General features: G+C 37.7%; 8 protein-coding genes, 1 long non-coding RNA gene and 1 other non-coding gene across 15 annotated transcripts; 5 read left to right on the top strand and 5 right to left on the bottom strand.

The window, feature by feature from the left end:
• The first annotated feature begins 6,794 nt into the window (after positions 1-6,794).
• Positions 6,795-22,350, top strand: LOC133709470 (myosin-6-like). 2 transcript variants are annotated; one of them, XM_062135231.1, is made up of 38 exons: positions 6,795-6,929; positions 7,473-7,616; positions 7,887-8,032; positions 8,126-8,282; positions 8,442-8,500; positions 8,721-8,880; positions 9,251-9,400; positions 9,470-9,606; positions 9,697-9,843; positions 9,960-10,061; positions 10,458-10,515; positions 10,607-10,708; positions 11,294-11,331; positions 11,481-11,607; positions 11,724-11,894; positions 11,993-12,124; positions 12,227-12,336; positions 13,105-13,165; positions 13,458-13,635; positions 13,729-13,934; positions 15,029-15,148; positions 15,825-15,923; positions 16,810-16,995; positions 17,131-17,304; positions 17,432-17,571; positions 17,724-17,838; positions 17,924-17,938; positions 18,028-18,102; positions 18,211-18,381; positions 18,720-18,851; positions 18,962-19,144; positions 19,679-19,810; positions 19,887-19,957; positions 20,058-20,157; positions 20,296-20,352; positions 21,271-21,327; positions 21,524-21,604; positions 21,684-22,350. In XM_062135231.1, the coding sequence occupies exons 1-38, from the start codon at positions 6,795-6,797 to the stop codon at positions 21,879-21,881; spliced, it is 4,626 nt and encodes a 1,541-aa protein (XP_061991215.1). In that variant the 3' UTR covers positions 21,882-22,350. The 2 variants fall into 2 exon arrangements, with proteins under 2 accessions (XP_061991215.1, XP_061991216.1); XM_062135232.1 differs by lacking the exon at positions 17,924-17,938.
• A 13,933-nt stretch (positions 22,351-36,283) lies between these two features.
• Positions 36,284-38,899, top strand: LOC133712458 (probable indole-3-pyruvate monooxygenase YUCCA3). The gene is made up of 3 exons (XM_062138564.1): positions 36,284-37,026; positions 37,580-37,951; positions 38,419-38,899. The coding sequence occupies exons 1-3, from the start codon at positions 36,337-36,339 to the stop codon at positions 38,644-38,646; spliced, it is 1,290 nt and encodes a 429-aa protein (XP_061994548.1). The 5' UTR covers positions 36,284-36,336; the 3' UTR covers positions 38,647-38,899.
• A 14,418-nt stretch (positions 38,900-53,317) lies between these two features.
• Positions 53,318-53,391, bottom strand: TRNAE-CUC (transfer RNA glutamic acid (anticodon CUC)). The gene has a single exon. It is a non-coding gene; the product is annotated as a tRNA-Glu (tRNA).
• A 7,260-nt stretch (positions 53,392-60,651) lies between these two features.
• LOC133711768 (uncharacterized) lies at positions 60,652-62,383 on the top strand. Its single transcript, XM_062137863.1, has 3 exons — positions 60,652-60,873; positions 61,650-61,809; positions 62,193-62,383. Exons 1-3 carry the CDS (start codon positions 60,652-60,654, stop codon positions 62,381-62,383), a joined length of 573 nt encoding a protein of 190 aa, XP_061993847.1.
• A 1,887-nt stretch (positions 62,384-64,270) lies between these two features.
• LOC133711767 (uncharacterized) lies at positions 64,271-64,806 on the bottom strand. The gene is made up of 2 exons (XM_062137862.1): positions 64,470-64,806; positions 64,271-64,380 (listed from the first exon to the last, which is right to left on the bottom strand). Exons 1-2 carry the CDS (start codon positions 64,804-64,806, stop codon positions 64,271-64,273), a joined length of 447 nt encoding a protein of 148 aa, XP_061993846.1.
• Positions 64,807-68,138: 3,332 nt separating this feature from the next.
• On the bottom strand, positions 68,139-69,718 carry LOC133713099 (uncharacterized). 2 transcript variants are annotated; one of them, XR_009847782.1, is made up of 5 exons: positions 69,597-69,718; positions 68,913-68,973; positions 68,658-68,694; positions 68,443-68,488; positions 68,139-68,330 (listed from the first exon to the last, which is right to left on the bottom strand). XR_009847782.1 is itself a non-coding variant. In XM_062139221.1 (5 exons), exons 1-5 carry the CDS (start codon positions 69,239-69,241, stop codon positions 68,327-68,329), a joined length of 303 nt encoding a protein of 100 aa, XP_061995205.1. In that variant the 5' UTR covers positions 69,242-69,256; the 3' UTR covers positions 68,139-68,326. The 2 variants fall into 2 exon arrangements, 1 of the variants encoding a protein (XP_061995205.1); XM_062139221.1 differs by lacking the exon at positions 69,597-69,718 and adding an exon at positions 69,087-69,256.
• A 5,065-nt stretch (positions 69,719-74,783) lies between these two features.
• LOC133711060 (cathecol O-methyltransferase 1-like) lies at positions 74,784-77,680 on the bottom strand. The gene is made up of 4 exons (XM_062137235.1): positions 77,065-77,680; positions 76,637-76,947; positions 76,439-76,503; positions 74,784-75,211 (listed from the first exon to the last, which is right to left on the bottom strand). The coding sequence occupies exons 1-4, from the start codon at positions 77,490-77,492 to the stop codon at positions 74,915-74,917; spliced, it is 1,101 nt and encodes a 366-aa protein (XP_061993219.1). The 5' UTR covers positions 77,493-77,680; the 3' UTR covers positions 74,784-74,914.
• Positions 77,681-90,802: 13,122 nt separating this feature from the next.
• On the bottom strand, positions 90,803-96,841 carry LOC133710709 (7-hydroxymethyl chlorophyll a reductase, chloroplastic). The gene is made up of 18 exons (XM_062136845.1): positions 96,616-96,841; positions 96,442-96,526; positions 96,145-96,256; positions 95,433-95,517; positions 95,299-95,340; positions 95,095-95,173; positions 94,559-94,610; positions 94,401-94,463; positions 93,794-93,891; positions 93,244-93,279; positions 93,105-93,166; positions 92,827-92,854; positions 92,471-92,550; positions 92,228-92,297; positions 92,050-92,107; positions 91,768-91,829; positions 91,591-91,685; positions 90,803-91,512 (listed from the first exon to the last, which is right to left on the bottom strand). Exons 1-18 carry the CDS (start codon positions 96,789-96,791, stop codon positions 91,422-91,424), a joined length of 1,374 nt encoding a protein of 457 aa, XP_061992829.1. The 5' UTR covers positions 96,792-96,841; the 3' UTR covers positions 90,803-91,421.
• A 3,126-nt stretch (positions 96,842-99,967) lies between these two features.
• On the top strand, positions 99,968-100,744 carry LOC133709531 (uncharacterized). The gene is made up of 3 exons (XR_009846316.1): positions 99,968-100,082; positions 100,148-100,225; positions 100,547-100,744. It is a non-coding gene; the product is annotated as an uncharacterized LOC133709531 (long non-coding RNA).
• Positions 100,745-115,385: 14,641 nt separating this feature from the next.
• Positions 115,386-139,446, top strand: LOC133713032 (probable disease resistance protein At4g27220). Of its 4 annotated transcripts, none has more exons than XM_062139157.1 (8): positions 115,386-115,638; positions 115,779-115,872; positions 130,562-132,969; positions 133,411-133,785; positions 133,928-134,395; positions 136,149-136,224; positions 137,174-137,261; positions 137,549-137,686. In XM_062139157.1, the coding sequence occupies exons 3-7, from the start codon at positions 130,564-130,566 to the stop codon at positions 137,221-137,223; spliced, it is 3,375 nt and encodes a 1,124-aa protein (XP_061995141.1). In that variant the 5' UTR covers positions 115,386-115,638; positions 115,779-115,872; positions 130,562-130,563; the 3' UTR covers positions 137,224-137,261; positions 137,549-137,686. The 4 variants fall into 4 exon arrangements, with proteins under 4 accessions (XP_061995141.1, XP_061995140.1, XP_061995142.1 ...); XM_062139155.1 differs by lacking the exons at positions 136,149-136,224; positions 137,174-137,261 and adding exons at positions 138,814-138,884; positions 138,988-139,446 and having other exon boundaries at positions 115,402-115,638; positions 137,549-138,296; XM_062139156.1 differs by lacking the exon at positions 137,174-137,261 and having other exon boundaries at positions 137,549-137,760.
• Positions 139,447-143,752: the final 4,306 nt, after the last annotated feature.

The following is a 143,752-nucleotide window of genomic DNA, read 5'->3' as shown; positions in this document are numbered from 1 at the left end:
TAGAATAATGGTTATATTGACAATCATATACTAGGGATTTTTTTTTTTGGTCTGAATCATATACTAGGGATAAATGATTTTATTTGATCAATCTATGACATAGTACATGTTGTTTCGTCTTGCTTCGTGTACAGGATTCAGTCGAGTTTTGATAAACTTGATTGACTAAAGAAATCTTACCATGGCTTTTGCTCTGCTATACCCTCTGTGTGCTGCATCCTTCTCGTGTTTCTTCCATGTTCCCCCCATATAGCTCCAACTTTCAGAAACAGATCTTTTGGCTCATTTCACACCGCACAAAACAATGTTAACGCATCCTGGTTTGATGTATCTAGAAAGAAAGACATAAGGTGTAGGAACTGTCAAATACCACTCCCAACTTCTACAAGATTGCTTTCTCCATTGCACAAATCTGATTGCCCGTATATGTATATATAGTCTGATTCTGATAAGCACACAAACTCATTGAGCTGCATATTGGAACCCATTTCAGATAAGTATGGTGTTTAGTATCAATTTCAATGATTTTTAAATTACAACAAGTGAAGAACACTACCCGTCGTGGAGCCCAAACTTCGTCATACTTGGATTGAGTTCATTGAGCATAAGCTTGCCATCTGATCCTTTTCTTCACTAGAATCTCACCATTGACTGACCAGAAATCAGTTCTTTAGGTATTTTGTTAAACCTGAGTATGAAGCCATCATTGGACTTGCGGTTCACTCCCAAAGGTCCGGACTCCGGAAAATGCAACTGTATTACCATATGGCCTTAACAGGAAATATCTCTAACGACACCGCAACCAGCAGCTGCTGCTGCTGCTGCTAGGGTGAACATGCCTACAATCTAGCTGCTACTGCACCATGAAAACCAGCTGGAGGGACTCCCATTCACAAATCAAAATGGGTGATGGGGCATAGGCTATAGGTATGGAGGGTATTAGAGTTGGTTGTTATAGTTGGGGTATCTTTTATCTGAGCATTACGTTTGCCATGGTTTATTGCTGTAGAAACACAGACTAGGTAACAGTTTATTAATGGTACTTGTTTGTCATAGATACCTTGGTCTTACTTGAGTTGAGATAGCAAATTAAATATGAAAATTGCTTAATAGTCCAATAAGTATTTTCAGTTAAAAACAACTTCATCTACAATGAAAACATAGCTCATATTTTCGTAGACAATTATAATTGAACAATTCTTAGGTTCACCCCTAGGGTGAATGAGCATATTCACCCCCATTGTCGATTAACGCATAATAACTTTATAATTTTCTAATCCAACCATTCATTTTGTATAACGTAATACAAAGATTAGCTTTGTAAAAAATCAATCAAATTGAAGACTTTTCAGTTATTCATTTCTATGAAATACATGAACGGTTCATCATAATAGTAGTAAGTGTTGTTAGAACCATCCATTTGTTTGATTCAATTAGATAATTAAACGATTTCTGATTCGATTGATTTTTTACAGAGATGATCTTTAAAGGCTAATTTAAGATATGGACCGTTGGATTATAAATTTATTAAATAAAAATATGTTAATCGACAATAGGGGTGAATATGCTCATTCACCCTAGGGGTGAACCTAAGAATTGTTCATTATAATTGACTGCACACCTACAGTACCATATAGAATTCAACTTAATATTGGCTTCTTTCAAAAAAATGAAAGTCTTTCTTCTTTTTCCTGACGACAACAACGACGATGGTGGTGAGGGCTCATCGAGCCAACTAGGCACTGGGCTGAATGGATACGCCAAGGGGCCGTCGGCTCTTTCGGTGTACTTGGGCTGTCTAGATTGTGCTTCTATTGGGGTTTGGTTAGTATGGGGTGCCTTGACACCCTCATACAAGTGATACAACCAAGTAATGTTTGACAATTAGGGTTGGAAGTGTATGTCCCTCATAATACTAACAAAATTTTTCTACGAGTCTTCTTAGTATTAATTATTTGCGTACAATAATTGCGTACTCATGCTTGAATAGTTAATAGTTTAGATTTCCTTTGAAGACGAGTGTTTATGTTTAGTTTTATAGTTGGAATGCGTTTTATATCCTGTAATGAGTAATCATATACTATAGGTTTTGCCTGCTACAAAATTACACTGTATGTATTATTATGGCCGTTAATTGATTTTATCTGCTCTACACACACATATCATTCGTCTTTTTTTCTTCTATGACTAACTCAACGGCTAATATTCAATTCTCTTGTGATATTTTTTTAATTTAGCAATATTAGTTTGCATTTCATAAGCGAGAATGATCTCTCACGATTAGGGCTGTCAATGGGTTGTGTCGGGTTGGGTTCGTGTCGGGTCAATGTATTTTTCATGTCACAAGAGACAAACCCAAACCCAACCCATTTAATAATCGTGTCGAAAATTTAAACTCAAACCCAACCTATTTACTAAACGGGTCACCCGTTTCCAACCCGCTTAACCCATTTAATAAATAGGTCGTGTCATGTTACATCAAATGACTCATTTAAGGATACATTGCGACCCATAAACTAAAAAAAAAATGCATAAATTCATTAAATTCACTCAAAATCCACAAGACGAAAAATATAAATAATTATATATAATTCATAAATAATTAAATAAAATAATGATGAAGTAAAATATTTCAAATTGTCCAATCGTAGGATCAAATACTCCCAACGTCCAAAATTTCAAGAAGAAATATAGCATAATCTGGTTATATGAGTTCACTTCGTGTTGGCGGGTTGACCCGTGGCCAACCCGTTTATTAAATGGGTCATGGCGGGTTGACCCGCGGCCGACCCGCTTTTTAATCGTGCGGGTTCAACCCGCTTTATTTCGTGCGGGTTTCGAGTCGTGTTATCGGGTCGTGTCGGAATTGACAGCCCTACTCACGATAGATGACTACGTGCATAGGTCGCTGAAGGCAATTTAGAGCGTGAACCAAGTAACCAACTTTCCAAAGTTCTCGACGATTTTTTTATTTTTATTATTGTAATTTTTTTTTTTTATAAATAACTATCGACAGAAATATTAAAGGCATAGCGGGTCTAGCGGAATCTACTTGCCTATGTTAAATTGTGGGCCCGTATTAGATAGAGTGGCATCAGTTTTGGTAGTGGGACCCGCACACTTCATAAGCAACCTGTTCCTAATATGGTGGGAAAGTGGGAAGGGGAATTATTGGTTCAGTTACGAAATTACCCCGGGAATTATAAAGAATAACGACCATGCCATGAGTTGATAAAACTAGTTATCAATGTTTAGTAGTTCGATTGTGCACCAGCACGGCAGCACCTATCAATTAGTTACCCGATTGATTAGGCTAACGATTACCGGCACCAAATTATCATACTTTATGTCCACAAGACCAAAGTAGATGTGTTTGATTTCTTGTTAGGCTCTCTTTTTAATGAAAGTTTTCGACAATTGATTATGTATGTATTTTATTCACAAAACATCAACATGCCAACTTATTCATATCAAATCAAATTTGTTTAGTTATGACACGAAAAGCACAGAAACAATCACAATTTAAATAAAAGTTATATATGCCTTTAGATTATTATAAAACAAAAGGTACAAATTTGAAACCGAAAAAGGATATAAAACGAACTCCATAACTAGAGCTTCTTGGGACACTTTCACCTTAAAAGAGATGATAAGCTGCACAAATACAGACAAGGAGAGATATAAGTGTATATCTTACAGCTTCAACTTTACAATCAGAATATACACAAAAAAGTCTAATTAAACAAATAAAACCTTAGTAGATGACCAACAAAAGGCGCACGCTCATCAAACTAAAAACATAGAGACTGACCTAGCCTAAATTATGTGGCCATTGCAAGAATCACTGAACTAGAAAGAAGCTTCATGTGGCGTAACCTTAGCAATAGCTACATAAATCCAAGCCTGGTAAAACTGTAAAAGTAGCAAGAAGAGCCCCTGCACGGAGAAGGAACCCCCTAAAGTCACAAAATCCCAATGAGGAGAAGAAAGAATAAGACTCAGATATATATATATATATACAGATCCTATTCAGAGCGGAGCTCCGCTTTGAAATTAACATGTGAAGTTCGAGTTTTGGGTCACTTTTCGGTCGCACATCTACATCTCGACCGTTCAGTTTTTAGGTACTATTGTATAGATCATCTTTGCAAATTTTCAGCCAAAATGATCATTAAGGCATTGATAACTCCCTTAAAGCTAGTACGGTTCAGGTTGACAAATTTAGTCCGTCCATTGGTTTAAGCGAGTTAGATACCTTAACGATCATCAATTTGGCTGAAATTTTGCAGAGATGATCTATACAATAGTACCTAAAAATTGAACGGTCGAGATGTGGATATGCGACCGAAAAGTGACCCAAAACTCTAACTTCACACGTTAATTTCAAAGCGGAGCTCCGCTCTGGATAAGATATGTATATATATATATATATATATGACCCCCAAAGGTAGAGACTAAAGCCCGAAGGACCTCGAACAAAGAGAGAGAAAACAAGAGAGACCGATCCTCCCACTTATCTTCTAAAATTATATATATAATAGTGAGTCATTCTAAATTCTTTAATCAATAGGCGACAGTGATTTACACAACTCTTCAAATTACACTCTAATTTCCGTCATTGGTTGTAAATAGCGCACATCTAAATTTTCTCTTCATGATGATGTTTATTTGGAAACTTTTCATAGAGTTAAATTTATTTTAATTAAAAAAAATGTAAATAAAATTTATTTCTCTCTCTCTCTCTCTCTAGAAAAAAAATAGAGTTAAATTTATTTGGTCATTTGGATAAAGAGCCGGTCAAAAAAGTAGAAGTGTAACCAACGCCAAGGGTGAAGGGGCAACAATGGATTTTCACATTCCATGTTGAGTTTAGCGTGTTCACGTTGGTAGGCTTCTGAGCCAAACAAAGGCAAAGGCCTGGAGCGAGAAATAGAGAGGACGAGAAGTGCAACGAAGAAAGTGCAAGAACGAGAAGGCAAGCAAGAGAGAGAGAGAGAGAGAGACAAAATAAGGGAAAAATAGTTGCAGAGAGGATCTTCTTCTTCTTCTTTCTCGTTCAAGAAGGATTAAAAGGTCCCGCCATTGTAGCCTCTGCAACAACATTTCCCGTGTAACCCTCCTACCTACCTATCTGCATTGTTTCCAAATCTCCCCCTCTCCTCCTGGCGTTTTCATTATACAGATAAAAAAAAACCAAGGTTTTGTTTGGTAGAGTTAGAGCCCCGATTTTGTTGGAGCAACATTGACATTGTCCTCTAGAGCTGAGACGTGGGCGTGTTGCTGCAACTCGGAGTTTTTGGAATAGAAGTAATAACATTTTGGTGTTGGATCATTAGCCTTACGGTTGTCTCTGTCAAGAGAGAATTCATGGTTTCTTTGTCATTGGGCTGTTTTTGAGGGAATCTGGGGAGCCCTGCCTCGGATCTGAATCCAATCATAAATTTTGTCCGCAATGGTACATTTTTCACATTTGCTTTTTCTCCAAGTTTTATAATACTACATTTGCTATCAATTGACAAATCTCCTGACAAATTTGTTGCTATTCTATATAATCTGAATTTATTTACATATGGTTTCAATGTGGCTTCATTCTGTGCTCAGTTAGCAGAATTCCAGATTAATTCATAAGTTTGATGAGCTAACATGGGGTTAGAAATGTTTGATTATCGTTTGTGGTGGTGAGAATTCCAGAAATTGTCTCTGTTTGTTTATTGTAGTCAGAGTCGGAAAGTTTAGAATATCAAAGTTCATTTCGTGATTAACTGAATTGAAATTAGCTGTTTTCGATGTAACTTGGTGGAAGCCATTGAGTTAGTCTACTGTTTAAATGGCTTTCTGCCTTCAAAGGCAATATTTTCTCAAACTAGGTGGCAGAAAAGAGAGCTGCATTCTTACCATTGCTGCATTTTGCATTGCAGGACCCTTTGCTTTATGGTCAGTTAGGATAATTTTGCTCAAGTTTCTGATCACCTTTGAATTATGCTATCAATTGTTTTGAACCAAAGAACATGCAGGGATGAGTTTACATAAAATCTGATACTAAAAATATTGTATTATACTTTGGTTTGCTTGATTTTGAACATGATTTGAAGGACTAGTTGATAACTGCTCACTAGTACTTTTTTTTGTTTTTGTTTGATTCTGTGAATCTGTGCAATTCCTTAAAGCAAGGCATGGTCAACTGAGAAACTGTTTGTGTTAGAGAAAATATAAATGTATTATAATGATAAATTGTACTATTTTTCTTTTAACTCGATAAACTTAGACTAATTTTAAGCAATATGCATGCCATCCTGTGTGCGTTGAATATATTTTCTTTGTTGTATTTTATCTCATTGTGGTTCTGTATTGGATGCTTCCAATCACTATATGATATATACTTGATAGATGTTAACCTTAAGAAGCTGAAGATAATAATAACCAAGAACATATGAATGCTCAATACTAAGATAAAATCTAGAAATTCCAGAAAATAAAACAAAAGCCTACTGTTGTTCTCTCTTGTTTGCTTCTTTAGTTCTCATATTTTGACACAGCAGCCAGTTGGTGTTTTATGGAACTGCTTTTTAATCTCAAAAACTGAAAATCAAGTTTTTTATGTAAATATTTTATAACTTTCATTTAAGTTGTAGAATATCTCATAGTTATGTAGATCAGTTCAATTATCCTGATTGCATCTTAGTCTTGTTGTCTTTTGCTTTCTGACACTAGGTTAACTTGTTCATTGCAGAAATTCATTGTTATGATTTTAAATTAAAGATGTTTTTATAGATCTGCTGTTGATCTTATTGGCCATGCAGGCGGCTAATGTCAATTTGGCAGTTGGATCTTTTGTTTGGGTAGAGGATCCTGAGGTAGCTTGGATAGATGGAGAAGTTGTTGGAGTTAATGGTGAAGAGGTGGAAATAAACTGTACATCAGGGAAGACAGTAAGTGTTACTCCTGAAATTTCTTATTAAATTAATTATAATTGGGGATATCATTGTTCATGATTAAGAATTGCATGTTTCTCAAACTTTTTCCTCTTGCAGTGGCCTGTTTCATTTTTCTGATTGTGTGGTTTGATACAACTCTCTGCAGCCCTATGTATTGTTCATCCAGTTGTTGTTATCAAGATATAGAGCATATGGATTTATCTTTACAAGACACATGTATTTTCTTTGCATTTTTCAATCTACCTTAAGGTTACAAAACTTATAGCACCAAATCCAGATTGCAGTAATCCTTTCAAAAACCTGTGTAGAAATGTTGATTATGAATTCATCATTGGTTACTAATCAAATACTTAGCTGTTATGTTGTTTCTTTTCATTGCTTACGTGGAATAAAAAGTGAACCTTTTTTTTTTTTATAAATTTTATTCCTTTGTCATTTTGTACATGTATATAAAATCTAGTGCCCAGTAAACCCCATATCAATGAGTACTACAATAATCTCACGGGCATTTAAATTCCTCTTTCACTTTTACTGTAGGTTGTGGCCAAAGCATCCAAGGTCTACCCAAAGGATCCTGAGTTTCCTGAAGGTGGTGTAGACGATATGACAAAGTTGGCTTATCTGCATGAACCAGGGGTTCTGCAGAATTTGAGCTGTCGGTACGCTATGAATGAGATATATGTGAGTCCTATGTAGAGTGATGCACATCCTCCTTCTCTTTTAACAAGTTAGAGAGAACTTGTGGTGTTTCTCATGTTCTTGTAAATGACATATTTGCCGTTTTATTTCCTGAAAAATTGCATTCCTTTTCACCTCTCTACTGTTCTTCTGAAACATGGATAACGTCATCATTTGCTATGCTCAGTTAATAATTTATTAGTGAGTATTCAAAGAAGCAGTGTAACTTAAATAGTTGGCAGACACAGCTAACCTCTCTAATGGTGTTTCCAGACTTACACAGGGAGTATATTGATAGCTGTGAACCCTTTCCAGAGACTACCTCATTTATATGATACTCTCATGATGAAAAAGTATAAAGGAATGGCTATCGGCGAGCTGAACCCACATCCGTTTGCTATTGCTGATGCTGCATACAGGTAATTTGCCAAACTTTGTCATTAGTTTCACTTGTTGAGTGTTATACTATTTTCAGTGTGAGTTAAAACTAATAAAAAAAATTTCTAATGCAGGCAGATGATTAATGAGGGAATAAGCCAGGCAATTTTGGTCAGTGGAGAAAGTGGAGCTGGAAAAACAGAAAGTACAAAGATGCTTATGCATTATCTTGCCTATATGGGTGGAAGAGCTGCATCTGAAGGACGGTCTGTGGAGCAGCAAGTCCTAGAGGTAACCAGTTTGTTTTTAGCTTTCCAAGTGTGTAGTATCATATTTGATTCGATTTTTGTATCTAGATGTCTGTTGTTCATGGGATTTTGTTTTGGAAGTGACTTGTATTAGTGATAAAATAATTTTTTTTCTTTCACTTATTGTTCTATTTGATGGCAGTCTAATCCTGTTCTCGAAGCATTTGGTAATGCAAAGACTGTCAGAAATAATAATTCAAGGTGGGAACCTCTTTTCGTTTTTCTTCTACTGACATAAATATTTTTTTAATTTCTTTTAATTTGGGGTATAAACCCTTTTGAGATACACAACCATACTACAGAATACAGATATAGCTAAAGTTAGGGCAGAAGTCAAAATTGAAAGCATTATGTATTTGTCCGCTTATATTTTCATTACATGCGTAAGTTTCTCCTCTCAATCAGTTCAATATAACTGCAGTCGTTTTGGTAAGTTCGTGGAGCTTCAGTTTGATAAAAGGGGAAGAATCTCAGGAGCTGCCATCAGAACTTATTTATTGGAAAGATCGCGTGTTTGTCAAGTGTCTGATCCTGAGAGAAATTACCATTGCTTTTATATGCTCTGTGCTGCACCACCAGAGGTAGATTGAACTTTGATATCCATACAAAAAATCATTCATTTGTAATTACAGTCTGGTATTGTGTTACAAGAAATTATTTATTCTTCTCCAGCTAAAACTTTGTATTTTAGATAGCCAGAAAGACCACTGGATAATTGTTCAACTGCTGATCATTCCTAAACTAATGAAAATTTTAGATTGTTATAACTGTACCATGTGTCCCTCTGTGCATGCTCACATGCAGACAACCATGGGCCTATGCATGGTAGTGGCACACCAGGATCACCCGAGTTTAACCTCAAGATCGTAAAGCCTAAGAATAGTTAATTATCTAAATGATATCGAGTACTCTTGATATGAATTTTGCGTGTTTTCTTGTGTTCACACTCAGGATGTTGAGAGGTACAAATTGGGAAATCCAAAAACATTTCGTTATCTAAATCAGTCAAACTGCTATAAGCTGGATGGGGTGGATGATTCTAAGGAGTACCTCACAACTAGGAAAGCTATGGATGTTGTTGGGATCAGCCCTGATGAGCAGGTATATCACTTGATAGCTTATAAATACTGAATATTCCAGAAAAGATCCTTTCTAATGTTGTGGTTTCAGGATGCCATATTTCGAGTTGTAGCTGCAATACTCCATTTAGGCAATATTGACTTTGCAAAGGGGACAGAAGCTGATTCTTCTGAACCCAAAGATGATAGATCTCGGTCCCATCTCAAAACAGCTGCTGAGCTCCTCAAGTTTGTGAACATTGTTTATTATTTTCAATATTAACATATGAAATTTGATGTCATCAGTAGTGCTAATGTCTAACCTACACCATCTGTTAGGTGCAATGAGAAATCACTTGAAGATTCTCTTTGCAAACGTGTGATGGCGACCCGTGATGAGACCATAACAAAATGCTTAGATCCAGACACTGCAGCCACCAGTAGAGATGCTTTGGCCAAAATTGTTTATTCAAGATTATTTGATTGGTAGGTTTTAGTAATTTTTTTATGATAAGTGTACGTTTCAATAGATACCAATTATTTCATCATTGAGAACAAAACATCCACACTGATTTTCTACGTTCGTAAACTGATTACTACAGGCTTGTGAAAAAGATAAATAACTCTATTGGTCAAGATCCTGATTCAAAATATTTGATTGGAGTTCTGGATATTTATGGATTTGAGAGTTTCAAGACAAACAGGTGCTTAACCGGTACGCTTTTGTTTTCATCATTTAGAGGTGAAATTCTTGCAGAGGACTGCCTTGTATCATTCTGTTTATGGGGATAATAATTAGAAAGTTAACTATCTTGTGCCTCTTTGATGTCATTTGACCCATGCAATTGCATTTGTAATTAAGAATATATTTGGTGATGGTATTTCTCCTGCTTCTTTGGCTGCTGTGTCCATGGAAACACTTTTAAATAAGTGTTTTTCAAGTGGTTTCACAGCCTTTTAGGTTAATTGAACATTACCTGCAAGCACCTTTTTGAGAGAGCTCTGTTCCTTTCTTAATTCTGAGGTCATCCTAGTTGCTTTATTATATTCTTGAGTTTGCTCCAGATGTGTGAAGTTTCAATACTGTTAAATGTGTGCAGCTTCGAGCAATTTTGTATCAATTTGACAAATGAAAAATTGCAGCAACATTTCAACCAGGTGTGGAAAATGAGTACATGATATGTATTCTTTAGAATTCTTGGGTCTTCCAGACATTTACTCAATTAAGTGTCAACATTCTGCTTAACAGCATGTCTTCAAGATGGAACAAGAAGAATATACTAAAGAAGAAATTGATTGGAGTTACATAGAGTTCGTAGATAATCAGGATATTCTTGATCTCATTGAAAAGGTATGCAAATTTCCTACCTCCTTTTTTTATTTTTTTCTTCAAGGTCTGTTTATTTTCTTGCAATTTAGTGTTGAAAATGATAAGCACATTCTTTGTGATTAATGAAGCCTATATATTTTATATAGTTTTTCTGTAGTTCTGCAAGTTCTTTTTAGTATTTTGTGGAAAATTGGTCCTGCATATACTAGTGTTTTCCTAAGTGTGCTTCTCTTGAATTACTCTGTTCTTTTTGTAATTTTTTGGGGAACATGAGAGGCTTTGTCTATTCTGGATGTAGGCTTTCTAGTGGGGATTCTTGTTGCTCTATTAGTTTGTTTTGTGCTTGATGGACTTCTTGTCCATCTTCTTTTATACTCTTCTAACTTTGCTCATTAAGTAGTTGTTTTTATAAAAAAATAAAAAAATAGTGGCTTCCTATGTGAATCTTTCTTTTGCACTACTCTTTTCTCTGTTGAGTTAATTTCTTGTCTTCATGCATCCTTGCTACTGCTATTACTATTCTCTTTGCAATAAAATGAAGTTTTAGTGATCAATAAGATTCATGATATAGAGTTTTATCTCTCTGATGTATGCTTTTGTCTTCAGAAACCTGGTGGCATAATTGCTCTACTAGATGAGGCTTGGTACGCATTCGAAAATAAAATATTAATGTGATATCCCCTCCCCCGCCTTCTCCCTCCCAATTTTGAACGCATCAACCAGTTGATTATTTTGATTATGAATTTCTTTTCTTACTTAATGTTTGTTACAAAGCTATTGGTACTTTTTGTAGCATGTTCCCCAGATCAACACATGAGACGTTTTCACAGAAGCTTTATCAAACTTTTAAAGACCATAAACGTTTTAGCAAGCCGAAATTGTCACCCACTGACTTCACCATATGTCATTATGCTGGTGATGTAAGTTTTTAAATTCAAACATTTATATAACTATGCTGGTAGTCATAAAATATTTCTAGCAAGGAGAAATTATGAACTTGCTAGATAATCATTTCATTGGTAAATTTTGTTTTCAGGTTACATATCAAACAGAGTTCTTCATAGATAAGAACAAAGATTATGTTGTTGCTGAGCATCAGGCACTCCTGAGTGCATCAGAGTGCTCTTTTGTTTCGGGCTTGTTCCCCCCTTTACCTGAAGAATCTGCCAAGTCATCAAAATTCTCATCAATAGGTTCTCAATTCAAGGTCCCTTTCTGTTCTAAGTTTCTCATTATGCATATTTGCAGTGAAAGTTTTTGTATTTATGCTGTTTTACTTTTTATTTATGTGGTCTTCGTCTACAGCAACAACTGCAATCTTTGCTCGAAACACTAAGTTCCATTGAGCCTCACTACATACGTTGTGTGAAGCCGAATAATCAACTTAAGCCAGCCATTTTTGAGAATAATAATGTTTTGCAGCAGCTTAGCTGTGGGGTAAGCTTATTGTTGCAGTCAATTCATTACTGTTGATCATACCAGTTAAGTTCATTATATATAATCAACAGAATTTGATAAGTTATACCTATTATATTCCAGGGAGTTATGGAGGCAATTAGGATTAGCTGTGCTGGATTTCCCAGTAGAAAGACATTTGATGAATTTGCTACTCGTTTTGGCATCCTCGCACCTGACATTCTAAAAGGAAGGTAATATGGAACATCATCTGGCATCAACCAAAACTCTCTCTCTCTCTCTGCCCCTCTCCCCCCCCCCCCCCCCCCCCCCCCCTCTGTGGAAGATCATGGATGTGGCACTACATATATTGCAACTGTGCAGTTAACAACTATCAATGAACTATATACCCACTGTTTACCTCTCCTTATCTATCATGTTCTGCAACGATTGATTACTGGCCACAAAAATAAATGTATTGTTGTTCTACAAGAGATGTTGATCATTATGCAGAATCAACTATAAAAGTTTTGTTCAGTTGTAGTTTACTAATGGTTTTTGGGTTAGGTGGCTCCTTGAAAAACAAGTGTGTCATTCAAAACTATATATGGGTTGGGGGAGGAGATACGGGATAAAATATTATTTTGTTTATCACCTTAGGATTCGGTATCTTTTGAGTCTCATGATTTATTTGCTAAAGTGATTAAAAGCAGCTGTTCTAACTAAGGCATAAGGTCCCCTATGTTGGAAGAATTTTATAATATCTAGTATAACTTTCATTTTTGTACTGTACTCTGTTTAAGGGGGACAACTTGTCCACAGAGATTGTATTGTTGCTTGATCAAAATAAAAATATTCTTATAATGAGAGAAAGAATAACTATACATGTATCAGGTCTTTAGCATTAGGTTTCTTCTTTTTCGTGTGTTGTTTTCTCTCTCTCTCCATTTTTTTTTTTTGGTGTTTGTGTGTGCGTGTGTGAAAAAGAAGTCCTATTAACCATCTTACTTCTTTATTTTCAGTTTGGATGAGGTTACTGCATGCAAGAAGATTTTACAGAAGGTCAACCTCCAGGGATATCAGGTACTTAGACTAGTTCTGGTTTTACAAATTTATAGAATTTATTTTCTTTTATTAAACGATTATGTATAATTGAAAATACTTATGTTCTCTGCATGTATTTAGTATTTACTGAAATGAAGGCAGTTTCTTTCTATCGAGATCTTAGCTTTTTATTGCATTGTAGTGTTACTGCTATTTGAAAAATGCACCAGTTTGCAGAAACCAAGCTGCTTTTTACTGCTGATCTTCATATGATCCAAACCTACACTCTTTTGTAAGATTTAAGGGGAAAATCTTTATGTTTCTCTTGTAGATTGGCAAAACAAAAGTGTTTCTCAGAGCTGGTCAGATGGCAGAGCTAGATGCTTATCGTGCTGAGGTCTTAGGAAGATCGGCACGTGTCATCCAAAATAAAATTCGCTCATATGTATGTCGAAAAATATATATCCGGTTGCAGTCATCTGCCATTGATATCCAAGCCGTGTGTAGAGGTACCAAGTATTTCACTTGAACTTCTTGGTGATAAGTTGCATTCTAGCCCAACAGCTAGTAACAAACATTTTTGTTTTTGGAGCTGATTGCAGGACAAATTGGACGGCATCGATATGAAAACTTGAGAAGGGAAGTTGCTTCTGTGAAAATCCAGAAGTACAGTCGCCGGTATATTTCAAAAAACGCTTATAAAAGTGCGTGGTCTTCAGCTGTTTCTATTCAAACTGCTATGCGTGGGATGGCTGCTCGTAATGAGCTTAAGTTCAGGAGGCGAACAACGGCTGCAATTGTTATCCAGGTGAAGCTTACATTTCTGTTTATTGTAGCAACACTGATATCTGATATTTTTGGGGTTTCAATTCTCTCCATTTCCCAACTCCCCTATAATTTATTCTCTTTGCATGCAAAATATAAGTACGCATGTTAAGAAGAAGATTTTCAAGATGGTCAAAGATTATTGAGTAGTGATACTACCCAACATGCGAGATACACAAGAGAAAGCCTGGTCGAGAGAGAGAATATTATTTTGTTTGAGAAGAAACTTGCATCAAAAACCCAAAACATAAAAGAACAAGCAGCAGTCCAGTCCAATAAGAATAAATAGAACAATAAAAACAGAAAAAATAACCGACAGGCATACACAGAACTACAAAACCAAGGGTTACAGCCTTCTAATCTAACAAAGTAGATGAAATACCAATGCCCTTAAAAGCAACTGAAACAGATACCCCTAAAGAAGAGCAGTACATAACTCTCCCACAATTCCTCAACCTCCATCTCTCTATGATCTTCAAAGATTGGTTTGTTCCTTTCCATGCTAATGATTCATAATTTCATATGATATCCAAATCCCTACATCTCCTAGAACAATGGCCCTTTTCCCTTCACAAAAACCCCTTAGCCTTGCACTCAACTGAGGACAACACCCTCTGGGCTTTCCAAATCATGTTGCATCTCTGAATAAATTTTTCCATATTGGAAGCTTCTGAATATGAATTAACACACGATTATACTCTTTCTGTCTCTTGACACATAATGCAGAGGTTTTAGCATTATAAATCTGGTTTCTTTTCTCGAAGCACATGACATGTATTGGATTTTTGCATGAACTATGATTCAAGCTTCAACTTTGACCTTTGGACAAACTTTTGCTTTCCAAGACATTTCCGCTGCATCTGAATGTTTTCATTAGGTTTTTCACTTTCATACTAATCCTTTTCAGAATCTTGAATAATGCTGAGAAAAAAGAATAAAGGAGAAAATAATTGTACAAACCCTGATTTGAACATTGAAGTGTAGCCATTCAATAGATACTGTAGAATTAATTGTTTTATTGTTACAATTTTTTTATGTTGTTTATGCCACTGATTCTATGTTTAATGTCTATTACAGAGTCAAGGCCGACAATACTTGGGCCGTGTTCGATATTTGAGGATGAAAAAAGTAGCAATCGCCACACAATGTGCTATAAGACAAGAAGCTGCTCGCAAGAAGTTGCTGAAGCTTAGAATGGTGTTAATCTCCTTTCTTTTTGTTTTCTGTCTAATTTCTCTTCTTAATCCAGATGTAAGCTTCCTACATCTGTTGTCCCTTGTTGGCATGCTTGTCAGTTCGTTTCCAGTCTGGCAACTATTCATTCACATAGATGCTCCATCGTATAGGAAATTTTCTGTAGTTGTGTATGTTTCTAATTTTCTATTGCTAGGATCTAAAGTGGTTGCTATTTGATTTGCAACCTAGAGAAACTCAAGCAGTCTCTCTAAATTCTAAATCCCTATTTGGAATTGTAAAGGAAACTGTTTCAGTAGATCAAGATTTAAGTCCACTATTTTGGTGTTTTTGGAAAAACAAAGTAGTATATAATTCAATTGAAAAGGACAAAAAAAAATTCTGATTTCTTTTTTTTTGTGACAGCCGAGTCTTCTGCTTCATCTCTCTCTCTCTCTCTCACAGTGTAAATTGCCGGATTGAATTCTGATTTCTTTTTTTTTGTGACAGCCGAGTCTTCTGCTTCATCTCTCTCTCTCTCTCTCACAGTGTAAATTGCCGGATTGAATTGACATTTTCATTAACTTTTGTTCCAAACTGTTTTTTTTTCCCCCACTCTAGGGTAACATGGTTCCAAGGAAGTGCATATGCAGACTGCTCATCATATTAGTTGTTTAAATTCAAGTTTTCCTTTTTACAGGATGCAAAGGAAACTGGTGCTCTCCAAGAAGCCAAAAATAAGTTGGAAAAGGAAGTTGAAGAGCTAACGTCACTTCTGCAGAAGGAAAAACAAATGAGAGTAATGATCTTCATCTTCTCCCTTTTCATTATAAAGGAATCTAATCTTGAGCTAAGGCTCATGGTTTACCACATTCCACATTCCACCCAAATCACTTGAGCTATGACTCATGGGTTAATGATCCTTATATTTTATCTAATTTATTAATGCTTAGATCATATGTTGCCCCCTCTGCAATCATGTGATCAGTATCTGCTGGTAATAGATAACTTAATATATAAGCATCAGCCACCTGCAGAAATAACTTATGACATTTTTATATTTTGGTGACTGCTTTAATATTTCCTTTTGAGAAAGAATCTCTGTTTTGCTTCCTTTGTATTTCTTTACCAAAGAATTAATATCAAGTTTAAGGAAAATGTAGTTAACTCTTAGAGCAGACCCAATTTCATTCAAGTTTCATTTCATGACCCCATAAATTATTCTATTAATTGGTGAGTATAAGCCATCTAGGATTCCTTGGGCTATTATTTGAAGCATACAAGTAAGCCATTGTAACGAATGAATAAAATCAGGTGTTCTTGAAGGGCTTGGTTTCTTGACATTTCATTACCTTCTCTTGTCCTCTCTGTTCGCTCTTTAATTTCTCACAAACTTACAGTACCTCTATATCTTTTTTTTTTTTCTATAAACCACTTCATTCATTAGGATTTCTTCTGTCAAAACCCACCATAATTTTTCTTTTTCATTTGTATTGAATCTTGTATTTTACAGAGTGTTTTAACATTTTGCTTTGGGCCGCATTATTCTTTCTATGTCGGTTTTGATCCTTATTGATTAAGCTTCAAATAGTTTGGCAAGAAACACAAGCAGTATCAGAATTTCTACTTTATTTTACACCTTTCATTTTAATGTCAGTAGTGTAATCGTGTATGTATTAATGCAGGCTGACATGGAGGAAGCCAAAACAAAGGAAAATGCAAAATTGCAGTCTGCTTTGGAAGAGATGAAACTCCAATTGCAGGGTGCATCCAAAGGTGGTGAACAAGTTCCCGTTGTGCAGGAGGTTTCGGTAGTTGATCATGAAATGATCAATAAGCTTACTGCTGAGAATGAGCAGCTCAAGGTAAAGGTGCTGAAACTCTTGCAAGCATATGTTTCTCCTGAATAATTACACAGAAAATTGACTGTTCAACATTGCAGTTGTATATGCTGTTAGTTTTACCTTTGTATTTTAGAATTTTGAGCTGGCTAAGATCTCTTGCAGGCTTTGTTAAATTCGAAAGAGGTGCAACACCAATCTCAAGAAACTAAACCACTAGTTATTAAGGAAGGTGAGGCTGCAACGACAAGAGCAGAACAAGCTCCAGTCCGACAGGAGGTTCCAGTTGTTGGTGATGAGATGGTCAACAAGCTTACTTCTGAGAACGAGAAGCTCAAGGTAAATGTCCATAATCTGTATGCACAATTTGCTCCTGATCGAATACTTTTAGATATAATATTAACATTTCATGGTTGCATTGTTAGTTTTCCTTCGTATTTATCAAGCTGGCTTTGATCCCTTGCAGGCTTTGGTAAATTCACTGGAGAAGAAGATTGATGAAACAGAGAAAAAATTTGAAGAAACAAGCAGGCTTAGTGAAGAGCGGTTGAAGCAGGCTGTGGTGGCAGAGTCGAAGATAGTTGAATTGAAGACTACCATGCAGAGGTTCTTTCTTCACTAGTTCACTTCTGTCATATGAGACTAGGAGGCATAATTGATATCTATTCAGTCAATTACTATGAATTTAGATAGCATGATCTTCATGCTTGATTTGGTTTAGTTGTCCTGTAATAAATACTGTCTTTGTTGATCTTCAGGCTCCAAGAGAAACTCTCTGACATTGAAACCGAGGGCCAAGTTTTACGGCAGCATTCATTGCGGATGTCACCTTCTCAGAAGATGTCAGAACATTTAGCAGCTGCAACAGCTCAGGTAGACATGGCATAGAATGTTTTTCTCATTGGTCTTTCTAAGAACATTCTTTTGATATTTTCTTTCTCTCTCCTTATAATTGCAGGCTGATGGTCATCATGTAAGTGAATATTACAAAGCAAGAGTAGTTTACCACATATTTTATTTACTGTTCTATATACGATCCTAAGTAGGTTTTACATTATATAGGAACCACTTAGAGCTACACCATCAAAAATTTTTGGCTCAGAGTCTTTCAGGAGATCCGAAATTGAAAGGCAACATGTATGTATTTCTTTACAAAAAAATCATGCTTTCCAGTTCATTATGTTCTTTTTTTTCTCACTTTTTTCATTGAACTTTAGTTGCCTACTATTTTCGTATATGCTACAGGAGAGTGTTGATGCTCTGATGAAATGCGTAACAAGTGATCTGGGGTTCAGTGAAGGAAAGCCAGTTGCAGCAATTACTATATACAGATGTCTTCTCCACTGGAAGTCATTTGAAGCGGAAAAAACTAATGTATTTGACCGGCTTATTCAGATAATTGGTTCAGCAATAGAGGTAAATTAGTTTCATTATTAATTTATAAGCTTACCAATGTTTTAGAACTGAACCAGTAGTTATGATTTTCATATATAATCTTAAGATTCGTACTAAAAACATGTATATATATGTTCTTGTATCTCATATGTTTTTTTCATATTTTGTATAAAAGTGATATGAGCATGTCAATAAAAGGTTCTATTTAGGTTAATTGGTCACTATCTTGTCCACCCCTGTATGTAATTTGTGTATAAATAAAAGGTTTGAAGTATTGCAAGGCCCAGCAGCAATTTAGATTAAATTTCCCTGCAATGCATTTTGGAACTTGAGTTTGATAGTGTATGTTTTTTTTGCAGGACCAGGATAACAGAAATCATATGGCTTATTGGTTATCCAATACATCCATACTGTTGTTCCTGCTACAACGGAGTTTAAGAACTACGCGAAAGCCTCCTACTCCAACAACTTTTTTTGGAAGGATGGCCTCAGTAATAACATATTTCATTTATTTGACCTTTTGATTTTGTCCTTTTGATAGTTCATCTGATCTCTATCTTCTTTCTTGTGCATGATGTGATATGATGTTCATGTTTCATAGGGCTTTCGGTCTTCTTCTGCCAATCTTTCTGTTGGTGATTCTGATCTTGTGCGTCTGGTTGAGGCTAAGTATCCAGCTTTGCTTTTCAAGCAGCAACTGACAGCATATGTAGAAAAGATATATGGAATCATCCGAGACAATTTGAAGAAGGAATTATCACTTCAGTTTTCTTCTTGTGTCAAGGTACAACCAATTTTGAATTTCCACTACTGGATCTTCGCAAGACTTACAGAGTTACTCTCTTTTAGGCATCTGATTATTTCTTTCTGAATCTTTGAGATAACTTTTGCTAAGCTTGGTTTAGATCTTCTATAAATAATAGGCCATTTTTAGATCCTAGAGTTAACATTATTACTTGTTCTTTTTTTTCTTTTTTTTTCTATCATCCTTTCTTGATGTGGATTTTGTCTTGCACATTATAATGCAGAGACACTCCTTCTATATAGGTTTGATTAAATTTATGATTTGATTCCTCACATAAGGTTTTGATGGTGCAAGTTACGCTTTCTTGGTTGATAACAAGTTTCCTGAGAATGATTTTATTTATTATTATTATTTTATTTATTTATTTATTTATTTGTTTATTTTTTAAAGTTGTGTGCTAGCGTGTGTTTTAAGTTATTTTGTATTTTGGATGCTGGTTTATGTGAACCAATTCAGTTAATTATACTCCAATGAGACATTTCATTAGCACTGATCACATGCTTTATTATTTAGGCACCCAAAACATCAAAAGACAGTGTTGTGAAACCACCAGAAGGGTCCGACAATAGTAGTTCTCCGGCTAATCCTTGGAATGCCATTGTTGCGTGTCTTGATGGGTTCCTCTCTACAATGAAAGAAAATTGTGTACGGGATTTTACTCTGTACAATTCTAAATTATCCTTTTTGATATGTTCTGATCTAATTGTCAATCCTGTTTCAGGTGCCTCAAATTCTTGTGCAGAAGATACTAGCTCAAAATTTCGCATATATCAATGTACAGATTTTTAATAGGTAAGTTGCTGTTCTGTCTTTATCAAAAAAATATTGTACAGAGTAATGTACAACAGGGTTAACTTGATCATGGCTGCATTGTCGTTCAATTGTGCTACAGCCTCCTCCTTCAGCGAGAGTTCTGCACATTCAGCAATGGGCATTATGTGAAGAATGGATTAGCTGAATTGGAACTATGGTGTAACCTAGCAAAGGAAGAGGTGCTCTTCTATTCTCATCACCAGAAAAGGGCTAGTTTTCAGTTTTTGACTTCCTAGCTGCCTGGATTTGAATATAGCACTTGTTGTTTCTTGTGATTTGTTTTGATCAATTTTATTTGATGTTTCATCTCACTGCAGTATGCTGGCTCATCATGGGATGAACTCAAATATGTTAGGCAGGCTGTAGGATTCCTGGTATGTATCTTCAGTTGCGTTAAAGAAAAACTAGAAGTACTTATTTGGATGGTTCTTGTTGCTAGATATTGTAGTTAAACAAGTCATTTTGAATGTTGCTGCTACTCATTTATTTTGTTATTCATTTTTGTAGTCATAGGCTAAAATATTTTTAATATGTATATATACTGGAAATATTAAAAACCCTTTATTATCTTATAATACTGAATAATATCATAAATTAGAAAATAGAAAACTTCTTGTATAAAAAATTAAAAAAAAATCTGAACACTAGAATGAAAAGGATTTTTGAATTTATCTTGTTCATCATATGGAATTATATATGCAGTAGATTGGGGAGTAAATACGACATTATATTGAATTTTACAAGTGACTGTTAACCGCATTCTACAGAGACACAATTGATGGAGCAATGTTGTTAGCTCTAGATAATTAGACATATAAATTGGAACCGGTACATTTCCCTTGCTTTGCCAGTTTAGACTTGTATCCCTTCAATGTGTTATTAACTTATTTGTAGAAATGCGGATCAGTTGATCTGCTCCATATCATTGAATGTTGTTGTCTCACTAGGGACAGTAAGTTAAGAGAAAATCCTGACAACTGATCAATCACTCAACTTTTTCTTATATTGCGTAAATGATCTTGACCTTGCATGTCTACCTGTATGCCAGTTTGAATGCTCAAATGTATTCAATTTGATTTTTTCTTAGTATGCATCAATATTCCTGAAACCTTTTTGCATACAACTCCTGGAGGCTCATCATGGAAGTACTCTCTGATTTCATTTTTCATCTGAAAAATGATAATTAACTTACTTTAGTTGGCATGATTTTGAATTCGGAAACTCGTCTATTATTCACTTTAATTTAATTGCTAGCTAGTACTTTTATCTGAATACTAGTTTCATCTCTGCAGGTTCTACATGAAAAGTCTAGAATCTCCTATGATGAACTTACAAATGACTTGTGCCCTGTAAGCCTTTCTGTCTGTGAAACTCACTGTTGAAATGAATTTTTAGCCTGGATAAAGTGTAAACGCAAGATTTTTTGAGATTGAGATTAGCATGTTCTTGCTCAATTTTTAATGAATTTTTTTTTTTGGCACATAATAAATAGACTTGATTTTTTTTATCTCGCACTCTGTCCTTTATTAATGCTTCTGTCTTCAGGTCTTGAATGTTCAGCAGCTTCATAGAATATGCACACTGTTTTGGGATGATGTTGACAATGAACCAAGTGTATCCCCTGATGTGAGTTGAGAAAGGTGAACTTGTTTTCAAGCTTCTTAATTCGTAACTGTGACATATTTAATGTAGTTTTCTTCTGCAGGTCATTTCCAGCATGAGTTTTCTAATGACAGATGATTCCAGCAACGACGATAGCAACAATTATTCGTTGGATGACACTTCCAGCATTCCTTATTCAGCTGATGATCTTTCTAGTGCCATGCAAGATCAGACATTTCCAGATATAAAACCTCCTGCAGAGCTTTTGGCGAAGCCAGCCTTCCAATTTTTACAAGAGTAAGGCTGTCGTTTCTCTACAGTTCTCTTTTTCTCACCGTGCATGGTGCACATTTTGACAATGAGTCAACCGAAACTTCAACTCTTTCAACTCCCTTGACATTTCTGTGCTGTACATCCGCTCCAAATTTCCCCCCTCTGCACGTGTCGTTCTTGTAACTTTCATTGTCACCAGTGCAACCTTGTTCTTTGCAATTAGAAATGTATAAAAACGCTAGGCTGGTTCAGATAGGTAGAGGGGCGCCAGGGATAGTTTCACAGTTCAAGGTTACATAATTTTGTTTTATCTCTTCTTGTAACCGGTCACTTGGGGCCAGAATTCTTTATAGGGATGGTAGGAGGGAAGAATATTGTGCAGTAATGTATGGGAGGAGCTGATCTTAAGACTACTGCTCCAGGCCCAGAACTTCATCTGTACAAAGTAGTTGAATATACTACAAGTCAAGGTATATAATATATAGTTCATTTGCTTATATGATTTCAGCAATTGCAGAGGCATCAGTTTCTTTTTTTGGTTATTTTGGATTTTTTGATGGCTCTACAACATTGCTCACTTTGCAAATCCTGCAATGAACCGCTTGACGCGTACAACGCTCTTCACTATTCTCTTAATACCACCACCCGTCCCCATCTGTGTATTTAGGCTAAGAAAGCTCTCTTGTTATGTTATTTTGTTTTCTGGTGAATACTATACTCTTCTGAACCTTTGAAGTCATATTCAAGTTGCTCAATAGATTATCAGGGACAAAAGGAGATGATGTGTATTTAATTACCATTACTTTTATTTTCCTTATATTGTTTAGATTAATGGGGATGGCTTTGGTAAGATGATTTGGAAACGTATAGTATGTAACTGTACGTGTATAGTATGTAAAATACTCGATCGGTGTTAAAATTAAGTTGGGTTACTCCCTGTGGTGGTAACTAGAGACCAATTCAATGAGTTTCTTGTATAACGCTTTAGTCAACAACTCTATCAGTTGGCATCCTACTTGTTGTCAAATGGTAATGTCTGTTATGTATATTCATCTCCAGTTAGGAGGATTTATAGTATGTTCAAGTCTACAAATATAGTTGGGAGGATAGGAGTTACAATAACTATTCTAACTATTACAACAACAAATAACAGAGAAGTCAATAAAGGTAAAAGTAGTAAAGGTGAGTGTAGTTGGGGTGATATGCAGTTGGGATAACTTCATGAATGCTGACACTCCCCCTCAAGTTGGTTGGTGCATAAATATCTCGAATACCCAACTTGTTAAGGCATGAATGAAAGTTTTTACTTGACACAGCCTTTGTCAAGATATCTGCCAATTGATCCTCACTTTTCACAAATGGGAAGTCAATAATTCCTCCCTCTAGTTTCTCCTTGATAAAATGTCTATCAACTTCAACATGTTTAGTCCGATCATGTTGAATAGGATTGTGAGAGATACAGATAGCTAGGTGAGTAGAAAATCCCCTCAAGGCGAATCTAGGAAAAAAATCTCCTCAAGGCGAATCTAGGTGAGGAGAAATACCCTCAAGGCGATTTTGGGTGAGAAGTACAGGTTTGTGGTATATGTATACATTAAAACACACACACACACACACACATATAATTTCTTTAATAGAAAATGTTGATCTACTATAGCAGTAACTCATTGTAGTTCATTTACAGTTGCTTGGTGGGTACAATGTGTGTATTCTGCACCAAACATGTAGAAAATTGCAATGCGTATTTTGGCACAAACGGCTTCTTCTTCTGCATGTGAGAGAAATTAGAGTACATTTGCTATTATTCATACCAAACAAAGGAACCGTTTGGCATATCAGAAGTTGGAAAAGCTTGTATACTGCTACTACAACATGAAGTTGCGGCTGCGAGATAAACAGGCAAAGAATAATGTCGTCAATGAAAACAACTATATAGATCTACTTCATGTTGCAAACGAGCCGCTTGATAATGGCATTGATCCACTTCATGATTGGATTATGTCTGCACACCACGATGATGAAGCTGGAAGACCTCTTCCATAAGTTGTAGAAACTGCAACTAATGCTGGTATCAACGTAGAGAGAGTCTTATCTGAAGAAGTTGTTAAAAACCCAGAAGATAATTCAGATAGTGATGATGCGTGGGGTGGTACAGCAACTCCAGATAGTTCTGATGATGGTGGAGAGGGTGGAAGCAGAACAGGTGGTGGAGGTGAAAGATATGAATATGGACAATCTTATGTGGATGGAGGATTCCAATTTACCTGTGAAGGTAATTTTGATCATACCACCCAAGATGAAGACCACGGAGTGAGAACAGTTGGTCATGGTGCTCAAGAGAAGACCTGATATGGGAGGAGGACTAGAGGTGCAACTGACGATCAAAGTACCCCATCTGATATTTCTTCAATTGCCTTAAGTTTTGACTCTATCAGTTTAGGCATAGAGTGCAGTGGGATCTCAAATGAATCTCATGAAGGTAACAATCAAATTGGTTATGATGCTTATGGATATAATCAATATGGAGAAGTATATGATCAGTCATCCAGTTGGGTTCATCCTTATTATCCCCTTATAGGGGAAACAGTCGGCAACTTTAAAGAGATCTATAACTATCAGATTTGCTCACCTAAGAGACAGCTTTAAGGGACTGTGAGGGACAAATGCATCTTAACTACATGTATTAAATATAAAAGCAGAAATTATAATAACTTAAAACTGTGCATTTATTTTCAGCCGTCAGATTCACTTGTCCCTCACAGTCCCTTAGGTGAGCAGGTCTTTTATAACTATTATGTTCATCCTACAATTCGCACTATATGGGTCATATGTCTTGGTCTGATTATTGCATTTTTGTAGACCAGCGAGCGGCTTTTCAACCGCCTAGAGTCTCTTTTTGGATGTAGATGAAGTTAACATTCATATGTATTTATATATATGTAATTCTAAATTTCTAATAAATTGACTTTTTTCAAAAACGATATTTTGTTATCCTGTATCCCCGATATTTCCGATATCTCCCTTTTTCAAAGTACCGATAGATATGAAGATACCGATATTTAAAACCTTGGGTAAAATTAGAAACTTTGAAGCAAAACGATGGAGACAGTGAGACACCATATTTTAATACATGAAATCTAAGTTCAATTAATACTCTAGTATGTGTTCATCTTGATTAATTTTGATGCAATTTTTATCTTATTTTAGAGTGATTAAGCCAAATAAATGTGATTTCTGGTTAAAAATAAATGAGATTATGCTGGTGAGCTGTGACAATAGTTTACTAATTATTTGTAAAATCAACACTGTTGAGATAGTTGAGATATTGAGTTCAAATATCACTCTAGCATACGGAGATAGATGAAGCCGGAACTCAAACAAAAAATAAAGAAATGAGTTCAGTCGACCTACCAATTGCATTCCAAAAGTTCCACCATTCGAGTGAACATCTCTTCAACCATTCCGATACGAATGGGTGAGTTGTGAGAACTGATAAGCAGACTCAGATCGACAGAAGGCCGCAGTCTCGGCTTCTAGGGTTTCCTAGGGCCCATATCTTATCTTTGTTTTTCCTCTTCAGATTTATGAAGAACTTCGGATCATACCACTATGTTTGTTCTTATAAATTATAATGCTAATTAGCACATAATTAATCTACCAGATCTTAGAATCATATCATATGTGGGGATGTAAAATTTTTTGAATGGGTTCCTAATTAAGAAATGAAAAATAATGAGTTCTTAATTGAGAAATCTGCCGCAAGAGAACAAACCCGACCTATTAAAAAAAAACACCTGACCTAATCAGTCAACTCAACCGAATCCGTAGCAAGCGAGAATCACTCCCACACGTTGTCTTGAGAGTATGTAATGGATCTACTAACGTATGACTTGCGGACACTACACACCACTATGCGCACTAGTCGAGATATCCGCTCAAAGTCACCTATAAATATTTGAATTATATATTGGTAAGGTGAATGCCCGAGATAGACAATCAATCCTAACTACACTCACTACTACTTAAACACTCACTAATTAACTTATATATCGAAGTATTTTTTACAGGTACCCCCTTCTTTTAATTTAACATGCCAACACCGATCCAAATTCAGAGCGTGTACCGTGAAGATAACTTCTTGAACCAGATGTCTTCATTCTCACTCGAGTCAGAAAAATAAGTGAAAAAATTTTCTACCCAATTTTTCCACCCCAACAACAGAAAAACCAAACCACCATGTGTTCAGAAAATATGTGTGCTTCATCATTACTCATTCTGAAAGCCGGTAGAACAAAAAATTTGTGTGGATATGCACGTATTATTTGTGGAGGGAATATATAATTGTCTTGGGTGGGTTCACCTGGTTAATTATTTAGCTTGGAACCACATGCTAGTCCTCTAGTTGGAGAATTTTCATTAAAACCTAATTGTTGACTGAGAGTTTCCCAACAGCTAGCGGCCTGGTTCAAGCTTTCAAGTTCATGTGATCACATGTATTCATATCAGATTCTCTCCCACTCAGGGGAACAATTTGACTCCAAAATTAAATATAACATCTATCTGATTCCATTTCAGTTATTACAGTTATGGAGTTAGTTGCAATTGTTTATAATGTTATTGAAGAATAATAATGAAAAATAAGCTAGCTAGGGGAATGGAGCATGCATTATGATCCGTTTCTGGCTTATACATGAATCAGACGGAATTAAAATTTATAACTACTCTGATTTGGATCAAATTGATGTAATTTTTGATTAGTTTAGTTGTTCATAGATCACGTTAGTAAACAAACATCGAGGCCTTGGATTTGGTTTGAGTGAGACGTAAGTATTGAAGTTAATTGTTATGTTTGAAGCTGGACTTCAATGTTTTGTTTCAAAATGAGCTCGGTTTGGCTAATTGTATGATGAATTCATGTAACGTGCAAGCTGGAGTTGCTATTTATAGCCACTTTTATAGGGATGGTTGTTCCTTTTTGTTGTCTTTGTTTTGAATAATCTCACTCTTTAATTAGCTTCCTAACTGTTTATCGTTCATTCTCCTTCAAACCATTTAGATCTAAATAAGGTGTTTAGTTTCTTATTAAAAGTGCAAAAGAAACAAGAAAGGCTACCAGCGGGCGCGCGCACACACACAGTCTGTCTTAGGAACGGACGTCCGTTCCTTAGCTAAGGAACTGATTTCCATAATTTTGATCACTTTTCGATCACATATTCACATCTTAATCATTCATTTTTTAGGTCCTAATATATGGATCACTTCTGCAAAATTTTAGCCAAATTGATGATCGTTAAGGCATCCAAAACTGCAATTTATTATTATAAACACGAACGGTTCAGGTTGGACAGATTCAGTTCGTTCATTGATTTAATCGAGTTCGATACCTTAACGATCATCAAATTGGCTGAAAATTTACAGAAGTGATCTATACATTAGGACCTAAAAAATGAACGGTTAAGATGAGAATATGTGATCGAAAAATGATCAAAATATGGAAATTCGTTCCTTAGCTAAGAAACGGACCTCAGTTCCTGAGCAAAATCCTATATATATATAGGAATTTGCTCAGGTGCGGACGTCCGTACTGTATTTTAGGTACGGATTTCCTATTTTTGACCACTTTCCGGCCACATTTTTACATCTTAACCGTTCAGTTTTTAGGTCCTAGTGTATAGATCACCTCTACAAAATTTCAGCCAATTTGGTGATCGTTAAGGCATCCAAAACTGCATTTTACACGAACGGACCGAATCTGTCGAACCGGAACCGTTCGTATTTATAATGGTAAATTACAGTTTTGGATGCCTTAACGATCACCAAATTGGCTGAAATTTTGCAGAGGTGATCTATACACTAGGACCTAAAAACTGAACGGTTAAGATGTAAAAATGTGGCCGGAAAGTGGTCGAAAACAGGAAATCTGTACCGTCCGCTAGGTACAGACGTCCGCACCTGAGACGGACTGTGTGTGTGTATATATATATATATATATAGTTAAGACTGATCATGCATTATAGTCTTGATTGGGTCACATGCAGGGTCCTCTTTATAGGTCTTTTGTAGAATCTTTCTATAAACATTTTCTTTACATATTTATGAAGTTATAATTATGCATAATTCTCTTATCAACTTAAGCGAGAGTTCTTTAAGCTTTTGTGAACTCGATATTGTTTCTTAATTAATGGAAGTCGTTTAAAATACTTCATCAACTTTTTGTCAACCTTTATAACAAGCTGACTTTCCACTGGACATGGATTGCATGTTTTTTTTTTTTTATATTTATATAATTACGACGAATTTAAAGAATGAATTTAGCCATTTACTCAATGTGATATTTTAACCTCACACGGTTCTTATGAGGGTCATAGATATTAATTTTAGGTCTCACTTTATAGAAGTGTTTTTTTTCTCTTCCAATGTTAGCCTTATAAACCCTAATCGGTTGTAGGTTTGAATCTTACTTGAAGAGATTTAGTTCCATATTCTTGATTTCAAAACCCATAATTCACCAATTCATTAGATGTCTATACGTACGCGTCTTCAATTATAAGAGTATCTGTTGGTACTAGAATTATCAGTTACTAACCTAATAAAGCTAAGTGCCGTTAGATGGAAACACAACATAATTTATGCGCAAAGTTTTATATTATTGTTGTTAATTAGTATCTCTGTAATGTGAGCATTAGCGTTTATCGAGTCAAATGAGAGATCGCATAGTCAAATTGATGAAAGATTTGGGAGGATATGTGATACAAGAAAACAAATTTGTATTTTTGTATGTGTTTGCGCAAATGGTGGCTATATAGAGGTTTACTGGGTAGAGCTTTTTCATTGTCTGATTCTCCTTATCTTCATCTCATGCATGTTTCCATGTGACCCTCCCTCATTTCAATATGAAGAAACAATTGCAGCCCCCCACATTCACAAACCAAATCTCTCTCTCTCTCTCTCTCTCTCTCTCTCTCTCTCTCTCTCTCTCTCTCTCTCTCTCTCTCTCTCTCTCTCTCTCTCTCTCATTTGGAAATCTCAAATACAATGAGCTAGTATAGATACTAATATAAATCAGGTAAAGGAGCCTTATTGAAGATTTCTCAAAGATGCAAACTAATTAGCAGCTAGGATGGTCAATGCAATCTTATGAGACCCCATGTATGATTAGTACTTGAGCTTGGCGCACATTTCTTTCCCTTTTCTTATACAGTTTAACCCTTCATAATTTTGGTACAAAACCTAAATAATGATTGCAATTATGAATGGAGAACTTTAATTAATGGGAAAATCGTTTGTACAGTACCTGACGTTTGACACATTCTAAACTTCCGTACCTCACGTTGAGAAAATATCATAACGGTACCTGAGGTTCTAACTCCGACCGAAGATTGGTACCTGTAGTCGTTAGCTCCTTTACAAAAACTGAAGGCTGGCATATTTTGATTATCCAATGACCATTTTACCCTTTAGTTTTTGTTTTCTTTAGTTTTTTTTTTTATAAAACAAAAAAAAAAACAATTTTTTTTTTCTATTAGTTTAAACTATTTTTAGTTTTGAAAAATTATTTAAATTTTTGGTTCGTCAAATTTTATCTTTTGAGCCCTTAAGATTAAACTAGACGTTATTACGAGTTTGTAGGAATTTTTGAATGATTTTTCGGACATGCAAGCTATTTTTAATGATTTTTGGAAGTTGTTAATATCCAAAAATATAATTAAAAATTAAATTCAAGTCAGCTACATCTGGACCGTTGATTTCAAATGGCACAAGATCTTGACATTTGAAGGAACCTATAGATCGAGACCCAGACTGGGTCAGTGCTGACCTGAATATTCGCGATGGTGGCCCGGTTGTTTCTCCTTTTTCCGGCCACTTCCAGACGTTGGACCGGCCTAGTTTTTTCCGTCTCGGTGTCACTATCATCCCTATGCTTTTGGTTTTGTCAAACGACGTCCGATGACAGAGAATCGAAGGAGAGAAGGTGGCGGCTTCTCTGGCGGGTTTTTTTCAATTCCAGCACCTATATCAGAAGGATCCTCTCGAACCTATTCATGGTATTTGTTCATTCGGATGATGAGCCAAGAGAGAGATTAATCAAGGAGAAGAAGTTTATGAATTTTCTGGCAAGTTTGCTCTGTTTTCCGGCGAAGTTTGGTTTTGACTCAGGTATCAAACTTGTTCCCCTTGTCGAGCTCTACCTCGCTATATACTTGAATTTCAGTTTGGAGGAGATTCGCAGAAATTGGAATTTTGAGTTGTTATGGTCATTGCGGGTTCGCTGTTTTCCCTTCCTTGTACATTCTGTTGTTGAGGTTCCTCTGATGAATCTACAATCCAACTGAGGGACGAGAGAGAGAAATCTGGGTTTGCTAGGTTTCAGATAGAGAGAGAGAGAATTCTGGGTTTGAATGGGAATGAAAGAGAGAGAGAGAGAGAGAGAGAGAGAGAGAGAGAGTAAATAGAAAAAAAATGCTCCGATAGAAAAAATAAGGGATTAAGTCATGAAAAGACGAAAATATCCTTCAGCTATTAGCTTCCATAACGGAGCTAACGACTCCAGGTACCAATCTTTAGTCGCGGGGTTAGAACCTCAGGTACCGTTATGATATTTTCTCAACGTGAGGTACAAAAGTTTAGAATGGTCAAACGTCAGGTACTGTACGTACGATTTTCCCTTAATTAATTGTGAGAGATTAAAACTTTCTTTGATGAACAAGGAATAGGTAGGTCAAAGAAACTTTTGGGGGCGTTGGTGTTATTGTGGCAAAACGATGAATGAAATGTAAGTGTTGTACTTTCTATTATTGATACCTCTTTTTGTAAATAAGTTTAAATTTTTGTAATTTTGTGTGGGCTACCGTATTTCAAACATGATTCTCCTCAATCATATTCGAAGGAAATGGATGCTCCATGAGTACTACCCTGTGGTTTGGGTCCAAAATCAATTCAATCCCTAAACTTCTAATTTCATCAAAAACAGCCATGTACTTTTAATTTTGATCTAATAGGTCTAATCCATTAGTCTTCCGTCAAGTGAGTCCAAGTTATGGTTAGGTTATTTGTTGAAAAACATTTTATTTGATAGATTTTTAATAGTAGGACCCACTCCCAACCTGATTATGCATGCCACATCATAAAACATAGGCCCCACATGAGCCACATCAGCAAGTTAACAGATTCATTTAACGGAAGACTAACAGATTGGACATATTACATCAAAATTGAAAGCATACGGGTGCTTTTGATTAAATTAGAAGTTCATGGAATGAATTGATTTTAGACCTAAACCACAGATAGTAACCAGTATTTAGTCCTTTATTTTATTATTGCTAAGAAATTGTTAATTCCAATCAAGTACTAGATGGTTCATAATGGAAAACTCGTTCATAATTTCATTTATGCACGAATGAGAGAATGAGAGAACAAAGTAGGATAGTCGAGCTTAGCTTGTTAGTTATAAGGAGATAGAGATGGTGGCGGAGCTTAATCGTTGAAGAATGATTAAACGAGTTTAGGGTCTGACAGCCCAAATGAATACCTCCTATGTATTTGGGATGAGAATTCACGACTTATAGTTCCCAATTTACTATATGATGTAACCTAGGGATCGGAGCACCTAGCTAGCTTGGTTAGCACTTGGCCAAGGGCATGACACGCCCTAAATAGAATCGCTCTCTTTCTATCTCGTTTGTAGCCAGTGTTACATGCATTGTTGGGAGGCATGAAACACATTCATAAGCATGCACGCACGTGCAGATTGAGACCCTGTTTATGAGGCCATTTTTGAATGATCGATGTTCTGCTCATTTCGAAGCTCTAAAGAATGTTAATAACAACCAAAAACCTCATCATCTTAATCTTCTACATCAAAAGAATACACTCCATAAACCCAAGTTCAATCCACTTGTGCTACCTCTTTTTACTCCCATAAGTGTTTCCAGGTACTATAAACTAATCTTTAACCGCATTTGCTGAAACAAAAACTAGGGCTAGCTATCAAGATATATGGGTGATCTGATCTTTATGAACTCAATCATGCAAACCCTAAAGACTACATGGTCGAGAGTGTAGAGTGTTTGTCTTATATTAAAAAATTAATTAGAAGGTTGTGGAAGAGTTCAAATGATTTAAGATAAAGAGTTTCAGAATTTCACCTCCAGGTGCACAACCTTGCGCCGACCCAAGTTCTTGGTTTAGCCGGCAGGCAATGGAGCAGCAATAACTCAAGACAGAAACGGTAGTGTCTCGATATCACATTCTCAACATGTAAAGCAAGTTCATTCTATAGTTGCTGAAATAAAATATGATTTTGCATAATGGACCTTTTCTCTTCTGCGCCAGAAAAATAGCAAGTTCCAAAGTGAGAACAAGGTATAGATGCATGGTGGGATTTCAAATTCCGATAGGTTTTAGTGTGAGGATTCCCAGAAAATGTGAATCTAGGACTCCAGATCCAGCTACTCCACGTGGTCGCACCGTGGTTGTCCTCGTCATCCCTTTATCGAGGAGAAGCGTTATACGTTGAACTAGGAAGATCCATGCATGTATCATAGATTTTTTTTCTATCTTCGATATTTTCGATCAAGTGGCTCTCTCTTAGAGTCTCGAGTCTTGAGAACCTAAGTTTGAAAGCTGAGTCGGTTAGATAGCAATATGCATGGGTAGTAGTGACCACGAGAGCCCGTCTACTTCTACTAGTGCTTGCGCTCACTTTCCAAAACTCTTCTTCCTATTTTTTATCTCTGCGATTCTAGCTGGGAAATTAACAAATAAATCTTAAACCCTACCCACGCCACCTTTCGCATCCTAAACCCTATCCACCTCGTAGTGAGAATTTAATGCATAACCTTAACTGTGTTGATAAAATCAATAACAAACATGTCACAACTCATTGACACCGAAATAACACAACTCACACGCTCCATGAGTTTGCATCGAGTTTGCTTCCACCACAATACAAAGCCTTTTTTGTGTTTAGATTATCATTTTTTTAATAGAAAAATAGATTATTATTATTATTATTACCAAGTATGATCTTCATCCTTTTGGTATCATTGCTTTGAACTGTAATTAGCTCTAGTAGAGATATGACGGATCTGTAACTAGCTGAACACAAAACCTTTTTTTGGGAATAGAGGATGTTGTGGACATCTTGCTTTGGAGCTACAACTAAACTTAATGCAGGGACTCTTATTGTATAATTTTGGCCATTAAGTGAAGATATTTCAAAACCCAAGATTTTGCTAGACCCAGTGGAATTGTTTGAATTTTCTCGCGCACCAAGTGATAATGTATTCCTCAAAGCCGCGCTCGATCATCCATTAGTTAATACAATACTAGTTTAATAACTATGTTGTAAATAATTATGATTAAATCATGTAAATAGATGTTGAGTAATATGTGCCTATCACTGTCGATTAGTGATTGATAGACTTGTATGTAGGAGTAATTGACATTGCTATTAAACATTACCTGCTTGTATACGCTATGTACTCCTATATAAACCTCCTCATGGTGAGATGAAGAGACACACTCCATCTCTATGCGTCCAAACTCTCTCTCTTTCTAAAATACTTTTACTTTCATTTTACAACAAAGTACTATATATTTTTAATTATTTACCAAAAAAAAGTACTAGTTTTATTTTTTATCCCCATATTCCCATATTTTTGGGGGGAAAGGAACCAATTTTAAGATCAAACTAATGACCGCATTATGTTGTGCAGACATTTAATAAAGAAACCTAGTTAGACCGGGAAAGCCTTGGGTGGAAAGAAACCATTTTTAAGATCAAAATAATCACCTCATTCCTTTTTGCAGACATACGAGAAAAAAAAGAGTAAGAAACCTAGTTAGTCCGAGAAAGCTTTGGGTGGAAAGAAACCATTTTTAAGATTGAAATAGTAACCTCATTCCATGTGCAGACATACAAGAAACGAAGTGTTATGAATTCAATTTTTATTTTTTCCACAAGTTGATACACATATATGCAACATTTGTTCATGTTCGTCCAAAGTATATAAACTATTCTTTTTCACCCATAGCGAATGTCATATATAATATGAAAACAAGGTAGATAACTTGATATATTTTGGATTCCATCTAGAGCGCAGCCATATAATTTTTGCAATAAAATGAACTTTATGTCCTTCAAACTAAGATTAACTAATTAGCTAATTAATATCCACAGAGTTCTTGTGAAAATTTTTAGACCACAATACGACATCAGTCATTGATTGAGGAGTGATGGAAAAAGCCAGATGAGGTTGATACCACATATAACGAGTCATTCTGGTTCGTCCATTTGTTACGGGCAAGTAGCAATAGAGCGATAGTCTGCAAACCATGAACTGTTGTTGTCCATATGCCATTGTAGCTTTGCATATAAATTCTAGATTTAGAGTCTGTCCAAATAGAACAGTACGTATTGTAGAACCAGAGAAACAACTTTATGCAACTATTTGAGGGTTTTGTACTTGTCACTTACCGCCACGAAGAAACAACACTCTTCTGGTGACCGGACCGGCTGTGATGGTCCCCGCCGGACAGGTCACCGTATAGTTTGAGACTCACACATTTAAAAGTTAACATCCCAGTCCATTCACTAACAGGCCACATATCAATACCTCATGCTATCCTTTAGGATTAGACTGAAACAGGTTGCATTACTGGCATATGTACTTTGCTAGATTGTTGACATTGTATAACAACGACAGTTCTGCTAGTTCGAACTGATGATCCTTCTGAAACTTTCAACTTGGCGATGAACCATTGATTGAAAGTGATGGGGCAATTTGTACACACTATTGCATGCAAGTGTAGTTTTCGTGCAATCAAGCAAAGGCATATGAGCTAGCTGGCAACCTAGATTTTTTGTTGGTGAAACAGTAGCTACGTACCTAGACACTTCCATAGGAACCATATTTTGCATGTATATCAATCCTTATCAACTAGATTTCGTGGGCACCCGTATATTCCCAAAAGCATATAAACTTCTTAAGAACTTTCCAAAATTTGTTATAAGTTTATAACTAATCAATCATCGGAGCCTAAACACTAAACAGTCACTTAATCGATCTCCTAGAGTCTTTGAGTTATTACTAGAAAGGCTTGTCGCTAAGTACAGAGCTGCATTTCTCAAATGATTCTTCTTAAAAATTGTAATAATACGATCAATACTTTATTAAAATTATAAGAATTGAATATAAAATATGATACTCGTAAAAAGGAGAATTAACAAGAAGATTTTACAAGATAATAATTGTTCTAACAAATTTTGTAATTACCTAGAAATAGATACAAAATGCGAAAAAAATCAAGATGTATCCTAGAATTTCTCTTTTTTGCATTATGATGGTCAATGAAAGTGGAAACATTAATTCCTGCATAAAAAATGGTTAAACCGTTAAACTTAGACATTCGGTATTGGTTAAAAGAGTCTTGACTAATGGAAGGCTAGGAGTCATTTTTGATATGCCAAGCTGCCCAGTTTATAAGGCCCTTATCTCGTTGGAACCTACCCCAGGAAAAATGAGGCTATAACCATGTGAGCACAGCCAGAATTCAGAGTACCAAAACAGTTTCTGGTAACCACAAGTGGGTGGCAACTCCATACCTATACCTAGAGTTTGAACTTTGAAGAGTAAAATACAACAGTGTCAGACCAAACTTTTTATCTCACAAAAGGGTTATGATGTAGTTTTTCTTAATTTTCTAGCTAGTACTCCCTGAAAATATAAAATATGTATAATTGTATAGGTATATATTCATACAGATCCTATCCAGAGGGCCTCGCTCTGAAATTAAAGTGAGAGGTTGGAGTTTAGGGTCACTTTTCGGTCGCATATCTACATCTCGACCGTTTAGTTTTTAGGTACTAATATATAGATCATCTCTGCAAAATTTCAGCTAAATTGATAGTAGTTAAGACATTGATAACTACCTTAAAGCTTGTACGGTTCAAGTTTGACAGATTCAGTTTGTCCATTGGTTTAAGCGGGTTAGATACCTTAAAGATCATCAATTTGGCTGAAATTTTGCAGAGATGATCTATATATTAGTACCTAAAAACTGAACGATCGAGATGTGAATATGTGACAGAAAAGTGACCATAAACTCTAACCTCGCACTAAATAGGATCTGTATATTCGTAATCATATAGTTAGTGTATTAATTTTTGTGGGTTTGTTATTATATGATTGAACTAATTAATCCAATAAACAAAAGCCAGGTGGCCTAAAGCTCATCATTTGGGAACCTCCAAATCATCCCCCTCACATGCTTATTTAGCTCTCATGGCAAAGACTCCAAGACCATCTTTATCTCTCTATTTAAACCTCTCCAACCCTCTCACAGACTCACACATGCTCACTTGAAACTTCAAACACATCTTACATTCCATTTTCTCCCTCTCCCTCTCCCTCTCCCTCTCTCTGTACCTAGCCCCTATCTCTTACCAAAAAGACAAACATACCATCATCATCACCATCATCATGATGCATAATAGTGCTTGTCACAGTCAATCTCTTGACCAAAACGAGCTTTTCTCCCGGAGATGCGTATGGGTGAACGGACCGGTCATCGTCGGCGCCGGTCCATCAGGCCTAGCAGTTGGTGCTGGTCTTAAAGACCAAGGAGTTCCATTCATCATTCTAGAAAGAGCTGACTGCATTGCTTCACTTTGGCAAAAGAGAACATATGACCGCCTCAAGCTTCACCTCCCCAAACAGTTTTGCCAATTACCCAACTTCCCATTCTCAGATGATTTTCCAGAATACCCCTCCAAAAACCACTTCATCAAGTATCTGGAGTCCTATGCACAGCACTTTGACATAAACCCCAATTTCAATGAGACAGTTCAGTCTGCTAAGTACGATGAGACCTTTGGTCTTTGGCGGGTGAAGACCATTGCTGCTGCAAGTGGTTCAGGCTCTGCTGTTGAAATCGACTACATTTGCCGGTGGCTCGTGGTGGCCACTGGAGAGAATTCTGAGAAAGTAGTGCCGGAGTTTGAAGGCTTGGAGGACTTTGGCGGCCATATCATGCATGCTTGTGACTACAGATCCGGCGTGGCTTACCGTGGCAAGAATGTATTAGTTGTTGGATGTGGAAATTCTGGCATGGAAGTCTCTCTTGATCTTTGCAACCACGATGCTAGCCCTTCCATGGTTGTTCGAAGTTCGGTAAGTATAAATAAATAAAAATATTCACAAAATTATTCTAGACTATAATATGAAACTGCTATACTCATCAAATTTTTTTATCAAATATATGATGTGTTTTATTGACATTCTTAAAATGTCACTTCGCATTCTCGGGGCTTTTTTTTTGTGAGTATGAAATACTGAATGACTTCCTACAAATATCAGCAACAACTCTCTATTAGAGCAACTCTAACAATTTTTCTATAATTTCTGTATTATAGGGAAGCAACAGTCAAAGCTTTAATCTCTTTTTCTTCTCTAACTCCAACAGATTCCCTATTTTACAACAATATCTAAAATCTCCATATTCTTCCTTAAAATTTTAGAGTTTGCTGTAAATATAGGGAATTTGGTTTTCTCTTTCCTCACTTTCCCTAAAATATGGATAGTTATAGGAAATCTGTTGGAGCAAAAGAGACTTATTTTTCCCTAAAGTAGAGAAAAATCAAAATATAGGGAATTTGTTGGAGTTGCTATTATTTATATTAATTATACTAGAACTTAGTTAGTTCCCTTCTGCGTTATTCTCCAGGTTCATGTTCTGCCAAGGGAAATTCTTGGAAAGTCAACATTTGAATTGGCAATTTTTCTGATGAAGTGGGTACCACTTTGGCTTACTGACAAGATATTGCTGATACTAGCTTGGATATTTCTAGGAAATCTTGAAAAATATGGTATAAAGAGACCATCCACAGGTCCTCTGCAGCTTAAGCACAACTCTGGGAAGACCCCAGTTTTGGACATTGGAGCTCTGCAGAAAATAAGATCTGGTGAAATCAAGGTGGTTCCTGGAATCAAGAGGTTCTCTCATGGCAGAGTCGAGCTTGTTAATGGTCAAAATCTTGTGATTGATTCTGTCATTTTGGCTACTGGGTATCGCAGCAATGTTCCTTCATGGCTCAAGGTCAGACTTTGATTTAATCATTTATTAGAATATACAATATTTTCCTTATTAATGTGTTTGGAAGCTTCTATATTTCAGTCCATGTGACAGTTATGGATTTTTTTTCCCCTTCAATTTTCTGGTGGAATCATTTGTTTTTGTTATATTTTTTTCCTCTTTATTTTGTGGTCAATATTCCAAGAAGTACAGACAGAAAAAGAAAAAAAAAAAAAAAAAAACCCAGAAGGAAACTGTGGTCAGTTTGTTAGTTTTCTGGGGTGGTCCATTTTATTGAGATTATTGTAAATTGAAATCAGAGGTCATATTATTATTTTAGAAAAGCTTCTCTGTTTTAGTTGTTTGGTACATTTCTTGAATGGGAAAGTTAAGGTTGACATACTTATTCTCAGTATAATTCCAAATTAGGAAAGGGCCTTTTTTTATTTTCTAGGTAAGTGTACTGATGAATGTGTGCTTTTGTTGTACAGGAAAATGAGTTCTTTTCTGGAGATGGAATCCCCAGAAATCCATTTCCAAATGGGTGGAAAGGGAAAGCTGGGCTTTATGCAGTTGGGTTCACTAGGAGAGGACTATCTGGAGCATCATTGGATGCCATTGGTGTATCCCAGGACATTGCCAAGAGCTGGAAAGAAGAAACAAAGCAGAAAAGGAAATCTGTCGCTGCTCGCCACCGCAGATGTATTTCACATATCTAAAAATGTCGAAATTACAGTTACATATAATCCGGTCCAATCCAGTCCGATCCAATCTGCCCAAATACGGCAAGATTGAAGAATGAACTTGGGTATTTTTTTTGTTTTTGTTTTTGTTTTTGTTTTTCATTAGTGACTGATCAACCAAAATAGCGATAAGTTTTTGTAAAAAAAAAATAATGTAGAATACACAAAAGGTAGCCCTCTCCTATAGAAAACCTAACATTTGAAAATAATTGGACGTCAATTTGTCAAATGGAAGATGAAGCTTATTCTTGTAATTCCTATGGAATTTTGTATTCAAATTTATTTATTTTCATATTCCAATGCAAATCAAGAGGATTCTCTCTCCCTCTCTCTCACTGGTCTGTAAGCTACAGTTGAAAGAAGTTATTTTGTCTTTTTGGTTGTGACTTGTGAGTAAGAAAAGTTGGATTTTGTTTGTTTTTTGGGTGTACTAATCATAAATATAGATGATGGGCTTCCGTCACCCCAATCTGGCCCAATAAATGTTGTGGACCCTTGTCCACCAGACCCCAACATCACAAATCTGGTCAAACTGATTCTGATTCTGACTCTTAACTGTTTTTAGAAAATAGGTATGGGAGCCTGGGAGGAGTCCGTGATATTGCACATGGAAATATGAAATCTTGTCAATATCCTTGAGGCTTGGACAGAGCAGATGCTTTAGAATTTGGGATCCCCTAGAATTTACCTCATCATATGCAATCCGATTATATTCTCTCTTGGGACAAAACAACGGCGGAAAATTCAAACTTTGTCTACTAATGTTGTAGACGCTCTTGACTACAACCCCGAAGCTGTATGCATGACCACTGTACCGCGTGATTTGGTTAAGATACAAAATTTCAAGGAAGGCTAGCAAGAGCACTAATGCAAAATTCAAACACTAAATTACAAAAATGTCTTCTTGGGTGACATTGAAATAGGGAATGATTACAATGAGACCTTTCTGATTCTAGTTAGTGTTTTCTATTTGGTTCAATGTAATAAGTGGTATATAAGGGAAAAGATCCTCTCCTAAGCAAGAAAGTTGCATAAGCTTCCTAAGCTTTCAACCACGTAAAAACACGTGAAACAACAACATCTAATGCTTCACAATAATGCCACGTAGTGATTGACATCGATCAAAAACAAATGATATCCTCTCCACTGATACAGTTCTTCTCTCTCTCATCTAATCTTCAATCTCCAAAACTCTCTTTCGGACCAAATCTGACTTGATTTTAGTTCCACTCAGCTCCACTTTGGTTCAAATTTTTTTGGTCTTTGTTAAGTTCTTTTTTTTTTTTTAGAGTAATATCAACCATTTTATTAATAATAAACATAAGAAAAATTACAACTTATAGATGTAAAAACTACATCAAAATATAAAATAACAAGAGAAATACTAGATGCAACAAAGCATCGGAAATAAAACCTAGCAAGGATACGAAGGGATGCAATTAAGCATTTGGTCTTTGTTAAGTTCTTGACTCGTCCTTATGGGTTTTGGTGGTTGATAAATTTTCTTGTGGGATTGGTTGGGATTCAATTGATTGGACAGAATTGGGAATACTGGTCATCAATTGAATTGGTATTGTTTCAACCATGGCAAAAACCCAAACTGATCATCAATATCACATAACATCTTGCTCAAGCTTTCTTCTGTGACCATGTGGTCAATCTGTTGAGAGCATTGGAGTTGCTCATGCCTTGATGATGAGTTTTGATGAAAGAGTTGTATTCCCGAAGGCCTTATAGTAGCAGTAATAGAGGTAGGAAAGAGGGATCAAGGCTAGCTTGTAAACACAATTGATGGAAAGAGGGATCAAGGCTTGTAAATGCAGTAGAGGCCTTGTAATATTTGGACTTCGATGAGAGGAATCTGAGGATAGAGGGATCTAATACCAATGCTATCAAACCCAGAACTCCAAAAGAAACACAATTGATGGTATAACAGTTCACTCAACACCCTTAACAAATATTCACAAGTGGGTTTCAACAAATTTGATGGGATCTCTTGATTTTTCTGAAAATTTCATTAGAGTTATAGAGAAGAGGTAGTGTGATTGTGCTCATTTTGAGATTCCATTTTGCAGTTGTGGTAATTGATTTCGTTGATATGACATGTAATTTCATACTCAAACATAAACCCAGTTTCTCTAATTAAGAAGAGCGCACAAGGGCTATAGAAGCAATACATGAGATTTTGGGTCTGGTGATTAGGAAAAGAAGAACAAAAAGAAGAAAGAAGAAAGAAGAAAGAAGAACGGAAGTGATGAAATGAAGTTCAGAGAGAAGAAACAAGTTTAGCAAAAGACAAAATAAAACTCAAAAATAAGAGAGAAAAATCATGTGAGTTTGTTGCGTACCGTTGGATCTCATAATAGCCATGTGGCGTTACCTTCTTCAAAGCTTAGGTAGCTTAGGATCCGGATCCGGATCCGTGGTATAGAAGCCTCTCAATCTGTCCCAAAGGCATTGGAGAGAAGAGATGTCTATAGTCATACGTACAACTAATCTTACACCCGGATACAACTTTCTTACACTGAATTTAGGATCAAGCACATCCCACTTAATTTTTTTAACAAGCATGTTTAATTTTGCCTACACAGGGCCTCACTGGAAAAGGAGCATGAAAATTTTATGCACAAAAAAGTCTTGTGCACGATTGGGTACGTAGTGCCCTTCACTTGCACTGTCTGAGTCCCCAATACATATCTCAGTAAATTCTCAACACTTTTATTTTATTTTTTATTTTTTGGGGATTTTTCCCACGTTTGTTGAAGTCGTCATTTTTTTTATGGTGCGGCTATTGTCACCCTACTGTTTACCCTACAAATAATTTTATATCTAAAATATCCAATTTTTACCCCTCAATTAAGCATAAAAATAAATAAAAACTAATGTTAGAAAAGAAAAGAAAAAAAATTAAATTCATTCATTGAAATAACTCTATTACGCTGCCAGCGATTTTGCCGGATCCTTTCTTTCTCTATTGTCTCCTAATAGACGAACATGAACAAGAGAGAGAGTTGGACTAAGATCTGTTCTCTATCACAATAGAACTCTGAATAATTTTATTTTTTTATTATTATTTCTTCATACATGGGTCTGTGTAACTTGAGTTTATCAAATAAAAGTAAGCAAACTTGCAATAGTGAATACATATATATCACCGATCATATCTGTGATGCCCCGGAAATTCGTAATTATTTTCCGAGGAATTTCCGGAATTTATTTTATGTTTATTGGACGGTTTCGTGGCTCGTGGATGGAGCGGAAGTGTTTCGAACGAATTTCTATTCAGAAAATGGGACTTTAGGGGTGGCGTAAAGGTTGACTTTTTATTCGTCGGGATTCTCCGGAAACTTCCTTCACAAAAGTTGTAGAGCGCGTCGATACGAGTTCGTGGACATGTGGAACGCGAAAATCGGAGTTCGTATGAGGAAGTTATGACTATTGGAAGAAGTTTCCATTTTGGTATAAATAGGGAAATTCCGAAAATATCTTCATAATTCCTCATTTCTGTTTTTGGAAATTTTCTTTCTCTCTCTTCTCTCTCGTCCGCGTCTTCAGAGTCGAAGATTTTCGACTGACCCGACCCGAACCCGGCCGACCCGACCCGGATTTTCCGGCCAACTGCGGCGGTCTCCGGCGACGAAACTTTCCAGATGGGATCGCCTCCTCCGTCTGGTCGTCCCTGTGGTACTCTCTAACGTCGATTCTTACTGTGTGCGACGGAGAAAGGTGGTGCAGCCTAGTGTTTTCGGACCCAACCGGAAAACACAGTTCCGGCGACGTCAAGGCTTCAAGCTTCCATCTTTGGGTTCGTGGGAGGCTCCTTGATCGATCTATGGTGTTTGTTTCGATCGGTTTACGTGGAAATCGGTTCAACTCAGTTGGGATTACTGTTCACGGCTTGTGAGGTAGTTTTCGATCCCTTAAGCTTGTTTTCTGACTTCGAGCTAGTTATGAGAATCCACAAGCATGTTTAGATGAAGCTTTTTGATGTTGGGAGTTTTGTGAAATAATGAGTTTTGGCCGGTGGCGGTGCTCCACCGTCTGTGGTGGCGTTCTGGCGGTGTTCCGGCCACTTAAGGAACTGTTTGTGGTATTATATATGTTCTACTCGTTGATACGAGCGTTTCGATATATAATATGCAAATTTTGGAGTTCGTATGGAATTGTTATGATTTTTGCAGTTTCATACCGATCGATTTATTCGATCCGTGAGGATTCGAGCGTCCGGTCGACATGTGGTTTGGTCACATCGATCATGGACGTATTCCGGAGACTTTGGGAGGTCTCGGATGTGGTTTTGCCTCGATTGGCACCACTTTGGGGATTTTAGTTCAAAACAGGGGTTTCGGACTTAAATCGTTTGTGAATCGTTACTGATTTGAGGTCATTGGTGATTAGGTGCTTCTAAAGGTGAATTGGACGAGTTGTTGGTGATAGTTTTGGTTCGGTTCTGTATAGAAGACGCAGCGGGAGTTTCGAGGTGAGTAATCTCACAAGGTTCATTTTGGAACGGAACACCTTATCGTTTTGTGAGTTATTGATTTAACTGCAAATTATATGTTTTAATGGGTTGTGGATTTATGAAAACAATAGGCATGAATGATGCGTTTTATTGTTTTGGGTTGTGGCTTTTGGAAAACAAATGACTTGGAATTGTTGATTCGATTTGTTTTGAAAAGCGTTGAGATTTGTGTATGAAAACAATATGCATGAAATGATGCTTTTTATTGTTTTGTGGCTTTTCGGAAAACAATGATTATGGAAATGTCGATTGTTTCGAAAAGCGTGAGATTTGTGTAATGTTTTTGAGTCCTGTGCGACTGTTTTAATGATTTGCTCCAAGGGACTGTGCGGCCCGAGGAACGAAGGTCTATGACCTTGGGCAGAATATCAGGTAATCACGTCTTTGGCCGGACGAGTGGTTACGTTCAGTTAGAGCTCTAGTCTGTCTGTCATCTAGGTAATTCATGGGGTAACGGGAATTGGTTATTGATAACTCATGACATTACGTGTTTTTTGGGAATAAAGTGTGAGTTGCTTCCTTATTAACGGTTTTTAAGGGGACAAGGTGTAAGTTGTTTTCCTTATTAACGACTTGGTACGAATTGGTACGTTTTGGTACGATTGATAGAAATCAAGGTGTGAGTTGCTTTCTATGTTATTTTGATAGAATTCAAGTGTGAGTTGTTTTGAGAATAATGTTTACACTGAGATTGTTTGTTTTAATGTAATCTCCTGAACTAAATTTCTATGCAGGGATTACTATGATTTTATCGATTGTTTTAATGTAACCTCCTGAACTAAGTTATATGCAGGGATTACTGCTTTTTGGATTGTTGTTCTGATGTAATCTCCTGAACTAAGTTATATGCAGGGATTACTGCTTTTTGGATTGTTGTTCTGATGTGATCTCCTGAACTAAGTTTCAATGCAGGGATTATTGATTTTACTTAATTTGATTTTTTTAAGTGTGGTTGTGGTTGTGATTTGGTGTGAGTTGTTTCGAGTTACTCATACGGCCTTGCAAAAGCTTACCGGGTTTGTTGTGTGACAACCCGGTGCACCATTCCAACGGTGTAGGGGTTAATCCTGCAGGGTAGGAAAATCGGGGCTGAAGCCGAGGTAGCTTGTTGGCAACAGAACAGGTAGGAAGCAAAATTGATTGGCCTTGCCATTGTTATGACTTCCGCTATGTAGTAAACTCTGAGGAGCTTTTGCGTTTTATCTTGTTGTGGACAATTTAATTCGTAAGCTTATGTAATATATGACTCTGTGGGCGGGTCAATATTGACATAGTAGGTTCAGGGCATCAATATGTATGTTGTATAAAGGGGAAAAAGTTTTCCAGGTATTTGGTATTGATGGCTGAACGTTCACGCATGTATAATTATGGGGTTATATATCGATTTTTAATTGTGTTAAAAATCAGGGGCGTGACAATATCTAATTCTAGATCATTGTTCAAAGAAATAGTATCAAAGCAGGACAAAGATGTTAAATAATCTCAAAAAATTCATGATCACCAAACGCAGCACCAGATTGCAAAGAAAAAAAAATTGCGAAAGCCAGCTTTGGTGCTAAACCCTTAAATTCCTTGTTTTCTTTGTTCACTTGAATATAAAGACATACAGCAAGGATTGTTGTCCCTATGCATGAGAGAAGAGTTAAATGGGAATGATCTGATAAGACCCATGTAGATGATGGTAGTGGATACACACATGGATGATTTACTTCTTGTTCTACCATTAATTCTGAGTTTGAGATTTTAAGTTGTGGTGTTGCTAATTGCCAGCGACCAAGTCTGGGCAGGAAAAAGGGTAGGGTAACTGATAAATTATTTTTTTTCCCTTAATTTTAATTTAATACATTTTATTTCATTCATGGGTAAAATAAGGTTTTTATGGAAAATATATTGCTTGTAGGGTGAAATGAGTAAACACTAGGGTGTGTATAGCCTCACCTTTTTTTTTTAACACCTTTGCTATTATTTAGACACACACACACACATATTTGTTAAGAGCACCTCCAGTGGATGTGTTAAAATTCACCTGAAAAACTCAATTACCGTTAATTTTGACATGGCATACAACTCTAGTGAATGTGGAAAAAACATTTAAACTTCATCTGCTATATTTAACAGAGGTAAAGCTATGGTATGTTAACATTTCTCATACATCAACTATTTTTACCACTTTAGGGACTCATGTTACCACTTTGAGGACTAATATTACTATTTTGAGGACTCATATGGTAAATTAAGAAAATTTACCACTTTAAGGACTCATGTTACCATTTTGAGGACTAATATTACTATTTTAAGGACTCATGTGGTAATTAAGAAAATTTATCACTTTAAGGACTCATGTTACCACTTTGAGGACTAATATTACTATTTTGAGGACTCATTTGATCACTTTTAAGGCAATTGTATGCATGTCATACGTTAACACATTGTAGAATTTTCCATTTAACAGTTCTCTCCAAGCTTTTTAACAAGGGCCTCATTGCTCATCCAATTATATTGCACTTCTGAGAGAAAGGGATAAAAAATATTAATAATATATTCTAGTAATGAATTTGACAGTTTCGTTGGAATGAAAGTCCAAATCTATCGAACGCAATTGGCTAGATCAGCCTTCAAATCTATGAAAGAACAAGCTGCATGTTTGTTTTTGGTAATTCGTATCATTGTTTTGTTACCAGTTTTATATGTTGAAATGGTAACTGAAGCTATGTATTATGGTAATTGATAGTCTTCTAGTTTTTTAACTCGCATGACTACATCACCACGTACAAACTCAAATCATATATTATAATGAAAGAAAACGATTCACTCCGTCATGATCATATATAGGTACATTGCTATTATTTGTGGCTCTTTTCTCAGCAAAATGAATTCGACAATTTGTCAGTTGCCACTGGATTTCCAAGGTTCTCATCATCAGCAATGGTCGACAGCAACCTCTTACTACAGACGTCCCTGCTATCGAAACTGAAAACACATGGGGAGGCCACCACCCCATATCCATCCCTAGTTCATTCCACCTCAAAAGCCCATTCCTCCTTGTTTAATTTATCACTGAATGTACATTTTGGACCATAACCTCGAACTTGGTCACAACATAACCTACACTATGTTTTCGCACAGTTGGAGCATTTCACATGCGCCGAAGGGGTTTATCTTGGGCCTAGGAAGCCTTTAGGTTCCCCTTGACAAAGTCAAAAAAATAAGCCAGATTTCTACGAAAGTCTTGTAAATTTGAACTTTTGACCTCGTATAATTGACTGAGTCATAGTTTCCTCGTATTAATTTAATTTTATTTAAAAAAAATAAGGAACCTGATATACGCAACTTAAAGAGAAATCGAGTTCTAATTTGAAACCCTAGCTAGCTTCCTCCCTTTTTTCCCTCCTTCCCTTCCGGTAGCATCTATTTGTGTCATCGGACGGGCCACCATTTTGAGTTTGTTCTCCTTGCCTTTCTTTCTTCTATCATCAAATATTTCTTTTACATAGTTATTCATACATTTGTCAAGGTGCTCTTTATCCTTTCTATGGCGTTGTCGGTTGTCTTTAATAAAATCGTTCAGAATTAGCTTCGGTACATATGTTCCTGGATCTAACTAACAAAAAAGAAAGTTACTATATACTGTACGTAACCTTAGGCATGTATTTGGCCTCTTTTTCTTCCAGTTGTCTCTTTGCATAAGCAATTTTTTTATTTTGTACTTTTTGTTTGGTGAGACTATTTCCACCCTATAATTTTCTTAGTTCACCCTACATTTAATTTTTGCCACCAAAATTTTCAGTATTGCCCTTGTTAATTTGTTAAACTAAAACAAACACCGAAATGCTGCCGTTTGCCTTTTCAAAGAACTCTAGCAACTTTACGACATTCTTAACAAAATCTTCAGCAGATTCTCTCATCTTAACAACCAAATCTTTCCCTTAAAAAAAAAAAAAAACAACCAAATCTTTAGCATATACTTCTCTTTCTCCATTTTTCTTTCTGCAAATCTTGTGCGTCTATCAACAATATCCCATTTGACTACTTTAATGGAGATAATCTTGACTTTTGGAAAGCTTAATTAAAAGTAAATCTATAATGCATTGTTTGTAATCAGAGTCTTAGAGATTGAAAAATCATTAGCAATCAAAATTGACAACCATGCAAACTAAATGCAAAGAATAATTGTCATGGTAGAAGTTTGGAACATAATTTTCCAATATAATGCAGCAATAAACAAAGAGTAATTGTTTTAGGTTTCGGTGAAAAGACTTTCAAAACTCAATAATACTTTTGAAACTCTTCAAAACCATAATATGCACGTTGAAAATTTGGTCGATGGATGCTATTTCCGTCACCGGATTTCATCTCCTACAAAATCACACAAATACAATATATTAATAACATATAATTATCATTATTTTATTGTCATAAAAGATTAAAATAACAAGAATTATAGGACTTATCTCTTGGATTTGTAGACTCCCAAAGGACACATAATTCGAAAAGAGTTTAAGGTTGAGGCGTGTAAACACTGCCCTTAAGAGTAGCAGGTTAGTGGTGCCCTACCCTCCAGGGTACAGCAACCGTTAATCCTTGTAAGTGTACACACACAAACTTGGATGCTAGAACTGCTTGATTCTTTCCTTTGGCAAAACATAAAATAGTAAAACTCTCAAAACTTTACGACAAAAAATAATTCAATAGAGAGAGAGAAAGACTGATTTTGAAAGAGATGATGAAAGATAAAGAATATGTGTGTCGCAGTGGAGCATGTGGTGTTTTGGCTTATAAAGGAGTTGCTAGCTAGTATAATTATACAAATCATAAAGAGATTGAATGATAATAGAGGGGTTACAAAATTGGTAAACAATATAACCCCCATGTATGAAACAATTATAAGATAGGTTATGATCATGATAAATATATGTTAACATGAGTCAATTCTTAATTTATAATCTCCAATAAATGCTCTAAAAACAAAACAGAAATTCACAACTAAATAAGGCAAATACCTTCCACCATATAGTTGTGTATTTTGAAATATCAACTAAAATTCCAACAATCCCCAACTTTCTAAAATGGATACTAAAATAGATATCACCATATAGTTGGCATTTAATTTTTTATGACAATAAAATAATGATAATTATTTGTTATTAATATATTGTATTTGTGTGATTTTGTAGGAGAATCAAAATATGGTGACGGAAGTAGCATCCATCAACCAAATTTCCAACGATCTTAAGAGTAGATTTGTTGGTGGATGGTTCATTGCGAAGATTACATTTTCTGTTGTAAATATTATATATATGTGTGGCTGTCCACTGTAAATACTCATTAGTTATGTCCTTATGATTTAAACACTACTCCTATATAAAGGGGTCTAATGAGAATGAAACACACACTTCTACCTCCTCCTATATTCTGTCTCTCTATTCTATCTCTCTCTTATTCTCTAGTTTATAACACGTTATTAGCACGAATATGCTCTTATTTTTTTTCTTCTTCTTTGAACTCCATGATGATCTGCAAGTCTTATGGTGCAACATAGTTGCTTATACCAAGGCAAATGATCTATGAGTTTCTCTTTTTTTTTTCTCAATTTTTTTTTGTATGCGTTCATATAATTGTTGAAAATTTATATTTCATATACAACAACGAGAACTACATGTTCCATTGCTCAAGACTCGAGTCCTCTGACCGAGTAGTCTTAGAACCTATGGTTCTATAGACATCACACGAATGTTTTTCTCGTGTGTTCCCTATGGGATCCATTGTTCATATTTATGAACTCTTCGAAACCTTTGTTTCGTATATGAATTTTTTTATCATTTTTCATAGAACATACTGGTCTAATAATTATGGATCCTGATATATCTCGTCTTTTCTATTTGTAGAAGATGATGTATCTAACAAAATTGGACTTTGATCCTCTTGAAATTTTTGGCAATAACTATTTGAGTTGGGTTCTTGATGCCAAAATTCACTTTATGGCTAACAACCTTGGAGATGCCATCAAAGTTGATAATAAGTCATCTGTGGAAGATCGTGCCAAGGCTATGATTTTCTTGCATCATCATCTTGACAAGAGCCTAAAAGATGAGTGTCTTACGGTGAAAAACCCGCTTGAGCTTTGCTCACCAGAAAACCATTTTTTCTACCTAGAGCACGATATTGATTGTGATGCCCCGGAAATTCGTATTTATTTTCCGGAATCTAATTAGTGGTTATTGGACGATTTCGTGGCTCGTGGATGGAGTGGAAGTGTTTTGGGCGAATAATTATTCATGAAGCGTCATTTTAGGGGGGCCGCAAGGGTTGACTTTTTATTCGTTGGGTATCTCTGAAAACTTTCTTCACGAAAGTCGTAGAGCGCGTCAATATGGGTCGTGGATATGTGGAACGCGGAAATCAGAGTTTGTATGTGGAAGTTATGGTCTGCGAAAGTTTTGGATATTTTTGGAAATCACTATAAATAGAAATTTCTCTTTCGGGAAATTTACTATTTTCATTTGGGTTTCTATTTCCAGAAATCAGAACCTCTGTTCTCTCTCTTCTTTGCGTCAAACCCGACCCCAACCCGGAAACCCTACCCGACTTTTCCGGCGATCTCCGGCTGTGAAACTTTCCAGATCGACTCGCCTCCTTGCTTCGGTCGTCTCTGTGGCATCCTCTAGCGGCGATATTCACCGTGTGCGGCGCAGCAAAGCGGCGAAGTTTGGTGTTTTCTGACCCGGTAGGAAAACGCAGCTCCAGCGACGCCACGGCTTCATCCTTCCTGTGTTGAGCTCGCAGCAGCCTCCTTCTTCGATCCTTGGGGTTGGTTTGGATCGATTCACGTGGAAGTTTGTTCAGCTCGGATTGAACAGTGATTCACGGCTTGCGAGGTAGTTTTCAACCCTTTTCACTTCGATTTTGACTTCATTCTAGTTATGAAAGTTGATAAGCATGCTGAGAAGAAGATCTTTGATGTTGGGAGTTTTGTAAAATATTGAGTTTTGGCCAGTGGTGGTTGTGCCACCGACTGTGGCGGCGTTTTTGGCGGCCTTCTGGCCATGTATTGGATAGTTTCTGGTATTATATATCATCTACTCGTCGATACGAGCGTTTCGATATATAATACGTAATTTTTGGAGATCGTATGAATATGTTGTGATTTTTACGGTTTCGGACCGTTCGATGATTTGATCCGTGAGGATTTGAGCGTTCGATCGACTTGTGGTTTTGTCACATCGATCGTAAAAGCATTCCGGAGACTTTGGGTGGTCTCGGATGAGGTTTCGCCTCGATTGGCGTTACTTTCAGGGTTGTTTTTCGATTAGGGGATTCGAACTTTTAATCACTTGGTGATTCACTGATTTGAGATCATTGGTGATTAGGTGCTTCTCAAGGTGATTTGGACGAGTTGTTGGTGTGAGTGTTAGTTCGGTTCTGTATTGAAGACGCAGCGGGATTCTGAGGTGAGTAATCTCACAATGTTCATTTACGAACGAAGTTACCTTTATTGTTTGAGAGTTATTTAGTTAACTGCAAACTATAGTTGGTATTAGTGGCATTCCTGAGTGAAATATGTATATTCTTATGGGTTGATGGGTGAATTAAGCAATAGGGATTGATGGGTTTCATTCTATTGTTTGAGGCTTGACTTTTCGGGAAACATTGTATTAGGAATTGGGAATTTCTATTGTTTGAAAAGTGTCAAGATTTGGTGTGAGTTGTTTTAATGTGATTTGAACGTTTTGATCTAATGATCGGGGGTCTGAAGATCTGAGAGTCACAAGTGGTGATTTCTCCCTTTGATTTGATTTAACATTTTGAGTCCAGTGCGACTTGCTTAATGTTTTGAAATCTGACGTACAGGGAGGTCGGATGATTCGGAGGTCACGGGATGACATCTCCTTTTGAGAGTTGAGTAACTTTTGGTCCTGAGTGACCGCTTTAAAATGTTTTGATCTGATGGCCGAGGAGGTCTGAGGATTCGGGGTTGCTGGGAGTGACCTCAGGCAAATATATCGGGACTTCACACCTTTGGCCGGGTTTGTGGATACGATCAGTTAAAGCTCTAGTCTGTTGCCATTGTACATCATGGGAGGTAGCGGGGAGCCATCTGATGCTCATGAGTACGTCTTTTAAAAGGGAGTTTCGGGGATTCTTTCTTTTAAATGCCCGGGGAGAACTTGTGTATCATATTTAATTGTCAGAGTTTCGATTATTATGATTTTGTCATGGGGTGGCTTGTGTTGCTTTGAGAATGTGTTTTAAAAGGGAGTTTCGGGGATTCTTTCTTTTAAATGTCCGGGGAGAACTTGTGTATCATATTTAATTGTCAGAGTTTCGATTATTATGATTTTGTCACGGGGTGACTTGTGTTGCTTTGAGAATGTGTTTTAAAAGGGAGTTTCGGGGATTCTTTCTTTTAATGTCCGGGGAGGACTTGTGTATCATATTTAATTACCAGAGTTTCGATTATTATGATTTTGTCACGGGGTGACTTGTGTTGCTTTGAGAATGTGTTTTAAAAGGGAGTTTCGGGGATTCTTTCTTTTAAATGTCCGGTGAGAACTTGTGTATCATATTTAATTGTCAGAGTTTCAATTATTATGATTTTGTCACGGGGTGACTTGTGTTGCTTTGAGAATGTGTTTTAAAAGGGAGTTTCGGGGATTCTTTCTTTTAAATGTCCGGTGAGAACTTGTGTATCATATGTAATTGTCAGAGTTTCAATTATTATGATTTTGTCACGGGGTGACTTGTGTTGCTTTGAGAATGTATTTTAAAAGGGAGTTTCGGGGATTCTTTCTTTTAAATGTCCGGGGAGGACTTGTGAATCATATTTAATTGTCAGAGTTTCGATTATTATGATTTTGTCACGGGGTGACTTGTGTTGCTTTGAGAATGTGTTTTAAAATGGAGTTTCGGGGATTCTTTCTTTTAAATGTCCGGGGAGGACTTGTGTATCATATTTAATTGTCAGAGTTTCAATTATTATGATTTTGTCACGGGATGGCTTTTGTGGTGAATTTTGGGGAAGTGCATATTGAATTTTCAGAGTTTCAATTCATATGATTTCCGTCACTAGGTGATTTGAGTTGTTTTCTTTTGGGAAAAGAATGTGTTGTTTTGGGAAAACAGGGTGTGTGTTCTTTTTACGAGTTGATGGGTTTCCTCATTGGGCGAGTTGTGCATATGTGGTTTGAGTTACTCATACGAGCTTGCAAAAGCTTACCGGGTTTGTTGTGTGGCAACCCCGTGCACCATTCAAACGGTGTAGGGGTTAATCCTGCAGGTCAGGATAATCGTGGCTGATGCTGAGGTAGCACCATTTGCAGCTTTACGGTAGGAAGCCATTTTTGTGACTTTATCATTACTAAGACTTCCGCTTGTAGTAAGCTCTGAGGAGCATTTACTCATTATCTTGTTGTGGCAATTTAATTTGTAAACTCGTGTAATATATAACTTTGTGGAGCGAGTATATATTCATTTTGTGGGTTCAGGGCATCAGTTGTACTTGGTTTGAAAGGAAAAAGTTTTCCAGGTATCTGTATTGATGGCTGAATCATCACACATGTATAATTATGAGATTATATATATCGATTTTTATTTTTGTGTTAAAAATCGGGGCGTGACATTGATGGAAGCATTTGCGCCTTCAGAACTTCCAACTCTATCACTGATTTCAATTCCACTATGCATCAGAACACCTCCCAACTACAATTATGTGGAGGACCTGTCAGTGAATATAATATAGCAATTACATGTTGATGACATGATCAGCGGCGGTGTTCTTGGCACCGATTAATTTTAAGCCTATATTTAGGCATTTTTTTATCTATCTTTGTTGTATTTAGTCACTTTTATTTGTTTTTCTCTGATTTGATTTTTCTTTTAATGATGTTTAATTAAATTTTATTATGAATAATGCTGAACGTTTCATCATGAATTATGTTCATTAAGGTTAATTACATTAATTATCTTTATTACGATTTATTTGTTGAGATTATTTTGGCCTGACAAACGTTTTTGTCATATCAACTACATGAATACCTAATTTTTTTCTTAATTATGTCTACAATCAATGATTTATATCCACCCCATACTATTTCATTTTTTTTTTGTGAAAAAATAGCAAAATTATTTTTCCATCGCTGGGATTTGAACCCAGATCTTTTTGGGTGAGAACCAAATATCCTAACTAACTAGACTACAACAGATTTTTGATTATTTTGTTATAATGTTATATTAATGCATGTATCAATTATTGACTCTAAATGAGTACCCCTCTATTTTTGGCATATGGTACTCACATATTGGTATCAACAATATTAATTATGTTTCCAACAGAATCGAGGTATGTATTTTCATAAGTTCGACGACTTCATTTTGATTTCCTCTTATTATATTATCTGATAATTTGACATAAAGTTGTCAATTTCTAATGAGATCGAAACTATATGTTTCTTGATTCAATTTCATGAGGACTTAAAATTTCTCCTCTGATTGTTGTACAATCAAATAGATCGAAACCTCTTGTTTCTTGATCTCCAATTATGTCAGGACCTTTGTCCCTTCTCTTTATGAGTACATGTGAACCTCTGTTCACTCCAATTTTAGAACATGCTTCTAATTGTGAAGACTCAAACTAAATGGTTTGAGTATGAGGGCTATGATCCCTAAATCTATTATTTATTGGAGTATACGGTTATACCCATATGGACCACTATCACAGACTCGAAATTTGTGTTCAATGTCAAACAATAATATGAACCACGTGTTCATCAATAAATTCATTTTGAACCATGAATGTTCATGATAAATATAATGACAAACATAGTTGTCTTGCATGCATATAATGCAACTATGGACATGATCCATTGAAATTGTTGATAATTTTTCACAATTGATGCTTCATAAAGCTAAGGTAACAATCATTTCAAGAGTTGCAGATCTTGATTGATGGCTCCAACTGAGCTCATATTATGTTACATATATGGAATACCATTGCATATATTGGTGATGAAATTTTCACCTAATTTAAGTTGTATTAGTATACTGTATCATGAACTAAAATTTTCATTGAGCATTTAAGCCAAATAAAATTATTTTGGCGTGACCAATGTGTCTTTATTTTATCTACTATGTCATGTAGACTCATCTACATACATACTTTATATTGTTGTATAATACAACAACAGTTGCATACCTTCCTAATAAGGACATTATAATTTATTGGATAGTTGCGAGTTGTCACTATAATGGGACAATCCTCCCGCCATTAGGGGGAGAAATTAATATCGTTCATGAAAAATGTGAATTGGTGTGAGATTTTATCTACCATATCACATTTTAATTTTGAGAAAAAATCTCAATTTATTATCTTCTTGACCTAAAAATTGGTTTGGGCCCGCCACCCACCAATGGATTTTCAATCCAATATTTATGAACACATATTTTGTGTGGTCAAATCTAATAGTCTTCCCGCCGTTAGGGGGAGGAAACACTATTGTAACGGCGTAAATTTATGTGGAATATATCCACAAAGTCCAATATTTCAAGATCCCTATAAGGGAAGATTATACAAGCCCTATAACGCTTTTCATGAGGTTATACAAAGATCCACATTCTTTAATTAATTTGTCCTTGAGAGACATTATATTTCCTAAAAGAGGAATGAGTATTTGATATCAATAAAACTTATTATAGCTAATGCATGCATATATGAATGTGTGGGATCAAAATTTGATGATATCTCATCTATAGTAGCGCTACTGAAAATCATCAAGGGTTGTATACTATACCACGTTTCATTTTGTCGACAAACTATAATATTGGCCAAATTGGAAAGATGCAATTCCAATGAATTTAAATATTGTAAACGTGATGATATACTTGGACTTTATCTACCCTAAAAATTACAAAGGGTGTACTAAAGTGAATTGAAATCACTATGACACAAGTCTCTTTATAGAGACATGGGATTATCATTCTTCTCAAAGTGACAACTTTTCTATAAGTATAGTGTTACATATAGCTGTTATATTGACGAGAGGCTTAAAGCAGGTTGTCATGGTTATTATGAAGATCTTAAAGGCAAATTATTAAAAGCAAATCCCCAAATGTGTCAATATAAGCATATTGCTTAGTCAAATCATTGACCGATTCATATTGCCAAAGCCAAGTCCATGAATGAATGAGTTTAAAGATCACTCATGGAATCAAAAAGTCTAAAGTTCATATATACTCATTCATTTACGGTCAAAGTGACTTATTGCCTCATTGAGTACTATGACAAGACTAAGAAATCGAATTTGTATCATGCTCACAATGTTGCAACATATTCCAACTTTCGCGAAGTTATGAATTTATCTAGAGCTCATATTGAGCCTATATGAAATTATCAATTACACAAATTGATATTTATGGCTAAGTACGCCATACTTAAATTTCAATGCTCGGACAAAGGTGAATGTGTCAATTTAATTTTGTTCCTTTATATTGTTATTCTTTAATTAATATCTTTATCTATAATTTGAGCATATGAAATTGGTTATACTCTTATCATGTCAGGTAAGATTCATTAAGAATATCATAGTTTTATTGGTATTGCCTTAACCTTTGCAGGAATTGCAATTCATGATGAGTCCCCTTTATGCAAAGCACACATAGTCTCACCTATGTGATCGACACACCATATCCAATATACATGTTGCATGTATTTTATTACATACATGATTGAAGCTTGCAACAATCAGGGGGAGATTCTCATCAGGGGAGCATTCAAAATTATGTTACTTAGGATATATGCGCGTTGTACTCTTTTTCTCCTTCGACCAGGGTTATTTTTGTCCCACTGGGTTTTTGTTACCTGGCAAAGTTTTTGACGAGGCAACATTAAGTGCGTCCAACACCATATCATTTAGTGGTGGACATCCAAGGGGGAGTGTTGTAAATATTATATATATGTGTGGCTGTCTACTGTAAATACTCATTAGTTATGTCCTTATGATGTAAACACTACTCCTATATAAAGGGGTCTAATGAGAATGAAACACACACTTCTACCTCCTCCTATATTCTGTCTCTCTATTCTACCTTTCTCTTATTCTCTAGTTTATAACATTTTCAAAATTCATTTGCTCTTTATTAATAGTCGTAAATTGGTAATTGTACTACTTGACAAATAATTATATGTGATGGAACTTCTAGAGATAAGTCATTTCTCTTCACCACTTTATTGGTTTATATTTTCAACGTACATATTATGGTTTTGAAGAGTTTCAAAAGTATTATTGAGTTTTGAAAGTCTTTTCACCGAAACCTAAAACAATTACTCTTTGTTTATTGCTGCATATTGAAAAATTATGTTCTTGTTCAAGTAAATCCAGAATATGTGTCTGGCCCAAACTCTAGGTTACTTGCTCTAGTTGTAATAGAGCAAGTAACCTAGAGTTTCTCAGAGAATCTTAGTAGATATCCAATCAATGTACGATTATGTTTCCATTCACAACTCTATCTCTATGCTTGTAATCCTCTATATAAATAGGCTCATATTATCAATGAAAGCACGACTCAATTCTCTTCCAATTTCAGTTTTCTTAAAACACGTTATCAACATGAAGCCCTAATCCTGAAACCTTAAAATCGTAGCCTTCAAACACTAGCAACCACCGACGACATCACCTTGAAGCTCTCAATCCTAGGAGCCCAGAACTGCCACTTGGCCACCATCTCTGCCCTAACCCCATCCTCCAGGAATCGGAACCACCTCTTCAGAAACCTGCCACAAAGTGACCGGACAGGCAGCAAATTCGCCAGCGAAAGAAGAAAAAAAAAACCAGGAAGAGAAAGAAAAAAAGAAAAGAAAAAGGAACGCAACCCAAGACGTGTCAGCCCAAGACGCGACCCAAGTCCAAAATAAAAAAAAGAGGGATTCGTAGGCCAGAAGAAGAAGTCAAGGGCCTGCCATCTGATCCTCAGCAGGCCTGGGCCAGAAAAAAAAAAAAAAAAAAAAAGGAATCAGGCCTGGGCCACAGAAAAAAAAAAAAAAAAAAAAAAAAAAAAAAAAAAGGAGAAGGGCAGCCCACCACCTCCGGTCGCTACCGGCCACTTTCCGGCGAGATTTTTCCGGCAACTTTCCGGCGAATTTCCGATCACTATTTCAAGGTATTTTTACTAAAAGTTCCCGTTTCTTGTTTTTTTTCAATTTCTATTCTTTTTATTGGGGACTTGCAAACTCCCTTTCTTCTTCATAGGGGAGACCAAAAGCCGAACTGTGGGGGTTTGTACTCACTCCAAGCTTGGAGCTTGTTGAGATCCAAACTTAAATTTGTAGAGAATTTATGATCGACCACTTACATCATTGTTTCGATCTAATCTAATACCTCTTGGAATCTGATTTCTTGGAAGCGACTACGCTCAGAAATCCCTAATTTCTTGGACGCAATTACGCTCGGAAATTCATAATTTGTTGGGAGCAACTACACTCAGAAATATTATATGTTTTCGTGGTAGCCTTTTTCGCTCTGAAACTAACCATTTTTCTTGTTCTTTTTCAGAATGAGTAACCTGAACAAACTGGACTTCGCTCCATTGGGAACAACTGGCTCTGGATATCACAAGTAGGTTCGTGATGTCTTCCAGCATCTCAAGGCCGATGGAATCCTGGATACGATTCTCTAGCCTAGCCAGGACGTGCTAACTGTTGAGCAAACTCAAGCTTTGGAAGCAAATAGAGCAGCTTTGGAGGCAAATAAGGTGAAAGCCATCATCCTAATGACTTTTAGAGAAACGGGAATTGAGAGAAAATTGTTGTGTATTCTCATTGATAATAGGGGCCTCTCTATATAGAGGATTACAATGCATAGAATCTGAATCATACAAGGAAAGGTAATCATACATTGAATGGATATCTCTAAGATTATCCAAGATTATCTCTAGTTAATAACCCTATTACCACTAGGTCAAGTAACCTAGAGTTTGGGCCAGACACATATTCTGGATTTACTTAAACAAATAATATATTTTAATAATGAATTTGACAGTGAAGAAACCAAAAAACAAAATACATGATGATTATGCTAGGTTGGGGTCTTTTTGCCTAATTTTTGAACTATTAACAATTCTGATGTTGGACATAAATTAATGCAATGCCCCATATTCAAATTAATTTAGAATTTCACGTTGTCAAATGTGGATTAGATTGATTTTCTAGTTTCGTTGGAATGAAGGTCCAAATCATGCAATTGGTTAGATCAGCCTTCAAATCTATGAAAGAACAAGCTCTTTGTTTTTGGTAATTCGTATAATCGTTTTGTTACCACTTTATATGTTGAAATGGTAACTGAAACTATATATTATGATTGGTAGTCTTTTAGTGATTTACTCAAAAGACAACCCTTGTGAGTTCCCATGCTGTTTATTCAGAAATCAGAAGCCCCTATTTATTCAAAAGTTCCAGATAGAAAATTGGTAGAGGACAAAAACAAGAAAGTTGCAGAAACAAAAGCTTTAACTCGCATTACTACATCACCACAAACTCAAATCATATATTATAACGAAGGAAAACGATTCACTCCTCCGTGATCATATATAGGTATATTGCTACTATTTGTGGCTCTTTTCTCAGCAAAATGAATTGGACAATTTGTCAGTTGCCACTGGATTTCCAAGATTCTCATCATCAGTAATTATCGACAGCAACCTCTTACAACAGACGTCCCTGCCATCGAAACTGAAAACACATGGGGAGGCCACCACCCCAATCTATCCCTAGTTCATTCCACCTCAAAAGCCCATTCCTCCTTGTTTAATTCATCACTGTACATCTCATTCATTTTGGACCATAACCTCGTATTTGGTCACAACATAACCCACACTTTTATGTTTTCGAGTCAATTCATAAGCCAGACTTCTACGAAATTAAGTTTTGTGAATTTTTATAACTGATTAAGTCATAGTTCCCTCCTACTGATTTTATTTTATTTAAAAAGAAAAAAAATCTGTTATACGCAACTTAAAAAGAAATCGAGTTCTGAATTGAAACCCTAGACTCCTCCTTTTTTCCCCTTCTTCCCGTCTGACAGCACCTATTTGTGTCATCGGATGGGCCACCATTTTGAGTTTGCTCTCCATGCCTTTCCTTCTTCTATCATCAAATATTTCTCTTACATAAGTATTGATACATACGTCAAGGTGCACTCTATTCTTTCTATGACGTTGACGGTTATCTTTAACGAAATCGTTCAGAATTAGCTTCGGTACATATGATCCTGGGAACTAACTAACTTTTCTTTTTTCTATATACTGTACATAATTTTAGCCCTATATTTGGCCTCTTTTTATCCAGTTGTCTCTTTTCATAAACAACTGTGTGATGAATTTTTATTTTTTATTTTCTTATTAACTCCTACGTACAATTGACTACAGTATGAACAACTACCATTTCAATTTACTCAAGACTCTTATTTACTAATTCTTAAACCTTTTTGTTTCCAATCTATGTGGCTCCTCCACTCTTCTTTTAAGGATTTGGTACCAAATTGTTGCGCGACCACCAGGCCTGCTGGTTGTCCCATGTATATGACTCTACAAAAATTGAAGGCTTTGAAATTATGCCTTAAGCAATGGAACAACACTGTATTTGGGAATGTTCATAGAAATCTGGAGTTGGCCTATGCTATGTTGACTGCTATTCAACAAGATATTGCTTCTAATGGTTCTACTAATATTAATTTTGAGGCTGAAGTTATTGCAAAGGCTGATGTTCTTGAGGCTGTTAAGCGTCAATAGGCTTTTTGGAGGGAAAGAGCTCGTGTTAAATGGTTCACTGAGGGAGACAAGAGCTTTAATTTTTTCCATGCTTATGCCCGCAATAAGGCAGTGCGATCTTCCATAAATTGCATACAGGATGGGGAAAATCTTCTTACTGATCCGCAAGATTGCTAGTCATGCTATTAATAAAGTTCTATAAATCTTTATATGCTTCAAGTGTTACTCTTGCTGGTGCAGTTGATTACTGCAGGGTTATTCCCTCCTTGGTTTCTGAAGATAATAATTCAGTGTTGGTGTCTATTCCCACTTCATAAGAGATCCAGCGTACTGTCATTTCTATGGACCCTTCTAGTGCTCCTAGTCCAAATGGTTTTCCTGGCTCTTTTTACCGAAGCTGCTGGGATATTGTTGGTAGTGATGTCATTGGATTTGTGCAATACTTTTTCCAACAAAATTGGTTATGCCCAAATGCGAATTCAAATTTTTCTTTTTGACTTTGTCAAGAGGAACCCAAAGGCTTCTTAGGCCCTAGATAAACCCCTTCGGCGCATATGAAATGCTCCAACTGTGCATTGCAGCACAGTGACTCGCCACTTTGACAGCTTCGGAGTTCGAATCTAGGTTGGGGAGAACACCCAACTAGACAAGAACCACTAAGCCACTTGCAGTGGTTAAATGCGAACTTCATTGTGCTAATTCCAAAGATGGAAGGGGCAAATGTGATATCTCATTTTAGGCCAATTGCTTTGGCCAATTTTTCATTTAAGATGATTCCGAAGATTATGGCAGATCGGTTGGGTCCTATAGCTTCATGTATTATTTCGGCTCATCAGAGTGCTTTTCCTGAAGGTTGGCAAATTTCAGATTGCGTTGTTTTTGTTTATGAGGGCTTCAATCTATTGGATAGGATAATCTTTGGAGGCCAGGTAATGTGGATATTAAAGTTGATATTGTCAAAACGTTTGATACTCTAAACTAGGGCTGTCATTTTCCACCGAGACAAACCAACCAACCGAATCCGAGCCGAACCAAAGAAGTTGGTAAGCGATATATACTGTCGGTAACCGAACTCTTGGTACGGTACAACCGTACCGACTCCACATACAAGGTACGGTAATGGTTTCAATTTTCATATATACACGGTATACCGTACCGTGCCGAACTCATGTACAATACTCATATTTTTTTAATTTTTTATTCTTCTCTCTTCTTCTTTCTGGACTCTTCTTCTCTCTTCTCTCTTCTCTCTTCTCTTTCTTCTTTTTCTTTCTTTTCCCGTCTCTTCTCTCTCTTCTTATCTTCTTCTTCTTGAAAAATAGCAACCTATAAGGTGCTTCTCTCAGACTCTGCTCTCTTCCCATTTACTAAATTAGGGTTTCTGTATCAACCTCGCTCTCTTTTTCTCTAAGCCCTCTGTGAATTTGAAGAGCCAGTTCAGAATCTTATTCAAACTCGGCCCTGGATCTCTCTTTTACTTTAAGTAAGTTTCTTTTCTTGCTTAAATTGATTTTCTTTGCTGGGAAGAAAAATCTGGTTTTGGGTTTAGTTGGTGTTGAGTAAATTTTTGGTCTTTTGTTTCTTTGCGTCTTGGGTTTTGTTAGTTGTGAAATTTGGTGAACACCCAGATGAGGTTTTGTTAGAAATTCGGAGAATCATGCTTTATAGATGAATAAAGTTTGAAACTTTTGTTTGATTTTAGCAGAGAGGTTGCAGATCTGAGGCTGCTTCTTCCTTCACCACAATCACTCTATGTGGTATGGAGACTGGAGAGACCCATAACTATGTGGGTCGAAGAGTTTTCAGAAGGAGAAAACAGAAGAAGGAACAGGTGTTGAGATGTACCAGTGATGTACTGGTGACTGGTTTGCGGCCCAATGTCAAACTCGGTTACAAGCCCAACCGTACAGAACCGACCAATTAAATCGATATACCGACTTCTCGGTATACCGGATTTTGTGGTCGGTAGTGGTATGGTTTTTTTCATACCAGTATAAGTTGCTACGGTACATGGTATCAGCCAGTAAACTCCAGTACCGAACCGAGCCCAGCCCTACTCTAAACTGGCAGTTTCTTTCAGGTATTAGAGAATTTAGGGTTCTCCTCAAGGTTCAGAAGTTTAATTCAAACTATCTTAAATTCTGCTAAGCTGTCAGTCTTGATTAATGGGACGCCACAAGGCTTTTTTTCTTGTGATTCGGGGTACGATAAGGTGATCCTATCTCTTCTTTATGGTTTTGCATTGCAGAAGAAGCTCTAAGTCGAGGTATGTCTTCCCTTTTTGATGCTCGAAAGATTAAACCTATTTCTATGCTGAGGGGATGTTTGATTACTCATGTGCTCTACGCTGATTACCATTTTATTTTCTGTCGAGGGGATATATCTTCTCTCAATCGCTTGCAACTCTTTTTAGATGAGTATGGTGCTGCTTCAAGTTAACTAGTAAACAAAGATAAGAGTACTTTTTATACTGGCGATAACTATTCTCACCGGCGTAGTGTTATTAGGTTTCAAGTTAGGTACTACCCCACTTACTTATCTAGGCGTTTCTATATTCAAGGGAAAACTTCGACGTTTCCACCTTCAAGCAATAGCTAATAAGGCTAAAGCTCGTCTTGTCGGGTAGCAAGGCAAGTTGTTGTCCATGGCAAGTCGTGTTCAGTTGGTTCATGATGTATTTCAGAGTTTGCTTCTTCATAGTTTTTCCGTATACTTGTGGCCTTCATCTCTTTTAAAAAAACTTGTCTAAATGTGCTCGAAACTTTATTTGGTATGGGAATTTATAAAAAAAAAAGAAAAAAAAAAAGAAGGGGGAACGACACAAATAGTACCCCAACTTTAGACCATTAGACACATTGGTACCTCAAGTTCTAAATAAATCATTTTGGTACCCGATCTTATCACTTATGTCTAATATTCATACACCTCGTCATAACGGTGTTAAACTCAGGACTTCTTGTGTGGGTATTTTCGTCCTTTTACCTTTTCCCCTCCAAAAATCTCATAGCCTTCACCCCACTCCCTCCTAAAAGCACAACCATACATAATTCCCTCCAAAATATTGCCAAGTAGAGGAAAATAAACAAGCTTGTTTACAATCATATGTGTTTCGTTGCGTTAAATGAAAACCACGTTCAAATAGATTAATAATCTCCATGGCTCTATAAGACATTTGCATTGTTTCAAAAGTACAACCATTTGTTACACAAAATATCCAACTAAGCAATATAACTTGCACATTCATTGTTTTCAAAGATAAAAAACAAATGGTCATGAATCTCTGCTTGGTCATCCCCAGATTTGTTTGTTTTGCTTCTAAGAGATATATGCTGCGCTTCTTTCCCAAATTCTAATTCGATACCGGATCATCACCGTAACAAAGAGCTGCAACAAGAGACAATTTAATGAACATTGTCAAAGAACATATGGCAGCTAAAAGGAAATGTCCGGGTTCATGTCACTAACAAAGCTTTACCTAAAACTTCACAAAAATTATAATTTTGCTTCAAGCATTAGTACTTCTATGTCTTTTGGGCTCCAGGTTTTGCTCCATCTTCATTCTTTTTGCTTGTGCCAATGTTAGTTGCTCCTGGTATGTTAAAGGGTTTAATGATTTTAATCCTATTTGCAAGTGTCTTCAACCTTCTTGCTTCACCAATTTTAGTGGTAGACTTGGTTGTAGATATTGAGACTGGTTTTACATGTACCTTCAACAACTTCGTAAAATAGCACCATGAACAATAAATAAACCAGCTAAAACAAAATTAATCAATTCACACTTTAAAAACTAAACAACCAAGTATAACAATTGTACCTGATTTGATTCAACCAAATTCCCATTTTGCATTTGCAGATTCTGCAAATTATCATCTTTGGCATTAACGCACATGGAGGGAACTTGGACAGTCAAAGATGGCAAAGGATCAATTGGAACATTTATCAAATTCCCATTTTGCATTTGCAGATTTTGCAAATTATCATCTGCAGCATTAATAGTGGGGACTTGGACAGTCAAAGATAGCAAAGGATCAATTGGAACATTTATCACATTATCACTTCCCCCATTCACATTCAAATTTAAGTTCACATTGACATTCATCCCCAAGTTCTCAAGTGGGGCTCTAGTACGCTGACTTGGGATTTCAGCTCTCACATTTGAGGTTTCCATATTGTCAGATGGAATTTTATCTCTCACATTTGGGTTTTGGGGCTACATATAATTAAGTAGTGCTCAAAGTAATTAGCAATAGCATGCTGATAAGAAAAAAAAAAGTAATCTAATATAATTAAATAATTAGCAATAGCAAGCTGATATAATTAAGTAGTCTAACACATGTCCTTTTGATTATGACCTTTCAAACCACACCTTTCACATTTAATCTGTGAATAATAAGATTTAGGCAGCTTTGTGGTTTCAGGTTGCGGTGGCTCCTCACCTATACACAAGGTTTATACACATATAACTAAACATATTTAAGTCATATAGACACAGAGTTTATACAACATATAAGTTAGTATGCTTTACCTGGTTGTTTGTTTCTCGACATTTTCGGCCTTCCGATTAGTCTTCTAAACCTTGGAGGTGCAATTGGCCTGTTAATCAGCTCCCACTCATCGACCCCAGCTATAGGGTTGATCATTGGTTCATAAGCCATCAAATACTTCTTTTGTGTATAGTGCTCATCAACAAAGTCATTAGTGGACCATCCCTTCGAGTAAATTGCTGCAATAGCATGTCCACAAGGAAGTCCACTCAAATCCCATCTTTTACATGTACATGCCATGTTGTCCAATTGCACAGCATGTTGAGAAATAACACCTGAACTACAAGCAACACCTCTGCCATGTATCTCAAACCTCATGTTATTAGACTCCAATGCTCTATATTCTTGGCTCCAATCTGCATTCTTTTTCAACAACTTCTCAACCCTTGGACCTACCTTACACCTCTATTTTGCCCCAGAATTTCTTCTATTTGATAACCTCACCATTAAGGCAACTCTAATCTCCTCCAACAATCCCAAAATACCTTTCTTCCTTGCTGGAAGAATGCTTGCATTGAAGGACTCACACAAATTATTAAGCAAAATTTCACATTTGAATTTTGTATTGAAATGAGAACGTGACCAGTGTATTGCTGACCTCTCACACAACCACTTCCAAGCTTGTTGTGAAACTTTACTCAAGTCTTCCATGCTTTTAACAAATTGTCTCATGGTAGTTGCTCTTGCTGCTGCCCAGAGAAGTTGTTTTAACTCTAAATCACCATGTCCATCTCCTTTGAAATTGTTATGCAAGTGTCGTACGCAGTGCCTATGTTCCGCTTCTGGAAATTGTTCTTAATTTGATAGCAAGCTCCAATCCTTTTTGCTTATCAGATATAAACACATATGAGAGACTATGATAAATTTCCAGATCAGCTTGAAGAAATTCCAAAAACCACTGTCAGCTATCCTTGCATTCCTTCTCGATAACTGCATATATAGGCAATAGGGTACATTCCGTTATTACCGTCAATGCCTACAGCGACCAATAATTGACTCTTGTGAACCCCTTTTAGATGACAACCATCCAACCCTATCACCTTTCTACACCCTACTTTCCATCCCACCTTAAGTGCTTCTATGCAAATGTAAATTCACTTAAATCTCCTAACATCACCTTCCATCTCAATTTGTATCCAAATTGATGTTCCAGGGTTCTTCTTCTTTAGCTCATGAGCGTAGCTTTCTAATAGATTGTATTGATCTTCGAAACTACCTTGAGCTTGCTTGATTGCTCTTTTCTTGGCTCTATAACACATTTGGTAACCAACATTAATTCATGCCAAAGTCTCTGCCAACAGTAGTTTGAATACCCTCTCTTGACCATTTCTCATCATTTGTGAAGCTTGCACTGTACTCATAAGCAAAGAAAGGGGCATGACAGTGATATACCCTACCTTTGAGTTCACTACACTTGTGCTCCATCCTCAAAGTCCTAATGTATATAGTTGGAGTGTTTTTATCAGGACTTGCTGCATATATCCAAAATGGACAACCAGGAGAAGTCTTGCAAATAACGTTGACCTTTTGCCTTGTGTTTTTACCAAAACGAAGCTCTTTTTTAGTCAATACAGCATGCTTCTGTATTGCATCCTTGAACATTACAGAATTGGGAAATGCCATTCCGAGTTCAAAACTTGGCCTCTTCATGTCAAACTTCTTGTTGAACTCCTTCCATTTAGACCACCTCCTCTTTCCCTTAACTTTAAACCTCCCAACATCTTCACCATTCTCATCTAAATCACCATTTAAACTATGAAGGCCATCTGAGTTGTCTCCATCACCATCAGTAATATGACCAGAAAACCCCATCTCTTCCCATTCTTCAGGCTTGCTTAGATCACCATCCATGTTTGTTTGAAAAAGTACCTCATCATCTTCATCAAAAATTTCATAATCATTGTCGACTATAGTGTCATAGTCCAGATCTTTTAAGCTTGATGTACTATCAGATTCATCATCATCATATAAGTTTTCTTGAGCATAGGAGCACTCCCATTTGAATCTTGTGGCATACCTCCTTTTTAGCTCTTTCTTACGTCTGCCTTTCTTCTTCTTTGGAACTTCACTGTCTTCAACAACCATCTTTTACTTCCTTTTATCTTTAGGCCTCTGTTTGGCTGTTGGCCCATTTAGCTCCACTTGTTGCATACCAACAATTACAGAATCCACATTTTCAGGCCCCAACCTTCTTTGTTGCAGCTCATCAACTTGAATTGGTCCATCCTGAACTATTGATTGTTGCTCACTCATCAATCTTCTAAATCATCAATGACATGGCCTATGTATAGTTGGTGGTCTATTTCGTCATCATAACTATCTAACTCCCAAGGTGCAAACATTCTTCTTTCACCCAGACAGACAATAAATACTTCCAAAATCATGTTGCTCTTGGGAATGAATTGAAGCATGTCAATAGCATCCGCATCATTAGTAATTGGTAAATACCCAGTCCCTGGTTCACTACCGGGTATTCGATACCAATTTGTAATTGGACCCTGCATATAACCTAAATCATTGGCCCATAAGTTAAAGCCATTGAATCCTAATTTGGATGGGTCAACCCTATCCCCAAAAACAACATCGCCACCTCTATACTGTCTATTTACACCGCCTTGACTATAAAACCTCCCTCCATGATTTACTACAAGACTAAACAGATCACCTGCAATTGTCAACAAAATGAATGTTAAAATCCAAAAAATCACCATGTTCACCTAAGTTGCAATTTTATTCAAGGAAAAAAACCAAGTTCAAAATATGTGTCAGATCCATCTTTTTGCAATGAATGTTTCTATCCCCATTTTAATTCAATGTAAGCACTTCAACTACTTTTTCTTGCAAATAATAACCCAATTTTCAACTACTTTTTCTTGCACATCAGAACCTACTTTTTCTACCCCACCCGGCACTTTAACTACTATGATAATCTTGTTGGGTGAATTTAGCGCATAGCTCTGATTTGAACATATTGAATTGTGAATGCAGTACCCAATATATATCTAAGCATTATTTATCAATTTCATGATGCCAACAAGGAATTAAAGTATGTATATCCGGACAAAAATTCTAGACAAAAACCATGAAATAATTCAAACATTCTGGACCACCAACGTGGAGAATAAACAATAAAATAGATAAAATCCTGAAAGGAGACAAAACCCTAAAAGAGATGCTTTGCATACCTTCATTTCTGTGTGGATCTCCATAAAGTCTAAAGTATCTCCAATAATTGTCCATAGTTGGTCAATTTTACCTCTTATATTCGTTTTCAACTCACTACAAGAAAAATGGTCTTTTGCAAGGAATTGTTTTCCTTGTAAAAGACTGAAAATTCGTTGCATAAACCGAAATACAAGGAATAATCCTTGCATTTGGGTCCTTACAAAGAGGCCCTTGCAAAAGAGCAAATACAACAACCTAAAAATTCCTTGCATTTGAGTTCACAAATGCAAGGAATTGTTTATCTCAAATGCAAGGAATTCAACACATGAGGTTAACTATGGTTAACTGAAATACAATGACAATTCCTTGCATATCATTCCTTGCATTTGCTCCTTTTTACCAATTAAAATGCTTTTCTGGAATACATTTAATATATTATTAATTTCTTATCCAATCTGACAAAAATCCTTCGAGGCTATGGGTAAATGAATCACTTTTATTATAAATCAGAGTAATAATTACATATGGAAAATTCCATAATGATTAATAACTCAAAGTTTACATAATCTCACTCAAGACATCTTATCTACGTCAAAAACTTGGGAGATAATCACAAAACTTCTCATTTACAACTATCATACAATTATTGCTGGAGTAGCTCCCCTCTTATTGATTACCTGCAGGGATGAGAAATTTGATAAATTTGAATGAACTAGTGAGACGATCTAACTACATGAGACTATCTGGTATTGACTAATATTAATCCAACAAGCAGATACGTAGCATCACCTGAGGTCAATTAACTTGTCCATCATGCAAATGATGAGCCCTGAAACTGACAAGCACAAAAAGAAGATATTCAAAAGCTGATGATGAAGTCGACAATGTCAAAGCAAACTTAATATGTGATCCTTAAAGTGTTTAGTACAACTCATCTATGAAAGCACTCTTAATATGTCACAGACAGTAAAGAAAATCACAACCCAGCTAAGAAGCAAATATACCTCTGAGCCCTGAAACCAAATGGAAAAACAAGAAAACCTGCAAAAAGAAAATCACAAACCAGTCAACCAAAGGTACTAATTAGATTCCATATCCTCTGCCTCAACCAAAAATAAATAAAAAAGGAATACAGAATAATGGACGTTAAGCAAGACACCAAACACCTAAGAAAGAAACAGCAAACATTAACTAAAAGCCCTAACTAAAAAGATTTAATTGTAGAAACCAGTTGAGCATAGAAAGATATATTCACTCACTAAGTTGATTGTTGCTGACTTGTCTGAGACAATAGTAACCGCTGTAATGCAAACATTTGCGCTGCAAGAGAAAACAAATGAATAGAAGGTTTGTGAGTGTGAGGCACAGGGCATTGGCAAACTCTATAACTACACCAAGAATGGCTATGGTCTACTTTGGGGCACCATCCCTACATGCATACAAGAAAGCTGCATACACCACATGTTTGGGGAAGTCTCGTCTTGATAATTTCTAGATTACAAATAATCCATCTGCATGCTTGGACAATCTTGTAGATCAATAGGATCAGTACCAGTGGCGGATCCTTATAGGGGCGGGTGAGGGCCATGGCCCCCCCAATGTTTTCAAATTTCCTTAACCAGCCGTGTATAACACCAATAAAGTCAACAATTTTGTATATATATGGCCCCCCCATTGCCCCAATTTACTAAACTAATAATTTTTGGCCCCTCCAAGATTGGGCTCCAAGTTCCGCCACTGATCAGTACGTTGATGATCATGTTCATATGAACATTAAGATTTTGATTGATTAATAGGTAGTCAATACGTACTTAACAATCTTGTATACAGTTAAGTCTAATAAGTGTAAAAGTTAACTGTATACAAGATTGTAAAGTATTGACCATCTATTAAGTGTAAAAGTTATGTAAGCTTGACAATTACTACAAATGTCAGTCGCGTACCAAATGCTAAAAGAAACTCTCCAGTTTAGCCAAATTTGTGGAAACCAAAACCCCTATGACTAGCAATTATTTGCTGAACCTGCAACCATTGAATTCCATAACAGAATAAAAAAGAAGTCTTGAGTTTAACACCGTATGACGGGGTTTATGAATATTAGACATAAGTGATAAATTCAGGTATCAAAATGATTTATTTAGAACTTGAGGTACCAATGTGTTGAATGGTCTATAATTGGGGTACTTCTTGTGACTTTTAAAAAAAAAAAAAAAACCTTGTCACTGTTTCCTGGCGGCAGGTTTGTGTGCCGAAGAAGGAAGGTGGTTTGGCGCTGCGCGATCTCAAGTCTCTTAACTTGGTAGCTCTTATATCTCTTGGTTGGTCTACTCTCACATTGATTGAATATGGAGCAAGTATGCATCTCAACGTTTTTCTATTTGTTGCAACATGAAATATCGATATTTTGGGTCCTCAGTATGGCATGGTTTAAAGGCAACTTTTCCTTTCATTTTTCACAACTCCAAGTGGCTTATTGGTGATGGAAATTCAGTGAATTTATGGATGGATAAGTGGTTGAATGCCCCTTTAATTGATAAGTTGCAGGCTACAAATTTTCCGAAACTTTTGAAAGTATGATGGATGCTTTTACCACTAATCAGCAATGGACCTTGCCCAATGAATTCTCAGTTTCTTTTCCTGTTTTGGCTGCGGAAATCCTTCACATTCCTCTTCCTATTGAACCTGAAAATGACTTATTAATTTGGGAGCCTTCAAGTTTAGTTTCTTTCTCTTTCTCTGATTGATACCATCTAGTTCAACAATTTTTTCTAGAGGATGGGTGGGTTTCTAAGGTTTAGAAATCTTTCATTTCACCACGATTATCTTTACTTGCGTGGCGGCTTTTTCATGATAAATTACCTATTGATATGCAACTTCAAAAACGGGGTACTAACAGTTTCTGTTTGCCAGCTTTATACTTTTGGCTATGTTGAGGATTCTACTCACCTATTTGTCACTTGCTTGTTTGTACAACATGTTTGGCAATGGTTGGCATGCTGTTTTGGGACTATCTTACCGACTAGTGGTACTATTGGTGAGTTATTTACCTCTATTGTCAGTAAGTATTTCTCTCCCCAACTAAAAAACATATGGTTTGCTAGTAGTCTTTATGCTCTCATGTCTGTATGGAAAGCATGCAATAAGCTTCGATTTGAGGACAAGCACCCTTCACTCATGCAAATAGTTTGTTCTCTCAAGGCTTGGCTTCGTTTTGTTACTCCTAGGTCATTCAAATGGTTTGGTAGACTCTCAATTGTTGGTTGGGTTAGGAATTCAGTGACAGGACCATAAAATGCGACAAATATAATGTGCAATTCTTTACATTTTTCTTAGCTATTTCCTTGAAAAAGTCTGTTTTAACTTTGTTATCTTTTTTGGGTACTTCGTGAAGCAATTCAAGAGAAATAAGAGCTTAAATGGAGCAATGAAGGCACCATAAAGTACAGAGGCTAAGGATGCAGTTTGATCATTCCTTTGGCCGGAAACTACAAATGAAGTCCATGAAAACCGTTGTGCAAAACAGTTTCTACAGAGCAGAAAAACTGCAGTTCAAGTGGACTCTTGTAGGGCAGAAAGGGCTGGCATTCCTTAGAGATATGATGTTTTACTACAATTAATATGAGCCCAAAAACTGCTCAGAAACGTCATCAAGGCTAAGATAGTATTATGTAACATAGAGCATCTTTAACAGACTCTCTATTTTTGCTCCTTAGCTATTTTGGAGAGCATGTTTAGTTTTTTTATATATTTTAGCTGCTGCACCAGACTCCTAAGTGGCTCTCTATTATAACTTTTAGCTATCTCGCTCCTAAATATAGAGAGCGAGATGAGACTCTCTATAATTTAAAACATTCCTATTAAGTTATTTTATATAACATATAAATATATTTAAACTATTTAATATTCATTTAAAAAATAATATAAATTCAAAACTAGTTAGAATAGAGAGCACTGATGCAGACGTATTTCTAAAATGGCTAGCCAAAATGACTTTTTAGCTATTTTAGCTCAAATTTAACTCAAAAATAGCTAGCATTAGGCCTCATCAAAAAGCCCGCGGATCAAGTGGGCCGATGGAGGCCCGCCGGCCCGCAGGGCTTTTGGCCCGGCCCGACCCGTCAAAAAACCCGCAAAAGCCCGCCTTGGTGGGCCGATGGAGGCCCGCAAAAAAGCCCGCAAAAACCCGGCCCGGCCCATAGGCCCGGCCCGCCAAAAGCCCGCTAGGCCCGGCCCGTAAAAGCCCGCAAAATATTATATATATATATATATATATATATATATATATATATATATATATATATATATATGTATGTGTGTGTGTGTGTTATATATGTAGATATATCTATATGTGTGTGTGTGTTTATAAATATATATATATATATAGACACATATAGATATATATTTGTGTGTGTGTTTATATAGATATATATACATAGTCATATAGATATATATATATATATATATATATATATATATATATATATATATATATATATATATCAATATATCATATATGTGTGTGTGTTTATATATATATATATATATATATAGACACATATAGATATATATTTGTGTGTGTGTTTATATAGATATATATATATAGTCATATAGATATATATATATATATATATATCTCTATATATATATATATGTGTGTGTGTGTTTATATATATATATATAGAGATATATATATATATATGTGTGTGTGTGTGTGTTTATATATATATATATATAGAGAGAGAGAGAGATATAGATATATATATATATATATATATATATATATATTAATATATATGTGTGTGTGTATAGAGAGAGAGAGAGAGAGAGATATATATATATATATATATATATATATATATATATATGTGTGTGTGTGTGTGTGTGTGTGTGTGTGTGTGTGTGTGTGGGGAAGTTCTTATATAAAATATGTGCATATATATATTCTACATATCGGTTGACCAATCTGATCGGATTCGAAAATATGGTGAAATTGGCTAAATTTTTTACCACTCATAATTTATTGTAATAAACTCATCCAACGGTCGGTTTTTCCATTTTCTTTGAATTGATAGGGGTTGCTCTTTGGAGTGTATGATATATAAATATAGGTTTATAAGAGTAACTACGTTTGACCTAGTTGATCGAATTCGAAACGAGAACCAAATTGGCTGGATTTTCTGCAATCACCATAAAACATTACAATCTCTCCATCGAGCGGTTGGTTTCTCCGAATTCATTTTCTACTTCATGGTTGCTTTAGAATGAACCTAAACAATTTAAATGCAATGTATAAGTCATACAACTATAGGAATAAAATTGGTATAGACTAATGTGTTTGTAATTAAAATTAATTTTTTTTATCTTATATCCACGCACATCCATTGATGGAATATATACAAACGTGATGTGAAAAAATAAGCACGTTTCGCAGTTGTCACGGCATCGGTCAACCAATAAAACATATAAGTGACTACGGTTGACCAATCCGATCGGATTCGAAAATATGGTGAAATTGGCTAAATTTTTTACCACACTCATAATTTATTGTAATAAACTCATCCAACGGTCGGTTTTTCCATTTTCTTTGAATTGATAGGGGTTGCTCTTTGGAGTGTATGATATATAAATATAGATTTATATGAGTAACTACGTTTGATCTAGTTGATCGAATTCGAAACGATAACCAAATTGGCTGGATTTTCTACAACCACCATAAAACATTACAATCTCTCCATCGAGCGGTTGGTTTCTCCGAATTCATTTTCTACTTCATGGTTGCTTTAGAATGAACCTAAACAATTTAAATGCAATGTATAAGTCATACAACTTTAGGAATAAAATTGGTATAGACCAATGTGTTTGTAATTAAAATTAATTTTTTTTATCTTATGTCCACGCACATCCATTGATGGAATATATACAAACGTGATGTGAAAAAATAAGCACGTTTCGCAGTTGTCACGGCATCGGTCAACCAATAAAACATATAAGTGACTACGGTTGACCAATCCGATCGGATTCGAAAATATGGTGAAATTGGCTAAATTTTTTACCACACTCATAATTTATTGTAATAAACTCATCCAACGGTCGGTTTTTCCATTTTCTTTGAATTGATAGGGGTTGCTCTTTGGAGTGTATGATATATAAATATAGGTTTATAAGAGTAACTACGTTTGACCTAGTTGATCGAATTCGAAACGTGAACCAAATTGGCTGGATTTTCTACAACCACCATAAAACATTACAATCTCTCCATCAAGCGGTTGGTTTCTCCGAATTCATTTTCCACTTCATGGTTGCTTTAGAATGAACTTAAACAATTTAAATGCAATGTATAAGTCATATAACTTTAGGAATAAAATTGGTATAGTCCAATGTGTTTGTAATTAAAATTAATTTTTTTTTATCTTATGTCCACACACATCCATCGATGAAATATATACAAACGTGATGTGAAAAAATAAGCACGTTTCGCGGTTGCCACGCCATCGGTCAACCAATAAAACATATAAGTGACTACGGTTGACCAATCCGATCGGATTCAAAAATATGGTTAAATTGGCTAAATTTTTTACCACACTCATAATTTATTGTAATAAACTCATCCAACGGTCGGTTTCTCATTTTATTTGAATTGCTATATGTAGCTCTTTGGAGTGTATGATGTATAAATATAGATTTATAAAAAATTAGTGTCTTTAAAAATTTATTTATCAACAAATTAGTATCTATATATAAATATAGATTTTTTTTGGTACAATATAGTTATATAGATTGTTATCTTTGGTTGTATTTGATCATTATCCATTGAATTTCCAAAGCTTGATTAAAAAAAAAAAATACTTGTGTCTTTAAATATTTATTTATAAATAAAGCCCGCAAAACCCGGCCCAAAAAAGCCCGCAAGGCTAAGCCCGGCCCGGCCCGAAAAAGCCCGCAAGGCCCGCTTTATATGGACGGGCTTGGATCCTTTGATTTTTAATAAAGCCCGGCCCGGCCCGGCCCGTAATTATTTAAAAATATAGCAAGGCCCGGCCCAAGCCCGCTATGAATGGGCCGGGCCGGGCCGTTGACGACCCCTAGCTAGCATTGCTAAAGATGCTCATAGTGTGTCAATACATTAGATGCGCCATCTAATTAAATTTTTTTATTGTTGATGAAATTACTCATATTTTTAGTACAGCTATTCTCTTAAATTATTGATATATGAAAGCATGTGCCATCTCTACTTTTCTTTTTTTTGAAAATTGTGTCATCTCTACTTTATGAACTCCATAACACGAAGATAACTGGAAAGGCATTCATATTTAATGCCACTAAATCCAGCAGCATTTGCTAAGTCCATAAATTCGTGTTGGGTCCTTTCCTTCCCTCCTGGGGATAGTGTCATCATAAGCACATCAAAATCTGAGGTGATCTTCTCAGCTGGGCTAGTGTCTGGCTCAACCGAAACTAGTGCTTCCACAACTATTACTTTTCCATTATCTGGAATCGCTATGTAACAATTTTTCAATAGCTTTATGCACTGCTCATCCATCCAGTCATGAAGTATGTTCTGCAAAATATCCAAAATATTAAGTGAGTAAGCCATTTGGGTATGCAGTTATGCATGTTCTTGTTTGGCCAAGAAATAATAATAAGAAAAAAAAAAATATATATATATATATAGGATTTTTATCAGGTGCGGACGTCCGTACTGAAATTTCGGTACGGATTTCCAGTTTTCACCCACTTTCCGATCACATATTTTGATCTTAACCGTTCAGTTTTTAGGTCCTAATGTATAGATCATCTCTGCAAAATTTCAGCCAATTTGGTGATCGTTAAGGCATCCAAAACTGCAATTTACACGAACGAACCGAATCTGTCGAACCGGAACCGTTCGTGTACATTGTTGTAATTTGCAGTTTTGGATGCCTACGATCACCAAATTGGCTGAAATTTTGCAGATGTGATCTATACATTAGGACCTAAAAACTGAACGGTTAAGATGTAAAAATGTGATCCGAAAGTGGGTGAAAACCGGAAATCCGTACCGTCCGCACCGTATATATATACATGCCCGATCAAGAGAGGACGTCCGTACTTTCGCTAAAGTGCGGACGACGGCGCTGCAGCCCCGCTCAGGCCTCGACAGCGGCGCGAATCGGGTCAGAAGGAGGCCGGAAGCATCCCAGACGGCTTCTGGACAGCGATCGAGGTCGGAGGAGGTCAAGGTTGCAGGTTTCTAGGCAGCAACCTCACCTGCAACTGCAACCTCGTCGCTGGCGACTCCACCCGACTGCAGACTGGTCCGTCCGACCCCTGGCCTCCCTCCGGCAACTGGCGTTGCACCGTCGTGGCTTGAGTTGGGCTGCAGCGCCGTCGTCCTCACTTTAGCGAAAGTGCGGACGTCCTCTCTCGATCCGCTCTGTATATATATAAACGAAAATGTTCTAAAGAGGACGTCCGCATTGTCGTTAAAGTGCGGACGTCGACGCTGCAGCTCTGCTCAGGCCACGACGACGCGGTGCCGCTTGCCGGACGGACCAGTCTGCAGTCGGTTGGAGTCGCCGGCAACGAGGTTGCAGCGCTGCCCAGAACCTTGCAATTGCAGGTGAGGTCGCTGCCCAGAATCCTTCAACCTCGATCTCCTCCGACCTCGATCGCTGCCCAGAAGCGGTCTGGGATGCCTCCGGCCTCCGTCCGACAAGCCCCGTCCGCTCCAGAACCCGCCTGATATATATATATATATATATAACAGACAGAAATGTTCGCTTGAGATTCAAAAATGCTAGCATACCTTCATAAAAATGGCATCCCCACTTGGAACATTTGAAAACATGTCTCCTCCTACATGTTGCACACCTGCATATAAGTTGCATTAATTATGTCATTTATGTATGCATTCTGATCAACAAATTGTGTTTCTTAAATAAATTAAATTAGGAAGGGTGGCAATTTATGTATATAATCCTAAAACTAAGTACCGATATCATACCAGGATAATGGGGAGCATGTTTTATAACATGGGGCAAGTCGTAGTTGATTCCCTTAATATGAGGATATCTGGAAGTGATGAGACCAAGAGCCACCCCTAGCCCTCCCCCAACATCAACAACCTGGGTAAGGTGCTCAAAACCCTGGTAGCTATCAAGAATCCTCTTCATAACCAAAGTGGTGAGGTTGACCATTCCCGAATTAAAAACTTGATTAAACCTGGGGTCCGAATCTGTATACTCAAAGAAGTGTTTGCCATGGACCCTATTAAACGGAATTCCTCCTTCAACAATTGCATCTTTCACTTGCGACCTATATATATTTGAACGTGTACAACAGATTTAGATCAGTCATATATAAATAGGTATGCGTCTACTAGCTACTACTAAAAGCTTAAATTATGAATGGAGTACACTGGGAAATACAAACCAACTGTTCATGACGACATTGGCTTGAATTGATGCCATGACGGGGCTTAAAGAAGCACCATCTTCACTAGTCACAAAATGCTTGGACACCGCGGTGGGGCTATAAAGCCTTTGGCCAGTGACCACAGAGCAACTGAGCACGGAGTGTGCGGTGAGTAGCCTGAGGATGCGGTCCAATGTAACCGGCGCGTCGGGGTTCTTGGTGCCAATCTTGGCTGCTATGTCTAACGCAGAGAGCTTGGCATCTGTACCCGCTTCGGAGATGACATCAAAAAGGCCCAAGTCAATTGCCAACTGCATTGACATGGGCAGCACAGACGAGAGCATTAGCTGAACAGCATGATCAAAGCTGCTTTCTTCTTCTTTTCTTTTAGCATCAACACGAATGCTAGGGTACCCGAGTATTTCTATTTCCAGTGGAGAGGCCATTACGGTTTTGTTTGTATTTTTAGTATGTGAGCCTATATTTGTATATATATTGACCAAGTGATTAATATCATTGCAAGGAAATTATTACGCATCAAATAATTAACATGATTTCTGGTAATTATATCGACAACCTCGTCACATATCCAGCGGAACTCTTGCACTGGTGCACCACTACAATTATGAGTATTGACCACCCCGGATTTGCCACGATCTAATTTTTGCTTTTTTTGGCAAAAGGGATATAATGAGCAAAACAGATCGAAACAACACAAAAAAGAAAAGCAACGAACCACAGCAACTCTCTGTGCCGCCAAACAAGAAATTGAGGAGGATGAGCAACGTAATCAGATAAGACACTTCTTCCGTAAGCCACGATCTAAAATTTGGTGGGGATGTTTACAGATTTCTACAGATTGGGGTTGCATCGCATTTTGTTTTTAACGTAAGGTTCCACATTTTGTTTGTGACTAAAGGTCCCACTAGCACTTGCCACACGACATTTTCATCCACTTGGTGTACAACTGTACCCAACTTCCCCAACATGTTTGGTGAGAAATGGTGATTTGTGTAGTTGGTGCTTCCGATTTTAGGCAAGGTTTTAAGTTTCTCCGAAACTGCTTAAATTTCTGTTGAAATTTTCGTAAATTTGAAGTACCGAAACGAAATTCATATGCTATATAATTTCTCTTAGGAGTTTCCCGAAATTTTCCGTACATTTCTGCGAAATTCTTAATTTTTGAAATATCTATACACAAAAAATATATTTAAAAATTCACACCAAAATTTTGTTCGAAATTTCTCTGAAATTTCTGTGAAATTCGTTTGTCATTGACAAAATATGAAATTCTGATTTTTTTTTTTTCCAATCAAGTTGAAATTGGATACAACAAAACCCTCTTTGCTTTATCTGCTACCAAAGTACTCATGCTCCAAGTCTCCAACCACATCATGATTCTATTTGCAATCGTGAGGCAAATTATGGAAATGACAGGGAGAGTGGCAAATCATGGCACTACAACCAATATAGTAGTGATGATCATACTACTTATCGTGGTGCAAATCGTGAATACAATTCTAGAGCTAGGGATGCACAAGGAAGACGCGATAGCCATTTGTTTCTAAATGAGTTTGAATCACTTTTTTCAAGTCTTGACTCAATGGACATATGAACTCAATATAGTGATAACCCTAACCCATTCCATTCTCATTATCCTCATCATGAAATGAGTTCTACCTCAGAAAGTACTTACGGAATTGGATCAAGCTCACAAGGTGGAAGCACATATGGCCTTTTTGATCATTCTTCGTCCCAAATGCCGTATGCTTCATATAATGAAACACCATATTGGGTAATTCCACAATATCCGATATATGGATTGCATGTGGGAAAAGATCAACAGACATACATTACCCATGTGATGAAGTACCAAAATCATTTCCAAAATTCATGTACTTGGGAGCAGTATGCCAGTATTGTATGATACTAAATTGGAGCAGTTCAACCACATGGATCGAACCACATCGTAGTAGCTCTTATTACTAATACTTTATATTGCTTTTGTTGTACTTGTTCATTTTCATTCACAGGGTTTCGGTATTACGTCCCCTCCGTTGTATTTTTCTAATTATTAGTGAAAAATGCGTGATGGTCAAGCCTCCCACTGGGTTCCAGCCATAAAAAAAAAAAAAAGTAAATCACATTCACATTGTCAATATACAGAACATTTTTAATTACATATAGATAAAAACACTAGTTTAGCAACTTACTACAGTTTTAGTTAATTACTCGACTATATTAAATATCACAATTCTATTATTTATGTATAATTTTGGAGAGGTTATATTGTAAATAGGTTTATTATAAGTTAGTTTAGTCTATATAAAAGTTTCATTCAAAAATATCATTTTATAAATGCAATTAGAGTATTTCTATTAGGACCTCCAAATCTGCTCACTTGACCTCAACTCCATTATGAATGATTAAATGACATATATAACCTACTATAAAATGACTATTAAGTACAATAATTATACCAAAAAAATATTACTGTTTAAGGATATCTCTATTTGTGTTTGGCCCAAACTCTAGGTTACTTGACCTAGTGGTAATAGGGTTAAATTAGAAGGATCTAGATTCCTATTCAATGTACGATTACTTTCCTTGTACGATTGAGATTCTATGCATTGTAATCCTCTATATAAAGAGGCCCCTATTATCAATGAGAATACACAGCAAATTCCTCTCAAATTCAGTTTCTCTACAACACGTTATCAGCACGAAGCCCTAACCCTGAAAACCCTAATTTCGTAACCTTCAAAATCCTGCAACCACCGCCCCACATATCGAAGCCCTATTCCCAAGGAGCCCAGAACCGGCGGCGGAACCACCGGAACCGGCCGGAAAACCCCTGGACCGGCCATCGGAAAATTCGGACCGGCCCCTGCCTTGTGCCTGCCCTGTGCCTGCCCCTGCGAGCCCTGCCGAGCAGCTGCCGAGAGCTGCCGAGTCTTGTGCCTGCATCTGCCGAGACCTGCCGACAGCCCCTGCAAGCCTCCTGCCGAGAGCAGCCGAGACTAGTGCCTGCCCCTGCCGACAGCCCCGCACGCACCTGCCGACATCTGCCGACAGCCCCGCACGCACCTGCCGACACCTGCCGACATCTGCCGAGCCCCTGCGCAGCCACTGCCGACAGGCCCTGCACATCCTCCGCACAGCCCCTGCAGCAGCCCTGCACAAGCCCTGCAGCAGCCCCACACGCCTCCGCAACTGCCCTGCACCAACCTGCCTAGCTCCGGCCACCACCTCCGGCCACCAGTTTCCGGCCACTTTTCTGGCGACCTCCGGCAACCTTTTTCCGGCCACCTCCGTCATCTTTTCCGGTCAAGATTTCCGGCTATTTTTCAAGGTAAACTTTTCTAAAAGTTCCCGTTTTTGAAGTTTTTCAATTTCTTCTTCTTTTCTCGGGGACTTCCAACATCCCTTCTTCTACCCCCCTTTCTTCTTCATAGGGGAGACCAAAAGCCGAACTGTGGGGGTTCGTGCTCACTCCGAGCTTAGAGCTTGTAGAGTCCTCCAAACTTAGAGTTTGTTGAGAAGAAAACGATCGACCACTTACATCGTCGTTTCGATCTAATCCAAAACCCCTCTTGGAATCGTATTTTCTTGGAAGCGACTACGCTCAGAAAATCCCTAATTTCTTGGAAGCGACTACGCTCAGAAATTTTATAGTTTTTCGTGGTAGCCTTTTTCGCTCCGAAACTAACCTTATTTTCTTGTTGTTTTTCAGGATGAGTAACCTGAACAAGTTGAGCTTCGCTCCAATAGAGACAACAGGCGCAGGATACCACAAGTGGGTCCGTGATGTGCGCCAGCATCTTAAGGCTGATGGGATCCTGAGTACGATCCAAGAGCCAAGTCAGGACGTGCATACCCCTCAACAAGCTACTGCTTTTGAAGCAAATAGAGCTACGAGAGAGGCGAATGAAGCTAAAGCCATCATTCTCATGACAAGGCACATGAATGACGCGCTCCAAAATGAGTACCTCAATGAGGAAGACCCAAGAAAGCTATGGGTAGAACTCGAGCAGCGTTTTGGCAACGTCCGTGATTCCCTGCTTCCAGACTTAGAAGTGAGATGGTCTAGCCTCCGCTTCTGTTATTTCAAGTCTGTACTTGACTACAATTCAGAAGCACTTCGTATCAAGTCTATGATGGAATTCTGTGGACAGAACATCACTGATACGATGTTGATCGAGAAAACTCTCTCCACCTTCCCCGTCTCTGCATTGATGATAGCCAAAAACTATCGGATTGATGTCAATGCCAGACGCATCACAAGATTTCATGAGCTAATTGGTGCCTTGAACGTAGCTGAAAAGCATGACAACATACTTGTGAAGAACTATAACTCCAGACCCGTGGGAACCAAGTCAATTCCGGAGTCTAATTATAGTCGTGCCTCCAAGGGAGGACGCAAGGAGCGAAACCCTAAGAGTAGGGATAATTCTGGACGTTCTGGTCCATATTCTTGCCCTAAAGAGGAAGGAAATAGCCAAGATAAGCGTGCACGGAACCGTGGAGGTAAACGTGTGAAGAGAGAGAGAGGCCAAGCCTCCGGTTATGGTGGTAACGCCACCAAAGGCAATAACCGTCTACAAAACGCTCCCAGAGCGCCTCGATCAAGGGAACCTGACCATAATGATGCTTGTCTCAGATGTGGATCAAGTGGACATTGGGCAAAGAAGTGTACTGCATCCCAGAACGTTGCAAACGCATACAAGATGTATCGTGAAGCAAGGGAGGCAAATTACATAGAACAAGAAGATCAAGATGGAGATCTCGATCTAAGGGTGGAAGACTACAAGGATCAAGACCCAGAAACTGGCGATTTTGATTAAGTCTTTTTATTTCCAAGAGATGTAGGCAATTGCCATATTATTTTTATAGTAGATGCCAATGCTATTAGTCTTTCTTCAAAGTAGGCGTACTCAATGTGAGTGTGATGTCTAGGAAGGTTTTGAGATAAGTGGTACTTAAGTGAGCCTCGCTCCACCGACATCTCTCTACTCACCTGGTCACATTTACATTGGAATTACCGAAAGCACTTAGACGACTACCATTGTTTTGCATTAACTAGTTTATTGGATTAGATTTTCTTTGGTTAAAGAAACGATGATGTAATTCCGTTTGGCTTATTAATAAAAGTTGAGTTCTTTTCTTTATGACTCCTTTTTAATTACGAGCTTTTCTTTTAGGAATGGATGAACTTCAATGTCTTGCGGATAGTGCGACTACGCACACCATTCTACGACATAGGCAATTATTCTTGGAGATGTTGCCTACATATTCATTTGTGACTACAATGGCTGGGCCATCAGGTTTAGTTCAAGGACATGGAATGGCCCAATTCCTTTTGCCTAATGGCACCTTGATTAAAGTCACTGAAGCTCTCTACGCTCCTAAGGCAAATCGAACCTTATTGAGCTTTAAAGATATTAGAGCCAACGGATTCCATGCGGAAACGCATAGTGAGAACGGGATAGAATTCCTTTGCATTACCTCTAATGATTGCGGAAGAAAGCGCATCTTAGAGAAGCTTATGTGTCAATCTAGTGGACTCTATGTCACTACAATTCGACCAATTGAATCCAATAATGTCATAAGAGAAGATCTCTTGGATTCAGACACATATTGGCTTTGGCATGACCGACTAGGACATCCTGGTCGTGATATGATGCTCCGTGTACTAAAGACTTCACACGGACATCCATTCTTCAGAGTGAGAAGAAGCAAGAATCGAAAATTGATTCCAGGACTTAGCAAGACCGCAACAATTGCAGCATCTGGAGCTGCAGCCGTCTTGGGGCGCCATAGGGCCGCCCAAGTCCCATGTGATGATGCCATTAATGGCGCCAACCATGAGCATGACGCCATGGTTGTTCCTCCTAGTGGCCATGACGCCACACACACCAATTTCCATGGCTCTAACGCCATAATGGGAGATGTAGTCACACACTTTGCTTCTAATAGCGCTACAGACGCTCAGGCCCAACCAAAATCCTCATTGGTTGCTTCTAAGGCCCCTCGCTCTTTCTGCAAAGCCTGTTCCTTCGGGAAATTAGGACCGAGACCGTCCTACGCAAAGGATCCCAAAATACTCATTCCGTTCTTACAGAGAATCCAAGGGGATATCTGTGGACCCATTCAACCACCATGCGGACCTTTTAAATACTTTATGGTTTTGGTTGATGCGTCGACACGCTGGTCACATGTCGTGCTACTGTCTACTCAAAATGCTGCTTATGCTAAACTCCTCGCCCAGATTATCCGTCTACGGGCTCACTACCCTGACCATCCTATTAAGTCAATTCGACTTGATAATGCTGGGGAGTTTACATCGAAAACATTTGATGACTATTGCATGTCACTGGGGATTGATGTAGAGCATCCAGTTCCCCATGTTCATACCCAAAATGGTCTCGCAGAAGCCGCTATCAAACGACTACAGATGATAGCACGGACATTGGTTATGCGCACCAATCTCCCTGTTTCTGCTTGGGGATATGCAATATTGCATGCAGCGACGCTAATTCGTCTACGACCCACTGCCACCCAATCTTACTCTGCGTTACAGCTAGTGACTGGGTACGAGCCTGATATCTCGCACTTACGCATTTTTGGGTGTGCCATTTAAGTGCCTATTACGCCGCCACAACGTACTAAGATGGGTCCACAACGACGAATGGGCATTTATGTTGGATATGAATCTCCAACGATCGTCCGCTACCTTGAACCCTTGACAGGCGATCTCTTTACCGCTAGATTTGCGGATTGTCACTTTGATGAGACAGTCTTCCCATCGTTAGGGGGAGATAAGAACACATCTGTTCAACAGGAACGACAGGAATTGTCGTGGTCTGTCCCCACTATGTCTCATCTCGATCCCCGTACCGCACAGTCCGAACTTGAAGTGCGAAGAATAATCGAGCTCCAGAACGTAGCAGACACCCTGCCTGATGCGTTTTCTGATGTTGCCAAAGTGACGAGATCACATATACCTGCTGCAAACGTGCCTGCAAGGATCGATGTCCCAAATACTGGACATCACGCCACTCCTGTGACACCAGGAGATGGCGCCATTGCCCAACATGGCAATGATGTGGCATTTATGGCCGCAGGTCCCGCAAGAAAGCGCGGTAGACCGATTGGTTCGAAGGATACTCGCCCTAGAAAGAGAGCGAATGAGGCACAAACAAATCCTTTGATCATCGATACTCAAAATCCGTCCCATGAGAGAATGTTCCGGATTATGGTTATGTCCAAGAGACATCATTGGGGGACGCCTCAATGTCAGAACCTATCCCTGAGAACGAAGAAATCTCTGTTAATTACACTAGTGTACATGGGACATGGGAAAGAAACTCCATCATCATTGATGATGTATTCGTGTATTCAGTGGCGCGTGAGATTATTGAGACCGATGACATCGAACCACGCTCCGTTGATGAATGCCAACGTAGAGCTAATTGGCCAAAGTGGAAAGATGCGATCCAGGCAGAACTTGATTCTCTAGCGAAAAGAAAGGTATTCGGACCGGTTGTGCCAATACCGCCCAACACCAAACCAGTTGGTCACAAATGGGTATTCGTTAGAAAGCGTAATGAGAAAAACGAGATTATAAGGTACAAAGCTCGCCTTGTGGCGCAAGGTTTCTCACAACGCCCTGGAATCGACTACGAGGAGACCTATTCTCCAGTAATGGACGTCATAACGTTCCGCTACCTTGTCAGTTTGGTAGTTTCCGAAAAACTGAACATGCAACTTATGGATGTGGTTACTGCGTATCTATATGGGGATCTAGATACAGAGATATACATGAAGATTCCAGACGGAATTCAGTTACCCAAATCAAGTGGCTCTAAACCACGGAGCGCGTTTGCGATTAGATTGAAACGCTCACTATATGGATTGAAACAATCCGGACGGATGTGGTATAACCGTCTAAGTGACTACTTGATTGGAAAGGGATATGTCAACAATGAACTATGCCCATGTGTGTTCATAAAAAGGACAAGTTCCGGATTTGCAATAGTAGCGGTTTATGTCGATGACATGAACATAATTGGCACCCTTAAAGAGTTAAGGGAAACCGCTGAACACTTGAAATCCGAGTTTGAGATGAAAGATCTTGGGAAAACACGATTTTGCCTCAGTTTAGAACTTGAGCACCGTAGAGATGGTATCCTGATTCATCAATCAGCTTATACCCAAAAGATGCTTAGGCGTTTCAACACTGATAAGATTAAGCCTTCAAGCACCCTAATGGTCGTCCGTAGTCTTGATCCAAAGAAGGATCAATTTCGTCCAAAAGATGACGATGAAGAAGTGCTAGAGGCAGAGGTGCCCTACCTAAGTGCAATAGGCGCATTATTGTACTTAGCTCAATGCACAAGACCGGATATCTCATTCGCTGTGAACTTGCTAGCTAGATATAACTCTGCGCCTACACGACGCCATTGGACTGGTGTTAAAGATATCTTTCGATACCTAAGTGGTACGATCGATATGGGCTTGTTCTATCCCTACAGAGAGAAGATGGATTCGGACCCATCAAGTGCCAGGGACGCCACACATGGTGGACTGCGTCCCCTATCTCCATCCCAAAACGATATAAGTGTTTTGGAAGGTTTTGCTGATGCTGGGTACCTCTCTGACCCACACAAAGGTCGCTCCCAAACTGGTTATGTTTTCACCATGGGAAAGACCGCGATATCTTGGAGGTCTACAAAACAGACCTTAGTCTCTACTTCTTCGAATCATGCAGAGATTATTGCTCTTCACGAAGCAGTTCGTGAATGTATATGGCTTCGATCCATAGTTACGCATATTCGAAGCAATTGTGGTTTGAAGTCTACCACAGATGAGCCAACGAGCATTTATGAGGATAATGCTGCTTGCATTGAACAAATGAAGCAAGGCTACATCAAAGGCGACAACACCAAGCATATATCGCCCAAATTCTTCTACAATCAGCAACAACAGAAGTTCCTCAAGATCAAAGTGAACCAGGTTCGATCTGAGGACAATGAGGCAGACTTGTTTACTAAGTCATTGCCCAAATCCACGTTCGAGAAACATGTGGCAAGAATTGGCTTGCGGAAATTATCTGAACTCCCATGATCGTAGTCATCAAGGGGAGGCGCAGACATCAGGGGGAGATGTCTACATGTTCACCTCGAAACGTGAAGGGTGTGTTGTGCTCTTTTTCCCCTTCAACCGAGGTTATTTTTGTCCCACTGGGTTTTTGTTACTCGGCAAGGTTTTTAACGAGGCAACGAGAGAAGCACCGCGTTTGGACAACACAAGGGGGAGTGTTTAAGGATATCTCTATTTGTGTTTGGCCCAAACTCTAGGTTACTTGACCTAGTGGTAATAGGGTTAAATTAGAAGGATCTAGATTCCTATTCAATGTACGATTACTTTCCTTGTAAGGTTGAGATTCTATGCATTGTAATCCTCTATATAAAGAGGCCCCTATTATCAATGAGAATACACAGCAAATTCCTCTCAAATTCAGTTTCTCTACAACAATTACATTGATTTTTTCTAGACTTTCCAATTCAATAATATTAGATTACATTCTTTATTATTTTCATACTCATTAAAGCATTTATATATATTTAATAAGAATTAACACTATGATTAAGATCATGTGACTTAAAAATGTATGATATACATGATGAACGCATATTGATGAGGGAAAATACAATAACCTAAATATAAGTCTATCCATTATTTATATATATATATATATATATATATATATATATATATATATATATATATATATATATATTTTTTTTGAAACAAAGGTTCATTGCATTAGATGACTAGCCAAAAAGCTAGAGTCTAACATACACGCTAGAGCCAAAAAGACAGAAAAATGGTGGGGTAACTACCACGCTCCTATCTAAGTATTGTAAACTCATTACAAGTCGATTTTGAGCCCGCTTTGGAAGCGAACCCATAAACAAAGAACAACTCTGTGTCTTCTAGGGCAAAATCATTGACTAGCATCCCCATTAGCCAGGCGCGCAATTGCGGTACGAACAGAGAGCCATTTCCCAGCAAACAAATAGGAGTCAGTTCCTCATCCATAAGCCGCTTCCTCCAGTCCAACTCAAGATAGTTACCAATTCCAAATAACCATGATTTGAATTAGTATTGGCACTTTAAAAAACCTTAAGCCCATAATGTGGGCCTAGGTTTATAGCCCAGCAACCCAAGTTTGAGCCCAGGCCCAAAAGCCCAAGCCTAAACCCGAGCAGCCAAGACAACAGCCCTAGCCCCCAGTAGCCAAGCCACCGCTGCCGCCATCCAACCCTCCGGCGGCTGACCGCGACGGAGCCTGGCCATGGTGACCTCAAGCCGCAAATCAACCAAAGCCTCCGAGCACCTGCACGTTCGAATTCACCGACGAGGAACAATGTCAACCAACGCGCTGCACCTCCAAGTCAGAATCAGGAGAACTCGTACGGACCCGATAAGCACACCGTGATCGCGTCGACCTCTCTGATCCACTGGTCTTCCTCCACCACCGAAAGACCCGCGTCCAAGCACCGCGATCTAGAATCCGACCTGCCGGCCAACACAGCTCGCCCCGAAGTCGTCTCCACCCGCGACAAGAAGCCCTGTCGCCGCTATACTAGCGTGCAACCTCAGGATCCTCGGCCACCGCTCTCTGCTAAACCCTAGGGTTTCTCTTATTGTAGAGAAAAAAAATAGTCTATCCATTATATTTGCAAAAAATAAAATAAAAAACAAAAAAATGAGTTAGCAATTAAAAAAACTAAACAAATATTTAAATAATTAATCATGAGGTATGGAAAATAGAGAAAATAAAATAAACATTAAGAAAATGGCTAAATACTGATTACTACCCTGTAGTTTGGGTCTAAAATCAATTCAGTCCCTGAACTTCTAATTTCATCAAGAACACCCCGGCACTTTCAATTTTGATCTAATTGGTCCAATTTGTTAGTCTTCCGACAATTGAGTCATTTAACTTATTGACGTGGCTCATATATGGCCTATGTTTTATGATGTGATGTTGAGGTGGCCTGCATAGTCAATTTTGGAGTGAGTCCCACTATTACAAATCTATCAAATAAATAGTTTTTCAACAAATAATCCAACTATAACTTGAACCTATAACAAAATATTAACGAATTTGACCTATTAGATCAAAATTGAAAGTACAGGGGTGTTTTTGATGAAATTAGAAGTCCAGGGACTGAATTGATTTTGAACCTAAACCACAGGGTAGTAACCAGTATTTAGCCCTTAAGAAAAACTTATTAATCTTAATTATTATTTTTTTTGCACAGCTAAAACAGGAAGAAAAAAAAGTTTTTTTTTTAAAAAAAAAATCACAGAATAGTTCATGTTATTTTCTTGTTGATTAGAAATTAATTTTGAAAACTCAATACCTTGTATTTAGGACTTTTTCTTACGCAAACAAGTCCGAATTTCTTGGAGTGACCTCGGTTTACGAAACCTAGGTTTCATGTTGCTGGTGGCGGTGAAGCTTCGCTCCCCATACCAGGCAAGGCTGCTGCGCACTCTTGGGCGCTACAACGGTGTGGCGGCGGTGCGGAGATTGGTTTGGATTGTGTCTAGTTCGGCAGCGGTTGATTGGTTCCGAGTTTGTTCCAATCTGGTTCTCTGGGTTGGTGTAGATCAGGATCTGAGCAGTCGGTCGTGGTGGTTTCCGGTGTAGGGCTCGGTGGTTTCTGGGCATAGCACAACGGCGTCCTGAGCATGTGTTGCTTGGACTGGTCGGGTCCGGCAAGAACATGGGGCGACGAGCAGTGATCCTTCTTGCGAAGAAGAAAGGGTGCAGGGTCGATCCGCTTCCAGTGGGTCTGATTGCCGGCTTGGAGCAGAGAGGCAGCGGACCCAAGACGGGGATGCAGTGTTGGAGAGGCTGGCCGCCGGAAAACTTGGCTACGACAGTGACGGGGTAGAAGCAGAGACGGGCTGCTGCTCACCTTACTCAGATTTGGGCCTGGGCTCAAATTTGAGTTGTTGGGCTTTATGTTTTGGGCCAGTAGGGAGGGTGCCTTGCCACCCTCATTTGCCACTTAGTGATGAAGGTGGGCCTGGCCTGAGATGTGGACCTTTTGGGCTTTCAGGTTGACTTATGATCCAGGACCAATCGTTTCAGATCAAGGCTGCTATGGGAGTTGGTAATTATCTGAAATAAGATTGATGTTCATTTTCAAGCGGCTTATGGATAAGGAATGGCTCTTATTTGTTTGCTAGGAAGTGGCTCTCTGTTGGTACCGCAATTGCGCGCCTGGCTAACGAGGATGCTAGTCAATGATGTTACCCTAGAAGACATGGAGTTGTTCTTTGTTTATGAGTTCGCTTACAAAGCGGGCTCAAAATTGACTTGTAATGGGTTTACATTGCTTAGATAGGAGCGTGATTGTTATCCAGCCATTTTTTTGTCTTTTAAGTGTATGTTAGACTCTGGCTTTTTGGCTGGTTATCTAATAATATGAAACTTTGCTTCAAAAAAAAAAAAAAAAAACCTTGTATTTAATTTTTTTTTTTTAAATTGAAAAAGAGATTTATGTTGTCTAATTAAAGAATAGATATGCAATTAAGATTTATAGAGTAATTAAATCAAGGAAATTACTAAATTTTTTATTTTAAAGATAATAATTTGTTTGCAAATTATATGAGTGAGGTTATTTGAGGAACTTTAGTGAGGTTTAGTGAGTAACCGAAATTTCCACCGAAATCGAAACTTTCTCCTAAATTTCCTTAAATTTGAAGTACCGAAATCGAAACCGAAAACGAAATTTGAAACCTTGATTTTAGGCTTAGGAAAAATTTTAGCAACAGTCCCCGATAAGTGGCATACTCAAAAATTTTATACATTTGGTTTCAAAAATTTCAAAATGGTACATGACGTTCTAAACCCGACACACTTTAGTATATGGCGTCAATAACATCGTTAACCTTATACAATTATTCTTCTCAAAAAAAAAAAAAAAAAAAACCTTATGCAATTATTCATTTTCAAAGAGTAATTTAGTTCTCTCTCTCTCTCTCTCTCTCTCTCTCTCGCTCTCTCTATAGCAGCTTAACTATTTTAATCTCTCACTGATGGTTTGGACAATTACCTATGGGTTCTTTAACTTTAATCCTGGCCATCTAATCTGATCTTGTCTTCCGCTTTAGACTCTGATGTCATCCTTCTCTCTCCTCCCCTTCCTCTCCAACTTCCCCAAACACCATTTCTTCCTCTTCCAGTCTCTTCATGCTCATAAACCAAGGCAATTCTTAAATCAGATTCGTTGGTAGAAGAGGGGTTTGGGGTATCAAGAACTTGGGTTGGTTGAATAGTTATGATTTAGGTGGCTAGGGTAATCTCATGGAGAAGCCCTAATTCTCAAATTGATTAACTAAAAGCAAAAGGGAACAACTTGCAAAGCAACCAAGGGAGGAGAAGAGGAAATAGAAGGGCTATTTGGAAAGAGAGAGAGGAGAAATAAAATAAAAAAGAGGGGTGAAAATCAAAATGATGGACAACAATCCAAGATTGAAGCGTGAAACTCCTCATGCAGAGGCAAAACAGCACCGAAGATGTGCTGTTTCGCCACCCTTTTTCTTTTCTTTTCTTTTCTATTGGTAGGATCTTGAGCTGCCAATATAATGAAACCATTAATATTCCTCTAGTCAATTAATCTCAGACTAATTATGCTGATGAAATAAGATGACAGAGCTAATAGTCCCCAGCTCGAAGTAAATATCAGTACAGCATTTCAATTGTCTGTGATTTTACAAAATGTAGTCTCAAACCGCAAAATGTGGCATTACAGAAACTGTACCTACAGATTACATATCTAATAGTTCCCAGCAATTGGAGCAGAAATGTGTAAAAACTAAAAAGTAAAAACAATGACTGGAGGTAAAGACTGGTTCGCATGATCAAATTGATCTCAACATTACAATTCTTCGCTGGGGAAATCAATGACCAAAATCCTAGCAAACACATACAACAACCTGAGTGGAAAGGAAGAATTGTTCAAGCTAAAGCATATTATCACTACATGATTGTTATATACAAAGATCGGATAGAATAAAAACTTTAATGTACACTGAAGTTCCCCTTCTGCATTTCACCAGCTAATTCAATCACTTGGCCGAAAGCATCTTATCAATTTCTTGTTGTAACTATCCACAATTTTCTTTGCATACGAAGGCATATGTCGACCAGCTCTGAATGTTTCATGTTTCAGATATAAAAAGAACAAAAACTTTTTATCACTACATGATTGTTATATACAAAGATCGGATAGAATAAAAACTTTAATGTACACTGAAGTTCCCCTTCTGCATTTCACCAGCTAATTCAATCACTTGGCCGAAAGCATCTTATCAATTTCACCATTCTTGTTGTAACTATCCACAATTTTCTTTGCATACGAAGGCATATGTCGACCAGCTCTGCATGTTTCATGTTTCAGATATAAAAAGAACAAACATAATAACTCTTACAGGTAACAAAATAACTGAAAGTTGCACCTTTCTTTTCCCCATGTTCGGTTAATATGCAGATAGTTCCGGATGGTATGGTAATCAAGTGAATATCGAGCAAACTCCAGCCCCTTGGGACCAACCTGTGACAAAAGACTTGTAAAACAAACAGTTTCCTTGTTTTCTTATGATACCGATATGCATCATGTAGTCTTTAGTCTTTACCAAGTTTAGCAAGAAAGCAATCAAATTGCCAACGAACTTTGGTGCAGGATCAGGACCCCTCCCTGCAAAAAATATGTAAAACTTTGTAAGAAGCATACCTTTCGTGAGTTCTTGAGAATTTCAAATGGGCAACATAATTTGGACCAACCATATGATTTTCAAGAAAAATGCAACATAATTTTTACAAAAAATACAGTCCCTTAAAACCGAATAATAATTTTTTTCATTCCTAAGCTGCAACACAAACCCATAAAAACATTATGGTGAAGGTGCAACACGTACCCATCTTAGCCGTATCATCCGCCTTAACCGTCTCCAATACAAATGGTCTGCGATCACCCTGAAATTGGTTATATGCTTAAATTAATTCAAGCAAAGGATAAAGCTGTGCTTTACCTACTAAATTTCAGTTTCTCAAAAGCACAGAGAAAAACAGATAGGATAGGATCAAGGGTTTTACACTACTAGTCGTAGGAGTAATCTCCAAATGTTTTTCAACCAGACTGAGCATCTCTCTTCCACGTTCATTTCTAATCATTCAAAGGGTGACAAGAAAAAAGAAAAACGTTTGAGTTCTTTCCTCTACCACCAGAATGAAATTGGAAAAGCAACAATGAATAATCAATAAGCATCCGAGAAAAAAAAACAAACTATTATAAAAAGTTAAAAATCCATGCAACTCTCAGCAATGATATTATATTACCTTACCGTAACATACTGAGGATGTTGTGTCATGCTGATTCCAGAATATTTTGGCACACCCATGTATCCAACCACTAAATCCTGAAATAGGTGAGACATCTGAGGACCTCCATATATATAAAGGTATAACTGTAGATAATATGCTTGTTTGAGTAGGCAATAAAAGCATTGTTGCAGTATAGTAATATCACTAATATGTCAGAACCTAAATAAGCAACAGACAAAATGCATGTAACCATGATTCATACTCTATACTTGAAACTTCAATATTCACAATTAGAAAATTGAAAGTGTACCGACTCAAAAACAAAAATCATGACAGTTGCATTTCTATTAAGTAAAGATATTAAAACTCACCGCCAAAGCATTTGTGTAGTCAAAGCAGCTGTAATGCACAATAAAAATGAGACTGTCAGACAAAAAACTAAATGGAATGGCAAACAATACATAAAATAGAATAATAGTAGAAATTGACAACCTCTCTTTATTGAAATCAACAGTAGTCAAATGGCATATCCTATTATTCAACATTCTTTCACTTCACTAAAGCAATTATAATTTCAATAGTTGGTGAATCTAGTTACAAGAAATTTCACAAACTACCAGGTAGGATAAAACAAGGGGCAAAAAGTTACCTATAACAAGAAGGAGCAATTACATCAACTAAATCATTTGCTGGCAGGGAGAAATAAGGAACCTACATTAAAATAAAAAACTGGGTGAATCAGCATAACCAAGGACCAAACTGAACGTACAGAAATTTCAAAATTTTACCTCTTCAATATGACCATCCAAATGCTTCAAGTGAACCTATTAAGAGTACAGAAAAAAAAAATTAAGGAAATAATAAGCTAACAGTAGCAGCCTGTTATGAAATGCTCAAACTGGAAAACATTAGTATATAAGAAATGCTAGAAAATCAGATTCCATTTGATTATGTATATACATATTCACAGGATGTATGAGCCGTGTTACAAATAATCCTTATAGGAAATAAACATTAATTGAAATCTTTCAGCAAAATTTGTTGAAAAATCAGTCACGTCCCTGGTAGATTCCCCATCTTAAAACAAGATTGCTAATATTTTTGAAGAAAGAGTTTGTAATGGCACAAGTGACTGAAGTTCACACCTTTGAATTACAATCCTCAGACCTTCGGAGTGTACTGAAAGTGAAATGCACTTTTTTATGATAGTTCATTTGAATTATCAATATTTATCATATAGCACGCAAAACACTCAACAACCTCTAAAAGGACATCTTAATACAAGCCTTGTCATTTAGGATTATAAAGCACATACAAAAGTAATATCTTAACACAAACCTTGTAATCTTGCATAAACTCATAATGAAGAACCGTCTCTGGTTCACTACTGGCAGCCTTTAGAAACTTATCAAGCCCTTCACGAGTCCCATTATCCACTGTTAAATCATAGCAAATGATAGCATTAGTAGTGATACAAACTATCTACCTCATTATTTAAGTCGTCTGCACAAAAACTCAGGCATCATATATATGTGGACTACATATTTCACTATTACAAATATTGGTGCGGTAGTCGATGATAAAATGATAATGATTTCAGAAGTATTAAGATAGAATTTATGATAGTATTGGATTTAATATCAAAGTAGCTCTCCAGTGTTTAACATAATATAATGGCCATAATATTATTTTTCTATTTTCTGTGGGGCTAGAGTAACGAAGTGGTGTTAGCTCAATGGTTAGAGCACCCACTACCTATGTACGAAGTCATGGGTTCGAGTCACCATGGGGGCAGGAGTGAAACCTTTGATCCTCTTTTAAAAAAAGAAAAAAAAGAAAAAAAAGAAAAAAAAAAAAAAAAGAGTAATAGACACGAGTAAACTTGAGAGCTAGACAACTCAAAAACTTGAGAAAAAATTAAAATGAATCTAAGGCTTTAACTTACCGCAATTTGTGCCCAACACATACAGCTTCTCCAAATTCAGATGGTGCTCCACAGACCTTAATGCTGCAGTTTAAAAAATTACTCTGCATTACAATAGTGCAAGTCACAACAGAGAATAACTGAAAGTATAAATTGCACGATTATATCATAATTGATACCTTGCACCTGGCAACCCACACCACAGAATAGAAGTTTCTTTACACCTGCAGCCTGATTTATGGGAAGAAACAAACATTTGTCCTATTAAAATTTACAGAACATTCTGATAATAAAGGTGTACCATTAACTAGCAAATGTGTGGCTGCACATATTTTCACAGAGAAAACAAATTGAACATAACTGAAACATTTTACGAGTTGAAAATTATACTGTTTTATCTACAGCCCAAACTCTATCGCAAGAATAGGTGTATATCAGGAATCATGTGAATAAAATCCAACAAATCTAAACCATAAATAATAAACAACTCTGATGCAAAAGATGGGCCACCCTATTTGTTTACAATACCCCTTATCCACCCATGCCATTTCAAGCTTAACTGATTCAGATTTTAGATTCTTTTTCACACAATGGATACTTTGCACTGTACTCTTAGCAAAGTTGCATTAACAGAAAGCCAGCAAAGCATGTTGGTTAAATAGCACATGGAAATGGTAAAAGCTTTGTGTCAGTAATGAAAGAGAACGTCAGCCACCTCAACTAGGGCAAGGGTATTAAGATTAGGTGATAATGTCGGCTTGACACCTTTAGCAGCTAGAACTTCTTCCGGTGTCCTATTGAGAGGAGGGTGAAAATGAACAACAAATTACAGATGGCATGACAATAACTAAAATAAAATTTTACTGAGAAATAAACAGTAAAAGAATTTTGTATCCAAGCAAATGAAGTAAATATGAACCTTGCTAATACAGGCCTTGGAGAAAATCTGTCCTCTGGGTCACTGTGATAATTGAAATAACATTATACTTAACATTCTAAAAGGAAAAGAATAAAGGATTTGTGTTATCTACTTCAATAAATTCAGACCACAACCTCTGTACACATATGACAGCTTCTACCATGCCTGATTTTAGCATTTCTATTGCAATAGTTGTTACTATCCCCGTCCACTGAGCACCTGCCATCAAAGAAGTTTCATTTACAGTGACAAGCAAAATCAAATCACATAGAAAAGATGTACAACAGAGCATTTGACCCAAGCTTTTGAAACAGGATAGTTAAGATATTAATTACATAAAAATGTACTTTTTTATATCAATCAAAAAAGCTTGAAATTCAAATAATAGATATGAAATACTAGAGCTCATATTGAAGCTGGCAGGGTAGGTAAAGCCCTAGTAATGATATATGGCCATATCCCAATGACTTCCATTTCCAAGATATGAGTTTCTAGAAACTAACACTTATAATGTTCCATGGACATAGACTAAAACTACAGAAATGTTCAAGGACTTGTCCAGTTTGACACACCTCTCCAATTTTTCAAGCCATAGAAGCATATTGCCAGCTTTATTAATTCATAATATTGATATTACTTTCAATGGCGAAAACAAAAGAAACAGAAAATGTATCACTCAAGGATAGTATGAAAAAAAAAGTATGCACAAATTAAAACAGTCCCTATGTTTTGGAATAAAGCAATGCTATTTTTTTTTTTTTTTGGTAAGCAACAAAGCAATGTTATTGTCATTATAGTGTCTGAGAAAACCATCAAAAACGAAATTTTATTTTTGAAAAATCGTACCTTCAACAGGCTTGACCTTACGGGCGTACAACAACTCCTCATAGACACCCAAGTGCATTTCATCTAAAGAGTCTGGCTTTCTCCCTCTACCATGAACTACAGGTTCCAAACCCTGAATTCAAAAACAGAAGAAACAACTTGAATCATTCTACATCAAAACACGACCGGATTATACTTGTAAAACTAGCACCCAAGTTTTTCCACAAGTCCACATAACACCTCAAAATAACAGCAACTTTCATAAACTAGTTCAAGCAAGTAAGAAACAGAGAGAGAGAGAGGAACAAGAGCTCTCACTTCAATCTTGGACATCCCATCTCCCAAAAAAGCACAGGCTTCCTTGACATGGGCAATGTAATAGGTGTCACACAACCCGCAACGACTGCACAAACACAACAACAACAACAAAAAGGTTCAGACTTGAAGTGAAGTTTGACAAAAATAGAGAGAGAGACCCTTTTGGAAACTGACCTGCAATGGTCTTTAGCTGGGTAAGTGCCACCAGGAGGAATGGGTTTGGAGCGTTGTCTCCAGTCCTCTCTAAGCTTCAGTGACTTTGAGTTGGGTTTACCTCCTGTTCCTTTAGATGAAGATGAAGATGAGGAAACGATGGAGAGTGAGAGAGGAATTGAAGAAAGAGAAGACATTGTGAGAGTGAATAACGACTCTCTGAATTATGCTCAGCCTCTATGCACCACATGTTACTTCTTCTGTTTTCTTGTTCCTCTATTCGTACAAAACGAGTTGATCCATTTGAGGTCCGGCCCAACTTTACGGTCCGGCCCGTTTGTATTTTATTCTTTTTATGAGATGCTTTTCCTGCAGAAGTTTTTCGTCGGTAAGGCCTCAGTTGCTCTTTTTACTTGGCTTCACACCCGGACAATGTATGTGCTAATATTGGTGAATTGAGGAGGAATTTGAAAGTTCCATATCAACCGCTTTTTCAATTTTTTCATAGTTTTGTTTTTTAACCATATTAACTATTTTCGATGGTTTTATTATGATTTTGTATGTTTTAATTTTAATGGTGTTGTATGTACTTCATATTTTAGTGATGTCTTTGACAACAATTTTGGACTTCTGTTTATATATAGGCTAGCCTTTGACCCGTGTTTTTACCCAGAAAAATAACACCAAAACTTGACTCTCTTTTTTTTCCTCAAATTTCAGCAATTTAATAGAATAAAAGTGGAAAATTGAACCGCAGGCAACAATATTTTGTTTGGAATTGTTTCTCATCCACTCTTTTTTTCTTTATGATTTCATTTCATTTGATTTTGGTAGTATAGGCAAGCAACATGACTTCATATACGTGATTCCAAAAACGGTGCTAGATGTTTCTGTCGTAACCCAGAGGCCATTGGTTATGCTTGGCAGTATGTGATATAGGTAATATGTATAGGGTCTTTCTAAATGTACCCAGCAAAGTTCTAAGTATACCCAGCAAAATATTTTTTTTTATTACCTTTAATTTATGTCTAATTAAACAAACTGATTTTCCCAAATTACCCTAAAAAACAACATACCCAGTATTGTTTAAACATTCAATTGCAAGTTTCACAAACCTGGACATAAACATAATGAGGTATTATTCTATTCTCTTTCTCAAAAATCATCAAGTGCTACACTCTTGAGGGAAATTAAATAGATTTGGTAATCACAATATCCCTTGCTGTAACAATTTCGGAATCGATTGAAACAGAACTCAGCTTGTGGTGTGCTTTCACGGTTTCACCTACTGATTCCTCTTTCTCCTCAAAATTCTCTATCTGAAAAATTGAAAGACAAGAAACAAAGAACCCATATTTCAGTTTCAATCTCATTTTAAATCTTAGAAGAGAAACTGTGAGATTTGGGGATGTATGATTTCAGTTTCAATCTCATTTCAAATCTTAGAAGATAAACAATGAGATTTGGGGATGTATGAATTACCTTAACTGGTGGTGTACCAGTGGCCTTCTTTTGCTGCTCCTTTTCTCTGAGAGACCGAATCGGAGAAAATCTCTGTTTCAAATCCAAGAGGCATAAGCAAAATATGAAACTAAGAAATGAAACAGAAATGTAAAAGAAACTGGAGCTTACAATGGTTTGATAATAGAGCTTATTCAATATGAACACCCGATCAGCATCAATCTCAACCATCTAATCATCTTCTGGATTTGACCTCTGTTTTCAATCTCCTTCATCTGCAAACCCAGCATTGCATCCCTTTCTTTGAGCAACTTATTTGTTCTCTCTTTGTCCTATCTTATCCACCGTTGAAATTGAATTTTCATTGCCCACCGTTGAGCTTGTACAGAAATCTGGGTAGGGCATGATGGGGATGAACGAGCATAAAGATTTTTGTTTTGCTGGGTACATTGTCTTCCAGGGCATTTTGGAGAAATTGGTTGGTTTAATTAATCATAAATTAAAGATAATAAAAAATATAATTCTACTGGGTATACTTAGAACTTTGCTGAGTACATTTAGAAAGACCCTATGTATATTATCGTCTTCCTCTTCTTCTTTTTTAAAATCTTATTTGGTTATATTGATGAGAAATCAAACTCTTAATTTAGTCTAGTCTTAACTCAAATCTCAACCCTCAATCCCTCATTCCTCCTTAACTATTGCCTTGGTCTTAGTTTAATATCTCAAATATTGAATATAGTTGAAAGCAATATAACAATACAGTTTCGTCAAACATCGAGATGACTATTTATGTGGTTAGAGAAAGTGTCCTCGTGGTTCCTGCATTACATAGAAACAGATCTCTCTATCCCTTAAAGAGGGTATGGACTCATTTCTAGAGACATACTTATTTCAAGCATGTTTTTTGTAGGGTGTTTCTAAATGTACCCAGCAAAGTTCTTAGTACACCCAGCAAATTTATTTATTTAAAAATATATCTAACTAAACCACCAAATTTCTCAAACTAACCTTATCTTGCACCCAGCAAAAGAAACACAGCGATGAAAACTTCCCAGAGTTAGGTGTTGTCCTTCGTTCATGACTCTTGGACCTCTCATTTCATGTCCGCATAGATTGAATTTGTGGGATATATGCTAATTTACAGAGAAGGGAAGAATTCCTGCAATTGGAATAGGCCGGTTGTCTTCAAAGAACTGGCAGCGATAAGCTTTGCCAAAGCACGGGAAACTGAAAATCATATGGATAACTGGATGTGTTATGTGGGGTTTCACCCTTCCTCCTATGGATTGTGGTTGTGTGAATAATCATCAAGGAAATAACAACAAAGGAAGACATTTGTCGGCAATTTGGAGGTTATAAAAACACTTCTTGGTAGGGCTGGCATTTTCAGCCGAGACAAACCAACCAACCGAGTCCGAGCCGAACCGGAAAAGTTGGTAGCCGACCATGTCGGTAACCGAAAGTTTGGTACGGTAGAACCGAACCGAGAGAGAGATATTGGTACGGTATTGGTACTGAATTTTAGACATATACGGTATACCATACCGAACCGTATATTGTATATATTATTTATTTATTTAAATAAATTATATATATATCGATCTGAACCGTTGATTATTATTAGTTTTATTTCATATTAAATTATAACCGTTCGATTTTAAATTTTCCAAACCCTAAGGGGGGTTAGATCGAGCCCTCTCTCAGTCTCTCACTCTCTCAGTCTCTCTCAGACCCGAACCCTCTCCACCTCGGCGCCTCTCGACCTCTCCTTCAGCCCTTTGAAGTGATGATGTTCGAACTATCCAAGAATCGAACCCAGAGATAAGAGATTCATGTCCTACGACCGGTGAGTTTTCCCTAAGACTTATTCGATTTTTGTTTCAATTTTAGCTAGAAGCGTATGGATTCATTTGATTCATGTTCTAAATTGAGTAATCTCTAAGACTCTAATGCTTTTGCTGCTTTGCATCTTGCTGCTGTGGATCTCAAGTGGAATGGGTCTCTGTTGCCGTTAATCTCAAGTGGTATCTATGAGTTCTTAACTTGTGATTTGTTGCTCTTTCTTTACCAATATGTTCTAGGCTTGCAGGAACAGGAGGACCAAGGACTGAGTTTGAGTGTTTGAGACTTTGAGGGAGACGAAGGCAAAGTCACTGCACAATTGAAGGTATAATTCATTAATTCGTATTATGCATAATTGATAATTCTTTGTAGATTTGATTTGCAGCAATTGTGGTAGGTTTGATTTATGAGTAATAGATACATCTCATCTTGAGAATAAGGTAGAATTAGTAACAGCCTGGACTGATACCTCTTCGAAATAATGTCAAATGAATTATGAATTAGTAGTTTTGAGTAATGTCAGTACTCACTATCTATATGTGATGGCTGTAGGTAGAATTAAGACTGAAGAAAATATAGTCATGTACCTGTGAATTGTTATGTTCTTCTTAAATTTTAAGTTTGTTTTTCTTACTGTGCTTTTCAGGTGTTGTTCCAATCTCAGAAATTCAAGTAATCATCTAATCAAGGCCGGCTTAGACCTGGAGCAACGTATCATTTCATTCATTTGTGTGAAGTGTGAACTATAAGTGTTTGAATTAGAAATTGTATGAACTATGAGTGATGATGAGATGAACTGAAGTTGATGTATTGCTTTATTTGCTCATGGTTGTACTGAAGTGATGATGAGATGAAGATGAATTGAAGTTTGTATTGCTTTATTTGCTCATGGTTGAACTGAAGTGATGATGAGATGAAGTGTTGAACTTTGCTTATTTTTCATTTGCAGATTTGCTTATGGTTGGGCCTTTAAATTCATATGATTATTGCAGTTTTTCATTTGTTGGACAGGCCGTTTGGGCTTTTACAAATGCAGTTGGGCCAGAGCTGAAAGCTGGCCCAATCTTAAAGTCGGTTGGAGGCCCAACCAACCGATACCAACCGGCTATCTCGGTATACCGACAAGTTGGTATACCGACTTTTTGGCTGGTAATTGGTAGCCCATTTTATGTACCAACAATGTTCGGTTCGGTAGGTGGTATTGGGCTTCAAGGTCCGGTACCGAACCGAACCCAGCCCTACTTCTTGGATCTTGAAAGAGAACAACTACACAAAGCATGAAACGGTAAGGAAAGATGGAATAATCTATCTCTTCCCCTTCTTTCTTCCAATCAAAGCCAAGACTATAATCATGAACTCTCTCTGTCCATCTCTTTGTCCCTCTCATTATCTTACTTTCAAGTTTCAACACCATCAAACCACCTTAACTCCCAAATCTAGTCATATACGGAACTAATTTCAAAAATGGATATCGTCAGGTATATGACACATTAAGTCTAAACCTCCTCTCGTACTCTAATCTACTCCAGCTTGATCAGAATTAGATTTGTAATCAAATCCAATCTGTTGTACTTGTACCAGACACAGCCACAGTAACTCCACTTTGAAGTTTCATCGTTGTGTTGTGTTTTTTTGTTGGGTACAAGATAAGCGCAGTTTGGGAAAATAATTGGTTTAATTAAATATATTTAAAAACACATAAATTTGCTGGGTATACTAAGAAGTTTGTTGGGTACATTTAGAAACACCCTTTTTGTATTGATGTTTTGCTCGTAAGCTTAGCAAAATATGAGCCCCAAAAACATAATTAGAAAAAGGAATGGGCATTTTGGCGGGTCAACCACCCAACCCATTAACTTCTGGACAGGTTAAGAGGATTTGTCACACAAACAAAATAATTGGGTTAAAAACTCTCCAACCCGATCAACGTATGAGTAGAATTTGATTCCGAAAAATTAAACCCATTGCCTAACCCACCCATTGCACATAAACCAATAAGACTAGTAGCAGTAGCAAGAAAGAAAGAAAGCACATACAAGAAACAAGTCTCGCCGTTCAAGAGGATCTCAAAATTCTTTGACAGTAAATGAAAGGCTTGGGTGATGAAGAATACCCGTCGTTTGCATCTCTAGGCTCCAGAAATGGAAAAATATTTGGACTGAACTTTGTCAACAAAATTCTTGTGCTGTTGTATACTTGCTGAATTACTTTTTTGTAGTCTTGCTTTACCCTGCTTATCTAGGTTGCTTGTCGATCTCTCCATCCAATTGTTCTGCTTCACCATATCATACAATTTTCTCATGGCTCGAATTCGTAGTTAATGCATTTTTGATAAAAACAGTTGATAAGTTCAATTTTTTTTTTTCATTATTTTCGTATTCGATAAATAATCTTTAATCACATTTCATTTATAGCCTTTTTCTCTAGTACACTTGATTGCATATCGAGAATTATCGAAAGTTTTGCAATCAGCAGCTGCACAATTATTACTGGTGGAGATATGAAGCCAAAGTTTTACGAGAATCAAGTCCCTCTCAGTGGGCAAAGCATGTGAACACTGGCTTTTAAATTCATTAATTAAGTTTGTCATTATAATGAGTAATTAATAAACACATCCCGTATTTCTTTATACACACGTCCATTTCTCTAGTTTTTTTTTTTGTTTTTAGAAAAATTATATTCCCATAACACCCTTCACAACAACTGAAAAGAACAAAACGAACAAAAGTTCTCGCAATCTAGGTTACCCTGAAGCAAAGGGATGAGGAAATCACTTAGATGAAGAGGATGGGGCGGTGAAGCAGCTCAACGGAGAAGGCACCGTATGGTATACTCAGCTAAGACTTGTGTTTTTTTTTCTTTTTTTTTCGAAATAGAAGTTGAATTCATTAGAGCAACAGTAAAATGATTATAGTCTACCAACCTAAGCTAAAGCAAACTATTAAAGACCACTGGAACGCTCACATTTAAGTGAGCCTATACAAGAATAAAAAAAACCTCGCCTCCTACAGAAAAGAAATCATTCAACTAGCCTCACTTGCCAATCACACAATTGTGGTACAAGCAAAAATCTAGAAATGTCATAGAAGACTCATAGAAGTTTATTCAACCTTACACAGGCTCAATACCCTAATATATTAGGGCCCAAACTACCTTGACTTGACCCCAAGCCCAAATCAGATCTTGCCTAGCAGGAAGACTTCCCTGCCTCATCAGCTCTAGAGTGAGCCCAGGCCCAAACCCAAGCCAACAAAGGAGGAGCCTCCTTGCTCTGATACACCTTTGCCTCTGCCGTCGTCATGTCCTCCGGCGGCAAACCTTTCCATAGCATCAGGTCGAGCAGCAGCCTAGTCTGCAGTAGCAATCCTCGACCACACCTCGTCGGAGCACTAACGAAGCCCACTGACGTCAAAACCAGTTCTGCCTCCGAACTCCAACCCACCTTGCCGCCGACGGACTGAACCAATTCTGACAACGCCGCAACGTCCCACACTCTGCCCAACCGACTGGAACCAAGGAGATCAAAGATCCTCCAGAACTTGTCGCCAACATCCCCCGGAAAACAACCCCGGGATCCAAACCAAGATTCTCGCAACCATTGGCCACGAACGCACCAGAGGCCAGATCGGCCTACTCTACCCGCCGCCCAAGACGGCCGCCATCGCTTTCTCGAGCACTAGGGTTCGCTCGCTTTCTTCCGCGCATCACGGCGATTAAGACTTGTGTTTTTTGTGGAAGCAGTTCAATTAAAAAAGCTAGCTACCAAGAATCTGTCTTGAATGTTGCAAAGAGATGATAATGATCATTCATACATTCATTATTTCATTTTAATTTCATTCCTCTCTCTCTCTCTGTTTTTCTTCTTCTATCTGTTCACCTTCTTCCTTATTTATTTGATCCATCCCTATACTGTAGAATCGCTGTAAATCTGCATGTAATTAGGATTTTATTTAATTAGGATATCCTGTAATTATGGAAAGATTGTTTCCTATTAGAGTTAGACTACTCCTTTGTACTTGTATATATACCCTCATTGTAAGATGAATAGAATTATCGAATTAACCCTGAATTGAAGTATTCTTTTCTACTTGGTATCAAAGCAGGTTCAATCCTTTGAACTTGCGCTGCATCCTTTGAATCCTGAATCCTGAATCCCGAAGAACACCACAAACCGCTGCGTACCACCACCGTTGAAATCAAACTATCCTGAATTTCAAACCACCATCACCCTACCTTTTTTTGGAAAAAAAAAAAAAAAAAAACTTTTTTTTCAAAAACATTCATATCCATCTTGAAACCCTTGAAAATCCAATCCTGCGAAAATAATGAATTCCTCAATGATGCAATCAGAGAAACAGGCTATGGGGCATTCGGTGACTACCGAATTTTCTGTTATGGCTCAACGCACACAGGGTCCTCCAGGCTTCTCAGGACCTTTTTCACACCGTCCTCTAAGTAAACCAAATCCATATGCAAACAAAAGGTGCATTATCTGTGGGGAATTAGGTCATAGCAAGGAGCGGTGCTATGAAGTGATTGGTTACCCTGATTGGTGGGACTTCACCAAGAAACCGCGAAAGAATCTGGGCAAGGCCGCTGTTGCTACTAAAGAGGAAGTTTACCTAGACAATGCCTCCGCTAATGTAGCGCAGTCAGGTATGAAGGGTAAGGTTACTTTTAATAGTACATGGATAATTGATACAGGTGCATCTGACCATATGACCAATGACCCAAGTCTTGTGAAAAACCTTAGACGTTCCCCTCAAGACGTTGTCTCTACTGCTGATGGTACTCCAACTCCGGTCACCGGAAAAGGTTCTATTGCTTTATATGATACCTTAACCCTTGAATCTGTCTTAGTTGTTCCATCACTAGCTTATAATCTCCTGTCTGTTGGTCAAGTTATTTTAGCTCTTGCATGTATTGTGACCTTCTATCCGTCTTTCTGTGTGTTTCAGGACATTCTGACTCGACGGATTCTTGGTTATGGTGTTAGAAGGGGGAAATTATACTATCTGGATCTGACAGAGACTGGAAAGAAACAGAAGCATATTTTGGGACAAGCTAATCAGATCAACGGGGTAGAGAATGCGAAGGAAGCTGTATGGTTATGGCATCGCCGTTTAGGTCATCTATCCTTTCGTTATCTTAAGAAGCTGCAACCTCAATTGTTTTCAGTTGTTAGTGATTTGGATTTCCACTGTGACATCTGTGAACTGGCCAAGAGTCACCGTATTTCATATTCACCAAGTCTTAATAAAAGTCATGTTCCTTTTATGAAGATTCACTCCGATGTCTGGGGTCCTGCGAAAATTCCTTCTCTTTCTGGAGCTCGGTATTTTGTAACGTTTATTGATGATTGCACTCGCATGACATGGGTGTCATTACTGAAGAATAAGAGTGATGTATTTGGAATGTTTATCGAATTTCACAAAATGGTGGCAACTCAGTATCAACAATCCATCAGAGTGTTTCAGTCTGACAATGGTGGAAAGTTTGTGAATGGCCCTATGATTGAGTTTTGCCGGTCACATGGAATTCGTCATCAAACCTCCAATTCTTATACTCCTCAACAGAATGGTTTAGCAGAACGGAAGAACAGGCAGTTGATGGAAGTTGTTCGTGCTTCCTTATTTGGCATGAATGTACCTCGGTCCTATTGGGGAGAAGCAGTAAAATCAGCAGCATATCTTATCAACCGTACTCCTTCACGGGTGATTGAGTTTCAGAATCCTCATCAGAAGCTTCATACACTTTTGACCATCCCTTCTATGCCAAATTTGGAGCCCCGGGTGTTTGGGTGCACAGCCTATGTTCATATTCCCAAGCCTCAACGCAGCAAGCTTGATCCCCGTGCTCGTAAGTGTATCTTTGTTGGTTATGCTGACTTCCAGAAGGGTTATCGATGTTATGATCCCCTTACTGGCACTATACATGTCTCTCTTGATGTTGCTTTTCGTGAATCCGAGCCTTATTACTCAGGGGGAGCTTCTCAGTTTTCCCTTCAGGGGGAGAGAGGTTGTGAAGGGAATCCTCGTTCTATTATTGATTTTGATGTCTTTGAAGACTTGGAAAATTTGGAGGATACATTTGAGGGTAGAAATTTGGAAACAGAAAATGCAGTTACCGAACAGAGCATTGTGAATTCCGAAATAGACAATGCGACTGCTGAACGAAGTGTTGCGAATTCCGAAACAGAAAATGCAACTGCCGAACAGAGTGTTGTGAATTCCGAAACAGAAAATGTAACTGCCGAACAGAGTGTTGTGAATTCCGAGACAGAAGAGACGACTTTTCTGAATAGTTTGAATCAAAATCAAGACGTATCTGAAGCTCACACACAAGATATTCCCCCTTCTGCATCACCAACTGAAGATCTCGGTCAGAATGATCCTCCTCAGGTACCCCTAAACTTTAATAAATCTTCGGGGTTAGAAAGTGTCGAACCTAGGAAATCACAAAGGGTTACCAAGGGAATTCCTAAGAAACAATATGAACCAGATATCAAAGCCAAAGCTAAATACCCTATAGCTAATTTTATGTCTAACCATAGGATTTCTGGGTCACATGCACTTGTTGTTGATCAATTATCTACTGTATCTATTCCTAGTAACGTGCAGGATGCATTGACGGATCCAAAATGGACAAAGGCGATGAATGAAGAATTGGAAGCTCTTCAAAAGAATGCAACATGGGAGCTAGTACCTATGCCGGTTGGAAAGAAGACTGTAGGGTGTCGTTGGGTATTTACTGTGAAACTTAATGCAGATGGAACTATTAATAGATACAAGGCGAGGTTGGTTGCCAAAGGATATACACAACGCTATGGGATTGATTATGAGGAAATTTTTGCACCTGTGGCAAAGATTAATACTGTCCGGATTCTAATCTCACTTGCAGCAAACAAAGATTGGCCCTTGCACCAGTTTGATGTGAAGAATGCGTTTCTTAATGGGAATTTGGAGGAAGAAGTGTACATGGATGTGCCCCCAGGTGTTAAGAATTACCCAAGTGACGTTGGCAAGGTGTGTAAATTGAAGAAGTCTTTGTATGGCCTGAAGCAATCTCCAAGAGCTTGGTTTGGAAGATTTTCAAAGTCCATGAAAGCCTTTGGGTACAGACAGAGCAATTCTGACCATACCTTGTTTATCAAACGCAAGAATGGTAAGATTACAGCTCTTATTGTGTATGTTTATGACATGATTGTTACAGGGGATGATCCGAAAGAGATGAATGAATTGCAAAAGTATCTGTCAAAGGAGTTTGAAATGAAGGATATGGGACAACTGAAGTATTTTCTGGGTATTGAAGTTGCAAGGTCTAAGAAGGGGATTTTGCTTTCACAAAGGAAGTATGTCCTTGATTTACTTGCTGAAACAGGGATGCTGGACTGCAGACCAATGGAGACACCCATTGAGATGAATCACATACTTGCTATTTATCCTGATCAAGTTCCAACTGACAAAGGGAGGTATCAACGTCTTGTAGGAATGTTGATTTATCTTTCACATACTAGACCTGATATTGCTTATGTTGTGAGTGTTGTTAGTCAATTTATGCATTGTCCTAGTGAAGAGCATATGGATGCAGTCTTTCGCATTTTGAAGTACTTGAAGATGGCGCCAGCCGCCAGGTAAAGGGTTTCTGTTTCAGAAAAAAGATGAATTGGAAGTTGTTGGGTACACAGATGCAGATTGGGCTAGTGATAAAACTGACAGACGTTCTACATCTGGGTACTTCACTTTTGTTGGAGGGAACCTTGTCACTTGGCGTAGCAAAAAGCAGAAAGTTGTTGCCAGATCAAGTGCAGAAGCTGAGTTCCGAGGTATGGCACACGGAGTTTGTGAAATGTTGTGGATTCGTAATGACTTGAAAGACCTGGGTCACAAGCTTAAAAAGCCTATGGATTTGCATTGTGATAATACAGCTGCCATTGAGATTGCACATAATCCAGTTCAGCATGATAGAACAAAGCATGTGGAGGTTGACCGTCATTTTATTAAAGAAAATCTTGACATAAAGGTTATTCGCTTTCCATTTGTAAACTCAGAGGAGCAATTAGCTGATGTTCTTACTAAAGGAGTGTCCAGGAAGGTATTTGACAGCTCAGTTGACAAGTTGGGCATGATAGACATCTATGCACCAACTTGAGGGGGAGTGTAGAATCGCTGTAAATCTGCATGTAATTAGGATTTTATTTAATTAGGATATCCTGTAATTATGGAAAGATTGTTTCCTATTAGAGTTAGACTACTCCTTTGTACTTGTATATATACCCTCATTGTGGGATGAATAGAATTATCGAATTAACCTTGAATTGAAGTATTCTTTTCTACTTATACAAATGACAAACATTTCATCAACAAGATCCCACCTAGATGTAATAGGTCATACGTGTGTGCATTAGAAACGATTTCCTTCAAAAAGAAGAACCTGATACTGGATATCTCAATTGGTTTGTTGATCTGTTTATAAACGGTAAGAAATTTCATTGCAGATGTAGTTCAGAGAGATATATAATCGATTGCCTGAGGCGGGGCAGCAACTAGAGATGGCCTGCTATAGAAGAAAGGTAGCGATGTAGGGGAGAGGATGAGAAGGTGGCTAGTTAGGAGAGGCAAAATAGGATCTTTGAGGTAAAAGTACCTAAAAAAATAGACACATGTAGCAATGTGCAGATAAAATTTTCCTTGGACGTATAAGGTATGAAAACAAATTAGGAGACTTTTCTTTGGAGAATGACAAATGAGGGGACTTGGACAAAGGACAAGGTAATCTTCAACTTTAAAAAAGAAATCAATAAAAATAAAAGGAAGATAAAACTAATTTCAATAGAATAATCTGTGTTCATATGATATTATGATGTATTGATTGTATTCTATTCATCTGTTGAAGACTTCAGGTAAAAAAATTTCACGTGACAAATTTTTCAATTTTATGCCAACTAGCTCTCTGAGGTCTACTTTAACTTTTTTTTTTTTTTTTTCCTGGCGACTTGACCAAAAGCGAATCTTCCATCAAATGGTACTATCATCACACGTATGACTCTCTTTTTCTTTGGTCAAAGACATGTGACTGGCTAACCCAGCAATGTAAGGGGTAGTTGTATACAGGTAGGACGGTGCTTTTAATATTTTGCATGAGAAGCAGGCCTGTTTTAAATTTAAGGTTTTCTTGTTTCTTTGAACAATTAAAACAAATATAAGGTCTTAATCTGAAATTTGATTTAACCACGGTTCCATGTTTACTATACGTGAATTCAAATTTTATTAACATAAAAACAAAAGAAGATTAGTATTATTAAATGGAGTATTGAGATTAGATGCCCGGTTTATGTTACCAACTTGCCAACTTGTGAATAGACATGTCAATGAATCGCATTTTAATTCGGAATCAGCTCCAGATTTGTGGTTGTTAGACGGAGTTGGATTGAAATTTTGATCCGTTGATCCAGTAATGATCTGGATCCATTAATCAATTATTTAACAGATCAAATACAGATTTAGGATAATCTAATCCGTTAATGATCCGATTCGTTTTTGTAATAATGAATTATTATTTTTTATAATACAATATTTTAGTTATCTTAGTGTAAGTATTGTTGTAAGGAGTATTTTGTTATTTAATTCAACATTTAGTGAAGCTCTTCATTTTATTTCAATGTCTAATTAAAATGATATAAATATAAATATTATTATATAAAACTTCAGTTTAGAACGATCCGCTCCAAAGACGATCCATTTACAAGTGTCCCTGTGAATACATGATTAAGTAACAAAACAGTTGGCAAATTAAGTTGGCAAGCGATTGAGCTAACGATTTCCCCACTTTCTGACAGGTGCTTCTACTCTCCAACCCTCTTAGTACGTAAGGCTTTATTTAGGGAGACATTGCATCCGAACAAGCAAGGATTGGTTTGGTTATTCACTCTACAAATTATTAGCATATTCCCCCCTCTGTTTTGGGGGAGTCGTATTCTCCCCTACATGCTATACCGTACAAGTCAAATATGGGTAGCCATGCTCTAGGACTCTAGGAACAAGCATGAGATGAGATTCCTCCCTTTTTATAAATACAGATTTGGGACAATAATAATTGATAGGAACATTTTAATGCGACGTTTTAACTGTTATTTCATCATATTTACTTACTTCAAATCCTTCTTCTTTAGGAAAGTTTCTATTTTTAATAAGTTTAATAAAAGAGTTAATTGCTACTTACTCCCTATACTTATAGGGTTTCATCATTTCAGTCTCTGACCTTCGAATTTCACCTAAAAAGTCCCTGAACTCCCAATTGGTCCCTGCCGTCAAAGACTCCGTTATCTTGCTGACGTGGCGGTCGTTTTCCCCCTAAAAAGTCTATTATACCCTCACTTAATTTTTTTTTTAATTAGTTTTATTCTCTCTTTTTTTTTTTTTGAATTTATTTTTTCTCTCTCTCTTTTTCTTTTTTTCTTTTTACCTCTTCTTCTTCCAGCTCTTTCTCCTCCTCTGTTTATCTCCTCCTTCACCAACGCCAATGCCACCCACCACCTCCATCATCTGCAAGAGAAAAGTAAAAACAAGCTGAACTCATGTCTATAATTTAATCGCAACCAAACCAGTAAATGAAGCAACAATTATCTCAAATCTTTAAAATGTAATACAATACCCCAATGGCAAATCCAATACCACACAAGAAGGACAAAGGCAAACTTGACAAGTTATACAGCCCAGCCACAGATCTATAAACAAAAGTAAGAACCTTCAGATGCATGGGTAAGGCCACCAGATTGATTCTATGGAGTTAACGTAAAACAATCTTATAGTTTCACAAATATTCACATATCAAGCATTCATAATCAGTAAACATTTGGTGCTTGTAGCCACAGTAACAACCGGCATAGTTCGAAGATTGAAGATGCAACAGTGAATCACATTTTAAACCCAGTTTAACAATTCCAATATCAGCTTAGGCTCAAAACAAAATTCTTCAAATCACAAATTCCCAAACCAAAACCAGTCTGGCGCTATAAAGAACAAAACTTTAACAAATTCAGATTCATACAATACAAATTAACCATTTTAGATTCACATATGCACGAACCAGATCCCAGAATCACATAAACACAGAGAAAAGCAGAGAAATTGAAATCAGGACATCGGAAACAAAAACAAAGAATATGAATGGATTGGAGACGAAGATATATAGATACATGATCTGGTTTAGAGCGGTGACCTCAAATTTGAGCTTGGAGATTTTATCAGTGGCAGGCTGGCAGCCATTGCTGAACTAACACACAAGCTTTTCAAATTTCTAGAGAAAACGAAAACGAATTAAGAGATCTGACAGAGAGAGAGAGAGAAGGGGAGAGAGATAGCTGATGGTGGTACTCTTCTTCTCCGATCTCGTCCCAAAGATGTTCTTGTTGGACCTTCGAACTCACCTCCACTTCTCTCCCAAGCTTCTCGATCTTGTTGTGGCACTGCGAGGAGGTCTTAAATAGTGAGACCAGTAGGAATTGGGTGGCGAGGGTGGTGGCGACGTCATCCCAGTCAGTGGCGGCCGAGAGAGGACCACTTGTCCTTGAAGATGGAGATGAGGGCTTCGGCCTTGTTGTCGGTCCAGCACAACGGCGCTGGGGGGTGGGGGGGGGGGGGGGGTGGGGGTGGGTGGGGAGGACATTGGGGTGTGGGATAAGGAGAGAAGGGAGGCCGTAGGTTAGGAGAGGAATGAGGGTTGTGATGGTGGTGGTGGGTGGCGTTGGCGTCGCCGAAGGTTTGGAGATGGAGAGACTAGAGAGAACTGAGTTTTGTTTTTGGAAGAAGAAGACGCATAACCAAAGGAGGAGAGAAAAGCTGGAAGAAGAAAAGATAAAATGAAAAAAAAAAAAAAAAAAAAAGAGACAAAAAATAAATTAAAAAAAAAAGTAATTAAGTGAGGGTATAATAGACTTTTTAAGGGGGAAACGACTGCCACGTCAGCAAGATAATGGAGTATTTGACGGATGCTTGATAGCAGGGACTAATTGGGAGGAAATTGGGAGTTCAGGGACTTTTTAGGTGAAATTCGAATGTCAGGGACTGAAACGATGAAACCCTATAAGTATAGGGAGTAAACAGTATTTAACTCTTAATAAAAGGTTCTGTTTTTAGGTGCACTGGAGCAAATGGAGAAGAAATGAGCTCAAAGGGAGAAGGACGTGAGACGTTGGAGATGACAAAGGCAAGGCACAAGGGATGCAGAAATGAGCTGAAATGAAGAAATGAAGTTTTCCTGGTCCGACTAGGAATCTCAGTCAACTCAGGAATCCTGATGATGCTAGGAAACCTGAAGGCATTAGGAGACCACATGGCTTGAAGATGACGTAAGGAAGATATTTTTGGGAATTAAATCTGATTTTGCCGTGGGAAATCATGAAGATAATGTGAAAAATCAAGAAGAAATCAAGGAGATTACGTTGAGAAAATCTTGGGAGAGTTTTATGGGATTGTGCAACAAGAAAAGGCTCAAAACAAGTCCAGATTCATCCCTCAATTCCCTCAAGATATGTTGGCCGAAATTAAGCAATTAAAATCTGCAGTTTAATGTGAAAATCAAGAGAAAATCAAGGGGAGGACATTAAGGATAAAGCCATGGAGAGATTTAAGGGAGAAAAGGTCCAAAACAAGTCCAGGTTCATTCCTACTTTCACTCAAGAGTATTTTGGCCAAAAATTAAGAGAAAAATCAGATAAAATCTTGGGAAAATCAGCAATAATATATTTGGAAAGATTATGGAGTTATTTTGGAGCTTCGTGATTGGTTGAGTGACATGGCAGAGCTGACGTGGCATTAATTCATTGGTTGGAGCTGTGTGGTGCAACCAGAAAATTCATTGGAAATTAAATTCATGAAGCCTTGTCTTCCCCTATATATACCCTCCTCTCTAGATGTTTTAAAACAACACCACAACACAACAACACACCTCTCTCACTCAGAAAATAAACATCAGAAAAATTCTCTCCATTCTCAAGTCTTCAGAAGCTCTGCGTCTCAACCAAGGAGGAGAAGAAGTCATGCAATACATCAAGATCCTAGCCGCCATCCATCCTTGTGTCGTCCCTAGAAGATTGCTTGCTTTCAAGGATCTTCGAGTTCTTCGTCTCAAGGCTCCTCATCCATCTTTCATGGTGTATTTCAAACTTTCTTTTCTTTTCCTTTGTTTGATTTGTAGAGTTATGAATTCTAGTTAACATGACGTTAAGGGTAAAGTTTAAAGCCCATTTTTATGTTTTGAAATAAAGTTGTGATTTTTATATGTTGATTTATATGTTGCTTATGTGAGATTGCTTAATTGATTTTGGATTACAGAAAACTTTTATATGTATATGTTCTTTGGTGGCCAATTTAGGATATATGCATGTAATTGGAGCTAGATTTAAGTAGTAAAGGCTTTGGAAAAAAGTCGAAATCAATTGAGGAGGATTGCAAATAGATGACCTTTTTCATACTAGGTTGTGCACTTTGGTTGACATCCTTTCTTTGTTCTTCATGCATTGAATGTGTTCTTGATTAGCTAGCTTTCTAGACTATGATTGCATGTTCAATAGGATTAATTTAGGTGCTTTCACTTAGATTAATTATTCAAGGAAAGTAAAAAATAGGAAATCATTTGCTTACTAACGTTTCACATGGTCAACTTCTTTCTCATGACATAGAAAATCAACTATAGGATTTGTGATTGGATTTCATTCATATGGATGTGGTTTTGATCTTTATTCCTTGCATTCCACCCTTGTATATATGTTTTTACGTTTTCTTTATTTTATTTATTTTAACTTTTGATTTTATAATTCTTAAACCCCCCTTTTATTTCGTTATTTGTATATATTCTTTTTGTAAATAATACTGTTATACTTTTTATTAATTCTTTATTTGTTTTTGCAATTACAGGTGTACCCTCAATCCCCGGTTAGAACGATCCCTATTTACCATATACTAACGATGACATTTTCAGGGTTAAATTGCACGCTTACTTTTAGCGATGTCAATAATATCTACTCAAACATAAGAGTCGAAAAGAACGCGCCGCACGCGCTAGGGTTTTCACCAAACTTTTCTGTGCTCGTTCGGCGGCACGTCCTTGCGGCGGCGTCGTCGGATGGGTGACCTTCTATTTTGCCATTCTTCTTTGACGTGCGAGCATGGTTTCTGTTAGAAGTCTGATGGCAGGGGCAATCTCAGCGGCTAGTGTTGAGTGGTGGTGGTTTGTTGGGAGGCTGGGCTTGATTGATCTGGTTTGGGTCGCGGGCTCCTCTCTGGTCGGAATGGCGATGGTGGGTTGTTGGATCTGGATGCGTATGCAGGCGCAGGAGCAGGGCGGTGTTGCGACGCCGGAAAGGTCGGGCTCCGGGCTCCCTTGGTCCGACAGGTGGTGCAGCACGCAATCCAGGTGCGATATGGATGGCGGAGGATGGGTTGAGGGGCGGCGATCATGGTGGGTGGGGCGACGATGGAGGGGAGATGGTGTCTGGCCATCATGTGCGGTAGTGGTCTGGCAGTTATGCGACTGGACTGGTGATATCACGGGGGCGGGTTTGATGTCTGGTTTGTGGGCTTGGCTAGTGGGTTGGTTTGTTCCCTTTGCTGATTGGGCCCGGATTGGCCATGTTTTACTTTTCTGTAGCTATGTTTTTCCAATTGTTTTTGTTTATTTCTATATTTTAGTTCAATTGCGCCATGTGCAAGCAATAAGTCCCTATATAGATTCTATAGGGCTAGTCGGGCCTTGTACCGGTGTATGCTCTCTACGTGCCTTGTCTGGCCTAGCGAGGCGACGATCAATTGTTAAATGGTCGCAACCTCCTAGTGGCAGGATGAAACTGAGTGTCGTCGGATTTATTTCTCGACGGCAACATAGTAGGAAAGCTGTGATTTTGGTATTTATGTTTCGCTGTAATCGAGTTATCTTTCCGTTATGTCACCGCTTTGTCAAAGCCAATAGTGCACTCTTTGCTAATTGATGCTTGTTTGAATACATGTATTTTGTAGAGTTTTCTGATATAACTTCAGGACGCGCTATAGATGCTTATTGTAATCAAGGGTTTAGGCTCAATGTCCCCCCCTTGTATTCGGCAGTTTCATTAATCAAGGCTGGAGGGTAGCCGCACAAAGCCCTCATTTCAGAAAAAAAAAAAAAAAAAATACAGACTTGGCTCTATCTTCACGTTCATCTAAGCCAGGCCCTTTGATATCTAGACGCGAGATATTTATGCTAATTAATCTATTCAATCATCTGAATGATTGAATGAGTATTCACTTATTTAATTAATTAAGTTCATTATTGAGTTAGAGTCAACTATTGCAGACATAATATTCTACTAACACCATATGATACAACCATTAAGTATCAAAGCCCCAGCAAATTTAGTTGCAAGCAACTTCGTAAGCATGTGACGTGAATCCTCCCTTTTAATAAACAAAAAATTGGCTTTGATGTATCTCTTCCAACTATTCAAAAGTTACCTCATTTGTCTTCAGTCTTCACATGAGATTTTCTCGTACTTGTTCTCATTTATCTTCACGCCTATAAAACAGCTCGCTGGTTAAGCCTCCTTCTCCTTGCACTCTTTCTTTCATATCTAAACAGTTTCATCCACTCTTCATTTGTCTTCTGAATAAGTCTCCTTCTGCACACTTGGCTTGCCATCTTTTTTCAGTTTTATTTTTATTATTGCTCTACGTACTTCTCATATTCAAAAAGCCAAAACAAGAGGTATGGCCTTTACATCTTTTCTGCTAAAATTCTGGTTTTGTGTTTAGTATTTTTTTATTTTTTATAATGTTTTACAGAAAATTAAAAGTTTAAAACCTTCATCCTTTTGGTTTACCTTTGTTCTTGCGTTTTTTTCACAGATATAGATTCCGTTTGTACTCTATCCAGTTTTAAGCAGATAATTTGAAGGAGTAACTATACCTTCATTCATAGCTCATTACAAATACAGCTAAGGTATGCCCTTTAATTTCCTTCTTCAATTTCATTTGCTCAAATTTTTTTTTCTTTTCTTTTTCATTTTTAGAGCAATAAGTGTTATACAATAGGTTTTAAATATGCTCAATATTAAGAATACGTTTGGTGACTTACTAATTTGGATTAGATGATGAATCCATGTTGATGAACTTGATAGAGCTCTTGCTTCTCCTCTGATTAAGCTTTCGATGCAATTACACTACGTGCATGACAGTGAATCTGTATTACTTGTTGTGCTTGAGTCCCTTATATAGTGAAAGTACTAGAATGGATAACGTTTAAGCCTAGAGGTGGGGGGGGGGGGGGGGGGGGGTATTGAATTCCAATAGCGGTTTAGTCTTCACTACAAACACTCACATAGTTCTGACTTAGGCCTAACAATTATTATTTTCAGGGCCGGCCCTGAGGGCTGCTGACTGAGGCAGCCGCCTCAGGCCACCGGCTCCCGGGGGCCTCCGGAGTTTCTGTAAATATGATATAGATAGTATATATAAACACTATTTGCTTCACTAAACAAGAAACGCTGTGTTGCTCTAGCGGAAATGAGGAGAGTTCGCTCTTTTCCCACCCAGGTTCGAATCGTGTTTCAGTTCCTTGTCTTTTTTGTTTTTTTCAACCAGTTAAGTGATTTGTGGAGGGCCCAAAGCCCAAATCGAACTAGCTTCATCCTTTCAGCTTTTTTGTTTTTGTTTTTTTTTAATTACTTATTTTTCTTGGACCCTGTGGCCCAGCTCACTTTTTTTTTTCCTTTTCCTATTCCATATAAATTTTTCTTTTCCTTTTTTCCATATGAAGAACTATTCCCTTTCCTATGGAAAACTAACCCAAATTAAACTATTCCCTACAAAAAATATTGATATACTTTTGTTTTGTTATTAACTTCATCTTTACTTTTATTCAAAATACATGATTTTGTACTGTTATTTGGCGCGAAAAAAAAAAAATTATATATATATATATATATATAGGAGGCCACATTTTTACTATTCGCTTCAGGCCGTTAGAATCTCAGGACCGGCCCTAATTATTTTGTTTAGAGAATGCTAACACATAAAATTCTTATACCAACATATAGGCATAAAAGAACCAAGAACCTTCCATAGAGATTCTATTAGAGAGGAAAGATCCTACATTAGAAAAGTAACAAAAGAAAATATAGCTTATAAGTGGGTGGCTCACACCCAATTGTACTGAGACCTTCTGAGTTAAATTACAACACCTAACATGCCAAGCGGTTAAGTTAGGACATTATAGGTACAACGGTGGGTCATGAGTCATGCTTATCGTTGTTTAACAAATTCCTAATCCTAAATTGGATATGCATAAAGCTTTCCTGAACCATAATTTCTTTCTAATCCCAAACTGGTCTCCATTCCCCAGTTACTTTTCTCACTAGAGTGTGACAAGTTGTTGAGACAAAGCTTAAACAATAATGAGTCCACGATAGGTCTTATACTAAGATTTTTTTTAATCGAAAAAGGTCAGCCCGATTTTATAATTCAGCAAGCAGTACCAGACGACACACTCCAATGGAGTCGACAGTAAAGAATCGTCCTTCTGGACTTACAGAGAACCTACTCTAGACAAATTGAAAACTCCGCAATCCAAAGTACACCCACCTTTTAAGAAGTTACGCACCATTATTCTAACAAAACCTAACTACTCAGAAGCTAATAAAATAAAAGATCCAACCAAGTAGCCGGTTTTGCGACCCAAAACAAAACTAAATAGTGCTAGTAGTGGAGGATGCCCTAGCAGCCCCATCGTTTGAACCTGCATCCATTCGCTCCGCAGCCTCATCCTCCTGGTTCGGAACTTCAGCAGCTACCGATGGTAGAATAGCACCCTCCTTCCTCACGTGCTTTCCATTTTCTCTGCTTTTTACCTTACATCTCCTTATCAAGAAGTCTCGCACACTTGGGCTTATTCTTGCTCCCCTTAGGACGCCCCACTTTCTTCTTCCGTGGAGAAACCACGAGTTGACCATTTTTATGTCGGAGTACCAACTGCAATTCATCATCGACCTTGAGCAGGGGAGTAGAGGTGTTGACAAATAGCTTGCCAACTCTGCCCAAAATATCCACCGCCTTCCTTGTCCCAAGTAAAGGCTGCACCCGAGAGTCTTGCAGCACCATTACTTCATGACCACCACGCGAGCGCAGAGGGTGAGCCACCACCAACGGTGGGACCTCACTACTGCCATCCCCGGGCCTCTTACTCTTGTTACTCTGCAGAGCCCAATTCTGTAGAAACTCAGCCATATTAAAACCTGCAAAAGCCTTTTCAATAGCACCTGTGGCTCCAAGAAAATTGGAGGGAAGTGATGCATGGACTTCCTATGGCGGTTGGACTACCACCATTTCAGCTCCTAGCGATTCTGATACCACCACATCACCCATCAAGGGCAACACCTCCTCCACCAGTCCCGTGCTACTACCTGGCATCGAACCGCCGTTGTTCCCCCTACTTCCTTGCCCTTCTGACATGAGAGAGAGTCCAGCCATAGCCGCCACCGAGATTTGCGCACAGATCTCCTCTTTCCTTCACCAGCAATGAATCACATCCTACCGCATCGTGGATGAACAACCCACAATTACGGCAAAATCCCTTTAGCTTTTCGTACACGAACGTCAACTCTGGTACCACCACCGGCGAAAACTCAAACACCATCCAACCCCGAACCCTATCACGCATGTCCAGTACAAGACGGATACGTTGCTCCTCTTCTTTTTGGGTAAGGGTTGTCTGATCAAAGCGGACAACACGACCGATAGACGCCCCAACCAACCCTAGCGCCTTCTTGTTCCAGAGCACCAGAGGGAGACCTTTGACAACGACCCAGGTCTCCAGAAGATTGAGAGAGACTTCCGCCACCGGCCCTATACCATCATACCCACCCAACACCAGCATGGTGTTCCTATAAAACCACGGGCCTCCATGCAAGATTTTGTTGCGATCAGCTTCTCGATCAAATTGAAACGCAAAACGATCCCCCACATCTTGGATCGTTAACCCCGAACGAATCCTCTAGATTGAAGAGATCGTTCCTTTGAAGCCAGGAAACATGGCTTTGGGTCCAAGTAAACGCCCCACCATGTACCAACGGTCCGCCTTCAGAGCCTCAAGCCCCACAGATCACAGCGACACCCTTGCCGAACCCTGCACCACCGCCATGGAGCCAGCCATCGGGCTAAAAGGTATGGAAATTTGATCGAGGAAGAGACCTCGATAAACCCTAGCAGAGAGACGCTAGGTTAGTGTAAAATTTGAAGTTATTAACAAAACTAGACTTGTAATTCTGCTTAAGATTTTATTTAGGAGAATGAAATTCACACTATACTAAGATTTAATCCCTTCCAAATTTTATTTTATAGTTCTAACTCATCGACTTTTTCTCTCAAAAAAAATAAACATAAACTTCAACATTTTGATTACATATGATGGGGAAAATGTATTGAACACATGCCTCGAATAGTCACTCAACAAACACTAGAAATAAGGAGCAGAAAACTCATAACATAGGGTTTTACTGAGTCCACGATAAGTCTTACACTAATATCTAATCCCTTCCAAATTTTATTTTATAGTTCTAATTAGATATGGCTAACGAGCCAGTAGGCCCATCCACGGCCCAATCCCGTTTGTGGCCCGACATAACCCGAGCACGTTACTCTATTAAGTCGGGCTGGTCGAGAAATATTGGCCAATATGCGGCCTAGCCCGAGCTCATTATGGATCTGACACGACCCGAGTATGGCCCGCCCCGTTTCTATAATATATTCTGTTTATATTTTTTTATAATATAAAGATAATATATAATTTATAAATAATAAACTTATACATATAATTTATAAACAATAAACTTGTTCTTGTAAGACAAAACTATAGCACAATGTTATCTTACACTCAACCTGTATCATTACTTCCTTTTCAGCTTATTGCTTATACAATCGGTTGATGGATTTAGGCATTTAGCTACTACTGATGATTATTTTATACCAGCTATACTTTCCACTACATGCAGTCGTAGATTAAAATATTTATGTAATTCAAAATGGTTCGGCATGACCTGTCAAAATGTCGAATCCATGCCGCAATTAAACTAATTTATTCACAAACAATAAGCTCTCTGACTACTATTACAAAAGGAACGCTCTACAGCTAACAAATACGAAGCTAACCATCTTTTAGACCAATTTTTAGTGTACATATCGGCATCTTCACCATTCAGTTTTTAGGTCCCTATGAGTAGATCACTTATTTAAATTTGCAGCCAAATTGATGATCGTTTGAGTACTATAGGAGCTTCATTAACTCGGTGTAAAATAATCCCATAGAATGTGAGAAGACAAACTAAAAACTTAACCAATAAATTTCTCTTTTCCCTTAGAGTTAGGGCAAGAAGTCTTGCAGGAGTAAGTCAAATGTAAAGAAACAATTCGATCTTGTTCCTTCTTATCCTTGAGAAGGCTTTTGTTTTTTGCACCCAATGGACCAGCTCTTTTCTTGCCAGTAGCTTTGCCTCCAACCTCAACCGACTTTGATTGCACCATGGTGCCTCCAGGTGTTTCACCTGCTACAGCAAGCAAACTGTGAATTTGAAGTGAATTCCAAAGTCTTGAGCTTCTTTGGTTGCGTTGTTCTATGCTCCAAGAAAGAAGGTACAATCTTTACCTTCAACTTTTTTAGGGAGGGAGTCTGTGAGACGTACGCTCTCTTGTTTTCCAATATGCTGTTCTCCCACATGAACCAAGACCAGTGCTTTCTCTGAGCTTGCAGTTACCCTAGCCACTTCGATCATTTATGAGAACAGGCTTTGGTTTCTTGGACATAAAAAACCTGTTGCACATTTGTGAATAGGGTAATTGGAATTATAGGTGACACAGAGGAAGATAATTTGAATATTGCACTTCCAACATTAAAATGCTCTTCAGCAAAGTTGAAACTCGGGGTGGTTAGCTTCTGAAACCTAGCCACAACTTGCTGCTCTGATGCACAGGAGCCAAATGCATGGAAAATAGTTAGACCACATGCAAGAGCTCTTTTCTAGTATCTCGACCATAAGATGATACCGAGAATAAATCCAATAGTCCCTGCAGTGACACCATAGAAATAATGCAAACATACCACTAAGAATCCCAAACCCTAGCTCGAGAAAGTAGGGACTCAAACAACCTAGTCAAAAACTAAAGACAAAAACCTAAAAAACAAAAAATAAATAAAAAGTAAAAAGAGATGATGCCGTCAATCTTCATCTTCACCAACCAAAGCTCTGACTCCAGCCAAATAGAAAAAAACAAAGTGAGGTTAGTGCCCTTAACCGCATAACCACAAAGCCTTGCCCAAATGCAAGGTCGCCGTCATTGTACGAAACCCTTTCGCACATCCCTAATAATAGCAGACAATGACGCAAAGGCTGAAGATACCAGAACAAGCCAGCAATTGTAGACCATGACACTGTACACTACCAACCAGCATGCCCGCCCTTGCTAATTTTGGTATCCCCTTCTCTCATTAACCCAGCCCTTGAAGATTGTCCCCAATAATACAAACTCAAGTCCACCTAAAATCGTAAATGTTGACCTGATCTGACCCGGATACTGATGAACCTTCAACCATGGCCCAACAATCTTCCATAGAACTCCAGAGTACCACCATAATCTCCTTGAAGCCACTATCGATTTCGCTTAAGAAGAAAAGAGAAAACGACCCCGCATCTCCCATCGAGGACTTCGAACGACAGCACCATAACCCATCCGGCTACACCCATCTCACGCCGACTAGGCAAGGAGCCGTTATCATCGTGAGGGTGCCACCGCACAAGAGTCAAAAGAGACTATGTTTTAGCCAAACTCTAGAATGCTCCGACTTGGAAGTGTTGTCAAATATTAAACGCTACACAACTCCTTTTTACTAATTGTATGTATGTCATATGTTAATATATTGTGGAATTTCTCCAATAGCACATGCCATATACTCTATATCATACAGAAACATAATGATATTGGGTGAGTTGAGTATAAGGTGTATAATATTTGTTGTACCCAATTCCACCAAAATAGTTGTTTGATCGTTTTAAATCCACCTGTGTGACAAACCAAGCCAAACCAAACTGCTTAGAAATGGATAATTTGGATGATTAACTAGCCAAAATCACGCCCCTTTCCCCTCAAAACCTAAATTTCTTAAAGAGTGTGGCTATTGCCACCCTACCATTTTCTTAGTTCTCCCTATAAACATTTGAATATTCGAAAGACTATGTTACTTAAGTGTAAAATGACTAATAAGTATACTAATTTTCTAAAATCCAAATATGTAAGGAAAAATAAATAGGGTGGTGTTATTGACACACCATTTTTCTCTATTCCCACATCCTCTCTACTTTTCTATTACTTTATTTTTTTTTTGCAAATTACATAACTACCCTCCTTTTCTAAATTTTTTTCCTACTATCTCTCCCTCTATTCTTCATCCCTTACTCCTTCCTGTCAGCTCCCCTTCTGTTCTTCCAAATATAATCTTACTTCATTTTCTCTGTTTGTTCATATTCAGATTAAACAATTCATTCGATTACACACTTGTTCTTCTTAATTTCACTACCAAATGATTCAGGAACGAGGAATTCAATTCTAAAATTTCAACTAAAATTTCAGTTGATTCCAAAAGCTATGCTCGAACAAAAACAGACAGATTGAGCTATAGGATTCATTTAATTAGGTTGATAATTTGATGAATTTTAGAGAAGGAGTTTGACATTCTCACTTGATTTTCAAGTCCAACCCCAAGTTCTTGAAATTCGCTGAGATATTTAACATACATATCCATGGTTTTTTTTTTTTAAATATATTTAAGATTGTTTAAGGAAAATTGAATTTGGAGAGAATTGAGTCGTACTTTTTTTGATAATAGGGGCCTCTTTATATAGAGGATTACAAGACATAGAATCAGAGTTGTACAAGGAAAGATAATCGTACAATTAATCGGATATCTATGAATATCTCCGAGAATATCTCTAATTCAAAACCCTATTACAACTAGGTCAAGTAACCTAGAGTTTGAGCCAGACACATATTCTAGATTTACTTGAACACTCCCCCTTGTGTCACCCAAACGTGGTGCTCCTCTCGTTGCCTCATTAAAAACCTTGCCAAGTAACAAAAACCTTGTGGGACAAAAATAACCTAGGTCGAAGGGGAAAAAGAGCACAACGCACCATTCACGTTTCGAGACCATACGTGTAGACATCTCCCCCTGATGTCTGCATCTCCCCCTGATGACTACGGTTATTGGAGTTCGGATAACTTCCTCAAACGATGCTACCAACATGTTTCTCGAAAGTGGAATTTAGGCAATGACTTAGTGAGCAAGTCTGCCACACTGTCCTCAGATCGAACCTAGTTCACTTTGATCTTGAGGAAAGTCTGTTGTTGCTGATTATGCTTGGTATTGTCACTTTTGATGTAGCCTTGCTTCATTCAAAACAAGCAGCATTATCCTAAATGCTCGTAGGCTCATTTGTGGTAGACTTCAAACCACAATTGTTTGAACATGCGGAATTATGGATCCAATCCATATACATCACAAATTGCTTCGTGAAGAGCAATAATCTCAGCATGGTTCGAAGAAGTAACGACTAGCGTCTGTTCTGTAGACCTCCAAGATATCACGGTATTTTACCCATGGTGAACACTTAACCAGTTTGGAAAGACTTTTGTGTGGGTTAGAGAGATACCTAACATCATCAAAACCTTCCAAAACACATGTTGTTTTGGGATGGGGATAGAGGACTCATGCCACTGTTGGCGGCGTTCCTGGTGTGTGATGGGTCCGAATCCATCATCTCTCTGTAGTGATAGAACAAGCCCATATCAATCGTACATCTCAAGTACCGAAATATATCTTTTACACCAATCCAATGGCGTCGCATTGGCGCAGAGCTATATCTTAGCTAACAAGTTCACTGCAAATGAGATGTCCGGTCTTGTGCATTGAGCTAAGTACAATAATGCCCCTATTGTACTTAAGTAAGGCACTTCTGCCTCTAGCACATCTTCGTCATCATCTTTTGGGTGAAGAATATCCTTTTCAGGATCAAGACTACGGTCAATCATGGGGGTGCTTGAAGGTTTGACCTTGTCAAAATGCCTAAGAATCTATCAACACAATGCTCAAGTTCCAAACCGAGACATAATCGTGTTCACCCAAAATCCTTCATCTCAAACTCGGATTTCAAGTGTTCAGCGGTTTCCCTTAACTCTTTAAGGGCTTCCAATGAAGATCATGTCCAACATGAACTGCGATAGAATCCGAAACTTGTTATGGAAACGCGTGGGCATATCTCTTCCCAATCAAGTAGTCACTTTAGTGATCATTTCAACCTTATTGTAAATGTGCTCCGTGGTCTAGAGCCACTTGACTTGGGTAAATGAAGTTCACCATGAACCTTCATGTACATTCCGTATCTAGATCCCCATATAGAGATACGTAGTGACCACATTTGTAAGCTGAATGTTCAGTTCAGAAACTACCAAACTGACAGGGTAGTGGAGTGCAATGACATCCATTACGAGAAGATATGTCTCATCGTAGTCTATTTTAGGACGTTTTGTGAGAAGCCTTGTGCCATAAGGCGAGATTACCATATTTTTTTCTCAACATGCTTTCTAACGAATACCCATTAGTCAACAGGTTTTATGTCATGAGGTGTTGGCATCACTGGCTCAAAAACCTTCCTCTTCGTTAGATAATCCAACTTAACACGGATCACATCTTTCCATTTAGGCCAAATCTCTGTACCTTGGCATTCATTAATCAACGAAGCGTATTTCGATATCATCAGACTCAACAAACTCATGCGCAACGAAATGCGCGATTACATCATCAATGCATGATGGAGTTTCTATCCCACGTCTCATGTACACTTGTGTAATTTTCATAGAGCTCTATTCTCAAGAATAGGTTCTGACGTTGAGGCGTCCCCTAACGATAACCATAATCCGGAAGATTCTCATGAGACAGATTTGAGTGTTGATGATCAAAGGATTGGAATGTGCCAAAGTATCCTTCGAACCCACGAGCCTCCCATGCATCCTAGTTGGGGTCATGGCCTATAACGCCAGAGTGTCACTCTCTTTAGCGTTGGCGCCATGCCTAACTCCGTGTAGGGTGGCGCTACGTCCTCTTGTAGGGACGTCCTTCCTTGCCGGCATATTTGCAGCAGGTATGTGTGATCTCGTCACTTTAACGGGGATCGAGATAAGACATAGTGGGGACAGACCATGACAATTCCTGTCGTTCCTGCTGAATATTCGTGTTCTTATCTCCCCTTAACGAGAGGAAGACTGTCTCATCAAAGTGACAATCCGCAAGACATGCGATAAAGAGATCGCCTAGCAAGGGCATTAAGTGGCGGACGATTGTTGGAATCTCAAATCCAACGTAGTTGCCCATTCGTCTGTAAGGACCCATCATAGAGTGTTGTGGCGAAGCAATTGGCACATAAATGGCACACTTAAATATACATAAGTACGATACTTGTATCCAGTCACTAGCTGTAACACAGAGGTAGATTGAGTGGCGGTGGGTCGTAGACGAATTAGCATAGCTGCATGCAATATTGCATTACCCCAAGCGGATATAAGGAGATGAGTGCGCATTACCAATGTCCAAACTACCACCGTAGTCATTTCAGCGAGACCATTTGGGTGTGTTCATGGGAATATGATGTCCAACATCAGTCCCAATGCAATAATCATCGAAAGTCTTCGATGTAAACTCTCTAGAATTGTCAAGTCCAATTGACAAAATAGGATGATCCGGGGAGTGAGCCCGTTGTCATATGATATGTGCTAAGAGTGTAGCATAAGCAGCATTTACAAGTGGACAATGGCATAACACGTGACCAGCATGTTTGCTTGTCAACCAACATCATGAAATATTTAAGCGTCCGCAAGTTGGTTGAATCAGTCTACAGAATTCCATTAAGGATTTAATGCGAAGTGCTTCCGAGTTGTAGTCAAGAACTGACTTGAAATCACAGAAGCAAAGGCTATGCCATCTCACTTCTAGGTCAGGAAGCAGGGAGTTACGGACGTTGCCAAATCTTTCTGTTTGGCTCCAATTTTGTTGCAGCTGGTCAACAGTCTCTTTTCTGCGCGGGCGTGCCAGCACCGTTTGGGTGCGGTCGTCGGGGGTGTCCCTTGACCTGACTTCTATCAAGCGATTGTAGACGAGGAGAGCACCAACCTCGTCGTGGGATTCTTTGTGCCTCGTGGTGAGGACTTTGCTGAAGTTTCTTCTTGTTCACAAGTCGATACTCAATATTGCAGATTGAGCAGAGCGAAATCACCGGGAAGTATTGAGATCTTGCTGAAGCGTGACTTTAGCTTGGCTGGGTTGCTAGGGCGTTACCCTTGCTTGGCTGGTTCTGTAACCGTTGTGGTCGCGACACTACCGTCGGCTCCCGAGGAGACTAGGACCGAAGCACGTTGACAGAGGGTTTGGTGGCACTGAAAGTCGGCTTCTGAGAAGACTAGGACTAGGAGTGTGATCACCGGTAAGAGAAAGAGAAGGAGAGGAGTTGCTCTTAGAGAGGTTGCTCTAGAGAGAACTTAGATCATCTTAGAGATGTTTTGATGAGTGAATTGTGTTGTTGTGTCTTTTGATACTTGTTGTAGCCTCTATATATAGGCTACCAAGCAACACTATTTGGCCTTAAACAACTCATAATGGGTTAGGTTTTAGCACTTAAACATTAATGGAATGTTAGGTTTAAGCACTTAAAACACTAATGGAATGTTAGGTTTAAGCACTTACTGCTCCAATTTTTCTGCAGCTATATCTCCACCAAGAACTCAAAATGGGCCTTCGACCTCTTCACATCAAATGATCCACAATGAGTGTAGATCATTGTGGCAAATTTTCAGAGCTTTCTTCCATGTGGTTGGGCCGAAAACGCTGCTGGACCTCTTACAGGTCCAGTTTTCCAGTTTTGCTTATGCAGAAAATTGGACTGATTGTTTGAAGGCCTTCCACTCAAAACTAGCTCTGGCACTCTGCATAACAAATGATCCTTGGGCTGTCTAGAATGGATCTGCACAGTTTCAGCTCATTTCGAGTTCATTTGGTCAGGCGGCCGCTCCTTCTGTTTAGCTCGGTTTCTCCTAGCCGAAGTAGGAAAATGTGCTAAAGTTGACTTTTCATGCTTCCATAGTAGGCTTTATTTAGCCTCTAAATATATATTTCGAACTTGTCGACAATATATAGCTTGAGCCACTGACATTGGCTCAATTTCTCCAAGACGTGTCTTGTCAGGCCAAAATGCTCATTTTGGGTCCAAACACTTTCTTCGAGTGAGACCCACAACCTTCTGGGGTCTTCTTCATTCATACACTCGTACTGGAGCGAATCATCCATATGACTAGTCATTAGGATGATGGCTTTTGCCTTATTTGCCTCTAAGGCTGCTCTATTTGCTACCAAAGCTTAAGCTTGCTCAACAGTTAGCACGTCCTGGGTAGGCTCGAGAATCGTATCCAGGATTCCATCGGTCTTGAGATGTTGGCGGACATCACGAACCCACCTGTGATATCCAGGGCCAGTTGTTCCCAGTGGAGCAAAGTCCAATTTGTTCAGATTACTCATCCTGAAAGAGAACAAGAAAAAGGGTTAGTTTCGGAGCGGAAAAAGCTACCACGAAAACATATAAAATTTCTGAGCGTAATCGCTTCCAAGAAATTCAATTCCAAGAGGTATTGGATTAGATCGAAACAATGACGTAAGTGGTCGATCATAAATTCTCTACAAACTCTAAGTTTGGAGATCTCAACAAGCTCCAAGCTTGGAGTGAGCACGAACCCCCATAGTTCGGCTTAATTAGGTCTCCCCTATGATGAAGAAAGGGGGGTGGAAGAAGGGAGTTTGCAAGTCACCGAGAAAAAGAATAAAAACTTCAAAAATAGGAACTTTTAGTAAAAATTACCTCGAAATAGGTCACTGGAAAAAGTCGTCGGAAAAATCTCGCCGGAAAAGTGGCCGGAGGTGGCTGACCGGAGAATTGACCTGTGGGCTGGTCTGCCCCCTCCCCCCCCTTTTTTTTTTTTTCTTATTCTGCTTCGGCCCAGGCCCAGGCCTGCTTCATTCTTCTTCTTTTTTTCTCTAGGCTTGTTCTTCTCTAGGTCGAGTTGGTTGTTGGGCCGGATGGATGCTGGGCTAGGCTGCGTCACTTTCCCCTTTTTTTTTTCGCTTGCCCGGAACTCTTCTACTTATCTGGCCGGTCCGGTCACTTTTTTGCCGGTTCCGGAGGATCTGCTTCCAGTTCCAGGAACCTGGGATCAAGATGCTGGTGCTGGAAAAATTTGGCAGCAATTGGCGGTCTGGAAGGTGGTGAACCGGTAGAATATTTGCTGCGGGTGGTTTAGAGCTTCCGGTGGCCGGTTCGGTAGGTTTCCGGCAGGTTCTAGTTGTTCTGCCGCCGGTTCTGGACTCCTAGTGTGGAGTGCTTCAAGGTGTGAGGTGGAGGCAGAAAAGGCTTCAAGGTTTTGTATTCGAATTTAGGGTTTTAGCTTCTTGAATCAGGGTTTGGCTATTTGTTTCAGGGTTAGGGCTTCGTGCTGATAACGTGTTTAATGAAATCTGAATTGGGAGAGAATTGAGTCGTACTTTCATTGATAATAGGGGCCTCTTTATATAGAGGATTGCAAGACATAGAATCAGAGTTGTACAAGGAAAGATAATCGTACAATTAATCGGATATCTATGAATATCTCCGAGAATATCTCTAATTCAAAACCCTATTACAACTAGGTCAAGTAACCTAGAGTTTGGGCCAGACACATATTCTGGATTTACTTGAACAAAGATCAATATACTCGAGTAATCACAAATCTTAAAAGCTTGCATTTACAGCAACACTAATGATGAATTAGGTGATCATCAGGAAACAATATCTAGAATGAACATCTCAATGATCCCAAAAACCAATATCCCATCGCACTAGTTTGAAAGATATACCCAACCCAAACAGATACATGGCTTAACAGTTCACCCCTGACCTCGACCTTGATCCCATCCCTAGTCATCTCAAATAAATTGTTAATTCTACAAAAAGGGTCTGTAATGGAAATTTGGGATTGAAACTAGGGAATTTTTTTTTAACACCTTTTGTTGTTTTGGGGTTGCGATTCAATTGATTGGTTTGATTTGGGGATAGGTGTTCCATTGATGTTCTTCCATGGATAAGAAGAAGAATAATTGGAAGGAGAGGGGGAGAGAGAGAGAGATAGATTTCGGCAACCATAGAGGAAGAGAAGAATATGGATAAAAAAAAAATAGAAAAAGACAAACAAAAATTGAATTGCAAAGGATGGTAGTTAGGGCAAATTTGTAAAAAAACAAATTGAATCAAAGTAATAGAAAAGTAAATGAGGTGTGTGAATAAAAAAAATGGTGTGTCAATTACACCACCCAATCAATACTTAATTTCTCATTGGATAACATTAATCTTCATTTTCTCCACCCAAATTTGAATTTATTATTATTTTTCTTGTCTTTTTGTTGCCTCCTCATCGTTAATTCGTTATTCAATTCACAAAACTATTATTGCTAATTTCATCAAAATATTTGCAACACCCTTTGTGAACACCGAAAGTAAAAATTTAAAACACGAGAAAAAAATCAATATCTTTTTCATTGCTCATAGTTGTAAACTTACTAATCTTTTTTTTTTTTTTTGAAAGGAACTTACTAATCTTTTTACATGAACTGAAATAGACAACATTGAAACTAAAAGAAAAAATTTAAAAAATTGGAAGTATATCAAATTATGATTTTATTAGGAAAGTTTTATATATTTTATTTTTTTATTGGTATAAATTAAATTAGAGATTTTTAATTTTTCTTTTCTAATTGGATATGTCATATAAGATATTACTGGAAAGAGAAATTGGTTTGATAAGTAAGTTAATAATTGAAATTAAAATGTAAGGTGTAATGAACATGTAGGATGAACAAAGAAAATGATAAGGTGGCAATAACCGCACTCTTTCTGAAAATATAAGAAAACAATATTTTTCATACTATATCCCCCTAGTTTTGTAATATTTTCATTTTGGCCACCCATTGCTACAAAAATTCATCTGAGCACCATTGCACGCATCAGTTTCCACTTTCCAGTGTTCTCTTTCGGTGAAATAATGATATTTTTCTTGGATCCAATACACGTACCCCAGCTTAATGAAGGAAAATATTACCCTGAAAACGGAGACCAAATCACCTTATCTTCCACAAATGAATCGAAAGCAATAAGTACTTTTCCGATTAACTCACACGACGGTGGGAAGTGAAACAAAAAATCCAAGATCTCTCGTGAACGATCTTCATGGGTCTATACCTTTTGATCTTTGTATTTATAGACCAATGTCCTCTGATTTAATTCGCTCTTTTTTTTTTCTTAATTTTTTTTTTTTTTGACCTAGACCTATTCTAAAACCGTACTTTATCAACGCAAAACGTATCCAATCCCTTTACTTTTATGAGGTCGCCCCAAGATTTGATAACCAAGTCCTTTTTTAGTGTTTTTCGTTTCCTTGTTATTGGAGTTGACTATCATTGCACAAGCACTTCTCCTGTCATGCTGGTCTTATTTAATTTGATTTGTATTTAATAACAGTGATGGAGTTTCTTCTTGCAATTGGCACTGGAATTGTTGGAAAGATTGGCGAGTACACAGTTGAACCAGTCATACGCCAAGTGGGATATATAATCTGCTACAACAGGAACCTCAAGAAACTACAGAGTCAAGTGGGTGACTTAGGTGATGCTAGACTAAGGGTGTGGCATGCTGTGGAAACGGAAAAAAGAAAAGGTAAACAAATTGAAACAGATGTGCACAACTGGCTGACTAAAGTGGAAGAGATCACGGGAGAAGCAAATGATTTTTTGAAAGCTGAACACCAAGCAAAGATCAAGTGTCTACATGGCTTTTGTCCTAATTTAAAGAATCGCCATCAGTTGAGCAGGAAGTCTACAAAATTGGTTCAAGAGGTCGTTGAACTCTTTGGCAAAAAAGATTTTTCTAGTATTGCATACGATATTTCCCCAGAAGAGGTATGTGTAATATCTACCAAAGATTACGAGGCTTTTGATTCAAGGACTTCAGTTGTGAAGCAAATTATGGACGAACTGAGAAACTCTGATACAGACATAATTGGGGTGTATGGTATTGGGGGAGTGGGTAAGACAACACTCGTCAAAGAAGTTTACAGGCAAGCTATAAAAGACAAGAAATTGTTTGATGATGTTGTAATAATAGTTGATGTGAAGCAAATTTCAGACTTCGAAGGAATTCAAAAAAAAATTGTTGATAAGTTGGGTATGGACATTGTTGGAGATGAGAGTATGGATAGAAGAGCACGCCGTCTATGTGATAGGCTAAAAGACAAAAGGGCTCTTATAATTTTGGATGATGTTGTTGAAAGAATTGATTTGGAGGTTGTCGGACTTCCTCGTTTGGTGACTTGCAAAATTTTGTTGACATCTAGAAGCAGACAAGTATTATCTGTTGAGATGTATACACAAAAAGAGTTTCAGCTCCACGTATTAGACGAGAAAGAAACTTGGAGTTTATTTGCCAAGATGGCCGGTGATGTAGTCAAGAATTCCAATATACGAACAATAGCAACTAAAGTAGCTGAAAAATGTGGGGGATTGCCGGTTTTGGTTGTCACTGTCGCAAGTGCTTTAAAGAAGAGTGGACTGAATGCATGGAAAGACGCTTTGAGAAGACTACAGAAGTTTGACAAAGAAGGATTTACTGAAAAAGCATACTTGGCTCTGGAGTGGAGTTACAATCAATTAGATGAGGCGGAGCTCAAGTCGGAGCTCAAGTCATTATTCTTGCTCTGTGGACTTCTATCAAAAAACTCAGAGAGTGCTCGGATTGATGACTTGTTATTGTATGGCATGGGTTTGGATTTGTTCAAAAGTCTTGAAACAATGGAAGAAGCAAGAAATTCATTGCATTCACTGCTTGAAAAGCTAAAAGATTCTTGCTTATTGGTAGACAGTGGTGATATCACATGTACCAGAATGCACGATCTTGTACGAGATGTTGCTAACCGGATAGCATCAAGAGATCATCATGTCTTATCATTAGAACACGGAAATGAGTTGAAAGAATGGCCTAATAAGGAGTTTCTTAAAAAGTGCACCGCAATCACTTCCCCTTACTGCAATATCCCCAAATTTCCTGATGTTTTGGAATGCCCAGAACTGAAGATATTTTATTTGTGGGGTGATGATCATGACACACTAGAAATTCCATGCAACCTTTTTCAAGACATGGAAAATCTCAAGGTCTTGGATCTAACCAAGTTGTGTATTGGGCCATCACTACTTCCATCTCTTCAGTTCCTAAGGAATCTTCAGACACTATATTTCTGTAATTGCCTACTGGGAGACATAGCTCAAGTTGGGCAATTGGGAAACTTAGAAATTCTTTCTTTTCATGGATCCAATGTCAAGTTGTTGCCCAAAGAAATAGGACAATTGACTCGTCTACGATTACTGGATTTGACTAATTGCTCCAAACTAGAAGTGATATCACCTAATGTTATATCAAGTTTGAAAAGGCTAGAAGAATTGAGAATAGGGAAAAATAGCTTTTCCCAATGGGAGTATGAAGGGGTCATGAGTACAGAAAGAAGTAATGTAAGCCTTCAAGAGCTAAAGCACTTGTCTCAGTTAACCTCGTTACAAATACATATACCAGATGCTAGCATTCTTCCAGCAGATTTGTTCACCAATAAGTTAGAGAGATTCCAAATATGTATTGGTTCTGTGTGGAATTGGGATGATGTGGATGAAACCCTCAACGCACTAAAGCTCCAACTCACTATCAGCAATGAATTGGACCCTGGTCTAGAAATGTTGCTGAAAATAACTGAAGACTTGTATTTGGAGTTGATGGAGAGTTCTAATAGCAATATTGTCCATCAATTAGGTATTGAAGTTTTTCAGCAACTGAAACATCTCCACATTCAAAACAGTGCTGGACTTGCATACATCATTAATGGGAAGGTATTGCTCCTTAAATTGACTCTTTCTGTGTTCAATTAGTATATGCTGATTAACTTGTAGTTACTTTTTTAATATAATTGTTCTTATCCTACATCTATTGTAGTCATTCTTGTGAATGGAAAAAATAATCTACAGGGAGACATGCAAGATCTTTTTCTTGCTCACTTGATTTGCATTTTGTGAACTTACTCTCTCTTTTATTTTAAGGCACAGACCATTCTGTAACTAAATACAGTAAAAAAACATTCTCCTGAGTACGCCTCCCACAATTTAATCGATTACTCATTTCTATGCCATTATAAAGTCCAGAATTTCATGTTTGTCTGTTGTACTTTCGTTTTTGGCATTTAACATCGTCATTCTTAATTAATGTTCTAGACTTCTAGCAATCAGCATTATCACTTCCTAAACATGATTAAATTGTGCAATTAATATGTGCAGGTCAGTTTTCCCAACTTGACATGGTTGGCAGTGAATGAACTCAACAGTTCAAGATTCTTGTTATCATCTTCAATGGCTAGATGCCTTGCACATCTCAAACAGCTTCACATATCTGGATGTCAAAACATGGAAGAGATAGTATCAATTGAAGAATCTAATGAAGAAAATACAAAGAACTTGTTTTGCCAGCTAGAAGATCTAGAGCTAAAAGGCCTTCCAAAGCTCACTAAAGTCTGCTCTTCTCTAAATTCGTCCTCTGAGAGAATGAAATTAGAGGATTGTACTAAAGGTAGTACAATCAGTGAAGAAATTGAAGAGACCGACTCAAATGGAATTCTTGACATTGTGATACAACAGTTTCTCTTTGACAACAAGGTGAATTAATACCTTTTCTTTTCTCTTTTGGCTAATACATTGATATAATTTTTCTCACGATTAATTGTTTTCTATATAAGCAGTAGGTTAAAAATTGTTTCTTGGCGAGTCCATGGTTAAGATTAATATTATGTACATGCAGGTAGAGCTTCCAAACTTGAAGAAGTTGTCCATTAGTGGCCTAGAAAAGTTGAGGACAATATGGAACGGTCAATTCTCTTTAGAAAGTTCAAAAAATCTAGAGTCTGTAAAAATTGACTCATGCCAGAGTTTGAAAAATATATTTCCAGCGTCGATGGCCAAAAATCTTCAGGGGTTAAGCCAGTTGGTAGTGACGAAGTGTGGAGTGGAGGAAATCATTGCAAAAGATGGGGAACCACAAACAACGCCAACTTTTGTTTTCCCAAATGTCACATATGTGCGCTTAAAAGAATTGCCCCAACTTAGGTGTTTCTATCCAGCTATGCATGCTTCTAATTGGCCAGCACTTCAATCGTTGGGGGTTGTTGGATGTTACAAATTGGAGATTTTCTCTGAGGCACTTTCAAGCTTTCAAGGGAAATATGAATCAACCACTCCAATTAAACAAACTCTCTTTTCAATTGAGAAGGTATGTGTGCTATTACACTACTTCTCTTTACGTTCTTTTGTTGCGACACTAGTTTGTAGTCTTTTCTTCTTCTTCTTTTTGGTCTGTGACATTATTTCTCTTTAATTACATTCTTTTGGTCACTGACTCATGAGTGTTGGATACTTTATGTAATACCCCGAAAAATCCAAATTAATTTCCGTGGATTTTTAGAAATGATTTCACGATAGTGGGAGTGAGTACGAGGCTTGAAGAAGTTATGGAATTAGTTCGAACGATTAATTTTCGAAAACGAACGTTATTTAGGAGGTCTCAAAAAGTGACTTTTTATACATTGGGAATTTGGGAAAACTTCATTCATGAAAGTTGTAGAGCGCGTCGATACGAGTTCGTGGACATATGGAATGCGAAAATCGGAGTTCGTATGAGAAAGTTATAAGCGATTGAAAATCGGGAAAATTCTATAAATACAAAAAAAAAAGTTCCGGAAATTGCATTGGAGGACAGAAATTTCAGAAACCTATATTTTCTCCCCAATTCTCTCCCGAGCCCAGATTTGTTCCTCTCTCTTCCACCGGCCATATCTCCCTCCACAGACCTCCGATCGACTTGATTCCAAAAGTATTTTCATTCGCCTTGAAGTCAGTTAAAACTTCCTAGAAGACATCAAAGTGAGAAAAGAACCATGGAAGGTGCTAGGAGGCCGAGAAGCTGCACAGCTCGAGCTGGAATTCGCCCGATGCTGCTCTTCCTTCACCGGCCGATATCTCTCTCATCCAACCTCGAATCGAGTTGATTCCAAAAGGGATTTTGCTGGGCCTGAGCTATATTACAACTTTGTAGAAGACATCGAGGGGAAATAACCAACGTGGTAGCCGCTACAAGTCGAAGAACACGGTGCAGTCGAGCTGGAAATCACCTCCTTTCCCCACCGTCGTTCTCCCTCCTCCGGCCACCTTTTGCCGTGATTCTTGAGAGGATTCTGCACTTCTGAGGATGTAGATCATTTCCCCTAAGGTGGATTGCATCGATTTCATCTGTGGAGATCGAATTGGAACGAATTCAAAACTAGGGTTTTTCGGGTTTCAAACCTTATAAGGTAAAATTCTACTTTTTGGCTTATAATCTGACTTTGGTGTAGTTATGAAAGTTTCAATTCGAGTTAAGATGAAGAACTTTCGTGTTGGGAGTTTTGTCTAATTTTGACTTTGGATGGGTGGCGGTGCCGCCACTGTGATGGTGGTTTCCGGCGACCTCCGGCCACCCCAAGGACAGTTTCTGTCCATTTTTGTGTTCTACGTGTCGATACGATCGTTTGCATATATAATTCATAATTTTTGGATATCGTATGATTAAGTTATGAATTTTTAAGTTTCGATCGATTTCGATCGTTCGATTTGTGATCTGTGAAGATCAGACCGTCTGATGGAATGGTAGATTCGATATGTTGATCGTATGACTGTCCCGATGACTTTGTGCGGTCACGGGCGAAGATCCGACCGTTGGATCTTCATATAATTGAGAAACAGTGATTAGGGAGGCGATTCGTGAGAATCCGTCCGTCGGATTTTTGTATAATTTGGTGAAGATGTTAGTAAGGACGATTCAGGAAGATCCGACCGTTGGATCTTCGTGATGATTTTTGGAGGTTGATCCTAAAGGCGATCCGTGAGGATCCGACCGTTGGATCATCATTTAATTTCGATCCGACCGTTGGATTGTCGTTTGAGTATGTTTTTGAGTTGTTGGCTAAGTTAAGGTCATGTTTGACTAGGTGATTGACGGTCTTCCTTGGGTGAGCGGTTTCGGTGTGTATTGTGTTGAATTGAAGACGCAGCTGGAATATCGAGGTGAGTAAATCGCACATGGTTCATTCACGAACCGAAATTCGGTGATTTTATTTAATTGGGAAATTGTGGAAATTGTTTTATGAAAATAAATATTTGTTTTAAATTATATGGACTTGATCGACTACGGTCCATAGGTACGTAAAATGTATTTAAACTATAAAAATGAATTTCTAGATTTCATTGCATGTGAACTATAATTGGTATTAGTGGTCACTCTTGTGTGGGTGACTACGTATATATATATTTACGTGGAATATATATTGGATGGTGTGACATCGGGTGAAGTATTGATGTGATTTACTGAGTTATATTTTGAGCATTACCCTTTGGAATATGTGATTTATCTTAGATGTTGTGTTGTCTATGATAATGGGTAATTGAGTAAAGTGCGATAGTTGAGTCGTTGAGATGAATTAAATGAGGAGTCGAGTGAATTGAGGAAAGCAGTCATTCGTAAGGTGAACCTTGGCCCAGGTGACACTTTACGATACAGTTAGAGCTCTAGTCTGTCTGCCATCATACTGCTTGGGGGATAAACGAGTTATCATATGCCCTTGGGTATGACATGACATACTGAATGGGGTGATTAATATAATTAATCATAAGCCTGTAAGTATGATATACTGAATGGGGTGATTAATATAATTAATCATAAGCCTGTAAGTATAATATACTGCATGGGATGATTTATATAAATAAATCATAAGCCTGTGAGTATATATTGAGTAAGAAGTTGTTTATTTTTGAGTAGTCATGATGAGATGTGAGTTGATTGATGCTTGAAGTGACGTTGTACACTTCAATTCTTATGCAAAACAAAATTAAAATGTGCTTGAGTTGATTGTGTTACTTTAAATCGTGCAATCCTTTCATTTACTCATACGAGCTTTGCAAAAAGCTTACCGGGTTTGTATTGTTGCAATCCCGGTACACTATTCAAACGGTGTAGCGGGTAATCCTGCAGGTCAGGAGAATCAGGGCGGTGATCGAGCGGGCTAGAGTATTTGTTATAGTTTTACAGCATTTGTAATAGTGAGGTGAGTTAAGCTCATCGAGCCTTACAATTTGATTTGGTGAGAGTGTGTTGTAATAATTAACTTGAGGATTTGATTTATTGTAATATTGAGAGGTGTGAAGTGTAGTTGTTTGTGAGAAAAAAATTCAGGACGTTAATTGTAATTGTTATTATTCATGTTTCGGATTTGAATTGATTATTCAAAATTCGGGGCGTGACACTTTAAATGTGTAATTTTCAAAACTATGGAGGGGATATAATTGACAATATATTATCTGACTCTTTTTTCGTTCTTCACATCAATTTCAGGATTCATTCGCCAACTTGGAATACTTGGCTTTATGCAGCATGGAGATTTGGAATGGGCCACTTCCAGTCCACTTCTTTAGAAAACTAAAACATCTTCAGGTTTGTTGTCCACAGTCCAAGTCAGTTGTTTTCCTTGACAAATTACTCGATGAAGGGAACTCTAGTACTAGTACTAGGGAAAGAGATGAGGCAGTTGAGATTGGGACCCTCCCACATTTAAGAGTGTTGGATCTTCATTTCATGCCCAACCTGATGCATCTTGGCGAGGATAACTCACAATCAGCCCCCCGCATCCCAAATTTTCCAAATCTGGAAATTCTACTGCTGGATACTTGTGACAGCTTAAGGAATCTAAGATCATCCGCAATATCCTTCAAGAATCTGACGACTTTGGAAGTACGTTTTTGCAAGGGATTGAAGTACTTGCTAACTTACTCCGTGGCCAAAGGTTTAATACAGCTCACAAAACTCGAAGTTGAGGATTGCAAGAGACTTGTAAGTATAGTGGGAAGCACCGAAGAAGACGAGTCGGAAAATAATAATGAGATTATATTCAGGCGGTTGAAACATTTGAAACTTTCTTTTCTACCAAGACTGCGAGGCTTTTGCTCCGGAAATTGCATTGCTAAACTCCCAGCCTTGGAATCTTTATCCATCAGCAACCGTCTCAAATTGAAGATTTTCCCGGCTCATGACGAATCGCTACAGACAACAAACGAGGACGGAGACACAGATGTCGATTACTATGGTAAGTCTTAATTCACCCAACATGTTTAATGTCTTGTATGTGAGACAAGCTATGGTACCTACCATTATGAGATACCCTCATTTACAACTATTTGAACAAAAATTTACAAGTATTTGAACCAAAATTACAACATTGAGAACAAAAGTTACCATATTCATTTACACTATTTACAACATTGAGAACAAAAATTACAACATTAACAACGAATTTGTTCAAAACTTGTAAAAGTGTTGTAAGAGGTGTAATTACCATTATTAGAACAAAAGATTACATAAAGTAGGACTCAAATTACAATTTTGAGAACAAATTTGTTCTCACTTTGTAAGTGTGGGTATGGGATACATACCAGCACACTAGAATTTCCCCTTGTATTTTCACAAAATATATATTCTCTCAAGTCTCCTGTGCCCAAATCATGAAAGTTTAATTCTAGCAATGTATAGCTCTATGGATTCTTCGTATTACAGAATTTATATATGAGATATTGATTTCCAACGATTTGTGTAATATTTTTCAGAGGCGGAGCTGACTGCTGAGGATGAAATGAATTTGGCAACTACTGATTTGATATCTTAACCACATTTCACTGTAAGTAAAACTTCTTTCTTTGTGTTATCTAATTATTCCTGCTTGCTTCTACCTTCAAATGTGTTATTGTTCTGACAAATTCCTTACTCGATCCACCTTCCAGATTCTACTGCTCCACCTCGCCGAAATTGCTCCTATTTTCTGGTCTGGCTTGAGTGGAAGTTGTTCACCGAGGTGTGCATTCGTGTGTTATAAACTTATGGGCGTCTGCTATGCACACCAGGTGTTTGCGAAAATGCTTGTCTGATTGTTTGTGTGGTGATTTAGCTGCATTTCAATTCTTGTGCTTCTATTAATTTATGTGTGCAAGTGTTGCTTTCTTTCTGCTTAGCAATAAAGGGAAAAAAAAAAAAAAAGTGATTTAAATTGGAGTTCTCCTCATTGTTGTGCAACCTTTGGTCCTGCTGGTGCTTTGTTCTACTTCCGATCGAGAGCTCTGTAGCTTCTTTTCGGTTTTTCTCTCAGCTTAATATGTTGTGCGCCGAAGTGTGTGCACGCCTAGGGTTTGTGAACATGCTTGTACGAACATTTTACTGCATTTCAATTGTTATGCTTGTGTGGACTTTGTGTGTATGTGGTAATTACTTTCTGCTTAGTAATAAAGGAAAAAAAAAAAAAAAAAACCAGTGTGATTCTTACTGGACCTCTCCCGAATGTTTCCGAATATGTGCTGCTGCTGGTGTTTTAATCTGGTTTAATCCAGAGCACTCTTCTTCTTGGGTTTTTTTAATTTTTAATTTTTTTCTCTCAGCTCTGTTAGTCTAATTGTTGAGTTCAGAGTCTTCTTCATTAAAAGTGAAGGTCTTTGATGTTGGTCAATTTGGCACAAGTTTCTTGTTAAAATCTTATCTTACTTTTGTAGCAACGTTTTGTTTACTCTTGCGTATCTTGCCGTCTTCTCATTATGCTCATCTCTCTTTCTAATTGTTTTGCTTCACTCCATTGTATTTTACAAACTGTACATTACATTTCATTCATAAATCTTGGTATTTCCTCTAGTATGCGATTGCATATCGTTCTCTGTCCAAATATATTGCAAATTACCAAAATCTGTCAAAGGCGCGCTCAAAGCTATAAGCAGTAATGTACCATGTTCCAGCTTATATATTCTTCAGACAAAACAGAGACGAATATACACTAAAACTAATAATATCTCTGTACTGGGCCAAGTTGAGTGTGCGTGCATGCCTTTGGTGCTGGTGCTACTTTGTTCTGGTTCACTCCAAAGCTCTCTTCTTTTGGGTATTCTCTCCGCTTTGTTTGTCTAATTGTTGAGTTCGATGTCTTCATCTGACAAAAGGGTCTTGTACACTATACATAACGCTTCAGGAGATCAATTTGGATTGAACCTCTTGAACAAATTTCTTCTGTTTGTGTTGTCTTACACTCTTGTTTACTCTTGCTTGTCTTGAATTCTTGATTGCCATCCATACATTTCGCTCATCTCTCTGTCTAATTGCTCCGATTCACTCCATTCTGATTTAGAAACTGTAGGTCACATTTCATTTATAAATCTTGGTATTCCTTCTAGTACGTGTTTGCATATCGTTCTCTATCCAAAGCAAATTACCAAAATCTGTCAGAGACTCGTAGCTATAAGCACTAATATTGTACCGTGTTCAGCTTATCCTTTGAATACTTTCAATAAACGCACATTGCTTGATTACATGGGTACATGGTATCAGTTGGAAGTCGGTGCCAGAAACAAAGACTTTATCTTTGTTTCATTAACTAATTAAACATACGTTTACATACCCTACTAATGTGTAGTTGAGCATATCTCCAAAATTGGGTAGAAAATAAGAATTGTGAACATTTTAGCTACGGTTCAAACCCGGCCCAAGTGTGCTAGAAAAATTGGGAACCAATGAAGATGATAATTTAGGGAAAAAGTGTGATTCTTATATGAGATTACCTCAAATTCTTTCTGCTAGATATTTGGTGACGCCTTTGTGTATTCACGATCTCGACTTGTCTAAGAAACGATGCATTTCGACTGGAGATACCCTCAAGTCAAATGCCCCGTACGTTATGTTGTTCCTCTACATCTATAGGATTTGACAACATTTACCGATTTCATCTTGGACATGAATGATTAAGACTGTTAATTTGAAATTATCTACCGTAACTAAGGTGACCTGCTACTTCACACCCGATAATAAATAAATTAATAAAAAAAAAAACTGTTAATTTGAGATCATTTGATATACACCATGCGGGCAGGGGGTATATATATACATTGATTAGTACATTAACGTATTAATACATCAAGTAGATTAAATTTGATACAGATGTTGACTGACTTCATGCATGAGTAGACTAGCTTGACTTGATCTCAAATTAGTTTATCCATGTATCAAGCTAGACTACCTTTATATCGAATTAGTTTACTTGATGTATTGGTACATTAATATACTGTAGACGAACCAGATTGATCATTTGATATATTTTTCTTTTTTGGAGGAAATAGAGAACCCCCTGATCATAGACTTAAGACTACGCTTCAACATCAGTGTTATTTTACGCTGCTTACAAATAAACCCGAAACTAATAATCTTTTTTAAACTTCAGTAATGAACTCCATCAAGGCTTTACAGTAGTAGTAGTAGCCTAAAGATCAGCAGAGGGTGAAGCTAGAAGGGTCCGTGCTAATCTTGAAATATATAGTAGTTGCTAACTTGCTATGTATTTTTTGGGGTATGTCCAGGAATTCTGATGTTGTTGGCTAAATTGTCACTTTGTAAATTGTTTTCTTATCTGGGCATGTTGACGTGTTGTTAACTTGATTCTTGTTACAGGTAACAAAACCATCATGAAAAGAAAATTCAGATCATGAGGATTTTGTGCTTTATCTGATTGAGGAACAAATTTTTCGTTTTTAAGACTAAGAAATATGGAGCAATCTGGATTTCAAATCAGCATTTATGGCGAAATTCTACTCTTTTTGGGTTCTGAAATCCAAGAATAAAGTGAGTCGAGGGATACATTTTAAGTTGAAAAAAACAACTGAAGCTAAGAACTGGCTGTCCAAATCTCCACACGTGGTAAAATGCTTCAACTGTTATCACTGTGAAGTAATGAATCATAACTTTGTGAAATTATTAAAAAGTCTCAGATTATCACGTGTTTATGGTCCGGGACAACTTAATTAGTCCATGTGGCCTTGAATGGCCTTGAATTTGATGATTGGTTGGGCCTCATTTTCATATTTTTTTCGCCCTTGTATGTACATATCAGTGATATATTGAACAAATTACGGATATATAGTATTCTCGTACGACACAACAATTACTCTTATAATTTCGATCCAACATTCGCCAAATCAACTCTATATATATTAAAAAGCAAATGGCAAGAGTGCTGGTTTTAAAAGAAGAAATCATAATATGGCGGCTAAGAAGAGGTCTAGCCCCTCCAACTATGAAAATTCCAGTAGAATCTCGGATGACAAAACATAGGCCACCACTTCTCGTTTCAGAATGGAATGAACCATCAATGTTGGTCTTTAGAACCCCAAGTGGAGGATGCTCCCAATGCCACAATAGATCGCTGTCCAGTACACCCCCCTTCACCATTGGCAGACCCAGAATTTTATATAACTAGGGGTGTATCATTTCTTCTCTTCACAGTCAATATACAAAGAAATTCAACCAAGTAAATAGGGGGCAATTGAATGGACTTATATATAGGATGGTTCAAGTTAGCTTTTTAAATATTCAAAAAAGTGAATTGGAAGTTTAATAAATTTTAGAGGTCTAAGTATACCTCCTTCATTTTACCAAAACACCATTGAACAATTAAATCTATATATTCAACAATTTTTTTATTTTTTTAAATTTCTATCAATTCAATCATGAAGAATTTTGTAAGGGAACTAGCTACATTTTTTGTGTACTTTCATCCAGTGGGGAACCAAAAATTAATTATGGGCCGAAAAAGCAGACAATTATAAAGGTTTTTTTGTTAATCCAAATCATAGTTTCTTTTTTTTGTTAATCCAGATCACAGTTTTTTTTTACTTCGTTTTTTTTTAGGTTATTCGACCAACTTTTCGGATCTAAGGAGGACTCGCGCAGAGTTGAAATTTCCAGTCCCTCCCCAACCCTCCAAGGCTCCAATCAATAAATATGTTGCTTCGTATCAAAAGAAGAAAAGAGAATAATAATAAAATTAAATAAAGCAAAAATGGATTTTCTCTGAAAGTTATTCAATAAAGAATACTAGCCTTCCTGCACGCGCCGATGAGCGTGCGGAAGGGCTGCGCTCGCGCGTGCGTATTTTGTTTTTGGAAAACATATTTCGCATATGTATATTGGCATTCCTCTCTTGTTACGCATGTTTGAAATGTTACTCATGAATGTAATATAATTTCTGTGCTGCATATGATGATGAGGATTTAAGCTACCCTCCCTGCACTTTGAAGAAGAAGTAGAAAAAGGAATAAATATAGTGATAATTTGATTCTTCGTCGCCATAGTAAATAGGCAAGAAAATAGAATTTGTTTCTTCATCTTAAAAAAAAATAAAAATAAAACAAAAATATATGGGCGAACGACCGGAATTGAACCCGCGCGTGGTGGATTCACAATCCACTGCCTTGATCCACTTGGCTACATCTGCCCGACATTAAAGAAAAGATAGGAAATCTGTCTTTTCAAAGTTACCGGCCTACTAAAAAAAATATTCTTGTGATAGGTCATGTTCTTAGTCAGAAATATAGTGAAATCACCTTTCCTATTCTTTCCCCGGACCCCGCTACTAAGAAAGATGTTCACTTCTTAAAATATCCCATATACGTAGGTCGCGCTAAAAATTCGGGTTCCCGAAACACGTACGCGTGTGAGGAAGGGCCGCGCTCGCGTTTGCGT

This window comes from Rosa rugosa, chromosome 5, assembly GCF_958449725.1.
Source record: "Rosa rugosa chromosome 5, drRosRugo1.1, whole genome shotgun sequence".
In the NCBI taxonomy this organism is placed as follows: domain Eukaryota; kingdom Viridiplantae; phylum Streptophyta; class Magnoliopsida; order Rosales; family Rosaceae; genus Rosa; species Rosa rugosa.
The sequence above is the reverse complement of the archived record's forward strand: the minus strand, read 5'-3'. Positions and strand labels throughout refer to the sequence as shown.

What these genes read in the sequence shown, in the direction of transcription:
- LOC133709470 (XM_062135231.1), top strand. Translation starts at nt 6,795, where the DNA reads ATGCAGGCGGCTAATGTCAATTTGGCAGTTGGATCTTTTGTTTGGGTA. An exon ending in CAATAGGTTCTCAATTCAAG is followed by an intron (nt 11,895 to 11,992) that starts GTCCCTTTCTGT and finishes CTTCGTCTACAG; the next exon opens with CAACAACTGCAATCTTTGCT. An exon ending in CCTGACATTCTAAAAGGAAG is followed by an intron (nt 12,337 to 13,104) that starts GTAATATGGAAC and finishes CTTTATTTTCAG; the next exon opens with TTTGGATGAGGTTACTGCAT.
- LOC133712458 (XM_062138564.1), top strand. Translation starts at nt 36,337, where the DNA reads ATGATGCATAATAGTGCTTGTCACAGTCAATCTCTTGACCAAAACGAG. An exon ending in CCATGGTTGTTCGAAGTTCG is followed by an intron (nt 37,027 to 37,579) that starts GTAAGTATAAAT and finishes GTTATTCTCCAG; the next exon opens with GTTCATGTTCTGCCAAGGGA. An exon ending in ATGTTCCTTCATGGCTCAAG is followed by an intron (nt 37,952 to 38,418) that starts GTCAGACTTTGA and finishes TTTGTTGTACAG; the next exon opens with GAAAATGAGTTCTTTTCTGG.
- LOC133711768 (XM_062137863.1), top strand. Translation starts at nt 60,652, where the DNA reads ATGGAAGGGGCAAATGTGATATCTCATTTTAGGCCAATTGCTTTGGCC. An exon ending in GGATAATCTTTGGAGGCCAG is followed by an intron (nt 60,874 to 61,649) that starts GTAATGTGGATA and finishes TGATTTTAGCAG; the next exon opens with AGAGGTTGCAGATCTGAGGC. An exon ending in CAGTGATGTACTGGTGACTG is followed by an intron (nt 61,810 to 62,192) that starts GTTTGCGGCCCA and finishes TTTGCATTGCAG; the next exon opens with AAGAAGCTCTAAGTCGAGGT.
- LOC133711767 (XM_062137862.1), bottom strand. Translation starts at nt 64,806, where the DNA reads ATGAGGTTTGAGATACATGGCAGAGGTGTTGCTTGTAGTTCAGGTGTT. An exon ending in GTCGAGAAACAAACAACCAG is followed by an intron (nt 64,381 to 64,469) that starts GTAAAGCATACT and finishes CCTTGTGTATAG; the next exon opens with GTGAGGAGCCACCGCAACCT.
- LOC133713099 (XM_062139221.1), bottom strand. Translation starts at nt 69,241, where the DNA reads ATGGCCCTCACCCGCCCCTATAAGGATCCGCCACTGGTACTGATCCTA. An exon ending in AGTCAGCAACAATCAACTTA is followed by an intron (nt 68,695 to 68,912) that starts GTGAGTGAATAT and finishes TTCTTTTTGCAG; the next exon opens with GTTTTCTTGTTTTTCCATTT. An exon ending in TTTGGTTTCAGGGCTCAGAG is followed by an intron (nt 68,489 to 68,657) that starts GTATATTTGCTT and finishes TGTGCTTGTCAG; the next exon opens with TTTCAGGGCTCATCATTTGC.
- LOC133711060 (XM_062137235.1), bottom strand. Translation starts at nt 77,492, where the DNA reads ATGGCCTCTCCACTGGAAATAGAAATACTCGGGTACCCTAGCATTCGT. An exon ending in AATGTCGTCATGAACAGTTG is followed by an intron (nt 76,948 to 77,064) that starts GTTTGTATTTCC and finishes AAATATATATAG; the next exon opens with GTCGCAAGTGAAAGATGCAA. An exon ending in GGGATGCCATTTTTATGAAG is followed by an intron (nt 75,212 to 76,438) that starts GTATGCTAGCAT and finishes GATATTTTGCAG; the next exon opens with AACATACTTCATGACTGGAT.
- LOC133710709 (XM_062136845.1), bottom strand. Translation starts at nt 96,791, where the DNA reads ATGTCTTCTCTTTCTTCAATTCCTCTCTCACTCTCCATCGTTTCCTCA. An exon ending in TGGATGGTCATATTGAAGAG is followed by an intron (nt 93,167 to 93,243) that starts GTAAAATTTTGA and finishes ATTTTAATGTAG; the next exon opens with GTTCCTTATTTCTCCCTGCC. An exon ending in CCTCAGTATGTTACGGTAAG is followed by an intron (nt 92,298 to 92,470) that starts GTAATATAATAT and finishes TTGAATGATTAG; the next exon opens with AAATGAACGTGGAAGAGAGA.
- LOC133713032 (XM_062139155.1), top strand. Translation starts at nt 130,564, where the DNA reads ATGGAGTTTCTTCTTGCAATTGGCACTGGAATTGTTGGAAAGATTGGC. An exon ending in AGTTTCTCTTTGACAACAAG is followed by an intron (nt 133,786 to 133,927) that starts GTGAATTAATAC and finishes ATGTACATGCAG; the next exon opens with GTAGAGCTTCCAAACTTGAA. An exon ending in CACAGATGTCGATTACTATG is followed by an intron (nt 138,297 to 138,813) that starts GTAAGTCTTAAT and finishes AATATTTTTCAG; the next exon opens with AGGCGGAGCTGACTGCTGAG.